Source organism: Drosophila kikkawai, chromosome 3R (genome assembly GCF_030179895.1).
Source record: "Drosophila kikkawai strain 14028-0561.14 chromosome 3R, DkikHiC1v2, whole genome shotgun sequence".
NCBI lineage: Eukaryota > Metazoa > Arthropoda > Insecta > Diptera > Drosophilidae > Drosophila > Drosophila kikkawai.
The window spans coordinates 9675369-9814022 of NC_091731.1; the positions used below are offsets into that span (position 1 = coordinate 9675369).

Below are 138654 nucleotides of genomic sequence, written 5' to 3' on the forward strand. Positions count from 1 at the left end.
TTTAGTAAGCCAGTATAGCGTGCATATTGGCACAAATTTGTTAACTGTTATATACAATTTTTTCTGCTCTATTTTGTACGGAGCAGAGACCGAGGTTAGTTAACTATTATGCAATTTTCTCAAAAACTGGCGGATAGAACTTAATAAAACTATTTGCAGGGTACAATTACAATAAATGTTGAGCTTTTTTTCAATAGACCCAAAAGTTTAAAGCCCCCCCAAACACAGTAAAAATTATTAGTAAATTCATATTTTAGCATTTATAAACTTTATTTGTTTCAAATTAGTGCCTTATTTACGAATTAAATTAAAAATAAAAAATCTCCTCCGTGTTCCATTTCCACAATTCCATTTCGACTCTAACGCCCCAGTGCTGCCAGACTTTTCGTGCACGCGCGACCAAAAGTACCAGATCGTCAGTGAATGCGCGATTGACCAGAGGTTGTAGTATCAGATGTGGTAGGAGTATCAAGTGTGGTTCGAATATCAGGTGTGGATTTCTCAAGGGGATTTTTTAACTTTTAGAGATTTTTTAGGGCCAAATTTTATAGCTAGCCCGCCCAGCTATATAGCTAGGACGGTTAGCAGTTAGTGTGACCGCATGTCAGTTTTGACGGGAAACAATACAAATTGGCAGCTCTGCTACACTGATTCAAAATTCAAAAAAATTTTCACTCCACGGAGGCGGTTGTGTCGCGGAACAAATTTTCAGCAAAGCAACGTCGCGTACCGCTCCGCTGCCAGAAAACGGAAGAAAACGTAACAAATGAAGGGGGATTAAACTAAATAAATAAACCCATATAAAAAGACCAGATTTCCCGCTGTTTTAAAAACCTTTTCGCCACTTGACTCTGAAAATAGCCAGATCGAGGGAAACGGGCAGCACTGTCGCAGGTCCCATACAAACTTCGGTCGCGGGCGTTAAATTGTTCTTGTGCTCCCAGCAAAAGCATAATAATAATACATAACTGCGGTTGTTGTATTTTAGTGAATAAAACGGTTGGTTTTCAAGTCCTAAAGCCTGCAACGCAAAGCAACGGAATTTGATTTAACACAACGCACACACCCGCGCACGCACAAGTGTGAGTGTGTTGCAGAACTACAAGAACTAAGTTGTGATTAAGTTAAGCGTGGATTTTGGACAAATATTTAATCAATAAAAACCGAAATAATAACAACAACAATAGAAAATCGAAACGAAAATGCGCGTGTGACAAGAAGAGGGGCAGTGGGAGGCAGAGAGAGAAGGAAAAGAGAGCAGCACACACACACACTCGCACGGTGACGTAGACGCGCAGTCTGTTTTGCTGGGCTACGGAGCAGTGTTGCCAACCCGCACCAAGTGCCCGAGAATTCCAATTAAATAATTGATGTTATCAAATCAGAATTGGAATATCTGAAGTGGCACTTGCAAGCCCTTTGCATTTGCATACATATCCTACCAATTCGGCTTATTGGCATTGGCGCTCTGCTGCTGAGTTGGCAACACTGTCACAAGAGCGCAAGGCAGCAGCCAAAAAGAGCGGACGCAGTGCGCGCGAGAGAGAGACACATGCAGAGGCGCTCATTTCAATTTTCCTCAATGAATGAACACTTTTCACGGTTTTCGGTTCGTCGGTTCGCGTTTTCCACAGTCGTGCGTTGTTTTGCTCGTGGAAAAGTTGTAAAGCCCCAGCCAAACACCAATACATAATATATACATAACATTTATTTGCAGTGCATGTGTGCAGAGCACCGCGGGAGAGCCAGAATGCGAGAGAGCTATTAAATAATTTTTAGTGTTTGTGTTTTTAACGTGTACAACAAATAATCTATGCTTTTTGCATAACAAAAACAAAGTAAACGAGAAGTAACGAAAGAAAAACGCTCACACGCACACACATACGGACGGACTACGTCAATAAGCAAAAGAGGTAAGCGCAAATTCTTTTACCCCTGTTGTGTGCTTGCTCGCCAATTGGAAAATTTCTTATTTCACCTCTCACTCCCCTCTCCCTTGCTCGCTCTTACACTTGCTTTTACGTTGTTGGCAAGCAGCGCTTCATTCATTTCCACAAACAGCCACACATACCAGCACACCCCCGCTCTGCTCTCTGACTCTCTCTGTCGCTCTGTCTCCCGTATTGGTAACTAGTGTGACCATATGCATTTGTTGTAGCTGGTCAGGCCACAACGTTTTTTTTTTTGCCTAAGAAATTCTTTTCTGCTTTTGTCAAGCTCTCTCTTTAAAGTTTAAACAAAAAAACTCCAGGAACAATGCTCATCAACATTTGCACATCATATTGTTCATAAATAACACAACAAAAAGGGGCAAAACAATGGCTCATAGAATTTACAAAGGTGTGCGAGCGATTGTGCCAGTGTGTGTGTGCATTCTTTATCATTGATATGTTAAATGTGAAATGTTGAAATTCAAATTAAATGTGCTTTTGTAAACAATGGAGTGCGAAGCGGCTACTGAAATTTTTAAAAAGAGATAAAAGTTACTGGTTTTCAGTGGCTTTCATTAGGGAAACCATCAAGATGGTTGACATGCGAATTGGTTAACAACAAATGAGTTAATAAAGATTCACTGCACGGCGAAAAAGATTTGGTTAGTTGTTATCTGGCCGCTCAACATTAGAACTTAAGTCTCGATTTACTATAATAACTAGTCACCATTCTTTTTTGCTGTAAATGAGCCCAAATGTGTTTTATATTTCAGTGGAAAACAGTAATAAACTAGTTGGATTTACCATTGCCTATATTCAAACACATAAAATATAATTTTATTTTGTTTGCTCAATTGTTTTTTTTTTTTTCGAGTGTATGGGCTGTTACCAACTGAAGCTTACCGCCCACACACTTTCCCCCTCCCCGGCACGCACTCACACATAGGCTTTTGCACTCTGACTGGCTGGTCATCGATGTATTGGTGTAATTAGCAACAAAACTCTCGCTGGCAACTGCATCGCACACGAGATTGGAGTGCTGCGTAGCTTTTGTTATTATTTCAGAGCTCTCTCTCTCTTTCTCTATCTCTCTGTGCCACAAAAACGACCACCCCACCCCACCCTTTCATAGTTCGCCTGTCCAATTTACATTAGAATGTGCGTGAGCGCGCATTTGTTGATAATTATCAGCAAATTACTAGACGCACTTAGTACAGCAACATCAATGTGAAAAGTAATGCATACATACTGTATGTGATTACAGTGGTGACTAAACGTTTAGTATTAGTAAAAAATTAAGATACTAATTAAACCAGACAAATTTAAAGACTCGCAAATCAGCACGCTTGCTATATCCCATACATTTAAAAAAATAAAATTTAAAAATTAAAAGTTTTGCAAAAATACACCGAACTTATCTACTCTGAGAGACTACTGTGACCACTACTATCGTTTGTACAGCACAAAGGCGTGTTCAATTGACATTTACCATGTAGATTTCACTCTTTTTGCAGGCCTCTACAATTGTTTGTTTTTAGTATATATCTTCCTTCTATAATTATATTATTGTCATTCACTCATACGGGTTGGTAATTTTTCAGTATAATTAATCAACGGCAAGAACTCTTTGTTGCTAATTGGCAAACAGTTCTGTGAATTAATCCAAACAGCTGTATAGAAATAAACCCGTTGCTATGTCTACGACTTCGGGCTGTACGAGTATATATATATTGAATACTATATATAATGGCAATCCAACTTTGGTGGCAAAAACTTAGTAATTCAGTCGCACGCACACATACACACTCCTCACGGATAAAAACGCGCACGCCGATTGTTTATTAATTTATTTTATTTGTACAAATTTGGTTTATCGTTAGCGGCAAATGTTTCTTTTTTAATTTTTATTATTAACTTCATTATTCGAGGCATGGCACGTTTTTTTTTCTTTCCTAGTTATTTTTTGTATCGTATTTTATTGCAATATTGGTGTTGTTGGTAGTTGGTGTGCGTGTGTTCGCCTTTTATGGCCAGGACAATGAGCCAATTTTGGTATTGAAGCTAGTTTCTCAATTAGGCCAGTGCACTGGAAGAAGTTTTGGTGACTACGGACGGTGGTATCTAATTTTCAAAGTTAATAAGGAAGTTGTGTCACGTTCCTATGTACATGTGTATGTGTAAATACTAAGATATATGTATGTATTCTTTTGCATCATTTATTTTGAACATCTGCTTAATTTATTTGTCATTAGTCTCCAGCCTCAAGCCTAATTCCACAAAAATCTTACAGGAACCTTGAAGAAATAATCTTCTGCTTTGACTAGAAAAAACTCATTTACAAGATATGTATCTCGAAATTTTTTTTTATATGACAAAAACAACAACCAATGAGAGAACCATTACAAAACTGAATTAAGCCACGACAGCTTCAAACAACAAACAGCCCAAACTTCAATAATAATCCATCAAAAAGTTGAAATAGCCCAAAATCCAAGACAAAACCAGATCATGTTGATCGCCAGACAGAAGGGCAGGCATATACATATGTACATATGTCTGTATGTACGCATGTACATAAATCCGAGAAGCAGTCATGCCCGGATGGAAATATAAACACAAAATAAAAAGAAAAACATTTGTAATGGATGGTCTTTAAGTTCTATCTGTAGCCGGTGTTGCCTCTTAAAGGAAGTCTTTATTCAGGCAAACGGAGACAGCAAAAATTCGTTCGGAGCTATCCGAAATAACACTAGAGAGGGGACCGAAATTCATCGGAGTTCAGCATGAATATATCCGATATAATGAATATGTCAAATTCAATACGTCAAAGATTAATTTTAATGCAACCCAAATTGTTTGGTTGCATAATATTTTAAATAATTTTAAATTATAGATCTATGAATTATTATAAAAAAATAACTTATCAAAGATTATGTTTTTGAACTTTTATATGAAATTAATTTTATTATTCTTTAAAAATGTTGATAGCCTTAGGATATTTATACTGGTATAAGGAGCCATATCGCATATTCATCACTCCCTGAACTTTTATATGAAATTAATTTTATTATTCTTCAAAAATGTTGATAGCCTTAGGATATTTATACTGGTATAAGGAGCCATATCGCATATTCATCACTCCCTTATCCAAAGTTTTAGGATTCCAGAAATTTATCTCCAGCTACTGAATTCTGATTGCAGAGCTTCTGTGGAGCATACTAAAAACATAAATATGTATGTACATATGTTATACATATCTGTTGCACTGGGGGTTTCTTCTGCTCGCTCGTTTTCTTTGGTCTGCAGGCTGCACAGATGACGATCGTCCGCAAAACAGCGGTACATACATATATACTATATATACTATATGCATGTCTGTACATACATATATACAATGAGCATTAGCTGCTAAGAGTGTGGGGCAAAATACGAGGAAAGAACTGAAGAAAAAATGAACGATAAGGCAAGGCAGGCAGAGAAGACGTATAGCGTTGTCAGCCAGACATGGCGTATACGCAGCGTTGTACACGCGGTTATATAGTTGATTCGGTCGCATCTGTGTGAGTGGGTTGTACTACTATGCAAGTGTGTGAGTGTACTACGGTTTAACACCAGTAGCTGTCTGACGGCTTGATATTTTCGTTGTTGTTGTTGTTGTTTGTTTCTTCTCTTTTTATTTGTTTTATGCTGGGTTTTTGTTCGATTTTCATCGTTGTACTTTTTGAAGTTCAAGAATATGAAAGAGAAGCAGAAGAAGGAGGTAGAATTGCGTTAGTGTGTAAATGTGGGAGAGAGTAGGAGAGCCAGAGAGAGAGTGGGGCTTTATAGTCTCGTTTGGCGTCTGTTTCTCACTCAGTCTGCTGCCTCTCTTTCTAGCCCCTTTGGCGGTTTTGTTGTTATAATGTCTTCGTCTTCAGAAATACACACGCACACACAAGTGCGCTTAGGTTGAGTATCTGTGTGTGTGTGTGTGTGTGTGTAGCAACACACATTTATATGTAAGTTGTTGTTGTCCGAACCGGTTTCCATGTTGCGTTGACTGTTTTTGTTGTTGTTGTGTATCTTGTAGTACGTCTTGCAGACTCGCCCCTCAGCATTCTACAAATACAAATACTATAAACATCGAGTTGTAGTACAACTTCTTATGGCATCCAGTTGTGGAGTCTGCAAGCATATTTCTCGCGCGGAGTTTCTTGCCTGTTTACGTCTAGTATGCTGTATATATATATAAATATGTATGTACAACGTGTATAAGTACCTACTACTATAATATTTCTTATGTTGATAACAACTAAAAGTTCCTCACTTGCAAGTAAAAAAAAAAAACCCAGTGATTCATAAAATTAAGTTCGATATATGTACCAGGGCTTCCCGGAAGGATATAATGATTTAATGGATATTGTTTTAATCTTTGTATAATAATTCTTTAAACCTTTTTTATTCAACGTTGAAGTTTTACATAATATAATTTTTTCAGATTTCTTTGTACTTAAAACTTTTAATAATGGATTAAACAAAGTGTACTTTTTTATATTGAGACACTTATCTAAAATATATGATCCTCATATTTACAAGAAGAAATTGAAACCATATGCCTGAATTCTTTTTCTTTTAGTTATAATAACCATATTAAAATTTTATACCAACTGAAATGTTAAACTAATTTAGTTTATTACAATTTTTGGTTCGATTCTGTATGCTGAAAGTAAACTATAATGCATAAATTTTCTTTAAAAATTAAAAATATTTACTTATTTATATATTCGACGACTAAATCGGTGTTAAATTTCCATTTTACTTCCCAACCTTAAATCCACTATTGATTCACCTTAACTCACTCAATCTCGGGCTCCTCAGCCCGACCGTCTGACCTTAATCCGCACCTGTATTCTACTTTTGGTATTTCATCTGCCAACCGGGTAAAGAGAAAAAAAAAATAACCGAGAAAAAAAGGTCCAAAACATGCGTTTGTGCCCCTCCGTGGGCTTTCGGCTGCTGTTGCTGGTGGTTGCCGTCGTCAACGTTTTCGGGATCATTAATTACGTCTGCTGGGTCTCCGTCCCCGCCTGACGGTCCCTCGGACTCTGCCAAAGAACCGGAATGTTCAAGAAGGAAACAAGAAGTTGTCTTTGAAACTCTCCGATTTGTATTTGCTTCGGTTCGCTCGCACCGAATCAAGCTTCGAGCTTCAAACTTCTTTTTCGTTTTCCTCTTTTTTTCTGATCCATCTAACGTTCATGTTTCATATTAGAATTTCATATTGTCTGAGCTGACTGTGATAATAATAGGTTTAAATATGAATGGAGAGGAGTGGCGAAGGGGGGCAGCTTGAACTGGTTTTTATTAACTATAAAAATAATACCTTCCGTTGATATACAGCTCGGATTTGCATTTTCCCTACCTTCCCCTGTTCGTAGGAATCCGTTGGGCTCCACCTCCTTTGAAATCTTGGATGAGTAAGCCGTCGTTTTGACCCCATTAGTGTTTCTGGTATTACTCATCACATAACCCTCTCTTCAGACCCTGACTTATCCGAGAATTATGCTCCCGACAATCGGTTTCTGTGGAAAATAAACTAAAAAAAAAATCGTATGACAATTCCAATTTGAATTCGATGCGATAGCGCTTATCCTGTATTATAAAACAAGTTCCAAATAAGCCGGCAAATGTTTGTTTGTTGGCCCCAACAAAGGCACACATGGGGTAAAACAACATAAATTGTGGTATTTACTACTAAAAATATTCCCGAAACCGGTTCCACAGATCTATGCTGTAATAAAAAACCACAAACAAACCGGAAAAAATTTTTGGTTTTCTGTTTTGTATTTGCACCGCTCTAAATGCTGCTGTCTCGGGGGCTACCGTTCCAGTCTCGGTTTCAGAACCGGCCTATGAAGCTACTGGATCAAGATCAAACCAGATACATATTCTATTTTGTAGCTTTTACTTTTCCGCAAACTAATATACTCCTTAATTTCAATTATTAAATCTAGTTGCAGGTGAAAAATTATGTTTGTGGCACTTGCAAAAAAATGTATACAAAAACTAAAGCTTAAAAATATATATAAAAAGTATTAATAAAATGCAAAATCGTTGACGAGGTAAACATGGCATGGCTATACTTATCAACCCATACACACTTACGAATCCAGCCATAATCGAAATGAAGAGGTGAAAAGAAGCAGAGAAAAGCAAAAAGGAAACAGACACACACACATACACTCGCACAACGCTGATAAGTCAATATGTAATTTAAATTTTTGTATTTTAATAATGATAAGCCGGCAAAGTCCCAAACGTGTAGACATACATACATGCATTGAATTATATACAAACATACGTATATACACGTGTATAGGGCATTTTATTGATTCCCATCAGTCAGCCAGTCAGTTTGTCAGTTGGTCAAACAGTCGCCTTGCCAACTGGAATCGCTATCAGTTCTGTCCGGCATTAATACTTTTATATTGGTACCGACTTTCGAGCATGGTTGTGGCTACGAAAGTGTATATATCGCACCGAGAGCAGTTGCAGATGTTAGGATTCAGATACAATTGCGAGCGCACGGATACACGTAATATTTCCATGTCATTTTATTTATATTATTTCATTTTGTTGAACACGTATCCACAGTTTTCCTCCGAATTTGTTTATTTTCTCTCTCACTCTCCACTAATATCTAAAAGTAATGCATCATAGATAGGTTAGACACATACGTAGATACATACATGTGTATAGACATTTCAGATAGACGGGCATTCTCCTCCAACTAAGCAAACAACAAAACAGGCAAGCGATGAATTCATTCTTAATGAAAAACACACACATGTGCATCTGCGGCTGCTTGTCGGTGTATTTGTTAACAACAAAAGCAAAGAGCGAAAATAAAACAAATTTTTATCTGCTTTTGTGGCGAAATGAATGAAAAGACAATTTCGCTATAAAATTTATTACTTTCTGGGTGTTTTGTGTAGTTTCTACTTGAATACATTTTAAAGTGTGCCTCGGTTTGTTGGCATCTGATGATGGAAATGATCAAACAGCTGTAGCAACAGCAATAATAAATTATACTTTGGCAACTTTATTTCCCTATTTTATATGAATGAATGGGGGAATGTTAATAGTATGTAAACAAATGAAATAAATACAATATGATTTTGAAAAAACCATTATTGTTTTTGAAATACTAAACATGATCAGCAATAATTGCTTTATTTTATAAGCAAGGTTTCTCAGTACTTGGCACTCTCTCCCCACTGCCTTTTTCACTTGATTTCATTCGTAGTATTTCTGGTGATATTCCGACTAAATCTGGTTTCAATATATTCATCATCGGAATGTTCGCCGGAAAAAAATAAAAATAAATATCCAAAACTCAGATATGATGTTTCTCTCTAGACTCCACAGTTGCCAACCCGCGTGTTCTTGATTTTTGTTTAATTTTTATTGTTCCAGCGATCATCATCAGCTATGCGTTTTTTTCTGCACGTTAAAAGTTAATACTTTTAAGCCGTTTCCTTGACAGACGTGTGCGTGCTGCCCCCTCAAAAAGAGTCGTCGAAAAAAACAACCTTTTGCGTACACTCTTTGCGTTCACGTTTCTAGACTGCGTGAAGTTTGGGGGGCCTAGATAATCTATATAGTTATTACTCACGGCACGTCACAAAAAATATAAATAAAATACCAAAAAAGGAACACAGAGAAAAGCTCACTCGAATGCGAAACAAAGCGAAACGAAAACTAAACTTGGAATTAAGATATGCTAAAAAGTCAAAAGAAACTCTTGCTTGATGATAACTGATAGCGGTGGGGACTGGGCGGGGGCGATGGGAGTTACAGCTGCTTGTATAATATATCTATATCTATATATATGTATATATTATTCTGTTTGACTCGTAAACTTGTTGACAGCAACTTTTTATGTCAGTGTTTGTAGTTCTTTTTTGGGTGCTATTTGCTGCTTGCGAATCGGCTGATATTCTATCTTTATGTGTATAGGTGTATATACACACACCTGTGTGGGCTGAGGGGTAGCAAACTGGAGGGGCTTGGTGTAGGGGGTTGTAATTTGTATTCAGCGTTTTACTCATTTTTTTTTCGCCGTTGCTGATATGACATTATAACCATTATATTGTGCCGACTCTTTACCCATATCACATACTATTAAAAGCAAACTTATAAATACACACAAGCACATACGAGTACAGTGCGTTTCATAAGTGTTCTATAAAAAAGCGTTGGCGGTAGGTTGAATTATTTCAAACAAACCTTTTTAATGGCTAATTTTATATCGGTTTCTTATATTAAAAGGTGATCAGCAATCAGATATATTAGGCACAGTCTTATACTAGTTTAGATATATGTATATATGGTATGGTTTTACGATTTAATAACTATTTGGATGTGACTTATTTCTTAGTTCAATTCGAAATGTTTAGGGATATCTGTTTTAACTATGATCTTAACTGCTTGAATGTGATCTTACCCAAATTTTACCTTGACTGATTTAAAATTTTGTTAGGCACTGTTCCGCTATATAGTCTCGGGGTCTCTGATTAATCTTAACTCGTCTGGCGGTCGGTTGCTGCGACGCTCCGATCGTTCATTCGCTGGTTGATTGGTTGCTCTGTCTGTCAGCTAGACAGTATGCCAGGCGGTCAGTCAGTCAGTCAGTCAGTCAGTCCGTCCAGTCAGTGCGGCAGTTAGTCAGTTTGTACGCAGTCATGTCATTCATTTGCCATTTCAAGTGCTATACACACTCATGATTGTGTTATACGAACTGGGAATATCTATATAAGAGCGCTCAGTGTAGTTTTGTGTGCACTGGATGCCGGCTGTTTGTCTGCGACTGTCTATGTGAACATTTATTTGTACGAGTGTATTCGGTAATAAGCTTAAAAGTGTAGCTATTGCTGGCGGAGCGTTTGCTATTCATTAATGAGTTGTTTAGCTGTCAACTGTCGGTTGTCATGCTCAATCCATTTTGTGTATACCGATTGTATGGATATCTGGTACGGATACATGTGCACTATAATGGATATCATTATTAATTTACATTATACAAATGACTTATAACATTATTGAAGCTATTAGACCAAGAGCAGTTGAATCTGAATAATTTTAAAAGATACCTTAAAATTTTGCTTACTTACTCATTATCCATTATACATTTGTTTAGGCTTGTGGCCGCCTGCTGATTTCAATTAATCTTATAATCGTAATCACAAGTGGGAGCAGGTGTGTGATATATGTAGGGTCGATTTCTCCCAGGCTGGGGGTTATAAAATTATCGTTCCACACACTCGCAAGAACTTCATCAGTCAAGTGGCCAATAAATTAAGCAATAAATTGTTCAATATCAAGACAAAATCATGTAAACTTAAACTCCCAACAATTTAGAATGATGAGAGGAAGAATAATAACGCTTACATAATTTAGGTATATCATTTTATTTAAGTTTCCCTCATCAGGTTTTTAAACTTTTACTATTAATTCAATATCAAACTGAGCTAGGTTGTGGTACTTTTGGTTTTTCTTATAAAATTGTGGATCCCCATTAGGTTGATTAATATTTATTATTAGAGAGTACTCCTAAATGTGTTTAAAGATTTTTTTTAGATTAATGTTCCCCTTGTGGCACTGTGATTCCCTTTAGGTTGAACTCAGTCCCTCGATACATACAGACGTCTCTGGGCTACCTGTTAAACTGAAAGGTAAATAATCCACATGAGGCACACTTTTGAGTAAACTACCAAATTACACACGACCCCTCATCGCCCCGCCACTCAAAAAGCAAATAAACTGAGTGCTCTCTCCCCTCACTTAATTCGATTTTAGTGGTATTTGTGGTTCGTGCTGCCAGTGTACAGTAGCAGGTTGTCATTACATTTTAGGTCGGTACTTATCAATATCGTTCTTTTTGGAGCTTTATATTGGATCTTAAATCGGAGGTTGTACCATAGAGCATTCTCAAATAGAAAATTATATTTAAATTTCATAAATTAAGATTTTATTTTAAAGCTTCTGATCCATATTGAACAAATAATCCGATTATCTCAAATAAGAGCGAGATTATGTAATATAAATTGTTTATTTCCAATATCTTATAGGGTATTTCGTAGTCGTACCCCGATAACTCATCTTAACACTCACCTGTTTATGTAATGCCCACGAAATTCACTTAAGTAAAAGCGTCAGTAAATACTAAAACAAAAAGCCAGAAGGAAAGGCGAACAAAAAAGCAAAAAAAAATGTGGAATGAAGAACAAGTGTAGCATTTGTTAGATACTTTTCTTTACATTTCTTTCCACTTCTTTTCGAGCGCTTGAAAATAATATTTCTTCTTTTGTTTCTTTTTTTACTTAGGTATTATTCAAGCTTTAATGGCCAACAGAGATACAGATACAGTGGCCATATGCGTGTGAGTGTGCCCGTGCCCGTGCCCGTCCGCCTGTATTTGTATCTCAAAGTTTGTTGTGTATCTATAGTAAACAAATGCGCGTAAAAGAAAAACATGCACGTAAGAACGGCGGGCCAGCGAAAAATTGGCCCGAAAGAATGGACTCTGGTAGTGAAAAGAACGCGAACATAATGGAACCGATGGCACAAAGGGGCAGCGGAGAAGGACCTGGCAGAGACATCGTTAGCGTTGTTGGCCGATCCACTCCCATCCCAAACCCGTCCATCCAATCCAAAACAAACTGAAACGAACCCCGCTGTCAGCTGTACATGCTCCATGTGGCTGTGCGGGATATCCGGGAAGGTGGGGGTGGTGTGGTGTATATTATAAGGACTATTCCCCCACACACGAACGTTTGCGTAAAAATTCTTTTGGTCTCGCGCGTAAATAGTAAAAAAGAAAATCGAGAATGAGTGTTGAGGGAATATATTTTGTTCTCTTCATCGCAAAATACAGCTGTGGTCAAAAATTTAACACTTGTGATAAAGAGAACATTTAAACCAGAATGAGATTTTAGACAGAGCCAACCCGAAGCTTATATTAATTTTGAATTTTTTCCTTAAGACCATAAACTTAATCACAATCAGCAAAATAAAATACAGATTTTAAATTTCGTGGCATGACTATACCTATATGTATCTGTACATATGTACATATGTATATGTTGCTAGGCATCTCCAAGAAGGAGACGAGGGTTACCACGTCTGGATTTTATATTTATTGATGTGCAATTTTGTATGAATCTCGCTGTTGGTTTTCTTTTATTCATATTGTGATTTTCTCTCACTAAATTCATTTGTTTGTGGCACAAGGTACAATAAGTTCTCCAAACCGATTGCAGATGGATATTTTCTGCATTCATTGTTTTGTTTACTTATTATTTTATTGAACATCAACAGGACTAATAGTGGGCGGGGCTATTTTTTGTTCGAAAGTGAAGGGTTTACTTAGTTGAAGCTTATCAATAATAAGTTCACTGCATTCCAGAAAATATTATGAAAGTGCATTCATGGTATTGCTTATGCGATATCCAATAAGTCAACATTTGACCTGATATGAATTCATTGCATATTTCCTTGTGAACTTATTAATAAACATTTCTTATCGTAAAGGAATTTTTTATGTTCCATTTCATACCATTCTTTGTTATATATTTAAAAAGAATTGCGATTCGATTTCGCAGCATTTTTTCTCGATTCAAACCATTGGTGGGTTAGGATATCGCTCCCAGTGTGAGTTCTTATCTGAATCCGCCCTCCCCAGGGAGCCTTCTCCATCAGGAACTTAAGGGCACCCAGAGAAAACGGGTGCCTGCTGGCTGACTGAAATATCAATTGGATCAGTTCAATTATGCGACATCGCCCGATAAACAACCCAGAAAAGAAATAACTATATAAATAATGTTTATATGTATATTCGAGCAGTGTACACAGCACAGAGGACGAGTAGTACGTGTGCACATTGCCAATCTATAAGTAGAAGATGAATATATAACGCCCAACATACAACACGTTTTGTTCATTTTTAATTAATGAAACTTATTTCGAGCTGCCGACCGACGAGACACAGACAAAACTAAGGCATCAAAATCGTCCAAAACAAAATAAAGCACAAAAAAATCAGAAAAAAAACAAGCAATGCGATGGTTCAACTCTTCGATTGTAAAATACCCTACCGCAGACTTTTCCGATTGATAACTCTTTCTGATGATGATGTAGTTGCTTCCGAGAAAGCGTTAATATATTCTCAGCTCTGGAAATTCTTACCAGTTAACTCACATAAGGTTGTGAGTATTACACAATGTTTAAGTTAATTCTTACATTTTGTGTTGTAATTTATAAAGTCAAGTTTACCAAGTTCCTGATAGAATTGAAATGCCTTTAAATACCCTTTGTCTGTACTCACATTAGGACGAGTTGGTCTGTGTTTTGTCTGTCGTCTATTTCTATAGCCTCCACATATGTACATATCTACATATACTTTTATTTTTCCGCATAAGCACGCACACACACCGAATCGGGCATATCGGCTGATGGTCTCCTATACCTATGCCAACAATCAACCGTATTTTATCTGTGCTCCAGTAAGGGAGAGCGAAAATCAATTTTGTGGGCTTCCATTCCAACACCAAATCTAATAATCAGGCATAGGCCTCGATAAGGCCCGAACAGGCGAGTAACAAATGGGCGGAAAAATAAAAATATTTAGCTACTCGGGCCCGGCCAAAAGGCGTACAATTTTTTCATTCATGCGCTAATCGTTCGTTTCTTATAAAGCTTTGACTGTGTGCTTGTATCTACACACCCGAACGTAGTACGGGTTTATATGGCCGATAAAAATATATATTTACACACTTTGGTACGCTCCACACGCGTCAATGCGGCGGCCACCTTCCCGCTGTCCCCCAAAATCTCGCAACCCAACCCAAACACACCACCCATGCACCTGCCAGCCCGAAGCTCTCAAAAGGAAACATATAAATACACTTGTATACGAATTTCATACGGTTTAAACACATTTTAATGCTGCGTAAATAAAGCAAACAATCTGAACCATCCACGTGCTTTCTTTCAGCGCCCCAAAATCGACCGCCCGCCCGCCCCACTCCTCTGAAACTATATTTACGGTGAAAACGAATATTTTCATTATAGATCTATGTGTATGCATATACATATATTATGGGGATTATTTTTGCGAATATTTGGCCGTGCCGGAAAAAAGTGCGGTTCTCGATGAGTACACATTTTGTTGGGTGCTTTTTACGTGATTAAATTAGTGTTATGGTGGGTTAAGAAAGAGTCCTATCGATCAAAACGTTTGCCAAAAACCCATTTGACGTAAATGCAACAGGGGAGTGTATGAATATGTACATTTCTAAATTGTCATGGCATACGCAGCTATAAATCTATGTTTAGTCTGTCGTTATGAATATATTAAATACTACAAATTGGCTATAACTTGGTTATTTTTGTTTGAATAACCATTAAAAATTTACGATCATCTGCCCATACCTTTGATGTCAACTTGACCAAAATGTATATAATATTATGTACAAATTAAATGAAAGCAAATATAATAACGAGGAATATCGACTAGCTTTTATTTTTGAAATTCCGATAATCATTTCATGGCTTTTTTTTCTTTTTACCACTAAAATATATGTACATACATAGTAAATATTTAAAGCCCATTATCCCCTCACCAATTTTGTGTGTATTTTGTTTACTTTCAATTTGCGTAGCGATTTTCGACTTTAATTTGCAGAGGTAATTCTCACTCAGGCGACAAGCATACAGGCTGGTTGGGGGGGCAGGGGGGGGGGGGGGCAAAAAACGCCGAAAATTTGCACACATCATAAACGATAGTTGGCGGCTCTCGAAAGTTATTAATTCGCTGGCGCCACTCAATCAGCCACCAATGGCAAGAACAACACCAAAGGCGTCGCGGTGTCGCCATCAGTCAAAGTTCTTGTTTGATTTACATGTTTATCTTTATCGGCTTCATGTCTACGACTGTGTGTGTCTGTGTGTGCTGTGTGTTGTGGAATAAATTATACAACAAATATTCCAACGTTCATGCAATCTCTCTCTGTTTAGCTGAACTTGGCTGTTGGTTCCCAATGCCGCCTTTTTGGCCAAATTAAGTTGTGTTAAGTTTCGCACATAAACGATATGAGCAACAGCTGCTTTATATGCAAACTCAAAGCGAGAAACAAAATATTGACCAAATACAAAACTCTCTCGCCCTGTAATTAAAAGCCACAAAAGTCAAAAAATGTTATTATGTGAATTTCTTGGAAATCCAGCCATCCGCAAACTGTGTATACACAACCATATCAATAAAAGGCGACCTTTAAAAGTATTTTTTATATATGTATATGTATTTATCATTCCCCATAACTGGCGCCGCCTGAGTTTGTCCCCAAGTGGAAGGGGGAGAAGAGCGATATTATTAGTCTTACGCAGGGTCTGTTTGTCCATAGATTACCTAGAACCACAGCTGCATATTTATAAATTAAGTAAACAACATTCTTTCTAAATATCCAAATGATTAATCTACTATTTTTTGTTTATTTTTCAGGTAATGTTCGATTGCGCTTAAATTGGAGTAAACTGGAGTTTCTTTTGATAAAATCTAAGGGTAAATGGAATAGAGATTAACAAGTGTTCAATGTATATTCTTATTGATAAGCTGCATGTTTTTAAACTCCAAAAATGCATTTTAACTTCTCATGCATTTGAGCCAAGAGTTTATTATTTTTGCAAACAAATATATATTTTTGTTTGTTTGTTTATAGATTATATTTGTTTAGATTCTACAATCTGGACCCTAAGTTCATCTATATGATGTACAGGTTGTAAGCAGCGAATGCATACAATTTCCATGTAGTAGTAGCTACTGATATGATATGGTTGACTCTCGGTGATCTTCGACCATTACACGGGCACGTTTCTTATATGCACAACCTTGATTTTCCAAGCGCATTTTTTGTCGCCTTTTTTAAGGTCTTGTCATCATTTTTCATTTTTTCACATGCATTAACAAAATGCATTTGTGTGGCATTTTATTTTGTTTCTTTCTTCTCTTTATAGTGTGTATATTATTATTATTTTTTTTTTTTTTATTTTGCTACCCAACCTAATCAGTTACAAAAGCAAGCAGCAGCGACGTGCCTGGGTTTGTCGTGATTGCACTTTTAATTTACTACGGTCGTAGTAGTAGTAAGAAGCGTTTGCCCCCGATGCAATATACTCGCATAAGCATATACTCACTCGTACCATATTGCACACACAGAAATCCGTGCATATATGTATGGAAATACAAACCGGCCGGCCCACGCATGCACATGGGTCGGTCGGTTGCCAAGTCGAGCCCGGGCCCAAGTCCGAGTCCGATCCTACTACGGCCTACACAGAAAGCGCTTGTTCTCTACTTTGACACGATTCCCGGCAACCCTTGCCTGCGTGGGCTGATTGAGGAATGGAGGGGAGTGGCAGTGGGGTTGGGCTAAGATTCAATGAAATTAATTAATGATTTACCCAAAAGCGTGGGTCGTTTTTTTCTTCTCGTTGGTTATTGTTATTATTACTGTTTAAACAGTGAAATCTCTGTTACGTCCACTTTCAGAAGTATGTTAACATATAACATATTATTTAATAAATATGTTTGAATATTTATATATTTTATGTTTTAATCGCTGACTTACGAGTCTAGGCTTTGGGAACATCTTAGTAAATAATAATATAATTTTTCCTCACTTAATCTTAACCATCTTTTATAGGTCCGTAAGTAATGTGTAGTGTAGTTTCTGTTTGGTTTCGAGATTTATTGGTGCCTACTAGCAGAAGTTTTTTGAGTAGGCGTATTTTTTGGGCTCAAGTTTATTATTGTTTTCACTTATCGTCTTGCAAAAAGGTTCTTAAAAGCTTTGATTGTAAAATACAACTAATTTAACATGTCAAAACGATTAGGAAAGATCCGGCACGATTATAAAATTGATTATGAAACGTTAAAGATTATTTGTGATTTCATTTTGAAACGCCTTATCGTTTTGTAAACAAAAGTATATGTATTACTTTACTGAAGGGTATACACAAAAGAATGCTGAGACTTTGTTAAAATGCAACTCGAAGTATTTTCCAAGGTAATACATCCTTAGTTTATTCCATTTGAATGAATTTCATTAAATAGGAAAAGTATTTCTCAGAAATCAATAAATCCTACGATTCAATGGTTTATTTAGTTTTCTTACCCCCATTTTTTATGGAACAACCCACTCTAATATAATCAGATTTCTCTCAAAAAGCCCTTTACCAATCTCAAATTAATTTTATTATCTTGATGCCGACCCACACGCCTAAATCGATTTCCAATCACCTGAGTTTCCACTAATTGTGAAATCCAAAATAAAACAAAGGAAACTGGCCAACACCGAGACGAAGAGATTTCTTAGATATTGACCAAACTTGTGAGGCGGCCAGAGGCGCGGGGCCTTCGAAATCGCCGCCTCGAGCGGAAAGTTGGGCTACGCACCTGATCGACTGACTCAGCCACCTGCCGAACAAGTTGGCAGCAGTTTATGAAAATCAAAGCGTGTCATGAGTCAAGTCGCAATCCGGAAAGCGAACATAATGTCAGGAGTATTACATGCACAAAAAGAAAACTATACTATGAAAAGCTGTTGTGTGATAAATAATACTATAGCTTTCTTACTTTTATTACCTGAGGGCTAGGACTGAGCAACCTACGACCTTTTCATCTGATGTGTCTCTGAAAGTATCCTTTTTGCTTGCACAAATAGAACCTGAAGAGGGAAGAGTCGAAAAAAAAAACCTCAAAAATGTTAGAGCTTGGAATGGGTCAAGGCATAGGTTTTCATATTTGTTTAGGTCTTTTTGGTCAATCAACCAAAGAGGAGGGAAAATGAACTTGCCATGTTTAAATAAATAATTTTCAAGGTATATTTTTAGGGCAACCCTCGGGCATTCGGTGTTCACAAAAGAGCAGTAAGCCAATTACCACATTGGTAGGGGGATCGTCCCAACTGTGTTGGACGCTGTGGCCATTTTGGGATTTCAAATTGAATGGAAGTTGAGGTTGAAGTCCGAACCGTAATGGTCGTTTAAGCAACGTTTAAATTGATCGATTTTAAATAAACAGTAGTATTGTATCACATGATGTATCAAGCACTGCATTCATTCCGAACAATTCTATTGCGTCCTTGGAAGTATATAATTTCAGTTATATTAGTTTGTGAATTCCATACTTTGCAGCTTTCAACTGTTTGCCGGCTACAATGATGAACATAATCATGGTGCACGTTTATTGTTCAGCTTATTCATTATATTCCCGGCGACTCTACTTTCCATGCCCCGTGCTCCGATCTGAAATTTGAGATAAGCCACAAGCAATTAGTGGCTGTATAAACAGACAGCAGCATCGTCGTCCACATTGTGGTCAAGTAAATAGAGTGACAAGCCCGCGACTACAACTACAAGCCGTCCGAATGCCTTCAATTTTGGTTTATTTATTTATACTCGTGTACATATTTCCTTGTCGTGCCTGTGCGAAGGGTCTAACTGGGGTCTTACCTTGCCACCAGCCAGCCAGCCAGCCCCTCTTCGGAGTAGAGATAACATGGAATGGAAATTTAACCGGGAGTGGGACTGGGATTGGGTTTGGGCTTCGGATTAGAAACGAAAAAGGGCCAGACACGATGCGACACTCACGCATTTCGCTAAGTGGTGTCAAATATTTACATGATATTATATTTCGATTTTCTATTTACCTTTACACAAGCTCACTTTTGACATTCAATTGTGCAGAACAGAACGTGTTTTTAGTGCCCTCGTATCGTTTAGTACATTATTGTAAATTATGCAACAAATGTATAAGATTATCCAAATTCAATACGACACAAAAATATTAATAAACATGGAGCATGGAAATAAAATTTAAACGGCTAAACTGTAAAGTCAACATAAGAAATAGAACTAACAAAAGATAATGTAACAATAACTATAACAATAATTTTTAAAACTACTTTTCCAATATAAAAATGGAGAAATCATATCATTTATATTACACTTGTGGCTCTTTTAAGTGGCATCTGCTTTGCTGACCCAAACAAGAGTTGACTTATCCTGGATCTCTGCTTTGAAGAGTTCCACTTTCAGCGAAGGACACTTGTTTTTCCCTCGCTGGCGGTCCATTATTTATATACCGAACTCAGCGTATTTATAGTTAATTAAGGTGTTTTAGGTGGCGCCTGTTGAAGCCAATTACTTTGAGCCAAGCTTGGCCAGCTTAGCTGCTGCCGTTGACCAGCACTCATCCGATGCCATCGCCATCCTTCAACACACGATTCAGCCAGCTACTGGCCCCGGGGTGAAAAGGTGAGGCACATGGCGCAAAGGGAATTGGTTGGGGAAAAGGCTAGGAAAAGCCACTTAGCCAGCAGCAGCTGACGCACATAAAACTCTCGCACGCAGTGGCAAAGTGGGCGGCGGGCATCCTTGAGATTGCCCATGCTCATAGCCGTGCCAGCACACGTTCCTAACTGGGAAATCTTTCCTCGGCCAGTAGGCAAATGAATTTTCCTTTTTCCAGATTTGCTTTCCACGTTTTTCAGTCGGTTTGAGTAAATCAATTTGAGGCAGGCCCCGTGTTATGTTGAGAAACGACTACAAAAGTGTTGTTCACAGTTCATTCCTCCCCCATCCAATAAGAATGATGGGGATGAAGTCCTGGCCTGCCTTTGACACTTTTAGCCATAATAGTTTGCTCTGAGAGTCGGTCCCCTAATCATTTCTCCTTGCATCCGCCGTCGCCTTGCCTTCTTCTGCTTTTAGTTAGGCAAAGAAAAACAGAATTCTAAAGATTTCCTCCCCTATGTTATTTTTCTTCCCTTGATGGTTTTTGATATACATTTGCGGAGGCGGGCTCTCTCTATGCACTTGTTGGGAAAAAAGGGTTAATAACAGAGGGTGGGCGACTGTCAAAGAATTTTTAAAAATAGGGACAGATTCTAGAGGAAGAAGAATGTCCATTCAACTGCTTAAAAATATTAAAATAAAAGGAATACCAGAAAATAAAGACCATAAATCGAAGACTTATTAAAATACTATAGATCTGTGTTCAACATGGAATAAAAAAATCTATTACGTCTAATCCAAAGCCAATAAGCTTCCCAATTTTCCCCACTCAATGGCCAAGTTGGTTTGCCAACAGTTTTACCAACAAACTTTTATCACTTTACTGAACTCGCCACAACTTCTCTGGCCCAGAGACAGAGTTATCGGGACAAACTTTTGCTTTAGCCTCATTAGCGTTGTTAGTTGGCCCAAAGTTCATAAAAAAAAAGGTTGAACGCAGGCGTATGCGTTACCTTGTTTTGCACGACTTTGGTTTAAAAATGTTTTCTTATTGATTATCCATTATATTATTATTGAGTGTAAGCGAATATCTTTTAGTTGAAAGGGATTTGATGGACAACCAATCCAATTATAGAATGTTTTCATGAAGTTCTCTTATCGTTTCGGACTAAAGGGTTTTGCTGATATAACGCCAAACTAAAGCATTCCAAAGCTATCTTAGTTTCTATGAATCACAGACGAAAAAAAGTATTATTTTTCTTGCTAAAGAGCTGGTCCAGATCTAATTATAAAGTCTTGTTTGTGTTCTTATTTTACTTACTTAAACTTAAATAACGCCAGGCCAAGATTCCAACTGGGTGCAGACATATATATGTACATCTATACAGTCATATTCCAAATATATTTGCAATCTCACGCATTTATAACAATGAAATCACAATACTGAAAGGCACTCAAACAGCACCAGAATTTGCATTTAGAGCTCAATCAAATGCATTTTTCATAGGACAAAAAGAAAACACACACACACACACTGTGCCTATGTATATATTTGAATTTTTTATGCATTTTATCAATGTATTCCCACTGTTTTCTGCTTTCATAAATATTTGATACTGAAAATTGCATAAGAGTAGCAAAAATGCAGCTCTTAAATGAACAAAAAATCAGAACGACATACACACTGGGTCGCCATCTTGATTGACGTTTCGACAAAACATTTCCACAATTGGAGGCGTGAGACTGTGTGGAAATCAAGAATTATTAAGCACACTTCTGCCACCATCGTAGTATAATAGACATCGATTTCGAATTACGGCTATTATTATTAAAGGTTTTCCGAGCTACCACGGGATACCTGGGAACGTTCTCAACTGATGTTGCTCGCCGGCCTTATTGTGGTTACGCTCTCATTTGAATTTTAAATTCAATTTGTAATCAAGTCATTAAGTTGGGTGTGTTTGAGAATGGGTTTTGTATCAGTCAGAATGCTTATCGAAGGTGTTTCTTGCAAGTGTCGGTAATTAATTCGATTACGATTACGATATGTACCATTTATTTGAATACTTGTTTGTGTAAAGTAGGTCATCGGTTATTCTTACATAAAACCGATTCATAAATACAGATGTGAGTATTGCCTATATCTCATTCTTTTATTTCGATTACACTCTTTGCGACTCATCTGACGTTTATCCATAGGTGATTTACTAGTAAAAAGGCTAATGCCATGCATTTGGATTGATTTATTGGTACGTGTATGCCTTATAAAGTAAATCTTTTAAAGAATTTCGCTGTGGGTTTAGGTTTTCAAATATTCTTTAAGTGATTCCTAATAAAGCTTAAATGGCAAAAATCGGCAAGCAACAATGTTGAAAGCAACATGATTGTGTGCGTCGTCCTAAGCCAAGTATATTTTTTCTTGCCCCTCTCGGCCAAAACACAAATAAACAAAAAGTTGGAAAAACAAATTCGGTTTGAGGCAGGCGTTGACTTAGGCACAGTTCCAATTTCTTTGTGGGCAACCGAGAGCTATTGACACGAACAAGAGAGATGCCGACGCCCGTAGCTTTTTCACAATTTTTCCCCTATTTCGTATTTTTGTTCCATCCGCAATCCATCCTTAAACAGTAGTCGGGCATAAAGCGCAGAGCTTTGGCTGTTTATTCTTTTGAACACTCTTTTTTTATTTTGTTTATTTTCATACTTTTTTTTTTTTCTGCTTAACTCTTTGCTCATGCGCCTCATCGCCCCTACTCCTGAGGCTCTACTTATCACCATCACATGCAGAAAAATTTAGGTTTTTACTAAGAATTTCTTAAAAACTTAATTTATTTTAATAACTATTCTTACTAGGGAAGGTTTTATTACACTTTATTATACCTATATATTATTATTTTATTTTTTTAAAGTTTATTGAGCCTTCTTGAAATGAAAATGACCAATTTATATGCTATTTTCTCACTGTGCATTATCCTCTTCGGCAGCGTCAGCTATGTCGGCATATTGCATTGAAATTTGCAACACATTCCACTTTGTTGGCTCTTTGGCTACCGTTTGACGTTTGAGTTGAGATGGGGCTGAGGATAAAGGCTGTTGGAGGGGGCAGACAAGGAGAAAGAAGTCCGCAAAAATCCAAAATGATTTAATGCAAATTTTATGCGCCATACTTTTACTCCACAGGCTGTGCTCCTCGCTGTCTGCCTTCCGCCGCGTCATATATAATCATGATCGCGATCATGATCATCAACGGTTGTCATTGTTTGTCAACCCAAAACTATGGGAACATTATAATACGTTTTGCAATGAGGTTTCGAATTCCCCCCATTTGCTGATTATTTATATGTACCTCTCTTCTGTAATTGTCTGTTTTCATTGAAAATATTTTGGTTTGAAACTATGTTGAGAGGTTAGTTTGACTTTAATTAGATAAAAAGATTGTTAAGCTTAGGGATAAGTCTTAATTTTTTTAACTTAAAAAAATTTGTATAAATCTTTAAAACATATGTACATATGCACATACCTTAGTACCCTTTTAAATTCTTAATGCAACTTATCTTATATAGGAAATGAGTTTTTTCAAGAAGGTAACCACTTACATGCCACCACAGTTCATGAGCCAATATACTTTACTTGATGATAAGTTCACTGATCTTTCACACACACAGCCAACTAGCAGGTTTTCATATGAAGTGCAATGTATTTTAAGTACTAAATTGTTTCTTAACTGCAATTAGCTGGAAACATCAGACGACACAACGACCAACAGCAACAGCAACATCAATAGCAGCAGCAGCAACTACAACTACAACTGCAGTGCTGTTGATGATGATGGCCAGGAAGAATTCTTGGGCTGAGTTCTCTGGCGCTAGACTCAGCAACAATTTTAATTAGTCTGCGAGCCTACGGAAAACTTTACGCTACATTGGCAAATTAATCGAAGAGCATTAAAGCCAATTAAAAGACGGCTTCTTAATGAGCAGGGAAATCGCTTGCCTAGTGAATGGGGGGGTTGCAGGTTCCTTTATTGCTGCTAACAATTAAGAAACTGAGATGCTGAACTCCTTTTGTAGTATAACTTTTGTAATTAAATGTATCATCTGGAAGAAACTAGTTAAATAAGCTATATATTAAAAAAAAAAAGTTTATATTATTAAATTTGTTCCTTAAACAATTGATTGCAAAGGAAGAAATACAATTACGCATTTATGTGTCTGTGTTTCTTATCGGAAATTCGACATGTTGGAAGTTGGTCTGTCTGGTTTCTGGCTCCTTGCCTTTTTTACAGAATTCGCCTCGTCATCTTATCGCAGGGCCGCCACTGCAATCAGTCGTCGCCGCCCGCGTTGCTCCACATTTATTTCGAGTCCAAAAAGGGGAAAAAATAAGGGGAAAAGTAAAAAATGGAAAATAGAAATGCAAAAATTGTACTGCCTTGGCTGGCGTTCTTCTTCTGCTTTCGACATTTTCGCGCGTTCCGCGTTGCCAGGCGGCAGACTGCATGGTATTGGTATTTGCATTGGTATTGGTAATTTTATGGGGCCTTCGTGGGGCAGGGAATCACTTACACAGCTGCAGTAAACTCGTCGGTCGCACGTCGCGTTTACAACTCAGCGAGCCAACGAGCGAAGGAAGTCGACCCCCATTGCCTGGCCCTCGTCAGCATCCATCCAGTATTTAGCATTCAGCAGCACCTAACCTCCCCAGAGCCCCAGCATCCCGCTTCAGCCTTTTCATTCTTCTCCACTGCATTCTTATTTTTTTTTTGTTTTTTTCATAGTGCATTGCAACAGCAACAACCGCATAAGCTCAAGCACCGCGCATACAAATAATTTACGCCATGCTAAGGCGAAAAGCTAAAAATGAGTAAACCCTGCAAATACTCACACACACACAGAGTCTTGGACTGACAATGAGTAGAGGTCATAGGCGAGTCCACAAGTATAGGACTCTGTTGATTAATTACAAATTTAATAATTAATTTAATTTATACCCATATAAAATTGTAGTGTTAATAATAAACGATTTTAAGATATTGTATAATTAGATTCACTTTTTATTTAATATTTTATACGATTCTTGGTACATTCAAATTTAAATTTTAAATCTTTACACATAAACTTAATTATTTTTTGCTTCCCCTGTCGGGTTGTACCGTCCATGCCTCTCAGGGTTCGCTATGCTTATTATTTTTCTATCCTTCCAGGGTATTATAATCTTAATCAGAAGTAAAGAAGACATTTTCGATCATATGAAGTATCAGCCGCGTCGATCTAGCCATGTCCGTCTGTCCGTTTCTAAGCAAACTAGTCCCTCAGTTTTAAAACTATCTTAATGAATAATTGCATATAATCTTCTGAATACCCTCACTGCTATATATTTTGGAACGGGACTGATCTATTTTCGTGAACTTTGGTGTTCAGCACTGTTACACGCTGCAATGCAAAATCATCCTCCGCCGTTTTTGCTCTTGTTGTTCTTGCTGCAGCACAATGCATTGATGCGTGCCCGTGTGTGGGTACGCCATCTCGTGTGTGTGCCTGAGTGAGTGCTAAAGAGTGTGTGGTTCATGTGGGGGGAAGGGAAAGGCAGGCGGGGCGACGAGTGCACGAGTTGTTTGCATTTACTCTACGCAAATGAGCGGCATTCGGCGTTTCTCGTTCTCAGATTTTCCTGGCTAGAGGCGGAGAGAGTGGGCGGTGGGTGGCTGCGGGAGAAGAGGAGAATATCCCTGCGCACAACTCACTCTCACTTGATGCTGGTGCTGCTGCATTATTTTGTTGTTGCCAGCTTTGAATGACTAAGAGCGCTTGCTGTTCCTATTTTCTCCTTCTTCTTTTTTTTTTTTGTTGATTTGGAGAATGGGCAAAGGACCGTTGACGAGTTGGCAACAGCATAAAAATGCACAGAAAATCACAGCAAACAAATTCACAACGCTAACTGCACTCCCCCGCCCCCGCCCCCGCACTCGCTCTCTCGCTCTTTTACTCGAGTGGGGTTACTGACATTGCAGCAGCCGGGTAGCGACATCGGCAGAGCAGCCGCTGCGTGTGTACCGTTGCTAAGTGCAATGAGTGAGCGAGAGATGGAGCGGGAGAGAGGGAGCTCCAAAATCATATGGAGTGAGTAAAGAAAAGAGTGCGACATTAACTTTCTGCATGGCTTTTTCGTTTTTCTCTCTTCCTCTCCCGTTTGTTCTACACTTTTCGTTTCGTTTTCGATTTGGCGCCAAAACAAATGACCGTTAGGGTTCAAGGAACTCTCTTCTAATTACGATGCACTCTTCATACACATATGCATATCCATAACAAATGCACTATACTACAGCTCACCGGCTGTCCCGCTCGCTTGCAGTTTTTGCATTCAATTTAGCACGACTGCATTGAGATCGATCGCGTTAGTGTGCGTAAGTGTACACAAGAAAAAAAGGAGCTCATACGGTAAAGCAAAAAATAAGCAATGTTAATTTAAAAATCCCAATAAGTGAGAGTTAATTCTTTATTTCATTATTAACCATGTAAAAAAAATTTTATCTAAATACATTATTGTAATATTTCTCTGTGTTTTCCTTTATGGAGTATTATTTGTTGTTTGACGAGTACCTTAAATACCACAGAGATCTGAGATAGCAAGGGTTATAAACTAAAACAGAGACATATTTAATTACCCCGTTAGGAGGCTTATCTGTCCTTAGATAATTTATTTTTCGGTGTACCATAAAACTGAATATGCCAATTAACAACAGCAGTCTGCGATAACTAACAACAATAGCAATGCCAAGCAACAACAATAACAACGAAGTGCAATGAGAGCACAAGAAATTGACATGCATGCCAAATGCAGTTGCTGAACCACATCATAAAAAGCAGCAACAATAGCAATAATAAAGACAATGCAGATGGAAATGATGGCAATTGAAACAGACACACGCACACCAACAGGCGCACACATGTGCCAGCCTAAAATTGTGGAAATTTTGGCAATGGAGTCTAGAATAAACAGAACTGTATTAATGCTCTCATTGCAGTGCTGAAAGGCTTATTTTTTCTCCTTTTCTTGGGGGCCACCTTAAAGAGAAAGTAAATCCCATTGCTTGCCCATTTAATAGATAAATGTGCACAGAAAAGTTAATCATCAATGAAGTATTAGGAAGGTTTATTCAACCAAAGTTTATTATGATTCAAATGTTTAGTACTGTATTCCAGGCTTTCCATCTGTAAGCAACCAGAGAACTTACTATCATCAAGCTTGATTAAATTTACAATTATTAAAATTATTGGGGTTTTTAAGTTAAGTTCTTTTTAAGAATCACTCATAAGATGGGATTTTTACGACAGTTCCATCCAATTTTATGGCTTTTACAGACCGGCAACTGTCAGAAGCTGTGAATAGCAAACACAAGTCGGTTTCCCAGCAATCCGAGATAAAGCTGCGACCGCTGGATATGGCTAGATTTACTTAGGCACGCATCGGTGGCAACTTGCTCCCTGCTCCTGGCCCCTCTTCTGGTCTTTCCCTCCAGAACACACTGCTCATGCTGTAACGCATGAACAAATATAGAAGATATGCAGTTATTTACATAAAAGCTTTATAAATATGTGCATAAGCTTGCCACTGCTGCCACTGTGCTGTATGTGAGTGTGTGTGTGTGTGCATGTGCAGCGAGGGTGTAAATGGTGTGGTAGTTGCTACACGACCATGTGTCCAACTAATCGCAAAGCCAGATCCTGAGATTCCACTTCATCTTCAGCTTACTGCCATTCTTTTGACGCACTTTCTTCATTCCAGGAAAAACCGTCAATTACACTGAAAATGTTTAATTATTGCTTTTATATATTTTGTATTTTCTTACCAGCGAATCGACAGTTTTTCCCAAACCACACATTCGTGTATGACTATTTATTATTTGTCCAATCCTTATTTATTGGTTGACCGCTGTACCGTAATCATCTGGTAATAATCATCATAAAACAATTCAATACATAAATAACTAGTCATATTTTCTAAAATGTAATTGGTTTTTTAAGCATATTTTTCAGCAAAATAAAAATTTTTTGAAACTTTTACGGCCAAACTAACTAAACTTTGAAATTAAAAAAAATGTATTTCCCCAAATTTATTTTATTTTAATTCTTCATGTTTCTGGTTAAATTTTTGTGGCCAAACCTGTTTATTTTCAATTTTTCTGTCTAGATTTTCATCGAATTGAAATATTTTTCTTTTGTGTATGGAAGCATTTTCCACGCTGGCCCCGAACAACTAACTAACTGTACCAGACGCCGTGTCTGCCACCTTTCAGCGTCTTCCTCTCGCCTCTCCCACACCTTTTGGACTTTTCCTAACAATTGTGAGTTGCTGCTAGCATGCGGCAGCCTAGCAACCGAAACTGAATACCCCACTGCAAAGACCCGGCGGCCAGAGTAATGAAAAGCAAAGTTGCAAAAAAACGAGCTAAAAGAAAATACAAAAATGTTAGCGGGAAAGGGTGGAAGATAAAGCAATCATTGCACTTGTCCCGCACAGCGGCAGCAGTAGCAGTATGGCCAAGGCTGTAGCTTTTTTATTCGTTCATTCGTGTGTGTGTGTGTGTCTGTGTCAGTGCTGTGTGGGTGTTGCTCGCCCACAAAGGGCGTGGCATTCATTTCCCGCAATTACTCCTACACACAGGGATAACGGAATAGGGATATAGAGCTGTACACAGATGCAGTTGCAGAAGCAAATGATGGGAAGATGTTCCTGTGTGATAAGCTGCAACAAGCGATGTGGCAACTCTGGCTGACAACTACCACTCCCACCCTCTACGTATACGTAACATGCCCAGAAGTATGCAACACCTTGCGTGGGCGTCGAAGTCTGAAGAAATGAAAAAGGAAGAAACAAGTAGAAATGGCTTTTATTGGGTTCGGAAAAAATGTTTGAGAATTTGTTAAGGTCTATTAGATGCAGTTTACAGTTTACTTAACACTTCTTGAAGATTTTCAAAATAAAATATTTGCAAACATTTTTGTACATTTAATCAATTCTTAAAATTGCATTAAGATAAATCCACTTTATATAGGAAACAGTACAGAATGGTTTGCCCATAAGTTACTAATTAGCTAATAAAGTAAAAAAAAAAAAATCCTTTTTGCTCAGTTGCTTTCAGCCGTAATGAGCTTAATACGTTTCTTCACAAATCCCTGTTGCCATGTGAATGGTTACGCCGTGTAGAGCTTAGCCCCAACGTGCTATTACTTCAGTCTTCGTTTCCTTGGCCCAACAAGTTCATCCTTCATACTTCTGTGTGATTGCCAGATGAGTTTGACTTTTTGTTAAACTGTACGTTCGCCTGTCTGTGCTTGGCCCTGCCATAAAATGTATTTCGAGTGTCACTTGTACTCTTTTTTACCCCATTTCGGTTTAAAGCCATCCCAGACCACTGGACGTCTGTGCAAATTAAAATGTTTCCGTTGTCGTCATCTGGCCAACACACTCTTCGGCTTCATGCTCCACTCTCCCTCCTCCTCTCCTTGCAGTTGCCACAACGCAGACGGCGTTATAGTTGGGCGAGATTGAATTTTATTGCCGGCTAACGGCTGCCGCCGGCGCCTGCGGATCTGGGCAGGATGTCAGGGTTGTCAGGATGCGGATTACACTAATTATGAAATGACATCGACAACGGCGTCGTTGATTTTAATGGTTTTCTTTTGTCAACTTAATTAACGAATGTTTTCGCCACTCTCGTTTGCAGGAAGGATGCTGCTGATGTCACCGCCGTTGCAGTAGCAACACCCTCTGAAGAAAACCCAGATCCAGTATCAACCCTAGCCCCAATCCTACCCAGGACACGCCATACACATGTTGCTGCCACAACAAAGATGCTCAGTGCTGCGAATGCGACTGCAACACCGACCCATGCAGCAGCAGCAGCCACGATTGCCGCAGCCGAGACTTATGTCATAACAAACAAACACCAGCAACACCCGCAACAACAGCAACAACAGCAACAGCAGCAACAAGTCTTAGTTGTTGCCGCCAACAAAATGGTGATACCAGCAACGGGAGCAACAATCGCCGGTATACCAACAGCAACCACAACATCAGCCGCCGAAACAACTGCTACACAGCAGCAGCAACAACAACAGCAGCATCAGCAGCAGCATGTCTTGTTCCAGCCGCACCTACAAACAACAGCAACAGCAGCAACCAGCACACCTCAGCAACAGCAACAACAGCAACCACCTCAGCCGCGTCAGCATCCCAAGAAGCGAAAATTTGATCCAGCCGAGCTGGACAAACCAGAGCAGCATCCCCAACAGCAGCAGCAACTGAGCGTGCAGAAGCAGCAGAAACCCGCCGACACCAATGGCAATAGCGATGGCCTGGCCAACGGCAATGTTGCTGCTGTGCAGCAACATCAGCTGCATCGCATGATCGTGAGTTGCGGTGCAGGCGCCGGCAACAGCAATAGCAACAGCAGCGATAGCAAGCAGCAGCAGCAACAGCAACGTATTATCATTGCATCCCCGCTGCAGCATACCAGCGGTAGTACTTACAAGCAACATGTTGCAGGCATTAGCAGCAGCAGCAACAATAGTCACGCAGCCACAATCAATCATCAGCAACGCACACACACGCCCACAACTGCCGTCTACTACCAACAACAACAACAACAGCAGCAGCATCAACAGCAACCACGTTTTAGCTTTAACTCACACAATCAGCAACATGTACAGGAACAACACCAGCAGCAGCAGCAGCAGCAGCAATCCCTGCTCGATCTCAGCGAGTGGAACAACACACGTGTCCTAGCCAAAATCCATAACCACTATGCCCCCGGGATTATCCGGCAAGTGCAGGAGGCCAGTCCCGACTCAATACTCGTGGAATTCGATTCCGCCGATTTGGGGCTGCTGCTATATCCGGATGTGCTGCACCAGGGCCGCAACCATGTGATACTCGATGCCAGCCCGCCCATGGCGGATGTAAGTAGAACGAAAAAATACCTTCTAGCGCCGTACTAATGGAGTTTTCCCTTCCTTTTCGCCAATTAGATTACGATGGACGCCCGTGTCTGTGTGCGGCAACGGATGGAGGGGCGTGGCTCCGGTAGCTTCGTCTACGTGGAGGGCGTCATAACGGACATCAATCAGGCCACTAAGCAATATAGCGTGCAGCTGATCGGCGACGAATTGGTAAGGGTTAACTATTTGTATATTTTTGTATTTCAAGGGAATATTTAAGCTCCTGGATAGTAAAAATGTAAAAAGATAAGTCTGATATAGGTAGTACTAAAATTATAAAAAAATAAAGCAATTTAAATTCTAACCTTAAGTATTCAGGCATACAATGTGCAAGCAAAATGCCTTTATATAAAAAGTTTATCAGGAACACAACGACCGAATAGTTCAAAGTGCACTAGAAACTCTATTATTACAACTATTTTCATATTCACACCGATTTAAGGGCTACCCTTTACTAAGATTGTAATATGATGATTGAATAACTATATAATTGCATCTTTCATCTGTGTCCACCAGGCCACCACCAAGGTTGTGCGTCGTGCTGATCTGCGCCTCCTTCAGCCGCCCTGGTGGGATGAGCTCAACGAACTGACACCCTCGGGTGGAGCAACTGCCCCGGCATCAGGTGTTGGCAAGCGAAAGGTATCGGCAGGAGGGGCAGCAGTTGGCGAGGCGATGTCTGTGCCCAGTGGCAACATTGTATACCCCAAGGCGGCTACCGGGGCGCCGCTGACCTTCGTGGCCACCCGTTACGACGGCAAGCTACCCACGGCACCACCCACGCCCACCCACCAGCAACCGCACCAGCAAAATCTTGTGAAACAAGAAGAGTATTATCGGACCACGGCCACATCGCCGTTTCAGACGCGTCCCCCAATAGCCGGCCAGGCACATGGAGCCGAGCAGGCATCGCAGTCGCAGTCGCTACCCCATCCTCAGCAGACCAATGGCCTGCCGGACATCGTGATCTCTCCGGGAAGCAATGGGCAGCATCTTAAGATGCAGCAACAGCAGCAGCAGTCGTCGCGGGGCTACGACGACTACGACTCGGATGATGAGTTAAAGCGAGTCGGCATCGGATACTCGCCGGCGGCTGGCGACCTGGACACGGAGAAGATGAGCACTTGCAGCAAGCGGAGCAGCATGCAAAGCCGCGGCAGCACGTCCAGTCTACTCGACCAGAGGCTCACACCACGATCTCATCCAGCAACCCCAAGGTGAGTCTAATAGGATTTCCTGGCGATTCTCGCCATATAAAGAAGGAGAATCCAAGAAGAACTCATACATATATGTTAATATATACATAGTTACTATATCGACCCTTTGGTATTAACCAGCAGTGCCATCCACAGATCTCAAGCCACCACGCCGCATCGCTTCAAGAAGGGCGATATTGTGGAGTCGGAGTCCGGCGTGCGCAAGAAGTACAATGGGAAGCAGTGGCGCCGCCTGTGCATGCTCTGCACCAAGGAATCTCAGCGGCGCGGCTTCTGCTCGCGACACCTTAACCAGAAGGGCAACAACAGCGCCCTGCCCTCGTCAACGGGTCCAGGTCGTTTACTTAGGTAGGATATCAAGTATAATCAAATTCATTGAAAAGTTTGAAATATTATATTTTTTAATTTAAATTGTTAATGATTGTTTCTTTGATTTGAAAGGTTAGGGGCAGTAGTTAGAAGGCCAATTTGCAGACCGATTAAACAATTTATTTTTTAAGCTCTCACTTACCTGTCATTCTGCCTTCTTTTATTGCATCTTTCAGTGACAGCCGATCGAGCAGTAAGACGCAGATCGACGAGGACACGTCGCGAGACTCGGAGACGTCGCCCAACTACCGGGTCAAGGGTCGCTACGATCAGGAGGAGACCGATGCAGCCGTCATGCTGGGTAAGTAACCTTTCTTTCACCTTCTAGCTCTCACACCTCTTGACTCTTTACGATCCCGTAGAGCATCATAAATGCATTTTGGGCTCTGTCCAGAAATTTATTCATAGTTTGCGGCAATTAATTTCAAGGCTGTTGTCCCTCTGACCGTCCCTTTCTGCTGTTTCCAGCGCCAGCTTAACTGTTAATCCCTCTTGGTTCGCACTAATAGAGGGACAAGAGCAAGCAGAGTATACTGCTCCGTTTTTCCATCGCGTCTCCGAGGCTTCTTTCACGGCGCTTCTGGAAATATTTCTTTGATTTCGGTTCGGGGCAGAAGAACCTTCTGGGCACCCTACCTCTCGCCTCGCCTCGCCTCGTCTTGTCTTGCTCTTCATTCCCTTGCTCAGTTCTTCCCATAAAAGTATTCCATTGGAATGCAGAAGAAACGAACTTCTTTCATTTAGAGCAGAACCGGATTTCTTGCGTACTGGAAAAACTGTTGTTAAAAGGCCAATAAAAGCCAGGCTTAAAATAAAATGCCGCCTTGTCGAGCTCCTCCTTTTCGACATTAAATTCGCATTAATAGAGAGTTTTATACAGAGGTTCAAACTAGATATTTTTGGAATTTATCTATACATAGAAACTGGAACTCTTTTCTGATAGATGATATTTTCATGATCTTGATTCAATTACTAAGGTGTTTTTAACTTGACAGAATTTATGGTTTAAGGGTACTAGAGGTATCAAAGTTTGTAATCACCAAAAAATCTCGCCTAGGGGGATTCTTCCGAAACTACAGACCGCACTTGCCTTAGTCGTGGCGACTCGAATCTTTCTTTTGGCCCTTGTTTTCTGGTTCGATGCATTTCCAATCCACCATAAAATGCATATCATAAAGTTTTATTGTGGCTGCGCCGCGTCGTTCTTTCTGTTTTCCCTCTGCCCGCTGCCAGCTCCCTCTGTCCACCGTCGCCTGTCCATTTTTCACACACCTCAACAAAGGTCGTTTGTCCGTCCGTCCATCCGTCAGCCGCTTTTCTTGAAAGGTGTCGCTGCAGCGGCGTAGAGGTCGTGTCCGATTCCGATTTCGATCCCGAAAACGAATCAAGGGTTCCATTGTCTGCCTCTCTCCCTCTCCCGCCAGCATCTCTCCCCCTCTCCCACTCACCGTCGGCCACTTGAGAGTGTGACCGCAGCGTGATTTACACGCCAGACGCAGCGACGTCGACCGAGGCAGAGATAGCAACAGCAGAGGCAGAAGGAGATGCTTAAGCAGCGGCCTGCCCTGCATTTTTTTTAAGAGGGTTTTTAGAAGTAAAGAAGGTTTTGAAAAATAATTTTTCTTCGTAATAATTTCATTGTAAGGTAAGGAAGAGAAATTAGTGCTTATAGATTGTTTAGAAAATTGGAATTTAATTTCCCAAAATAAATTTTTTTATTGCTTTGATACTGTTTTCGAACGCAAGCTAAGAAAAAGTATATCTTAGCCACCGTTCATATGGTACTTAGTACTTAATACCTTATAGAAAATTGGTTTTGATAACGTGTACAGGATGTTCATAGCTTCAGTGGAAAAAAAGTTCTTTAGTTGCTTGAAATATATTTCACATGGAGGCGAAGGTATACATATGTACATATGTATTTGCAAATGCAGCTGCATATTTATTTCGTCAACAATAAAGTGCCTTAATAGTTTATTGATGTGCAATTAATCCCCTTGCACGCCACTGTGCTGTACGCATTCCTAAGCACCTGCAGAAGGTAAGAGACGCAATGATCGCTGTGACAGAGGCGTCGGCAGAGCCACTTGAAACGAAACAAAGCGAGGGCAGCGGCGCCGACAGAGGCGAGGGCAGCGGCAGCGCGCAAAGCGCAACAGATTCTTTTCTTTTATTCTGCTCTTTTCTTGTTATTTGCCTTGCCCTGCCTTTGATTCGTTTTTACCTAAACAAAAATGCACTTGAGAGCGGCCCCGCACGCACACTCGCACGCGCTCGCTGGCTCACCGACACGGCAGGTAAACAAACATGGCGAGCGGCCAGAGAGCAAGGAGAGCGCCCGAGACTGGGCGAGAGAGCGGCGGCGCTCGCTCGATTTATGCTGCTGACGTCGCTGCCCTTGACTGAACGTCGTCGCGGGCTCGTCGGCGATTGCCGCATTTATGCTGAGAAGTGGGAACTGTCAAGAGCACCGAGCGAAAGAATCAAAGAACAGCACCAAAACCGAATAATCTAAAGAAAAGACCAAGCAAAGCAAAGCGAATGTGACAACGACGGCAGAAAAAGGCACAGCAGAGCAGAGTGAGGGAGCGAGCGAGCGAGAGATTTCCGTGGAAATGCTCTAGAGGAGCGACGGACGTCATGAATGCGTTCCAGGACTTTGAGCTGGGTGCCAAACTTTACCTGCAGTGCTTATGTAATGCCAACGATCGGGAGAGAGCCCGAGAATAACAGCGAAAGCTGGAGCTTTTAACCACAGCAGGACAGGACTTAATGATTTCCCTTTCTTTTTTCCTCCCCCTTTGCAGTGTCACTGAGCAGCTCCCGATCCGCCACGCCTTCGTACGCGTCGCCGGTGAACCACGCCGGAGCCTCTCCACTGAACGCCATCGCCCACTCGCCGGTCAATGTGTCCGCCACTCACAGGCAGAACTTTTTCACGCCCATCGCCAACCAGTCGCAGCAATCCCAGCAGCAGCAGCCGGTGGCCACTGTTTCCCTGGAGGCCAAGTGGAAGGCGACACCCAGTCCGGTGCTCTACAACGCCAACAACAACAGCGCCAGTAATAACAACAACAATGGCTGGGAGACGAACAGCAACAACACAGGTGGAACAGGTGGAGCACCTGGTACGCAGCAGCCTTTGCCGCCGCAAACGACGCCTGTGTCCCTGGTTATGCACGCTCCGCCGCCGCACCACCAAGTGCAGCAGCAGCCACACCAGCTTCACCAACCGCCGCCACCACCACCTGCCGCTCACCTCAACGCCAGCCTGCCAGCGCCACAAGCTCCGCACATCAACAGCAGCAGCAGCATGGGCCATGCAACCAGCGTCATACGCATCTCCAGCAGTCAGCACCAGCATCAGCCGCAGCAGCAGCAACAGCACCAACATCCCCATGTGGTGGTGTCCGGCGGTCAGACGTTCCATCCCGTGATCGTGGACGCTTCTCAGCTGACAGTGCAGGCCATGCCGCCCACTACGGTTTCATTTCATCAGCCCAACACGCCCACCAGCTCAGCAGCCGCGACAGTTGCACCCTTGGGTCAGGAGAAGGTGTTGCCAAAAAACGGTAAGCCACGTTTATATTAATAACTAAGCTCCGATCTAAATTTTAGCTCTTAACTGACTTAACTTTGTATCATATTTCAACCTCTGATTTTCAGGGTACAATGCGCCTAGCCATCCCTGGTACAAGCTCCTGCCGCAGATGCCGCCCATGACCAAGCCGCCGCCAGTGTCGGCCGGCCAAGCCTCGACCACTGCGGCCAGCAGCTACAGCGTTGTGATGATGCAGCAGCAGCAACACCAACAGCAGCAGCAACATCACCAGCAACAGCAGCAATCATCGCCGCAGATGTCGATGACCCACAATAATAACCATCCCACTGTGCCCGCTCCAATGTGCTCTCCGGGCAAGCCGCTCAACTGCTCCATGAACGATGCCAAGGTAGCGGCAGCAGCAGCCGCGGCAGCAGCAGCCAATCATCATCAGCAGCAGCAGCAACAGGAAGAACAGTTGGATGAGCAGTTGGACGACGATGTGTTTGAGGCAACTCCCACTAGCAGCAGCAACAAGAAGCCAACGGCAGCAATGCGACTGCCAACCTACAATAGCAACATTCGTAAGCTGGAGGAGTGCCATGACCCGAGCGATGGAGCAGCTGGTGCGCCAGTCACCTCGGCTGCCAAGCGAAGGAGTCAATCATTGAGTGCTCTACAGCAGCAACAACAGCAGCAGCAGCAACAACAACAGGCAGGCGCAGCGGCTGGACAACCGGCAAACAAGAAGATCCGCCGTCCAATGAACGCCTTCATGATATTCTCGAAGAAGCACCGCAAGATGGTGCACAAGAAGCACCCTAATCAGGATAACAGAACAGTTAGTAAGATTCTGGGTGAGTGGTGGTACGCCCTGAAGCCCGAGCAGAAGGCGCAGTACCACGAGCTGGCCAGCTCCGTGAAGGATGCACACTTTAAGCTGCACCCAGAATGGAAGTGGTGCTCCAAGGACCGTCGCAAATCTTCAACATCGACGGCTGCGACAGGGGGCAAGGCTAGTGGGGCAGCTGGAGCGGGAGATGCCAAGCAGCGTCTGGTTTCGGTGGATGGTTCAGATTCCCTTGAGCACGACATGTGCCCCTCGACCCCGGGTGGCAGCGGTAGCTGCGGTGGCCAGGGCATCTCCTCTGATCTCCAGGGCGACATTATACCGCTAACGATCGACAACTACAACAGCACTTGTGATGAAGCGCCAACCACAATCTCTCTGAAGGGCAACGGAAAACTCCTGAAGAACGAGTTGCCCTCGGACGAGGATGAGCAGATGCTGGTTGTTGAGGAGGAGCCAGCACAGCATCAGCCCGCTAAGAAGTTGGACCTGCACTGCCGCGAGCGAGTGAACGATTCGGACATGGACGAGGCACCCTTCGACTACCGCAAGCAGCAGACAGATGCGGATCAGGTGGGAATGCATAAATTTTTAGAAATGATCAAACATTACTAATCTGTACCCTTCAAAATCATATTTTAGCGTTCCGCTGAAGAGCCCAATACTTCTGGTGCCAACGGCCAGGCCATGAGCGCACCGCTGTCCAGCGGAAGCGGTGGAGAGCGCGAGATTACACTCAAACCGAAGGCCATCAAGGCCCATCCGGTGCTGGAGAGCACCATTCTGCCATACCCCCAGATGTCAATCTACACGCAGTACACTAGTCCCAAGAATCCAATCGGTGTAACACCATTCCAACCCACAGGCGAGCAAACCACCGCTAATCACCATCCTAACATTTTATGCTAATCGGCCTGTTTGTTCTTCAATCTTTTGATTTGCAGGCGGCGCCTTTAAGTCAATGCCAATTAGCCCCAAGGGCAGTGGCAGCAAGCCAGAGGACGCTGCGTGCCTGCAGTCACATATCAAGCAGGAGGACATCAAGCAGGAGCCACCGTCGCCCTACAAGCTGAATGGCAGTGGATCGTCATCTTCAGCTGGCGTAGGAGGAGGCGTGCTCAGCGCTCATCAGCCAAGTAGCGGCAGTGTCTTTAACTTTAATGTGCCAACAGCGACGGCTTTGAGTCAGAAGCAGTTCCACTACCACATGCATCATCCACATCGCAGTCCCACGGACTTGAGAGGTGAGTAAATGCGAGCCTAAAAATGCGAAAAATGAGAAGGAGAACGTTGTTGAAAATTGTTAAACGTTGTTGAACATTTAGACTATTGTAAATAAAACTGAAATAAAACCTAAGGTATTTTCAAAGTAAATTCAAGGAATTAATAACAAAACTTTACACTCCCGAATCGATTGTAGAATAACAAAACAAAAAAAAGATTTATATTGACAACAGTCTTAATGTTCTACAACAACTGGATTTTATTTATTATTATCCTTATTCCTTAAATGAGAATACTTAGTTTGGTAATCATTTACTTTACACGTTATTAGTATTTTATTTCTTACCTTAAGTTTATTTAGTGTTGGCATTATTTTTACTATGATTTGTTGCGGTCGAAGTTTGGTTTTCGTTCACGTAGCGCCAAGCGCGAGCTCATATTATGTTTGTTTTAAGTTGAGTTTATGCCAAACAGCAAAATTGGAGAGAATCGGAAATTGGAACGTTTGTAGCACTTGCACCACCTTTCGCCCATCGCCCATCATCCCCAAGGTCCACACTGTTTGCATTTTTTCAATTGCGACTTCATCAGCAAAGTTTTTCCCACGAAAGCTTTCTGCATAGCATAACCATCTTTCTCTCTGTTTCTCTCACTCTCTCTTCTCACACGAATAACTCCCACCACGCCACATAATCTTGATCTTCTTTCTTGCGCTGTCATTTTCGTCACCTTCCATAATAAACCTCACTCTTAAAAACACGAAAACCAGATCCAGAAACGAGTAAAGCAGCCAACATAAAGAGTACGGAGCCAGGGGAGGATACTAATGGAGGGGATATCGCGTGCCCCGATGATGGTGGAGGAGCGGGCGATGAGGATGGGGACGAGGAAGAAGACGAGGAGGAGGATGATGAGGATGAGGACGAGGACGAGGACGATGAGCAGTTCATGCAGGAACTGGCCAGTGTCAATGCCAGTGCCGGTTTCGATGACTTCGCCCCATACGGCCCAACGTCCAAGGTGGTGGTTACACCAACAGCCACGCCTACACCGCCGCCTACACTGGCGGCCACCATTGTGACGCCTATCAAGCGGAAGCAGTTCACCATTGTGCGGTCTCTGACCCCACTGCAGCCGGCCCATTCCCCGCACCAACAGCTGAAGCATCTGCACCAGCGACGCGTAGAGACGCCGCCCACAGTCATCACCCGCGTACCCACACCCACCATCAATCACTTCACCATCATACGAACGCAGCAGCAGCATCCACACTCACACCAACATCAACAACATCCACACAACACTCCGCCACCATTGTTTTTTAAGCAGAAGAAGGTTCAGAGCGCACCGGTGATTGCCACGGTCGCATCCTCTACCACATCCTCAGTATCAGCTCAAGCCAGTAACGATGTCCCTAATAAGTTTTCCAATTTTCCAACACTCCAACAACAACAACAACCGCCAACAACATCCTCAACAACCACCACCTCAATAACATGCAATATTAACAACAATGCCACGCCAATCATACGCAAACTGCTGACCCTACAAGATGGGGGAAACAACAACAAGGGCACCGGACGGGCGGCGATCCTGTACGATGCCTTGGTACTGGACACCTTGCATGGCCAGGACGAAGAGGGGGATGACGAAAACGATGAGGGGGATGGCGAGCGGGATGAAGAGCTTAAGATGACAATTAAAGATGACAGGCAGGTGGCAACCAGCCAGCCGGCAACGATGCTCCTCATCACTGATGTTAACTCCTACAACCAGCAACAAGTCGCCGGCTCTGCAGCCACAACCGTGACAACAGGAGCAGCTACCCTGCGACCCGTGTCCTTTATTAGCATCAACGCCTGCAATAAGATCACGTTGCCACCCAATGCTCGCATCCTGACGGCTGCCACAGCGACGTCTACATCGGCAACAGCAGTCACCAGCCAGGCGGGAGCCACACTCACGGTGCTAACCAAGGCGACCACAAATCATAGTAGTAGTAATGCCAACGAACTAACCATAACCGCCGCCAAAGCAGCTGCCCCTGTGGCCAACAGTGGCTGCACTGGCGACGCAACAATTGTCATGATCAACTCAAGCACAACTCCCTCCTTATCCTCCAATTCCAACTCTTGCTCCGCAGCTGCACATCAGGCGTGTGTGCCATCGTCACCGGCAGGCATGGGACTGGGGCATGCGGCCAACATTGCTACGCCCCCAGCGTCAGCGCCGGCCCAGATCATGGCAGGGGGACCATCGGCAGGCCAAAAGATGTTCTTCGCCATGAGCAATCCGGTAAGTAAAGGAGTCCGTGGTTAAATAATGATCTTTTAAGCTAAATGGTATTTCTATTCATACTTTAGTACTCGATGATGCAGCGCCATACGCCGGGCACGCCCAGTCTGGAGCAACTCCAGCTGGACGCCTTTCCGCCGGGCAGTTTTATTTTCAAGAACCACAACGGCCTGGCCTCCCTGCCTCCGCCCGTTAGTGCACAGCCCACGATGCTGCTGCACGGCTACACGCCCGGTCACAGCGCAGAGCCGCCGGCCAGTTCACCCTCATACAAGTCGATGCCCTCCACACCCAAATCGGCCACGTATCTAATGAGTGCGCCGCCCCTGGAGAGAGCAGGCATGGAAGGAGGCGCAGGCATAGGAACTGCAGCGGCAACGAGTGGAGGTGATGAGAGCGACATGGATGCCGATGGCCAGCAGTTCATTTTGGCACCTACGCCGGCTCAGCTGGGACGAGCCCCCTTGCAGCGGCGCAAAAATCTATGTAAGTATCTTCCTTCCGGGTGGGCTTCTCCCATTTCTGATTGTTGACATTTTTTTGTGAACGATTCTATTAGCCCAAAGCAAGTCGGAGAACAATGTGTCCTTTGGCGCCAATCTGGGGGCAAGCAATGGCCAGCACATCAGCCGCAAGCTGCACTCGCCCACGATGATGGATGCGTCGTCGCCGATCATTGGGCATGTCAACAGTAGCAGCCTTAGCTCGGCACTGCCCACGCCCACCTCATCGACTACGACGCCTAATAGCGATGAGCAACTGCCTCTCACACCAACCACTAGCAACAGCACCAGCAACAATAACAGCCATCAGCCCAAATCCCCGATGAAGGGAGCAACGGCAGCAGCGGCCGCCCTCAAGAAGAAGAACGATGAAATGAATAAGTAAGCAGAAGGGCCAAAGATACGTACTCTTTCGTTTCCCATTTGATTGCAATGCATCCCCTCCTTTTCAACAGCAGCGTGCTCAAGCAAGTGGACTTCGAGAAGAAGTACAAGGCCCTGCCGCAATTCCAGCCGGAGGATTGTCAGTCGCCCAGTGCCATCGCTGTGCCCTCTTCGCCCCGCGTGTACGGCACGAATTATCGCAAGAAGAACACTGCACCGCCGCCAGTGCAGAAGCTACGTGAGTTCTGGGCTTTAAGTGCATTTATTTAGCCCAAGCTAAAGCTTTCGATTTGAATACAATTTGTAGTGAGTGAAGACGACTCCATTGACGAACCAGCCTCGGCACCACCAACCACCACACAACGCTTTTTTGGCCCTGACTTTACCAACGAGCTGAAAGGTAAGCTTACTTTACAAAACCTAACTTCCGCCTCGCACAAACATGAATATTTGAGCTAAACTTGGTCTCCCTTTAAAAAGATATAAAAATTTTTGAAAAAAAAAAACAACAAGGGGTTTAAGTTTAATTAAATACTAAAGGATGTGTTCGTTTGACTTGAAACACGTGCCTTAACTCTCACACATTCTTAATGAAGATGAACGCCTTGCAGAACTGGACAGTTCCGATCAGACAGGCCGCTCGCCCAGAACGCCAAAGACGCCACTACAGAGCGCCCGGTCGGATGCTAGCGAGAAGGGACATCGCAAGGTATTGGAGACGCGTCGTCATCTGGTGATGCAGCTTTTTGCCGTGCACGGTAACTTTCCCAGTGCTCAGGCCACCATAGCCTTTCAGGTGAGTGTTTGCGATGTTCTTTAACCCTCTATTCTTAACTCCCGAAAAGTAGAAAGAACATTTATTACTTTTGGAACTGTGAATAATGTAATAAGTCAAGTCAGTTTTGGAGCCTATCGGGATAAGTGATTATAAGAGGTTCAATCCTTGAAATTAAGAAGAGAAAATCATTTACTGTAATCCTACAAAATCTACTTGCCTCTTTCACAGGCCAAGCACATTGCTGTCTTTCCGCGCAAGCAAGATCTGCAGCTGAAGATACGCGAGGTGCGCCAGAGGCTTTTGGGCACTCCACACTCGGCGGGGCCGAACACGCCGGCCGACTCCAACTCGTCGTCGACCACACTGAGCGCCAGTAGCACTGGACTTAACAATGTGCAGGCCGGCAATGCTCCGCCCAATGGAACAGGTAAACAAGCAAGATGCTAAATTACTTGGAAGGGGCTTCTTAGTTTTCTTTCACGTTCTTGGTTACCTTCTTCAATTTGCATTTTTAATTTAGTTTCGATTTCCCAATGAAAACATTTTTAGATGTTTTTCAATATTACTAAACGGCAGGTGCACACCAGCAACACTCGGAGCAGCCGCATTCCTTTTGCAAAGCAACCGAATCTGATGCCAAGTACAAGTAGGGGATCCTTGAGGAGCAGACAGACACGATGGTTGGCTGCAAGTGACCAAATTACTTAAGAATAGTAAGCGAATCGACAGGAACAACCAACCAACAAATTGCAGCAACTCAACACACACGCACCACAAGCAACATGAAATGAGAACAAGCAAGAGCTCACACTTGGCTTCAGCTCGTCATGCATCCGATGCATGATTAACTAGTGTTTATTATTAATTGCAAAATTAATTTAAAGTAGCGAGCAGCGAGAGCTAGGTAAACAAAGAACGGGAGAACGAAGATTACAAATTTTAAATTACAATAGGCATACAATATATACATGTAATTTGTGAGTATATAATGAGAAACTGATTACGAATGAATTTATTAAGCAGCTTAATAAATCAGGAGCAACAACAAAGGTAAAGGCAGAGCTGACAGGTAGAAACTCTAAAGAGAATTGGAACTTTTGAAGCACACATATGAAGTACAGTAAAAACGAAATGAAAGCAAAACACAAAAAGAAAACAAAACTTGCATACATAATGGAAACATTGTATAATCCTCCGCGTAACGGCTTAGGTTTTAATTTACAGGCGAAAACTACAACTAACAAAATGGAAGAAGAGCTAACAAAGAGCGACAGAAATAGAGGTTAAGCTTTAACTTAAATTGCACATTAATTTTGAAGTGTATTAAGCACAAGCAAAGAATTGTATAAAAAAACAAACAAACAAACAGTAAGAAACTTGAAATGAACACTGTGTAGTTGTATTGTATATTTAGTCATAACATTTTAAAAGTGAACAAATTCCCACAAAAACAAAAACACACACCTATGTCCCACACACCCTTCCCCAACACACAACTTAATGCTTTTAAACTGTTTGCTTTTGTTCTCCACTATTAAGAGTGAGGGAGAACGAAACATTTTAAAATTGTATGTACATTTCCTTTAATTGGCTTTTTACACTGTTGTCTAATTGAATTATAATTTATATATATTTTTATTATTGATATATTTTAGAATAGCCTGTTTTTAAATTGTACACACAAAACACACACCGAAAAATAAACTTCGAATGAGAAATTAATTGGAAAACAATTTATTACAGAAGCAGAAATGATAGAAACGTCTTCCACTGTTGCTGCAATTTACTATTTAATATTCTGTACTATTTCGGTTGAATTAAAATTAGTTACAAATGGTTTTAATATGTATGTTTGTATGTGACCCATATGCAAAATTATGTTCACTGTGAATTGTTAATTATTGAGTGTTGTCGCTGATTTATTATTTTGTAAGCCTAAGTATATTTTTTTTAAATATGTCTCTTTTTTGTATCCCATCCCGAAGGAGCAACAGTTGCACACCCACAAATTGATGGATAAAACGTAAACCCACAAGAATACACTCGTAACGAAAATAACCTAGTAAATCAACAAATAATAGCTAAACAATATTCATATTCTAGTTATTACAATTATTTCAAATACGCAATAATCACCATTATCATCATCGAACGGGACATGTGAATTAAGTTGAATGCCGCTTCCATTCAGTTCCATTCATGCTGGACGCGTTGCAATCGTAGAAATTAAAAAGAACAACAAAGTAAAGGCAAAAGATAAATTTGTAAAATTTAAATCAACTCACCTAGCCGTTTATAGTTTGTTTTTACATTTTGTGTTTAATATTAAATTTAATCATAGTTTCTGTACCATGTTTAGTTCTTAATTACCTACTAGTTATTTGTATTAATTAGTGAACAAACGAAATTTGATATGATAAACAGCAGAAGATCGTAATCTGTAGTGTGTTAATGTTAAAAAAAAAAGGAAAACGCTAATAAAGCAGAAAAATAAAACCAAGTTTATAAGCAAATTTTAACCAACGTGTGAACTTAATTCAAGTGGAGGCACTACCACTGTCTCCCCCTTTGTTTCCAACACACCCCGTAAGCATCCCTCACAAGCTGAATTGTGCCAATGACAAAGCTAATTGAATAATACTAAATAGAGAACCCAAGTAGAATACCCCGAGCAAATAATGCTAAGTAAAACATACATATTTGTCAATTAGGTAATAGTGTGCAGACAGAAACATATAACTTTTTGGCATGTACTAAGTTTAAAGGCAACACCTTTGGCAAACCCACATTTCGGACAATGAAAATTAAACACTGAAAATGGAAAAGAAACAGGAAACACAAAACCCCACAACTTTTGGCAATTACAAGAACGAGAAACAAAAAGATAGGGAAACAAACTCAGTAAGAAAACAAAAAATACACAACCAAAATGGCGTTTCGGATACAAAATTCTAAAATTCAGGTAATACAAGAAAAACAAAAATACAGATAGTGTTGTATAATGTTAAAGACAATTTTTGAACAAAGTAAAAGTAAAAGTAAAAGTAAAAGATGAAGAACTATTTAGCTATTTATACAAAACGAGGCCAGTGAGTAAAATTTGCGAGAACATGTAAAATTTATAAGGTGCTTTTATAAACAAATATTTGATAGGAGCCGTGTGAAGGGAAGATCTGCGAAAGGGCCGGCCTACTCCTCCCACATTAATATATACACATATACATACATCTATTTTTGTCAGAAGAAGGCATCAACTGTATTTTAAAATGCTTTTAAAAGGAGGAGATTTAGAAACGAAAACCCCAGAGTGGGTGCAAAACTCTCGAGATTTTGTTGTGAGCGAATCGCACATTTTGACGATAAACGTAGGAGGAGGGAGCATGTGTTTTCTATAGTTTTTAATCGAGGAGGGCCTTTTAAATCGTAGCTGAGCCCTCCTTACAACATAGAGCTAAATATATATATGTATATCGACATAAATACGATTGATGACATCTCTAGTGGCAATCCGAGTTACACAATGTTGTTTGCAGTTTGTTTAGTTAATTGTTAAAAGATAAACGGAAACCGAGAATTACTTTCAAGTCAATGATTGATTGCACAATTCGAAAGTTATGACGCGGTACTTGGGTTTGTAGTGAAATTACCAAACTTATCGTTTGCGATTGACTTAAAGGCTTTGTAAAATAACAGAAAACATACAAACTTATGATACATATATATATATATATATATACAAACTTATTTCTGAAGTTAACTAATAAGCCAGTTATTGTGAAACGTATTTTGTAAGCCACGGAACACTTAAGACAAATTACGAATATAACAATACAATATACAAATGCAAACATATACAGGATAGTGTAACAAATACAGATACAAGAACAACATACATATATAATTATTGAAATGTGCAAATCTCATCTGATCGTCAAGGAAACGTCGGAGATAATAATGGCTTTCATTTAATTAATTGCTTAATTAGTCGCTCCCCTCAGAGTGCAGGGAAAGCCCTTGTCTCCGACCAAGACGACAAACGGTCCTCACCATCAAAACTCAAAAACACACACTTGAAAGACACGCATATAAATGTATAAATAAATATATACGATCATACAATTATTGAATAAAAGAAAAATATACATTCATAATCTTTGAAGAGCTAGAATTTATTTAATACCTTAACTAAGTTTCAGGGTGGATCCTATTTCTGCTGCTACTTCGCCAGACTTTGCTAAGCCTTATAAAATATTTTAAATGTGTTTTAAATGTGAATTCTTCAAATTTTGAGCTTTATATTGAAGTTGCTTATAGAAGTATGATCATATAGATTATTTTCCAGTTACAGAATAATATTGCTCAATCTTTAAAGGAATATTCATAATTTTAAATAGAAAGGCCATGCCATAATATCATCTGATAATATAACCTCCTCGTAATATCCTTTTTATACCCTTGCAGGGTATTATAATTTCAGTCAGAAGTTTGCAACGCAGTGAAGGAGACGTTTCCGACCCTATAAAGTATATATATTCTTGATCAGCATCAACAGCCGAGTCGATCTAGCCATGTCCGTCTGTCCGTCTGTCCGTCTGTCTGTCTGTCCGTCTGTCCGTCTGTCCGTCTGTCCGTCTGTCCGTCTGTCTGTCTGTCTGTCTGTCTGTCTGTCTGTCTGTCTGTCTGTCTGTCTGTCTGTCTGTTTCTACGCAAACTAGTCCCTCAGTTTTAAAGCTATCCGAATGAAACTTTGCATATAGTCTTCTATATGCTCTCACTGCTATATATGTCGGAACGGGCCGGATCGGACGACTATATCATATAGCTGCCATACAAATGTTCGATATATTTGTAGAAAAAAAATTATAACTTGGCTGTTTTTCAACATTTTTGCACCATTTTTTAGATATGGCCATTTTATATTATTTCAGAATTTTGGTAAAAATTATATGAAAATCGGATGACTATATGATACAGCTGCCATAGGAACGGTCAAGAAATAAATAGGAAAAAAAATTATAGAGTCGTTGTTTTTCAACGTATGTTTATTTACTCTGAGATATAAGCTTTTTTTATTATTCTAGAAATATGGTATAAATTTCATAAAAATCGGACAACTATATCATATAGCTGCCATATAAACCGATCGGTAGATGTAGAGAAAATGTAAAACTGGAAATGTAAAACTGTAACTGTCAAACTGTAAACATAATAAGTATAGATAAAATGTAATGAAACTCTGTTTTGTGACTGTTTTCAGCATTTAAATCTATAATATAAACATCGAAACCAATCTGCAAGGGTATTCAAACTTCGGCGTGCCGAAGTTAGCTTCCTTTCTTGTTAAGACTGTAACACTTGGACGCCATCTATGGGTCACTGTGAGGACTGCCTGTGAGGGCTTGGGAGGGTATAGCGCCACCTGGCGGGTAGGTTATGGAAGTTTTCGGATCGGAAAGAAAGGTAAAGAGAAATTATAAAGGGCCAAGATTCCGCCTTTCACTCAATGGCTTATAACTTTGGGAGGACGATTGAAGGTTCCCGCTTGTTTGATGGCGTGGCTAACGGTCTTTTCAGTGTCGCCGTTGCTACAAAAAGTAAAAATAGTTAATAGCTTGACCGTCCTATTGAAAATAAATCTGCCCACGATCGTTACAGAGTATTAAAATAGTGTGGATTTGTAATTAAATATAAAAACATAAATAATTTATTGAGATTAAATATTGTTGTTCGCAAGGCCACTGCAGATAGGAATCTAAATAGGATGAGATATTCAAGCAGCTCCCACCACCTCCACTGGCACCTCCTGGATGATACTCCTGGCCGAGGAGAGTACACTGATATCTGCACAGTTCACAAAGGTCTCCTGGGCACCGCATCCCATGGCGCCCGAGCCGTCCTCACAGACGCCCCAATTATTGCCCGCCGTATATGTCCAGCGGAGGACGCAGTGGACGCAGTTGAGATCGGTCGGCAGTTGGGCCGTCATCACAATGTTGCCAATGGTTGTATTGATGTAGTACTTTTTGCTGCCATCAGCAAAGGTCAAGGGATACTGCTCAAAGCACTCCTCTGACTCACTGCCGTTTTCATCCAGATTGCATATGTGGAACTGGAAGTAGCCCAGATGATTGGCAGTAATCTTCACGGTAATTTCAGCCTCTGTGACGCCGTTGAAGGACTTGACGATCACTCCACTGCCATATTTGCCGCCCAGCTCGTTGGGACGCGGCTGCGCCAAGCTCCAATCATCGCCACACAGCCCGCAGCGTCCACCGTTCTCGGTTTGTTTCTATAGAAAGGCAATACACTATATGTAATGGAGCGCGAACAACAGGATTTGCGGGAAACCCTACCCAGAAGCCACCGCAATACAATCCGTTGTCATCGTAATTTGTGGGCGCCGAAGAGTCATAACGCCAGCGGGAAGATCGTCCCACAGGACTCAACATCATTCCGTGCGCCTCCAGTTCTTGCATCAGACAGAAAATGCCTAGGCTAATAATCAGGATAACCTCCAAGGATTTCATTTCGCTTTCACTTTCACTTTCACTTTGATCCATGGTGCCATGGTGGAGGGCTTATATAGTTCCATATTCTCGGTCTTATCAGTTACCAAGCGGTTTATGTTTGTTTTTGATTTTTCGTCAAATAACTGTGAATTGTTCTTATCGAAATTTAATCTTTGCTCTTTTTATGGTTATTAGTAGTTCAAATTTTGGGGAATTGGTAGTATCTGGCTTGGGAATTGGGCAAAACACCTCAGTATGACACATATAAACAAAACCTCTAATGGTTGGTAATTGAATCATTCTAACCTCATAGACCTGTTTATGAGACTCTTGGTGTTTAACCCACCAATGCCATTTTGATAAGAGTTAATTGCTTATGGCGCTACGAATAATATCAAGCTACGAATAAATTAGTTAGTTAGTTAGATTTTCTATTCATTTGACAACTCAATGAAACATTCATGAAAAATCCTTCATTTGGTCATTTAAAAGTCTCTAAAATATCATATAACAAATTATTTGAATAAAGATAAGTGATAGAACACACTAGCCATGGCAAAAAAGAAGTGAATAGCGGATTGTATCTTGTCTGAAAACTAATTTGTATTACTCCGGTAAACCAAACAAAACGACATTGAATTTCATTAAAGTATACCAAAAAGCTTATCAATTTGGGAGCAATGTTTTTTGGACTTGTAGCCTTCAGATTAATAACAAGGTTCGTTTAGGACATATACGTAAGAAGAAAAAGGTCAAACTACCTCTTAGGTTTGTAGGTGCCTTTGTCAGGCTCTGTCTGTCTGTTAGAATTCTATCTTATTTTCGACTTGTTGATGTGGTACTAGTTAATATCACTTGAAATCAGTCTGGATTTGTTAATATTCTGAAAGTTCATGGTTTTTTGTTTGGAATACTTCCGAATATCGCTTGGATCTTACAACTTAATGGTGCTCAGTACCACAACGAATTGATGTCTAAAAAATTGTTTAAGAAATCTGTTCAAGCAGTTTTACCAGGGCATTTATCTAGTTTTAACATTAATATTATCAAAATCAGTTAGCTAATATGAAATATCAAAGGATTACTGAAAAAAACAATACCTGTAATCGAAATAACAGGCATTTTGTTTAAACTAATTCTTTAATTTGACTATACCTTCATAAACCCAATTTTTAACATCGCTCATCGATGCCAAAACTAATTTTTCTATTTATTATGAGACTAACTTACGAGATTTTACCTAAAAAAGAAAAGGAAGCTGATTAGCTGATTAAGTTAAATCAATTTTTAAGTTGTTTTTTAGCAGCGACCTATATCTGATTAGTATTTGTAATGTTATGCAGACTTGAGGTCTCCAGTCGGCTTCGATTTAATAAAAATCAAAGGCTCGACCAAAGGGGAAATTCGCCCCCTAAAAGTATACGCCACCATACGTATAAGCTTGATACGATGGAAGGTAAAGTACCAAGAAAATTAGCAATAGTTAGCAAGTGGTCTGGTGATTTGGGTAGCGCCAATTAAACGATCGTAACCACAGCTGCTACTTGTCTATTGGCAAGTTCTTTTTTTGTTGTTTTTGGCCAAAGTAATAAAAAAAAACAGTTTATTGAAAAAATGGGCGCAGAAGGAACCACATCAGTAGTAATAGTTTATACGCTTCAGATCAACCTATTCCTATCTGAGAGGCTTTTGAACCCCTAAAACTGACTCATAATCGAGCCATTACAGATATTGCATAACCTCTGTTGTTATTGTTTTTATTAACAGGAAGGAAACTTTCTCCAACTTTCAGTCTCGACTTTATTGTCATAGGGACCGGAAAGTGCTCCCAAAATTTAAATTTTGCCTAAAAGAAAATAATTTGTTTTCTGTTAAATGTTTTAAAAACAATTGCGTCGTTCTGCAACAATTTCAGCTGAACTTATACCGTTTTCGCTCTTCCTTCAGCACTTAGAATAAACCGTCGGGAACTCTTTTAGGCATTTTATTTACCCTCAGACTACGTGCAAGCCCAGAAGAGGAGCCATAAAGGGCTTGCTAGACTACTACAATAGGATGCCAGACTGTCTGATAATGAAAGAAGTACCAGGTACCTTGGAAATACGAGACATGTACTGCCAGATCTTGCTCAATGTAGTTCTGGAAGAGTTCATGAAGCTCCGATTACTTCTACCACATCGTCGGTCACCTTCTCGTTAGCCTCATCTTCAGCCGTGTGTTACACGACAACTTCGTGTTCTGGAGGAATATGCTCACTGGCCAGCACATTAAGCCGAGAATCTAAGCTCAGCCTATTACAATCCAGTTCTAGCCGTCTTCTACCCATACTTGCAATTGTAAACATGCCCGAATTAAAGCCGACCTCTGTTCCCTGGCAGAACATCTCGGCTAAGAACAGGTCACCTGACTCTCCGAAACATTCATACAAAAAGTTTTCAGTTGCAGAAGGTAGAACTAGAACCCCTCTTGCATCTGTTTCTTCTAGATTTACTTAGTAACTTTTTCAACCTTTTTTTTTAAATATATAACAAACAAAGACCTCTACAAGTCGGGGAAACCATGTATTATTTGTAATGCTCTGACTTTTATTTAACTTTGGCTGACTATTATTTGGCTTTAATACATTTCAGACTTAAGAGGCAGTTTCCCTCGAGACTAGTTTCTTAGACCACCTCGATGGGGGCCACGGGCTCTCCACCAGTGACCAACTCCTTGACAAGGTTGCGACCCCAGTCGATCCTCACGTCGGCGCAGTTCTTAAAAGTTTCCTGGGGGCCGCAGCCCAGGGCTCCGTTGCCAGAGTTGTCGCAGATACCCCAGTTGTTGGCTGGAAGACAAAAACAACTCAATCATTTTTCGGCAAAGCGCAACCGTGGCCAGAACTTACCACCCACATAGGTCCAGCGGAGGACGCAGTGCTGGCAGGTGACTCCATCCGGCAGAATAACGGTCACATCAAACTCGTCACGCTGGGTGCCAATGTTCAAGGTGTCGCTGCCATCAGCAAAACGAAGGCGGTGCTGGTTAAAGCATTCCTCCGACTCACCGCCAAAGGCATCCAGGTTGCACAGGTGGAACTCAAAGTGTCCAAGGTGGTTGGTGGTGATCTTCACGCCTACGGTAATGGCATTTCCAGCCGAGTAGCTCCTGGTCACCACGCCGGCACCACCGATGCTGCCTCCAATCTCGTTGGCACGGGGCTGGCCATCCGAAAAGTTGTCGCCGCAAAGACCACAGCGCCCTCCGTTGTTAGACTGGGTCTGTGGATGCAAACGGATGGGGTTTAAAATGTGAGTACCAAGAAAAACTATGGATATATGTTAGACAGTTATTCAGGTAATTTATAGGCTTATTTAAGGGTAAATAATATATGTTTAGGCAGAATGATTTGTGCCTTCTAAACTCAAATATGCTGTTAAAAAGAAAGAAGAAAAATGAATCTTTCGTCTACCTGTAATGTGAGATAAAATTTAATAGATGCCTATTACTATTTCACTGCTACAACCCATGCCTATTACATATTTGCCTATATGTAATTTTATTTTAATACTAAATAAACTAATCTTTCACAAAAATAAAAAGAGAATTTATTATTTTTAGAATTGTAAATAATGTAATAAGTGCCTCAAGTCACATTTGGGGCCTAGAGGGTCTTCTTTTGTTAAATAGTTACAGTTAGAAGTGTCCTAATTGAACAATTTCTACAGAATCTTGCATATTCTTAAACAGATATCCATGAATTCATATGCTAAATTGCATTTCATTATTTTCTTGAAAAACTTTATAAAAAGGGAATGTTTTCTTTTGATAATAACTTCTAAACAAGAGGCATCAGTGCACTAACGTTTAAAATAAGTTGCACTAAAAAATTGTTTTTGGATTAGCAGAAATTAGCAATTGAATTGATCGACCTCAAAAATCACTTCCGTTTTTTGCGATTCACTTTAGCAAATATCTGAATAATGAAAAATGACCCAACACCAATCTTTGCACCAATAAAAAACTACATAGTACATATGTATGTACATATTTATATGTAAATCCTTTCAGCATAAAAAGAATCATTTCCTTTTGACCTTTTTTACCATTTTGAAAATCGGTGTACATGATCAAAATCTGAAAATCTACTCAAATCGATTTAAAATTGGGCAAATAAGTTCTTTAACTAATTCTACAAGTACTCACTTCGGGTTTTTTTTTTGTAATTTAAAGTTTATTATTATTTTTTTATTTGACAAAGAACTTAAAATTTTAGGCAAACTTTGGGATTTTTGTAGTTAAAATTTTTAACTTCCAATTTAATTTAAAAGTCAGAGAAAAAATAAAAACCCCACTTAGCCCTTTTTTTTTGAGGGCGCTCTAGAGATTCCCTATTATTCCTACACCTTTAAAAATTTTTCAATAAAAAAAATTTAACACAAAATTCTTTCAATGTTGTGTTATTATACGGTATTTAATTCATTCAGCTCACATTTTTGAGAAAAGGCTCGTTTTGCACCGAATTGATCCAAACACCCTCACTTATCTAAATTTTATCTTCGCAAGAAGAAAATCGTTCCAATCTAGGCTATTTTTTCCTTAAATTTTCCCTTCATATTTGCTTCTGAAAGATATCAACTCATAGATTTCGTTTTGAAATTACAGCTGCTAAGATTTTTAAACTGGCAACGTTTTTTGCTTTTCCGCAAAAGCGAGATGTCACTCTTAGGAAATTTATTTAAAGTTGGTTACCAAGCTTAAATAAAAACGAATAAGGTACAAAGATAATGTTGTAGAATATTTGTTGTTCTGATTCACTCAGTTCAAAACACTAATCGGACTAGTAAGCTCTTGAGATATGTATGTTTATTTATGATTCATAAACGAAAGAAAAATTAAGTTGCTTAAGTAGGATCTGACATAATAATACAATAATGGATAATAGACGTTTGAACAATGCCAGAGATTCTACCGCCTAACTTCTTAGTTATATCTTAAAATCTTGCCTTGGACTGAAGTCAAAAATCTCTATCTTCAATACACCTTTTTATGTAATACAAATATGATATCTTCTCCACTCACATACAATCCACCGCAGAAGAGTTCATTGTCGTTCCAATTCTGAGGGGCAGAGCCATCGTAGCGCCAGCGGGAGGACCGACTGGGCGGGGACAGCATCATTCCATGGGCATCGATCTGCTGCAGACCGATGGCCAACAGGAGAGTCACGCTGAGCAGGTACTTCATGGCGGAGGTATAGGTTTCGCTTTCACTTTCACAATGCCTCTTGTACGGACGCCGGCGGATTTATATTTGCTCCTGTGCGACTTATCATCGCGTTTCGATTTGGATTGGATTCAAGAGTTTTACAATAGCTCTCATGGTGATAACGCAGCGTGATAATACTCAGTATAAAAAATAACAATTGCACTCCCGGTCCTGGGCGAAATCCGCAGAATCAACACTCTAGATAACCCCCGGATAAGCATCTTCGATTGGCCTAGTGAAATATTCATAAAAGTGTCGAGCTTCAAGAATGCCTCATAACCGTAAGTATACGAGTGCCTTGAATAGATATTGTTAACGTTCTAATCATTTTCGTGCAATCTGAAGTCCGTTTATTGAATTAACCGATCTCAAGTATTCCGCATCGATTATTTGTTTTGGGTTGCCGTCTTATCAGACTATGTACGATTTCATTAAATCGTTTAAGTTCATTGAAGAATTTTAGAAATTTGTATTTCATTGAATAGCTCACTTTTAGCCCGAAAACTATAGTTTATAGTATATAATTAGATAATGTATTAATTTTATTTTTAATAGCCTATTATTAGTTTACGTCCTTAATAATTAGCTTCGATTTTCTGAAGCATGACAATACATATTTCAGAAGAAATGCAACAAAATAAAGGACTCCAATGACTATAAAGTAAAAGGCGTAAACAGTAAATTGTTGGAAGACATCGAGATTCAGATTGGCATTCTCCGACACGACCACAAACGTCATGATGACCTGCAGGATGAGAGCCACAAAGGTGTTGAACCCGAACACCAAGGCGAAGCTGTCCTCCAGCAAACTGCTGGCCAACTCAGAACTACAATTTCAAGAGCTGTAGATATTTTCCACAGAGATTAAATTGCATTAAAAGACCAACCTGGCCACCGTTATGGTAAATGCGAACAAGGCGCCGCACAGCACATAGCCCAAGTAGGAGAGGTATATGTTGGAGGTCCAGCAAGCCAGAAGCACACATCCTCCCTCCAGGATGGACAGCAGGGCCATCGAGAGCATGCTGGTGCTGGAGCTCAGACGTCCGGCATGGAAATACCCGGCCAGAAGAGCAAAAACTGCGCTTAGCAGGGTCAGAGCTGCGTCGACAGCCCCGTTCCAAACAATCTGTGGAAGAGACCTCCAGAATCAACTCTCTCTTACGAACAACTGTCTTATTTTACTCACTGTTGGCTCGTTTTCGAAGGATTTCCATACCACCTGCATGTAGGTGGTAACCTGGAGAAAGCCTGCCAGACTCATGGCGTACCACAGGCTCCACTGCACCACCAAGGAATTTGTATAGGCGCTGTGGAAATGCGACCATAGGAGCTGCAAGGCATGGACACCCTTACTTGGGATGGGTGTCACCTTGGCATCCGTGACCTCCGCTTTAACGTGCTCAGGACCCTTCTCAAGCCCACCGGTATCGGGAGTGATTACATCCTTTATGGTTTCCGTTCGATTGTGGAAGTATACGCTTTTGTCCACCTTGGGCAGGGAAAAAGCCCACAGCAACGCCATGACTTGAGCTGTGAATTGTGTAAAGTCGATTAATGCAACCACTAAGAGGAGTTAGCTCTTCAATGAGCAACCTACAGCTGACCGTGATGTAGAGTAGTTGCTTGTAGTTCATCCAATCCAAGCCAATTACTAGTTGCGCCAGGAGTCCTGCCACCAGTTTGCCTACGAGCAGAGCCGCTCGCGTGTGTGAGGTGACCCTGGGATAGTACTGCTTGTCCACTTGGGCGTAGATGTACGAGTAGTAGGCGACCTCACCCGCGTGGTAGAAGCCATAGAATACTTCTACTGTCTGTAGCCCCGGCAGGGTGCTGGTCCAAATCAGTGTGCCCCAATGGAATATCCCAGTCAAAATGTTAGCAATGATCACAGGCTTATATCTATTCCAAAAAGATTGTGAAAAGGATTGTGATGCAGTAAAGATTGCATACGTGCCTCAGAAAGTCGGTCATCAGGAAGACGAATATAAGGAGCGCCAGGTAGGCGTAGGTGCCAACTGGGTAGACGAATCTATTGACCTCATCCTGGGTGACTTGGTACCACTCGCCCATCAGGATCTCCGCGTGGTAGGGATCGGATGGATGGAATTCCCGCAGGAATCCGAAAATGCAGAGCACACACGAGACCTTTAACCAAGACTCCATCCCGCTACGGCTGTTGTCTTTAATCTGATGGCGATATTTAAAATAATCTAGTGACAGTGCGTGGACCAGTGATGTCTGGCGCAGGGTGGAGAGATATTAAAGTAATTAAACACTATTCCGCCTACAGGGATGTCGTTCCAACGTTTGTAATCAGCTCAGTGCTAGACGCTATTCACTATTTACGAGCTCTCAGAGTTCTCCAACCAAGTATAGGCGGACGGCCTGGATGGAGGGAAGACCGTAAAGACTTTGCTTAGCTGTATTGTGTATGGTCAGGTCACAATCCCAAAAAACTCGGGCCGAGATAAAAGTGACGATCGCTCTGGGTGCTGAAAAAGGCACTAGGAAACCAGCATAAGGTGATCTTGATTTATGAATATCTCTCATAATCTTCCTAAATGAAGTCTGAATCTGAATCTGATTTAGAGAACTCGGTATAAAGACTCAGATATCTCTAAATGGCACACTCTATAAATGGATATTTACCCTGTTTACTGAAGTAGATAACAATAAGATTCATAAGTTACCGCGTCTGGATAGAATCCATCATCGCATGAGTACTATTTCAGAGTATTTCTTAGGAAAAACATGTGCTCTATAAAGACACCAATCGGCTACAAAATCTAAATTAAGTTTTCCGCTGGAAACTTAGCACTGAAAAGATGTTATAGTGTGGGGTGATGGACATTCATTAGTCTCAAAAATCAATGTTTGTACCTAACCATGTTAATAGTAAAGCCAAGTCAAAACCATTAGCACGAATCTCCAAGCGACCAGTAAACGTCATATTCATCAGCCAAGGCACATGATAACCAAGAGGCTTATACAGCATCAGATGCTCCCTTCCAGACCCAGCGTTTTATGCCGCTTCGAAGCCAACAAAGGGAAGTAAAGGCTTTTAGGGTGAAATCTGTTTATAATGTTAAAAAATCTAAAACGATATAAATTTAAAACTAATAATAAACATATAACACTAATGTATTTGCTTGAATTCCATAGTTTACAAGGGTATATTTAATATAACGTAGTAGAAATACATTCATACTTCAAGGCATGTTATTTAAAGTTTCCCAAAGTATTCTCACAGTTGCAATATTTCAGTTTGATTACCAACTACATCTTCAGATTGCGAAAATAACATGAAATATATTTTACTTTTATTTATTAGGTAAAATGTAAACATTTGTTATATTTAATATTTAAATAATACTATTGGGAAATAAATGTTTGATCTGTAAAAGTTTTACACTTGCAGCTTCACACATTTCTCTACATCTACCGATCGTTTCTATGCTGAATATAATGTCATATGCTAAGTTCATAAAATTAAAACCGAAATTCTGAAACATTAAAAAAGCTCATATCTCAGAGTAGATGAAAATATGTTGAAAAACAACAAGGTATTATTTTTTTTCGATTAATTTTCCGGTCGTTCCTATGGCAGTAGTCGTCCAATCACAACAAATTAAAACCAAATTTCTAAAATATTAAAAAGCAAATTTAATCTAAATATATTTTTTTTAATTTGTCGATAAGTTCTATTAAAACTATATGATATTGTCGTCCGATCCGACATATATAGCAGTGAGTGTAGGCAGAAGACTATCTGCAATGTTTCATTCAGACAGGCGGACATGGCTAGATCAGACTAGTCGATAATGATGCTGATCAAGAATATATATGTGTATATATTGATAGGGTCGGAAATGTCTCCTTCACTGAGTTGCAAACTTCTGACTGAAATTATAATGCCCTGCAAGGGTATAATAATACAAATTAAATTGTTTAAGTCTAGTATAAAAGTAAATTATTAACCCAGTGCGACTAGCTCACTAATTTATAAGTTATAAACTCATTTACTATGTCTTAACAAAGAGTTTATTTTCAATACCGATTTAGGACACTGAACGAAATTGGAAAATTGACATTTGCAGTACAAACTTTTGAAATCAATCGGAGGAGTCAATGCACAGTTGAGTGCGTCTTCGTTTTACTGCATAAAAGAACACAGTCCCCATAAAAGTACAGTGCACCATAAAAGTATGCAATTCAAAAATTATGCCAGCACCTCGCCATATAATTTTGCATCTTTTGAGCTGAATTAATAGGAATTAGGAAAAAGTGTCAAAAAATGGCATTGTCATAGGAATCGGTGAAATTATATAAGAGCAAAAGAGAATCATCAAAAACTGGGTGTTTTTACATATGTAATGTACACTTTATTTATATTTTTTGTCAAGGACTGATGTAAATTATTTATTTTCTTAAAATATACATACATACTATATATGTTATTATTTACATCGGAAAACTAATTTAAGTTTTCTCTGAACATTTTACTAGTTTACTTCCTCAATAATTTGCTTCGATTTTGTGAAGCATGACAATACATATTTCAGAAGAAATGCAACAAAATAAAGGACTCCAATGACTATAAAATAAAAGGCGTAAACAGTAAATTGTTGGAAGACATCGAGATTCAGATTGGCATTCTCCGACACGACCACAAACGTCATGATGACCTGCAGGATGAGAGCCACAAAGGTGTTGAACCCGAACACCAAGGCGAAGCTGTCCTCCAGCAAACTGCTGGCCAACTCAGAACTATAATTTCAAGAGCTGTAGATATTTTCCACAGAGATTAAATTGCATTAAAAGACCAACCTGGCCACCGTTATGGTAAATGCGAACAAGGCGCCGTACAGCACATAGCCCAAGTAGGATAGGTATATGTTGGAGGTCCAGCAAGCCAGAAGCACGCATCCTCCCTCCAGGATGGACAGCAGGGCCATCGAGAGCATGCTGGTGCTGGAGCTCAGACGTCCGGCATGGAAATACCCGGCCAGAAGAGCAAAGACTGCGCTTAGCAGGGTCAGAGCTGCGTCGACAGCCCCGTTCCAAATAATCTGTGGAAGAGACCTCCAGAATCAACTCTCTCTTACGAACAACTGTCTAATTTTACTCACTGTTGGCTCGTTTTCGAAGGATTTCCATACCACCTGCATGTAGGTGGTAACCTGGAGAAATCCTGCCAGACTCATGGCGTACCACAGGCTCCACTGCACCACCAAGGAATTTGTATAGGCGCTGTGGAAATGCGACCTTAGGAGCTGCAAGGCATGGACACCCTTACTTGGGATAGGTGTCACCTTGGCATCCGTGACCTCTGGTTTAACGTGCTCAGGACCCTTCTCAAGCCCACCGGTATCGGGACTGATAACATCCTTAATAGTTTCCGTTCGATTGTGGAAGTACAAGCTTTTGTCCACCTTGGGCAGGAAAAAGGCCCACAGCAGCGCCACGACCTGAGCTGCGGATCCGTTAGAGGGAATTAGTAAATAAAAGAAAACCTAATCCTCGATGAGCAACCTACAGCTGACCGTGATGTAGAATAGTTGCTTGTAGTTCATCCAGTCCATGCCAATGACTAGCTGCGCCAAAATTCCAGCCACCAGTTTGCCCACGAACATTGCCGCTCGGGTGTGTGAGGTGACCCTGGGGTAGTACTGCTTGTCCACTTGGGCGTAGATGTACGAGTAGTAGGCCACCTCGGCCGCTTGGTAGAAGCCATATAATACTTCCACTGCCTGCAACCCCGACAGAGTGGTGGTCCAGATCAGTGTGCCCCAAATGAAGATACCGGTCAGGGCGTTGGCAATGATCACGGGCTTATATCTGTTCCAGAATTATGATGCATCGGATTACTGATAACGCGTTCGATGTTAGCGCATACCTCAGCAAGTCGGTTATCAGAAAGACGAATATAAGGAGCGCCAGGTAGGAGTAGGTGCCCACTGGATAGACGGAGCGATTGACCTCGTCCTGGGTGACGTGGTACCACTCGCCCATCAGGATCTCCGCGTGATAGGGCTCCGAAGGTCGCAATTCCCGCAGAAATCCAAAAATGCAGAGCACACACGATACCTTCAGCCAAGACTCCATCCCGCTTCGACTGTCGGTTAAAATCTAATCGCGATTTTTACAATAACCGAGCGATAGTGCTTGGACTAACGATGTCTGGCGGTGTGTGGAGAGCTTCGCTCGGTCAGCTATTAAAATAATTGTGCATTCTTCCGAGGGCTCAGCAGGGTTAGCTCCCGAGTATAGAGATTTAGCTCCGACGCTTGTAATCAGCGCAACGCCATACGCTATATCTCTTTTTACGAGCTCGGAGAGATCTCTAACGGGTGTGATTGGAAGGCTGGAGAAGCGGGAAGTTTCCGCTTACGTGCATTGGGCATGGTCACGATCTTGATTGAGCTGCTCTCGACTGCTGCGGTTCCCACTCCATCAACTTGGCCTTAGAAGTGATCGGCTAATTAGACTATTATCTGAGCAATTAGGTGGGATATGCAGGGAAATTCTCAGTGAGTCTTAAGAGGCAGACTTGTTTATACTAAATAATCCAATGGCTGCTAATTGAACATGCATATCTGAGCTGATTAGTTAAGAAGAAGATTGTCCACTTATAAATAGTAAAGAAAGTACAGGGTATCAATTCGTAGGAACGCACCCAGCTGGGATCAAGAAAAAATGTACTCTCTTTTTATACGCTCAATTAGTTTAAAGGTGCGTACCAGTTCGCGCAGCAACACAGAAAGCATTGCATTATCTTGACATATAATCGGTTGTCAGCGCCTCTATCCGTCTCAGCTATAGCATTTATGAAGTAATGAAGTGCTGTGATTTAGAGGACTTGATAATTAAACGCAGTGAGTACTACAAATAATTGGTATCTTTATTCCGAGCACTTGAGACTGATTGTGCGCTTTATAAATGGAAATCTGCACAGTTTACTTAGAAGTCGGCATCAGATTTGCAGATAATTAGGTGAGATAACACTTCTGAGAATACAATCAACCATCGCATGAATACTATCATGGAGTATTCCAATGCAGGAACATGTGTTTTCTTAAGTCACAGACCGGCAACTTTAAGTACTGTCTAAATGCATCCAAAAATTACTCCAAAGAGTTTTCCAGCGTTTCGCTCTCGGGGGCCGGGCACCAGAGCCACTCCACCAGCACAGATATAAGATAGAGCACGCCCACGCCAATGAAATAGAAGGCGTACGCCGTGAACTGACCCACGGGATCGAGTTTAAAGCCCGAGACGAAGATCATGGTCAAGCCGGACTGAAAGATCAGGGCAACCAAAGTATTGAAGCCAAAAACAAGGCCGAAAATATCATCCTCCAAATGTCTGGCCACCTCAGCACTGCAAGGATAGCCATGTTATAGGTAGTTGGATAAGACTTGGTCTTAAATATCAATGTGCTCACCTAGCCAAGGTGATGGTGAAGCCGTAAAGACCGCCGAATGCAATGAATCCCGCATACGACCAGTAAATGTCCTTCGTCCAGCAGCAGATAAGCACACAGCCGCCCTCCAAGGCGGACAAGAAAACCATGATCAGTAGGGAAGTGCGCGGTTTCAGGCGCCCGGTGTGCAGATATCCGGCGGCCAAGGCACTGAGAGCCGCCAGAGCAGTTAATACGGCATCGACAGCTCCATTCCAGGCAATCAAAGGCTCCGGCTCAATGACTTTCCACAGAACTTGCATGTAGTAGGTGACCTGGAGGTAGCCAGCCAACCCAATTGCATACCACAGACTCCACTGTACGACGCGGGGATTGGTGTAGGCAGTACGGGTGTGATCCCATATCAGAACCAGAGCGCGGGGCTTCTTGGGAGGAGCTTTCGGATGGGGGACCGCCACATCCAGATTGTCTTCTCCGGGCAGCTGCGTTTGCTGATCAATGTCAGTGGCAATCTGCTCCCGATGGAAGTACAGGCTTTTGTGCACTTTAGGCAGGCCGAAAGCCCACAGCATGGCAATTATTTGAGCTGAAATAGTGGAAGTTTAGAGCTCAGCTTGATTCCATTTCAACGGTAAGCTTACTGCCCAGCGTAATGTAGTTTAGCTGCTTGTAGTTCATCAAGTCCAGATAAAGCATCAGCTGGGATGTGATCCCGGAAACCAGTTTGCCGGCAAACATGGCTGCGCGGGTGTGCGACGTGACCCTGGGATAGTACTTTTTGTCCACTTTGGCATATATATAGGTGTAGTATGCCACCTCGGCTGCCATGTAGGTGCCATAGAAGAACTCTACAATCTGTAGCGACAGCAGACTAGTGGTCCAGATGAGCATGCTCCAGATTATCACGCCTGTGGCGCCAATAGTAATGATCAGGGGTTTGTACCTGTTGGCCAAATTAATTAATGAATATTTTGTTTTTATGCTAGGGATATTCCACAGGTTCTTTAAGATGAAACCCCATACTGATTGTATCTTAGCTTACTTAACAATGAACCAGAAAACATAAATATATACTTCTGTATTAAGTTACCTTAGGAAATCGGTTATCAGGAACACAAAGACCAACTGCACCATGTGCGAATAGGTGCCCACCGGGTAGACATCTTGCGTGAGCTGCAGTTAGCAAAAAGAGTATAACTTTGAATGTCCCTTGCTAATGAACTCGATCGCACTCACCTGGTCACTTGTGATGTTACGCCAGGGACCCAGCAGGTACTCCGTGACGTACGGCTCCGACGGCCGGATCTCGCGAACGAATCCGAAGACGCATAGCAGACACGAGATCTTCAGCCACTCCTTCATCTTTTGGATTGTGTAACGGTCAAGCGATCCCTAACGTAATGTAGAGTGGCGTAAGGAAGAGCGCCAAAATCTGTGGCCGGTAGCTGGTGTTCTGCATCCACATTTGGACAAGAGTAAGCTGAATATATCGCTGGCGGGCCAGCCTGGATTCACGGACAATCTGGTGTATCAGGCCATGGTCGTCGGGTGCTCAATCTAATCTCTAGACTCCGCGGATTCGAAATTATCACTTCGGAGCGAGCGCGTCGTTATATTTACACAGAAATCGTTGTTCCAACGATTGTTAGATAATTGTGAATTTATAATGCGGCTATTGCAGACACAACCGGCCGGCGACGCTCGCAATTACCTTTTGAATGTCACTCATGGAACACTAACGCTAGTGTGCGGAATTACTCTCCCACAGGTGGATCGGGCTAACGGTTTTCCAAGCACCCTACACGTGTTCACCCGCGTACACAAACGATTTGCTACTGCCAATGGCGCTGTTATCGATTTGTCGCCAGCACAGAACACACTTTTGGGACTAATAAATATATACATTTACCCAAAGCGGCAGCCGCAATTGAAATCAATTGACTTCCGAGCCATAAATAAATTCGATTTCATGTTGTTATGGCCGGCTGTTACGTCACGGCCACAACAACAACAACAACTGCGACGCAGCATCTGTTCGCACGAAAACATTCGAGATGGTTGGCAATGCGGCTCAGCTGTTTCTCACCTGACAGTCATTAGTGTATTTCGAAACGATAAATTCGATAGATAGAAACACCTGGGCATAAACTATTGTAAAAAATACACGTTTATTTAGCGCGCTCAGTTTAAAATTAGTTATGTGTTGAATGTGATACAGAGTATTCGGTATTGTTTTGTATGCATTTTAACAAATAGATTTAGAGGGGAAACGTTAGCTATTTACACAAACAGAAGACACGCGAAAGAGCGCTCGCTTTTCCTTACTTAGAATTTGACGGAGACTGACTGACTATGAGCTAAAATTGGCCACATTTGCGGAAAGTTAGAAAGTACACGTAAAAAACTCTTAACAGCAACATTGAGGTTAGACTCTATCCGCTCTCCCGTGTCACATGGGCGTCGTTTGGCCCCCTCACTGCTGGGCAATGGGCGTGGCCACTGGCGGGGCTGAGGAGGCGTTGTTCGTGGGATCATCCGCTACCGTTACGAATTCGATGGAGGCGGAGTTGATGCAGTAGCGCTTGCGCGTGGGCTTCGGTCCATCCTCGAAGACGTGACCCATGTGGGCCGAGCAGCGGGCGCAGCGGACCTCGGTGCGTATGCGTTCTGGATGTGCGATTAGTAGTAAAATATTACCCCCTTTTTATTTGCATTTTGCCATTTTGTGGGATTAGATTTGCATACGTTTCGGTTTTTTGTTGTTTGTTTGTTGTAGCGCAGTTTTGTTTCACATTTTTTACAATATTTTTTTATTTATTTTTTGTTTTGCAAGGTTAATTCAACGATTTTGTTGTAAAGAAATTAACAGAACAGAAGGTAAATTGCAAAATGGGTGAAAATGATAAGTGGAAAGAGTGAAGAGACAAGGGGACAGCGAAGAAATAACGGCAAATAAATGAAAGTGCAGCGAAGATCGAAAGGGGGAGGACGAGGCGAGGCGAAGATGGGAGAAGAAAGAGAGCCAGAGAGAGTGCAGAGTGCAGCGGAGAAAGAGCGAAAGCATAAGGAATGGGCATGGACGGCGGCGGTTGACAAATGAAATGAATTCACGTAAATCAAGCGAAAACACATGACGAATAAGAATTTAAAATGGATTTTGTGATTTTGGGTTGCATTTCCACACATAAGGGTGTACATAATATTTTGGTTAATTAAGCATTTTATGCATAGTGTGTTTCGTGTTACAATTTAAGTTTGATGAGTTCGTGTGAGTGTATATTTGTGTGTGTGTTTTTGTTAGCAAAACAAACCCCCAAAGAACGTTTACAGGCGTACATTTAGTGTTTTTTTTTTTTGGAAGCGAGTTAAAAAAAGAGAAATAGAAAATATACGAAAATACACATTATTCGGTTTGCTTAAGACACTCTAAATAGTATATGGACATAATGGTGGGGTCGGTAGTATTCGGGTTATGTTATTGGCAAATCATTGAGCATGAGTAGAAAGCAACGAAAGCAAAATAATAAAAATAACCAAATTACAACACCAGCAAATAAAAATGAAATGTATAAATAAATAATCGAACAAGCTACACGAAACATACAAACATATGCACAGACACACACACACACGTAATAATGGCCCTGGTCCCAAAAATAAGTCAAACTGACCTTGGATCGATAGTGATCGAAATGGGAAATATGAAATAAGCTCATATGGGTGCCAAAAATGGATTCAAACCCCAAAGAGGAGAGTAGAGGGATGACAGTATGACAGTTAACCGAAAAGCGTAGTAAAATCAAATAAAGAAACCTCTTACGCGGATCACTTTGTCCTCTTAAATCGTTTCTGTCCTTGCGTAAGCTTAACTTATCTATATTCAAACAGGTAAACTCCTAATTGTGTAAATCGTTGTTAACATTCATTAGTTTTTAATACATTTCGATGGGAATGCCGAGTAAGCAGCTCAAAAGAAAAGAGTAAATAATAAACCAAAGCAAGAATTTTCTCTCAAAACACCTAAATAGGTACGAAAAGTATGGTGAGATATTCAGGGATGCCACAGAAATCGCAACGGATTTGAAAGTAACTTAAATAGTGTTACTTTAATTAACGGAAAATTGTATACTGCATTGCTTTTTAAAATATTTACCAATCCAAGGATTTTTATGGCACCCCTGATTATAAAAGTTTGAAACCGAAAGAGTAGTTTAGGGTAACATATAAAAGATACATATACAATTTCAATTGATCTTTGAACGATCTACAACACTTATCTCTCACTCCTCGTTCCGTAATACATTTCCAAATATCGTTCTTGTACAAGCTTCGTTTTTCTTCGCATAATAAACTCCTATAAAATATCTAAATATCTTTCTCTCGACTTGACAAAAGTAAAAGTGTCTTTGTATAGAAATCTAACTGTGTTGTGTGGTATTTCCTCCAGGTTTCTATATAGGGCTCCCCTCCAGCTGCAATATCCTCCCGGACATTATTTCTTGGATGAAACCGCCGGTGGATCCGCCTTCGATGGCGCCGGTGCACTCTTCACAAAGTCGATCGACGCAGAGTTGATGCAAAAGCGGCGGTGCTTGGGCGGCGGTCCGTCGTCGAAGACGTGGCCCATGTGGGCGGAGCACCGGGAGCAGCGCACCTCAGTACGCACCATGCCTAACGTTTTCGAAATGACTACTGTTGATTTAATCGGGTTAACAGTGTGATATTCGTGTGCGGGCGGATATTGGTTTGGGGCAAGAGTCGGAATGAGATTCGTATTTCGTATTTTCAGTTTATTTTTTTGGGAGAATAAAAATTTCGAGAAAGTCAGGCGGGATAGAAGAGGTGGATAAGAGAACACAATACTCGGTTAGGAATTAATTTTAGTCGCTTTTTCTCGCTTAGTTGCACATTCAGGTGCTGCCACTGCAGCGGGAACACTCACAAGACTAGACGGTAACTGCACAAACGGCAACAACAGCAAGGCCAACGGCACAACTACAGTGAACTCTGGGCAACGCGCACCACATGTACCATGGAACAAGTTTGGGTTCAAGTTCACGTTCAAGTTCAAATTAAAGATCAAGACAAACAAAGCAACAAACATAACGAACATAACATAACAAGGCAACACAATTAGCACAAAACATATATGAGATATTTTGCAATTTATGGGTTTTCCTACTTTATTTCTACTACTTTAACATAAGCCTTAATTGCAAAAGTTATTGCTAAGATATTTAACCAGATATTTTAGCAGTGGTGGCCCAAAGCCTCAGTTGCGAATCAACGAATTTCTCTGCCCGGCCTCTAAGGACACATGCTCTAACCTTTTTTTAAGCGAGTTAAATACATTTGTATCATACCTAACCACCTTGTTATATTCTATATTCACGCAAATGCACATCTAACTTGTAAATGTATTGCCTGGACAACACTGATTCATTGACTATCTCTTTTATATTGAAAATTCGAAAACATTTAAGCTTAACTCGAATGAAATTGGTAGTGCATTTAAGGCTTTTAGAAACGTAGTAGATATTTTTTTTAACTCTCCTGCTATAAATTTATGAATGCACATATTTACATATGAAACAACTACGAATGATTTCATCTATCCTGACACGGATTTAGTCTGATCTTAGCTAGAGTTACAACTTCCTTGAAACGTAACTTTTAACTTTAGTGCGGCAACGAACAGCAACTCAAATAAAACAGAACTCAAAACGTTTTGCAACTAACAACTACGAGTGCCGAACGAACTCTAGACTCTAGAGTCTAGACCCATCTGGTAGATGGACGACTGGGAAAGTGCCTCGTGGGCGTAACGCACCTGGAATGCTGGCGTCCCGGTGCAGGGTAACCTTGCCCTTGTCGAGGACATCGTTGAAGGCCGGCCATCCGCAGCCGGAATCGTATTTGGTGTCCGAGCTGAACAGGTCCTGGTGGCACACAATGCACTGGTACACGCCCTTCTCGTAGTGCTTGTTGTAACAGCCTGCGGTGGTTGGGAAACACAATACGTTATTTGGGACTTAGCTTTACCTAAATAACTATGTTAAAAGTATTTTCGTGGGGGGGAGGCACACCTGTGAATGGGCGCTCGGTGCCAGCCTCCTGTGTAACCTGATACTGCAGCGGTGTCAGGCGCTTGCGCAGCTCCTCCTTGTTCACGGTAACCTTTTCGCTCTTATTCTCCATGCTTGCTATTCCGGTGTAATCCCTCTTGGCCGGGTTGTCGTTGCTTTGACGTGAATCTGAAACATAATACTTTAGTGTTTAGTTTGTGGTTGGGTTATGTGAATTTTTCTGTAACCGCTCCGGCTCACCACTAGTTGGGTAATGAAAATTAAGTAATTAAGGCAGCCAACCTTCTGTAAGAATTGCTTCCCTTATCTCCTACTAATCAGAGGGACCTTCAACTAAACCTTGGGCAATCGTAATTTGTTCATTTAAATGGCATCTCTTAGCCCACAAATAAGATAAGAAAAACTGCTGTATGCTATCAGCAATGAGTTGCAAAAAATGTATTTTCAAAACCACAACATCATCGTATTTTGGTAAATATGCGATTAAAGTCATAAACGACTTGAAAATAACTGTTCTTAATCTCTATATTACTTTAAACATGAAACAGTAGTTATTGGTATTTGGTGGATTATAGACCGTTGATCCAATTTAGGTTACAACAAAGATTCCTTGGTCTTAAAGTGTTCAAGAACTCTTTTAAACTGAAAAAGAATAAGTAGAGTAGAAAATATACATTCATTTGAGATTTCACAAGTTCCACTAAGGAAATTATATTCTTGTTTCTTCTTCGGTCTTTGAATTCTTCTGAAAATTATATAGCTAATTCCGCTGGGTACACTCCCTCGCAAACAACCGAGTAGCCGAAGTTGGAGCTAATTGGCCAAGGTGTAAACATATTTGTTAAGTGCAGCCAAAGAGGAGCAGACAACAAATCGAGTGGAGAAACGCATCGGCCAAAAATAAATTAACAATGCCTGCCGACGCCAATAAAACAAAGTGGCGCCCAAAGTAAACACACAAAAGTTGGGGTGTATTGCGTCCGAGGGGAAATAGTGATCGGGGGAGGAGAAGCATCTTTTATTTTCGGTGCAATAATAGAAAACCACCGAAGTGTGTCGCGGGCAATTAATTAAAGACAAATGAATTAATTTCGAGAAAAGGTGAAAATAAAATCGAATCGCTGAAAATAGCGGCGGAAAATTGCGTTCATAAGGAATGCAAACGAGGCAGCAATTTGAACTAGAAATTGTTTCTAAAATTAGAAGTTTGCCAATCGATTGGATGGGAACCTAAACAAATGGGATCAAAAGCAAGTCCATTGTTTTGAATGAATGCGGGACCACACCCACAGGTGGAGCGTTGCCCCTTTGGCTGATTTAACAATTTATGTATTTTAAATTCTCTGTAATGGGGCATGGTCAGTCCTAAGCTAGCTGCTGTGATTTACTTTGTTTTTTTATTATTGAACATTTTGAATGGCTTAAATCGAGCTTATGTTTGTCAAAGTTGTGTTTATCGATTTTGCATAACTTGATTGTTTATTCTTTGGTAATAACTGAACTTAAGAAATGAAGAAAATAGTAGACTGCTGCATGGCCTGCACCTTACTTGACTTGAAAAGGGTATACTAATGTCGACTGTCTGCCTCCCACCGTTTTCACCTGTCACTCACCTGCATAGCAGCGGCTAGATGGAAAAGTAGCGGCCGCTAGTGCGAAATTTCGAGAGCTCCGCAGTGCGTGGCGAGAAAGTGAAAACATTTTTCAAGTCCCCTTAGTTTTCGGCTAATGCAAGGTGACAACTGCACTTGGCACTGCCAATTCGCCACTAGCTTGTTATTCAATCAAACGGCGGAGCGTGGAAAGCGAGGGAAAAGCACGGGGGGAAAACGGCGAAAAGTCAACCCACGCGAACTAATATTTATGCAATGCCCGTCCTGTTGTCACTTCCGTCTTTATTTCTATTATTCCGTTCTATTTTCGTTTAGCTTGTTGTGCTTATGCGCTTGGCTTGCCTGTGAGTGTGTGTGTGTGTGTGTGGTTGGGCTGCAGGGAGAAAGCGCATTAGAGAGAAAGCCGTGGATGCTCAATTGCACGCTCATTAAAAGAAAATTGTCTGGCGCTCGCTCAGTTTCCCAAGTTCTCGGCTCCAATGTCAGCCGAACACACACAATACACAAACTTAACACACACATTTCCCACTCTAAGCGTGGTGGCATGTCCCTGGGTTCCCCTGGAAGCTTCTCACCTGCTGAAAACTGCCCGAAATGGTGCTGCGCCTGTTTTGCTTCTATTTTTGGCCTTTTGTTTATGAATCGAAGCGTGCTCTCGGTCTAACAACAAGCGCGCGTCGCAATGTTACGCAGCGGTTGGAAAATCAAAAACTAATACAAATAGCTAACAAACAGCTGACCATGAAAAGTTTTCCTGCCCCAGCTGTAGACCAGCGTTGCCAAAGTAGCTATTTCCCCCTAGATCTGGCGGTTTTTTAACAGCACATGGCGGAGTGTTTTGTAAACTAGCTACTTTCCAAGCAAATTTGGCTTTATTTTAGCTTTTTTAAAACTTCATGATTCTACACTTAAATAAATTCACCCATTTAACATTTACACAAACTAATATAAAATGGTTATATCTTATTTATCGCTTTATAAAAAATTTACTTAAATATATATAGATCAATAAATAACAACTTTAACCTAATAATATATGAAAAATTACCGGCTTCTGTTAATTAAAGTTCTAAATCAACCCATTAATTTTTAAATTTTTAAAACGTATTTATTAAATTTTCTACATTGATAAAATAGTATCGCCTGTCGGAGCATCTCCGATATCGATAGTCTTACAAACAGCTGGCTGCCCGCGTTGCCAACGATAGGCGAAGGCGGCGACTGGAAGGGTGCTGCAGTCTGGCAACGCGCTGTGACTTTGTTTCGAGCTCTGTGAAATTGTTTATCAGTATTAAAAAATCAACTAAGCACAGGAAAGAACTGAGGCTCTTGTGTCGCACAACGGAATCCAGAGGCCGATTGCACTGCCCAAATACTCATTATGCGCTGAGCCGTCCAGCAGGCGCCAGTTAAGAGCACAACGACCACACGCAGAGAGGGCGTCAACTATTAGTAGTGGGGGTGGAACCCAGCGAAAAAACAGAAAAAGGCCAGGAAAACAACTCAGATCGAACTGAACTGAACTGATTCTGAATTAAGGGCCCCAAGCAGCATGAGCAACCATAGATACCATCACGGGGGCAACTACATGCACCCCCGCATGTCCTACCCCCCGCACCACTTTACCTACGTCTCCTCGTGCGTCAAATACATGATCTTCCTGCTGAACTTCCTCTTCTGGCTCTTCGGCGGCCTGCTCCTGGCCATCGGCGTGTACGCCTTCATGGACAAGCTGAAGGATGGCAACGGCTGGGTGCGCCTGGACACTGTCTATGACGTGATATTTAACATTTCACTGGTGATGATTATAGCTGGCATAGTGGTGTTTGTGGTCAGCTTCGCCGGCTGCTTGGGCGCCTTGCGCGAGAATACCTGCCTGCTGAAGTTCTACTCGATGTGCCTGTTGATGTTCTTCATCATGGAGATGACGCTGGCCATCATATGCTTCGTGTTCCCGCAGTACATGAACTCCTTCCTGGAGTACCAGTTTACGGACAAGATCATCCACTCGTACCGCGACGACTCCGACCTGCAGAACTTCATTGACTTTGCCCAGCAGGAGTTCAAGTGCTGCGGCCTGAGCAACGCCGGCTACCAGGACTGGAGTGAGTATCTGTGAGATTCGCTTCAAACTTGAATATTTTGTTTAAACTCCTCCTTTGAGCAGGCAAGAACGAGTACTTCAACTGCTCCTCACCGTCGGTAGAGAGGTGCGGCGTCCCCTACAGCTGCTGCATAAACGCCACCGACATCAGCTCAGGTTTGGTGAACATAATGTGCGGCTATGGCGTGCAGGAGCATTCGGTGGCCGCCGCCAGCAAGCGCATCTGGACCAGCGGCTGCATCGAGATCGTTCGCGTTTGGGTGGAGCGCAACCTCTATGTGATTGCGGGCGTGGCTCTTGGCATCGCCCTGCTGCAGCTGTTCGTCATCTACCTGGCCAAGACCCTGGAGGGCCAGATCGACTTGCAGAAGTCGCGCTGGTCGTGAGTGCCATGCCACCATCCGTACTTGTACGGATACCCACCCTGCGAAGACGACCCCTACTACAACTCGCGGATGTGAGGCGGGCGAGCTGTGCTGGTCCTGGCCGTGCTCAAATAGTTTCCAATCGAATTCCCATACACCTAGATCAATCCATAGCATCCACTTGTTCTCTCTTGTGTTCCGGAACGTCTTCGGTTCCCTTGCCCCCCCCCCCAAACAGTCTAACAATCGTACCGATACTCCCTAGGCTAAGTAATGATATTTATACTCGTAATATGTGTATCCGCAAGTCGCAGCAGCTCTGTATGTTTTTAACGTCAGCGTGTGATGCTAAGTCACAAGTAAAATCGAACAAATTTACCTTTTACCCACGTATATATATGCAATATCGTACTATTTAAAAGACACTTGTATATAAGCTAGCGAGTTCCATAAGAAATATGCATTTAAAATGAGAATTATATATTTAAACGGCGAAACCAAAACTGCATGCACGTTTGTTAAACACGACAAAATAACTAGACTTATTAGCAATTTTAAGTATCTGTGTGCGAACCTTGTTGTCCCGCGTATTCAAATACAGACATTCTATACATGTAAGCATGCATTTTCCATGGGTCAGCTTTACAGGGATGTATATGGAGGGGAAAAGTCTTGCGCTCAAATCGGAAAGGTAGAATTGTTTTTTTGTGGCTTTTCAAAATGTATGATTTTTGTTGTTTAAAGAAAACATTGATATTCATTATTTACGATCCCTGGTATTTATATTTCCTGTCATTTCTGAAGCTCTTTAGGCGAGGGGGCTTTCCTTAGTAGTCAATATTAAATCCAAGCACGATTACTAATGATCAAACTCGCCTTAACCTTATGAACATATCTTCGTCTAATTAGTTTAAGAAAAAACTTGTCCTGTTGTACTAACGATAACATCACGACGATTGCATAGTGTTTGAAATATAACATATGCTAATGTGGTCGATGCTGTGAAGGATGACAGGTTTGAGTTTATCGGAGAACCTACTTGTAGATTTATTTTCATCACGAAATTGTATAGTTAAACTTCACAATCTAGAACAATTCATCGAACTTTGAGCCTGATAACCTACTAGTATGCCAGGACAGATAAGCAAGCATAAGAAATAATAAATTCAAATGGCGAAACACATACTTACAGGCGTCTCGAGAGGAATGGGCCCCCCGTAGAGATAGTATTACATATACAATCGTTGTTTATTCTACGCAATCGCTTGCAACTGCTGGTATAAAAAAGGGAACTTGAAATACAATCTTCTTCTTCAGTACTTGATGATGGAGCGAATGCTCTCTCCCTTGTGCATCAGGTCAAAGGCCTCGTTGATCTTGGCCAAAGGCATCTCGTGGGTTATAAACTCGTCCACCAGCAAATCCTTGTTCAGATAGTCCTCCACCAGTTTGGGCACATCCGAAACGGAGCGCCAGCCTCCGAAGGCAGACCCCTTCCACACACGACCAACGACCAGCTGGAAGGGTCGTGTGGAGATCTCTTGGCCAGCGCCGGCCACACCGATTACCACGGAGGTGCCCCAGCCCTTGTGGGTGGCCTCCAAGGCTGCGCGCATGGTGTTCACATTGCCAATGCACTCAAAGGTGTAATCGAATCCGCCGTCGGTCAGGTCAATCAGGTAATTCTGGATGGCTCCCTTGTCGGCCACATCCTTGGGGTTAACAAAGTCGGTGAAGCCGAATTTCTTGGCCAACTCGAACTTGTCGGGGTTTATGTCGATGCCGTAGACTTTTCCTGCGCCGGCTTTCTTGCAGCCCAAGCCAACGGCCAGACCAACGGCTCCCAGGCCCCAAACAGCGCAGTTACTGCCAGGTGTGACCTTAAAAAAATAATTAATTAATTTCTAGAACAGCTCTGAGAATTCCGTAATTAAATTATAAATTGTCCACACAATTTTGTAAAAAATATAAAGATAAATTTAAAAGTAAGTTGCCACAACAGGAGTATCCTAATCAAACCAACCTTGGCTGTGTTCAGGGCGGCTCCATAGCCCGTGGAGATACCGCAACCCAGCAGGCACACCTTCTCCAGCGGCGCCTTCTCGTTGACCTTGGTCAGCGAAATGTCCGCTACCACCGTGTACTCGGCGAAAGTAGAGGTTCCCATGAAGTGGAAAAGCTGCTGGCCCTTGCAGGAGAGACGGGAAGTGCCCTCGGGCATGACACCCGCGCCCTGGGTCAGTCGGATCTTCTGGCAGAGATTCGTCTTGCCGCTCTTGCAGAATTTGCACTCGTCGCACTGCGGAATGTACAGGGCGATGACGTGGTCGCCGGCCTTGAACTTGGTCACACCCTCGCCAACGCTTTCCACAATGCCGGCGCCCTCATGACCCAGGACAACTGGAAACAGGCCCTCGGGATCGGCACCGCTCAAGGTGAAGGCATCCGTGTGGCAGACGCCCGTGGCCGTAATCTTGATGCGCACCTGTGGGAAATTGGAAATATAAACCACCGAATCGTAACCCAAAACCCGGAGTAGAGCAATTAACTCACCTCATGCGCCTTGGGCGGCGCCACCTCGATGTCCTCGATCACCAGCGGCTTCTTGGCCTCCCAGGCCACCGCAGCCTTGCACGTGATTACCTGCAATCGGGGGTTGTGTTTGCTCGAGTGCTTCTTCTAATTAGTATTCCTCCGAGTGGACTTACCTTGCCTTCTGTAGCCGACATCTTGCAGTGGAATTCTAATGGAAAAGTTTCGTGACAACGACAAGATCAAGTGGCAAATAAAGAGAACAACTGGCGATAACAAAGAGGAGGCGGGAAAGAGCCGGGCTGCAGTGTGACCAGACAGCGATAGCTAAGGAACGCCAAAAAGCTTAGATACTTTTCAATTTGGTTTGAAAACGACAGAAACTTGCAAAACTATGGGCGTCAAATTAGATTCGAAATTTATTTTTTATATTTTTAATTCATTTCGTAACGAAGGCACTAATTCGAACAAAATAAACTTAATAAATGCTAAAAAATAAATTTACTAACGATTTTTACTGGGTTTCAGGGGAATTGACCTTTCGGACTATTAAAAAAAAGCCTTTGAAAAATCGTTATTTTGCATTTTTGTTCATGTTATACCTCGGCTCAACGAGTTTGTAGTACAAATTTTGTACCCGATATGTCAGCATAACGGACATTTTTTGTAATTTTACGCTGCATAATTTTATAATTTTTTTTTTTTTTGTTTTCTTGACTGCTCTGTCTGTTATATCTTGTGCCATTGCACATTGGGATGAAATGCCTTTATTTTGGCCACAACCGTAATTTTAAAGCTAGAAAGCTGAAACTTGGAGAATTTGCTGCTTATATTATTTGTGAATTTCGGTTTTTTTTTTTTACACTGCCACCTTTCCTTCCCTGCCACCCACATAATAGAACTGCAGTATATTCATATAAAATTCATATTAATGTTGTTATATTTTTTTTTTCATTTTTTTATCCATAATTGTTAGAAAATTTTATTATTTTTATATTTTTGCATATTATAACATAATTTTATAAACGAAAACTTAAAAATAAGTACATAAACTTGTATTAATATAAACGTTCTTCTTCTAAATCAAAATCTAAATATGGTATACTTGTAAGGTCGTCTTTAATATTATATACTTGGGCTGCATCTTCTGGATTTGGAGAAGCTAAAAGTGCAATAACTTCACTTGGCAATAAGTGTGATTTTGAACTCTTTTTTTGAGCGATGCTTGATAAGTAAGGATCAGAAGAATCCAAAGCTCGATGAAATACGTCAGTTAAATTGTTCACTCGGCTATTTTTCCTCGCATGCAAATCAAAAAGTAGCGATGACATTGCGATTATTATCCAGGCAAACTTCCTGTAAGTCACCTCGACGAATTCCAACCTTGCTCGCATCTGTTGAAATATCAAACCCCCCCGCAAGTTCCCGCAAATTATTTAAATGCTATCTGAATATACACATAATAACACATACTACCACATAAGCTGTTATTTGAATCCTGTTGTATCTTGCTAGATATGCTCCACGAAACACAAATATTTTAAGGTTAGAATCAACAAAACTAGTGTTTACGTATTTCATTAAAAGCATGACAAAACAAAAGCACACATAATTAAACACTGTTACAGATATTTTCTACATACCATGAGAAACATTTTCCATTTTAAGGTATTTTAATTGGTCAAACTGTTTAAGAATACGAGAACGTCAAAGTTAAGAAACTTGTCTAATCAGCAAACTTGCACGCACTACGTGGCAAGAACAGTTGACTTTCAAGGGCTGGTGGAAGACAACGGCTGGACAATAAAATACCAATTAAATATTTTTGATGTCTAGGGACATTTCTTAGCTTAAAATAATTGTAACAATATTGATATATTCAGGCCTGCTCCGGTAATCGAAAACGGCAAGATTTTTTCGTTTTCGTTTTTGAAAACGAGAAATTGGTGCTCCGGTAATCGAAATCGAAAGATTTTTTCGATTTGAAAAACGGGCACCTTTTTCTGGCCGGAATGAAAAGTAAATGGCTTTTTCTATATGAAATCAGACCTTATTTACAAAAGGAAAAAAATAGTTTACTCAGTGGTCTATTGATGTTTATTCCACAACACCATAAGATCATTCTGGCAGGTAGTTATTTTATAAAAAATTTATTTCTGACCCCTCCTCAGATTTGACAACAAAATTTTTGCCATGTTCAACCAGTTTTCTCGTTTTGGCGATAGGTCGATAAGTTCACCGCAAAAAGTTATCGCCAAGGTTGCCATATTGTTGGTGGAACGAAACAGCCAGTTAAAAATACTTATAAAATATAAATGAATACATTAATAACTTTAAAGGACCGCCAAAATGGTTGTTTATAATTAATACTATTTAATGTGATTACTTACATGGTCCAAATTAACCAAATAATTATTTGAGACCACCGGAATTAAAACTGTGAAAAGTGTGGCAGCATCTTAGGTGCCTAGATTTGCTTAAATCTACCATTTTTTGCCTTTTTCTGGCTTAGAAAAAGGGCAATTGTAAGTATAATAGGCAGTACTTTAGGTTGTTTGCTTATTACCAACAACACAAGTTAGCTGCTTGAGCAGTGAGAAACGATCAGAAAACGAAACATCCGATAGCAGAAATTTGCCGAAAACCGGAGCAGCTAAAAACGAAAACGGTTCGTTTTCGCCCAAAACGAAATCGAAAAAATTTTACGATTACCGGAGCAGGCCTGATTAACACGAATTTTTTAGGTTTTGGCCAAAATAAAGGCATTTCATCCCAATGTGCATTGCCTGGTTTAAAGGATCGAAAAGGACTCCGTCGTTGCAAGCTGGTAACTAAAATTATAATTCCCTGTAATGGTATAAAACATGGGTCTACAGACAATTTAAGCAAATTTATTTGATAAACATGGGACGTTTTTATTTAATAAAGTAGGAGCCATAAATATATTTGACCTCCGCTAATTAAGGTAGGGGATATTTGCTTTACTCACTCTACTGTTAAATCCCTTGTATTATTTGCATACATCATCACTTTAATTAATTTCATACCAAACTTAAATAACTTAAGTGGGCATGTATAGTTTAAGTTCCAAATTGACGTTTACACATGTAATTTAGGTTATTTTTACATATTTAGTCAAACTAGCAGCCCAACCAACTTCGCTTCGACAAACTCAGCTGGTTCTACTGGAATTACTGTTATTCTTCAAAGCCAATGCAATTCGCAAAGTATAAACTACACCTAAATCAATGATGATAAGACAATATTTAAAAAAAACGTAAAAACTAAATTATGTTCTAAAAACGTACTTAAATTTGCACATCAGCTGTTGTTGTGACCACACTTACTGCATTTTAAAAGTTAAACATGACCAAAGCGCAGGCGCCAAATTTCTTGTAAACATTGCCCGCCCAACCCAAAATGCAACAAAAAGCGCCAATGAACGCAAAATCGGCACAAGGACGTGCCAACACAAGCCAGGAAAAATCAATAACAACACAGCCGCGAAGCGACAGAGGCCGGAAATGCACTTTTTTTGCATTACTGCGCGTTAAGTAACTCCGGGGAAGCAGTAAAAACGTGAAATTCAACTAGAAAGTTATGTAGGCTTCTAAACAAAAGCGCTTTGAAGAAATAAAAAGCCTAAAATGGTGGGCAAAGGATCCAGCGGCCTGGGCGTGGACCCGAACACGGGCAGCAAGGAACGCCCTGTTTTCATTCCGCCCCGGAAACGTCAACAAACGAAATCGGAGGCCAAGAAGCAGAACTATGTGGACCATATTGTCAGTGTGCAGGTTGGTAAATTGGTTATGGAAAACATATAAACAGCTTTCACCCCGCCACTTATTATTGCGCAGCAAAACCGACCCAAGCTGTCGCCCTCGAACCCGGGGCTCGAGGAGGAGCTCCGCAAGTCAAAGCTCATTATCAAAAACAAACAGCCGCTGCCGCAGCTTCCGGGGGAATTGGGCGTTCCCAGCGCCCAGGACACCTTGGCCAGCACCCACTCGGCCAGCTCCACACAGCACAGCCAGAAGTCTGCCCGGTCGGCCGGTAATCTTAACGAGCTCCAAAACTTTGAATCCATCTCGCAGGGCACCAAGTCCACATCGCAGAGGCACGAGAGCAGCACCGTGACTCCGAGCAGCTGCTGCTACTCGGAGAGCAGCCTGGACGCCAAGTTGAGCAAGTCACAAGACTGCCTGAGCAACCGCTCCTCCTCCAAGAAGCGGGTGAACATCCGAACTTCGGATCTCCCTGGGCAGGCGCGCAATCAGCGCTCCTCGCCGGAGATCGCCAACTACGAGGACCTGGAGTCAGGGGAAACGAGTGTGCTGAACACCTACGACCAGAGCCTGGAGCGTGGCTATCAGGCGCGAAAGGAGGGCGGCGGCAACTACCTGACCATGACGGGCACCATTAAGCGAGGCCGCAAGAAGGGCCAGTCCGTGGATCTGCAGATCAACATAAGCCGAGAGGAGCTGGAGCAACTGAATGCCCACGCGATGGCCAGCGACGCACAGAAGGGCGGCAGCTTGTGGTGCACCTGTAGCTGCGGCACCGGACTCCACATCCTGCTCATTTCGCTGCTGTGCCTCCCCTTCGTGACGGTCATCTCGGCGGTGTACTCCTTTTACATTGGCACGCTCACCTGGTACAACATGTTTAACTACTACTGCGAGGAGAGGACCTACCTCCACAAGATCCTGGTGACGCCGCTCCTGTTCGTGGCCTATCCGTTGGCCATCGTGCTGTGCACCTTCGGGCTGGGCATCTACTCGGGGGTGCGCCAGCTGAGCCTTCAGTACAGCAGCTGGGTGAACGACATTACGGACATCGAGAAGGGCTTCTACGGCTGGCTGTGCGGCTTCCTGCACATGCCCGACTGCAGTCCCTACGAGGTGGTCATCCTCACTGACATCTGTGTGGCGCCACAGGACCCCCAGCGGTTGCACATCAACAAGCCGCGCCAGGAGCTGTCCATGTAGGATGTGTTTGGTCTCTGTTTCATTTGCGGGCCCGGATTTTCGACCATAAGTGTGATATAAAAACGTAATTGCATTTGCAGTCAAGTGCAGTGCTGGCAGGAGTAAGATCGACACAATAAGTTTCCTTTGGCCAAATTTGTTCCTTTTACATTGACATAATCGTATGTCTGCAATTGCAGCTTTAGAGAACGGAAATATACTATATATATATATATCGAAGCCACAACATAATCCAAACCCTAGAGAGTCTAGCATCTAAGTTAAGAGAAATCTAACACTCGCACAGCGCCTAAATAGAGAAGACAAACCTCGGCTAACCGAATCTTTAAGAACCTTGCAAATGTCATGTCAGAAATTGCTCAAAAGTAGCAGATTCTACCGAAATCTGTCATTACATTTTGTGTCTGAAATCCCCTTAATAATCAGATATAAATCCAGCCAAACCAATTCTGCAAATCACTTAAAAATTTATTCAGTAATTCGTCTAATGATTTTGAAATTACTATCTTTGATTTGATTTATATAAACCTATATTATTATTTCGGCCCGTTTGCAAGGTTTATACATACAATATAAACACAGTTAACTGTTGTAGTTGGGCACTAGCCTGCCACTTGAAACTTTGCTTTCCTTTCGATCTTAAAGCCAAATTTAATAAATAAGAAGCGTAAATATCGAACTCGAATCGCATTTACAGATTTTGCATTTATATTCAGAGTGAACTAAACCAAAAGAGCAGCCAACGTAAATGCGCAGATGTCGTGATGGAAACTTTTTCTTAGTTTTAAGCAAACATTTTTTATTTATACGTCAATAATAAAGCAAAAACAGCAGAAAAGCCACACATCTATATACACACATACTTACCTATATAAGCAAACGTTTTTAAAATAGAAATTCTATATGTTAAGAAAATTAAGAACCCGAATATCAAACTCTTATTGAAATGAATATATTAGCCGGAGAAATAAAGCCAATAAAACTATATAGCAAACACAAACAAACCTGTTATTTCGATTGCGTTCTCAAAAGGCGACCTGTTACTTGCTTCTTTATTTGCATAAATATTTGTTTATATTTCTCAATTAACCACAAGCGGCTCCAAACTCGTAAATCAAGCGATAACGTAACGGATATGGACAAATGTGTACACTGAAATAAAATTCAATTACAAATTCTGATAAGGTAGCGTAAGGGAATTTAAATTAATTTTAGTATTGAAATTTTATTGTTAACCCTCTTTAAAGTACAGATAGCCCTAACATTGAATCATAATTTTATTAATAATTTATTTTTAAAATATTAACAATTATAAGCTGGAATTTCCTCGAAACTCGAATTAGACCCATATATTTAAGGCGTTTTTTTTTTTCTTTAATTATTTCCCGAAACTTTCCAGTGTATGTAAGCAGAAAGAGAGGCAAACTTTCAGAGAGCGAGAGGCAGAGCTTTTTTGCCGGCATGAACGCCCACTACAAATCTATTTGTAAACAAGCATCTAGCAGTAAATAAAAACCAGCTGTTTCGGAGTGTCTTTTACTAATAACAGAGAACAGCAACAAATTACAGAAGAGAGCGAATATAAAGAACGGTAAGGAACTCTAGTTAACTACTATAATTAGGCAACCAAAACACAGCTCAAAGGTTACAATTTTCTGTAAAATGAATTATTACGTGCTCCTAATTTTGGCACTATTCAGGAGTCTCGGTTAACCGATTATAACTGTACTGCGGTTGATCAAATACACCCGCATAGATCCCGTATAAGCAAAATTAAAATATATACATACGGACACCACTATAATTACCCACTTGCCAGCGCAGCAATCAAACTGTTCGGATACTGAACTCAGTTCCAAATCGGCTTTCAAAGCGAACGGACGTGCGATATTGCAAGGAGAGCATACAAATTCAACACCGGTAAACATGGCAACGGACAACCTTACAGCTGTTCTCCACGGCATCGAGGACCTGCGTCTGGTGAGTCTAGCAGGGCCGGAAATAAATTAGGAAACTCTTTGACAACCATTAACACACTTCCTGCAGGAGCAACGTCCGATTCCGGAAATCGCCGACGATGGTAAGCTAGTGTATTTAGTTTAATTTATTAGTTAATGTATTCCTAACGCCACAAGTTAAAAAAAAAACTTATAAATAAGTGCGTATTCACAACGGGTAGATTCTTTACATTTTCATATCTTTCTTAAAACTACACAAGCTTGTAATAGAAGTATTTCTTATTCTAACAATTTTTATGTTATTATTTTAACACTTAACATTTTATTTATTTATGTCTGGTTTATGTTTTCAATATTATTATTAAAATTTAATTATTAAATTATTGGATATTGTTTTTAAATTTTGGATAGATAAATTTTAAGGATACTACTTTTACTTATACTAAAATAAAGTAAATAAACTTCTACAAATAATATTAAAAAACAAGAAAGGAAGCTAACTTCGGCACGCCGAAGTTTGTATACCCTTGCAGATATTATTTCATTAAATTTTACCTATACTTATTGTTTAGAGTTTGACAGTTACAGTTTTACATTCCCAGTTTTACATTTTCTCTACATCTACCGATCGGTTTGTATGGCAGCTATATGATATAGTTGTCCGATTTTTATAAAATTTATACCAAAATTCTGAACTAATAAAATAAGCTTATATCTCAGAGTAGATAAAAATAGGTTGAAAAACAACGAAGTTATAATGTTTTTTCTATTAATTTCCCGATCGTTCCTATGGCAGCTATAAGATATAGTCGTCCGATTTTCATGAATTTTTTACCGAAATTCTGAAATAATACAAAACGGCCATATCTAAGAAATGGTGCAAAAATGTTGATAAACAGCCAAGTTATAATTTTTTTTCTAAAAATTTATCGATCATTTGTATGGGATCTATATGATATAGTCGTCCGATCCGGCCCGTTCCGACATATATAGCAGTGAGAGTATATAGAAGACTATATGCAAAGTTTCATTGAGATAGCTTTAAAACTGAGGGACTAGTTTGCGTAGAAACGGACAGACGGACAGACGGACAGACGGACATGGCTAGATCGACTCGGCTGTTGATGCTGATCAAGAATATATATACTTTATAGGGTCGGAAACGTCTCCTTCACTGCGTTGCAAACTTCTGACTGAAATTATAATACCCTGCAAGGGTATAACAAGAAACTAAGTGGTTTATATTTCAGATAAGTAAAAGTTTTCCATTTCAATAAATGCTTTGTTAGAGCTTTCAAATTAATTGTATATAATTGCGTTAATTAAATAAATTGCAGAGCTTTGACAGAAAAAATAATTTAGTTTATTCATTTATCATATTACTTTAAAAAATATTATAAACTTTTTTATTATTACAAATTCTGTGGATTAACCCTAAAAATAAGAAATTAATACAACTTAAGTAAACACTAACAAATTGTTGTGTTTTTTCGAATTATTTATTAATTTTTTTCTTCTTATATATTTTTATACCAAGTCCAAACACTTTAAAAAATTAGGTTTTACAACTTAAAATATACTATAAAAGCTATTTTCTAGATTTGAAGATATTGCTGGACAATTTTCTGGAAGTCAAATAATTTTTTGTTGCTTAGAGTGTAGGAGAGATAACGCTTAATGAATATATCATAATCTATTTAATGAAGCTTATTGATAATAATACTTCAGGTATACAGACAACATAAATATGAAAATGTGGTCCCAATTAAAGAAGCTTATTACCTGGAATCCAGTCAGAAATGCCGTAAATTTCGATTTATGTTTAAAATCAATAAACAAAGCTGACAAAAACTTAGCAGGAAAAAATAATAAAATCATGATATATTTTTTTACCAAATTTTTTTAAGCAATAATCCTTGGATAGAAAGATTATAGATTATAAACTTCTTTGTCGCTCCCCAGAGGTGCTGTTGGCCATGGACTGTGTCGGCATTTGCGGCTCTGACGTCCACTACTTGCAGCACGGACGTATTGGCGATTTTGTACTAACCAAGCCGATGATCATTGGCCACGAGGCTGCCGGTGTGGTGGCCAAGCTGGGCAAGAAGGTGACCAGCCTAAGCGTGGGCGATCGCGTGGCCATCGAGCCGGGAGTGCCCTGCCGCTATTGCGACCACTGCAAGGGCGGCCAGTACAACCTGTGCGCCGGCATGGTATTCTGCGCCACTCCGCCTTATGATGGAAATCTGACAAGGTACTATAAGCACGCGGCGGACTTCTGCTTCAAGCTCCCCGACCACGTCTCCATGGAGGAGGGTGCTCTGTTGGAGCCACTTTCAGTGGGCGTGCACGCCTGCCGTCGCGCTGGAGTTGGCTTGGGTTCCAAGGTGCTCATCCTGGGTGCCGGACCCATTGGCCTGGTCACCCTGCTGGTAAGAGACCGCTACATTCTGCCAGATGGGATTGATTAGTTTGAGTTTTCCCATCTAGGCCGCCCAGTCCATGGGCGCTTCAGAGATTCTGATCACCGACCTGGTGCAGCAGCGTTTGGACGTAGCCAAGGAGCTGGGTGCCACGCACACGCTGCTTCTGCAGCGGGATCAGCCCGCCGAGGAGACCGTCAAGGTAGTGCACCAGACGATGAGCGGAGTCCCGGACAAGGCCATCGATTGTTGTGGAGCTGAGAGCAGCGCCCGACTGGCCATCTTTGTAAGAAAAACCCCCAGTGACGTGAAGATTGAGATCTAGCTAGCGGCTTACTCGTATTTTTCCAGGCCACTCGCTCTGGAGGAGTGGTGGTGGTGGTGGGCATGGGAGCTCCTGAGGTGAAGCTGCCGCTGATCAACGCTTTGGCCCGCGAGATTGACATCCGAGGCGTATTCCGTTACTGCAATGAGTGAGTGTTTAAAGAGGACTCGAGACCCAAATGCTAATTAATTTGTGTTCCCAGCTATGCGGCAGCCTTGGCCTTGGTGGCCTCCGGCAAGGTGAACGTCAAGCGTCTGGTGACGCACCACTTCGACATCACAGAGACGGCCCAGGCGTTCGAGACCTCCCGCCTCGGCACGGGAGGGGCCATCAAGGTCATGATCCACGTCCAGCCGCGGGACGCCAACAACCCAGAAAAATTCTAAATACATACTCTTATCTTTAAACCCAGCTTGTGCGTTATTTGATTTTGATTATTTTTTGGACAAACATGACTAGACATCGTGCTTTTCTGCCGACAGTTGGGCGGTTAAAGTCGTTAAAAATAATATAAAAAACCATCAAACATTATCAACTAAGCCTAATACAAATACCGAAGGTACTCCAGAGCCTCCTCTGGTCCCCTTGGCTCGCACTTGGTATCATAGTTCTTCAACTCTGGCTTTCTGTTAGCGGCGATGTGGCGCAGGTAATCGCGTGTGCTCTCCATCAGTATATTCAGTCTGATGTCCCAGCCATCGTGACTCGGCGAAGAGAAGATGGTGGAGCTGTGACATTTGACCAGCTGCTGCCAACTGGCAGCGAAGCCCACGCCCAGGTAATTATGGGCCTTGTCCACGACCACAATGGGCAGATCCTCGCCGGCCAGAAGGCAGACTAGCTTTCGCAGCTTCCGCTGTTGAAAGGTCCAGTAGTAGCTAGCGGGATCGTATAGCACAACCAGCAAGTCGCCACTCTTCTGCTCGCACAGCTCAAAGTAGTTCCTCGGCGGGGAGTCTTGCTTGGGAGAAGGGCCCAGGAGCACGGCCTGGAAGAGCTGATCCCGCAGCAACTGGTCGCAGAACTCCTTCAAGTACTTGTGGCAGACCAGCTTGTGCATTTCGTAGACGCGGCCCTGGCAGTCCTTGCCGTAGATCCGTGGAGGCAGTCCTTTTCGGTAGCTGCCAAAGTCCTCGGCGTTCAGGTTCTCGTTGAACTCCTTGATGGTAGAGATATCCCGCAGCCCGAAGAGAATTCGGCCGGCGTACTCCTGGGCAAGCTGATCGAGCAACTTGAACCATGAGGCATTTGAATCGACCGGATCGTGGCCGTGTTTAGTCAGGAAATGAAAGGCCAACACTTGTGGGGCTTCGCAGATCAGCTTGTTAATCGTTAAGTGCTCGCCTTTAGTATCCTCCTTTTGTGGAGGTCGCCACAGCATCCAGGAAACTGAGTTCTTGTCGATGAAGTAGGTATTTACAAGAGCCATTTGTGCCAGGGAACTACATAGTTGATACGCAATAGCAACTCATTTTATTAACCGGCCAATTTCACAACATAAAATAAAAGCTTAGGTCGCAAAGCTTTCGTTAACATTGTTTACCTTTTCGTTTAACAGCATTCGTTGGAATCTTTAAATACCTGTAAAAACAAACATGAATGAATGTAATTTAAATTCAAATAAGAAACAGGCAATATTTTATAGCAACTAATCAAACTATGTGTGATGTAGTCAAGTTTTATTAAAGTCCCTGAATGCTTACATTTAATAAAAATAATTAAACAACAAAACCATCAGTTTGTTCTGCGAAACCAACAGAAGGTAAATAACTATAAAAATATGGATTTAATTTTTTACTTTTTTCGGCTCATTTTCTACAAACTAAACATATTTATAAACTTAACTGGTGCGCCAAGTGTGTTTGTGCTTCAGTAAGGCGCTGGCCAAGTCAATTGGTCCAAGATAAACAGAACCCCGTTTGCATAACCGAAAACTAATCAACAGTTAGCCTATGCCCTTAATATTATTCATATATATATATTAATACATATATATAAAAATAGAAAATACAGTGTAGATTCTGTCTGGCAGCACCCCAAGCCCCAAGCCCACTGGGTCCGAGTGCGACCTAGAAGCGCACCTGCTTGAGCTTGTCGTAAATGCTGAAGTACAGGGCCGTCGTCATGCTTGACTTGAGGAGTGTGGGGGCCACGCCCTTGTACAAGCCCCTCACGCCCTCCTGCCGCACGGTGAGCTGCATGCAATCCCAGACTCCGCGACACTGGAGCGTCTGCCCGAAGGTCTGGCGGTTCGACTCGAAGCCCTGTATCTGCAGCCTTTTCTTGATCAGATCGAAGGGGTACACTATCGTCTTGGACAGCATGCCCGAGGAGGCGCCCAGTCCCAGCAGAGTCCATGTGGGCAGCTGGCTGCGGTCGCCCACCTCCATGAAGGCGCACGCCCAGTCGCTGAACAGGCGGTAGGCCATAAAGTTGGTGCCCATCAGCGGCGTGATCTGCAGCAGGGCGGAGGACAGGCCGCGGTACATGCCCCGCGGTCCCTCCTGTCGCACAATTGCCGACACAGCCCGCGTCGCGTTCCGGTAGCCCTTACTCTTGTCCTGGGCGATTAGTCGGGTGCGGATCACGTCCAGGGGAGTGGAAATGATCACAGCCGCTCCACCGGCCGCAGCGCCGCACAAAAAGTTGGACAGATGTGTGTGATCTGCCAGGTACTTCGTCTGCTTAGCCAACAGGCTCAACTGCTCGTACGTCCAGAACTGGCAGATACCGTACATGATGCTCAGCACCTGGGCGGGATTGTGGCCCTTCCAAAAGGCCAGCAGTCCCTCCTCACGGTAGATTGTCTTCACCGCCTGTCCGATTGATGTGTACTTGGAGGTCAGGTCTCTCGCTGCGCCGGCTGCCTTTCCCAGCGGCTCCACTTGCAACTGAAAGCGGATCTTGAGCACGTCCAGCGGCTGGCAGGTGGAGCGTGTGATGGCAGCCGATAGACCGCCGGCCAGCATTTGGTGCAGCTGCTCCCGGGTGCTGTGCTTGCGTCGCGGAACCGGAGCGGTAGTACTGCTGCTGCTGGTGCTAGCGGTGGCGTTGCTGCCAGAGCCAGTGGTTGCCGCCATGTCTGTGTGGGAACTGCTTTGGTTTCGCTTTCGGTGTGCGTATGTTTGCTCGTGCGGATTTCACTTTTATTGCTGCGACTGCCAACTCTTCAATGGCATTTCTGTAAAAATTAAGAAAACCAAACAGGCCGGGATGGCAACGTTATTACAGTCGAAATTCAATAATTCGAACTACTAAAAACTGGAATTTTTTACATTTTTAAAGCTTCGATATGTCTTGAATGAAAGTAAGACAGATACACAGCCACATCTCAATTGGACATTTAAAGCAATTCTTGCAAATCACAAGCTTAAATTTGATTTAGTAAACTAAACCCAAGTAAAGACAGTCTAATAATCAAAATATACATCATTTACGTTGATTTTCCTATGTAATTTTTAGACAAACTTGTGAAACCTACTATAAAAGCAAGGAACATTGATTAATATTTTAAATTTTGAAAACCTTTTAGTTCAAAATGATTTCATACTCATTTTAGGTGGCCCTGTCCAAAAAATACCTACATTAGAGGCTTGACTGTAGCTTTCATTCAAAGCATTTTAGAGGTGCGGCCGGGCGCAAACTCCGAATTGTTTACGCATTCATCATCTTGATGGCCAAATTGATTTGGAAAAATGCGTATACCTTCTGGTGGAGCCAAAAGAGTGCAATGAGGAGATGGGACTTACGAGTGTCATGCTCGACGGAGCGTGGGGATGTCGCCGCGATTACTTCACTATTATCTCTGCTTTGCCCAAGTGCGCGCAAATTTGCCAAGCTCCCAAAATAGATTCCAGGTTCAGACCCGGGCCATTCATTGATGGACGAGGGACGACTAACTGACAAAAAATGTCTGGGGGGTATTCGGGTTTATCAGCGATTTCACTTTTTCCCGCTGCCAACGGCCGCTTTTGTTGTCCGATGCTCCGTTGTTCGTTGCTGACCGTTGTCCACTTCCAGTTCGAATTCCACTTACAATTCCAATTCCGATGCTGCTGGCCAGATAAAAGAGACAAAGCCGACCAAGCACGGAGGCATATGCTTGAGATAATGATTGGAGCTATCCAGCCCTTCGGCGGGAGCGTGGTAGAGCGGGAACTCACCTGGAGCAAATGCGTCCGTTCGCGGGCAGAGTGCAGCAGTTACTGCGGCGACGACGCTTCTTCATTACAGGCAGAGGCCGTGGATTGCGCCAAAACTTTCTTTTCGCCAGGCATCCGCTGTCTCTGTTCCGCCAACCGTGTCTGCGTATTTGGCTTGTAATAGTAGTCGGTGAGATGCCGTTGCAGTTATGTTGGCCACTTCCACAAACTGGTTTTCCGGCAGTGATCGCTCCACAGCAGCAACAGCAACAACAACAAAACAAACAAAATTACGTCGCCAAGTGCACGCGGCCAGCTGTTCGACCCGCTGGAGATGAGCTTTCCAAAGCAGCGATGAATGCTATCGATTATCGGCAGAGGCTATCGGTAATAGCTATAAAAAAGCTGTATGATTTTTTAAATAAATACTGAAACTACATTTTATACAATTAAGTTTAAAGTTAAAAATAATAATAACAAACGAAAATGTTTTTTTTTTTTTAATTTTAACCGCAATGAAAGCGAAAAACTCCTAAAAATTGTAAAACTAGGCCTCCCTTTCTCAACCTTTCGTCAAAAATGTCGATTCCGCTTGAGATTTCGAATATAATTTCGTTTAATAAACTTCTTATATTGTGTTTTAACATTATTATGTCTGAACAATTCGACGTAAGGGTCTGCTGTATATAGAAATCTAAAAGAGCCCACATTCCTTGGAATATCAAGTATTATGCAAAAGTACTATCTTTTGTTTTGTAAAGTTTATTTGCTTTCCAAATTTAGTGTAGTGGTTCATCTATCCCCGTGGTTCACCTATCCCCACTCTCCCCTATTTTTGTTTTTCCCTAAATTTGTACCCTTTTTAAAAAATAGTTTTACTTTCGAGTTTTCCGAAGTCTAGATTTAGAAACAAACGGGATTAGAATTCTGATCAAAAATAAATATAACCAATTGGTAAAAGCGATTCAGAGTTGTAATCATTCATATTTTAAGAGGCTATGATTATGATGCTCAAGTTTTAATAATAATTCTCAAAATGTCTTTTATAGTTTATTTAAAAATAATAATATTCTAAAATATAATATTCGAAATAAATTGAAATCCCTGGATCCACATAACTCATGTATGCCTAAAATATTTGAATATATTTTCATCTTTAAAGCTGAAAAATATATTAAATTTTGACTGACTTTTAATAAATTCAGTTTTCATCTTTTAAATATTCCGGCTTTTACATGCCCCTCAGGCGCGCTTTTAATTTTATTCAAACTGCGGCTTGATGTGTGATGGATCCTATTTCCAGCCAATACCGCCCGTGGGAGCTCCAGCTGGTGCACTGGGAGTGGGCTTATAGTCTGGTGGAATGCTAAAACCAAGAACCTCGAAATTGCCGCTTGGAGCAGAAGCAGCAGCAGCAGCAGGTGGATTGGTCGGATATGGTGGAGATTTGTGTACGGCCTGCGGCACTGGATTCGGCGAAAAGTGGACAGGTGGCGCAGGTGGTGTGTCCTCCGCCTTGGGATACAAACTAGGCGCACTGGCTCCTCCGTTGGCTCCATTAGTACCGGATCCAGGCTTATTGTCAAATGGGTAGACGGGATACCGAGGCTTAAATGTATTGGACTCAAATGGCTCGTCACTAACGTCTTCTTGGAAGATGGGGGAACCTGCAGATGAAATCAAGAAGTTTAACAAAGGGTTTACCTTTCTTTGTTATAACTCTCACCTGGGTAGAAGCTCCCATTGGACTGGGACTTGTCCGCCTGGCCGGGTCCCTTATCGCCGGCGCTACCCAACAGCGGTACGGTGCCAATGGTTAGCGGAAAGTCCACCACCAGATCTCCTCCACCGTGCAGCTTGAAGGTCTTGGCAATAAAGCGGAGGGTGTAGCTAACCCGGATGGGGTCCTTTTCACTTTGGGTAGTGGGCGTGGTCGGTGGCACCACAAGAAACTCATTGAACTGAGCCTTGTTGTGCTTCAGCACCTCTCCACAATGTTTGTCCGCCACCCTCGATTCGGTGACCTTGAGCTGCTCCTTGACTCCGGAGGAGTTGGCACGATATGAGACATTCTTAAGCAGGCGTACCTTAACATCCATACATTGCACATCCGACTGATTGTCCAGCACCAAATGGAAGTGGATCTTCTGGCCAGGCACGTAGCCTGAATAAGTGGTACTCACGTCCATGACCATCGGCTTGTTGGCTCCAAAGATCGAGCCCCACCAAAAGCTTTTTGACTCTAGGCGCTTCAAGGGTTCCTGTTTAAGAGGCAAGCTAATTTAACATATGTCCAAATTGAGTGGATTTATTTATCTACCGTGTACTCATGGCGCTTGTTCAGATCGTGGGGCAGGATCACAGAGAAGCACTGTTTGAAGGTGTTGTTGTAGCGGACGGAACGATCTACGGTCAGGGTGACCTCGTGCTTGATCTGCCCGTGGGCGCCATTGAAGGAGGTGGGCGCATCAGGCGGGATGGTGGCCCGGAAGGGGAATACATACTTTCCCGTGGGCAGCTCCAGCTGGGACCCACCGTTCTGGCCGTAAACGTACTGGTCTGTGCTGTAATAGACTTTCGTGGTGGTATGGGTCACCAGTGTCTTGGTGGTCTTTCCGTCCTCGCCCACCCGCTCCTCGCTCTCCTGCCAGCGCGTCTCCCCATAGCCGTTTATGGTTATAAAGATCGCTGCAATTGAGTTAATTTTTCTCTGTACTGCGGGTATGTAATTCAATTATGCATTTAGTTTAATTGTATTTGACCTTAGGCTTTTTGTACGGCTCTCAGTGGTATTGTATTGGAAAATGGATTCGCTGGCGACACAAAAAGCATTCGTTAATCCACAAACAATAAATCCGAGAATAAAATATGAGTTAAACAAAACGAACAAAAGCACCTAATAATGCTACATATATGTATGTATTTGTTTATTTATTTATTTATTTATTAAGAATAGCAAATATCTGCCATTTTGAATCCATATCCTTACCTCAGACCGGATAAGGAGTGTTTTTTAATGATATGCTCCGACTCACATCAGGTGGTCAGAGCAAGGATAGGTGTCTTAAAATATTATTTTTGTTAAAGTCTAATGACATTTCAAAATATAAAAGAGAGTACATGTCGTTGTAAAGCGAACATAAAACGCGAAAAGGATCGTGTGCCTCGAAATTAGTTTTACAAATATCCAAAGCTATAGGCCGAAAGGTATACAAATGTTTAATACAATTGAAAAGAACAAACTGGCTTTCAAACTATAAACCAATTTTCAATCTGAGTATAGAACATTTTATAATATTGTAAAACTATTGTATCAATCATAAATTAAATTTGATTACTATTACAACTTCTAAAAACCAAAGTCAGCTACAATTACCTTCTTTCAGTTCGTTCAAAATGAAACCCTAGATGTGAGTGACTGACCAGTAAACAGAATCAAATGTCTAATAATATAAACAGCGGCCGCAATTTTAAAATAAAACTAGTTTTTTAGACGCTATCAAATATCCGAAGCCAGCCAAGCGGGCACATGTGTGTTGTATATAAAGCATACCTATAGATATATATATATGTATATATGTACATATCTGACAGACAAACAGATCTACCGGCAACTATAACAAAAGCAGGCACAACAATACACCGACAATATTAATGACGACGCAGCTACGCATCGAAAGTGGATGGGAACTTTGATTCAAGAGGGAGGGGAAACCATGACGTCATAGTCACGGAATCATTAGAATACTGCGTCTTCCGCATGGCCACTTACATCGAATGGTTTTCGGACGCTCCGTAACCAGTTCCGCGGTCCCAGAGATGACCTGACCCGACTGGTACACCCCCAGGGGGTTGTTGTCAAAGGCGAAGGTTACTTTGCTGCTCATCTCAAGGATATTTTCTTCTTTGTTTGTTTATTGATAGTGGCAGGCCGTGCCGGTCGCTTCGTTTTATGGGGGATGGGTGGTTCGAGCGGCGGGGGTCTGTAGGTCGTCGGGTGGCTCCAGCTCGCGAGCACCGAACGCGAGCAGCTTCGACTTAATACTGAATTCTCGAAAGCCAGCTGCGGACTTGGATACCGCTTTTGCGTTCGTGAGAGTATTTGAGCGAAGGAAGTGTAGGCAAACAGGGGAAGCACACGGAACAAGAAATGGAGTTTGTATACCAAGGGTGGTGTCACTGAAATTGTTATAGATTAAAAATCAACGAAAAAAGTATGAAATATTTTGTAAATAATATGAAATTAGAGGCGGTTTAGAATTTTTAGACTGAAAATCGTAAAGAAATAAGGGATCGTTCCACATACGAACGTAAGTACGTATATGTTCTGACTGTTACGATCGCCACGAACTGCACCTAAATATTTTAATACAGCCAAAATGTTCAATATTTGATATATAAATGAATAGGTTTCAAGATTTTACTTTGATTAAACTTTTAAAATAACCGCTTTTTAGCCTCTCCCAGGTGGCAACGCCGCGCAACAGCTGATTATGCTATCGGTCCACCGTTCTCATGGTTATCGAAAGCGAGCAAAAGTGGGAGAGCGCGAGCTCCAACTACAACAAAAGCATAACTCGTAAACTTCTACGAAATTTAATTATTCAACCCGACCGCGGCGTCCTAGCAATCGAATTAAATTAATCAAGGCGTGAGACAAATCATTGGAGGCCGAGGGCCGTTGCAGTAATAAATAAACCAGCTGAGGAAGTGGCAAAACCAAAGCAAAAAGCTCCCACTCCTCGCCGCGCTGTGTATGTAGTAAATTGCCGTGGTATGATTACGTTTGTGTTAGTGTCCGAGTCCGTGTGATGGTACTACTATATTGCATATAGTCCAAGGTGGATCGCGGGCGGAGAGGGGTGGTGCATCGTTCCTATGTTGCGGCATTTTTGATGACGGAATTATTTTTGGATAATTGTTTGATGCGAGCGCCACTAGCGTTAAAAGCAGGAGCAGAATGGAGAGCGAGCGGTTGCGAATTACCCTGGACAGCCCCGAGCGTGTCTACTTCGCCGGCGACATAATCCGCGGCGAGATATGGATGAACGTAAACAAGCGCACGAAGATCCGCGGTAAGTTCTGGTTTAAAACGAAGTATCTGGGTACTTGATTTCCCCGAAGCCCGGGCTTGCATCATCCGTGACTCAGGCCTCCGCTTGGTCAGCATTTTGTCCATTGTTCGCATGACGGCCAGCTGGACTTTCGTTGCGTTCCCATTCGCATAAACAAAGAGCTCTGTTAGTTCAGCAAGAGCGGCCATTTTACGGACCGTCGTCCACCAGAATGCTGAGATTCTTTCTCGCAAATTCCTTCAATTGCCTTTTGCATTCGCCTTTCATTCATCGATAAGCATTCAATTGCCGCACTCGAGCAATTGTAATTGTTCGTTTCTCTCTTTCTCGAGGGCTGGCATTTGTTTCAGGAAATGCCAAACGCACTTCACTGGTGCGAGCGAGTCAGAGAAAGGGGGGAGAGCTGCCTCTGCCTGTTCTACTCCCCCGCTGCCCGCTGCCGAAAATGCCGTAATATTGGCCTAAGTCAAAAGTCGGGTCTGAGAGAGGTGAGAGAGCGTTACCAGCACAGTCATGGCCACGAAAGAGGCGAGCATTTCTTGAGCGGGGGCTCGCAGGGATGTCATTCAACCGAAACTGAAAACTAGTTGGTACGGAAATTGTCACAGGCCTACTGAAGATGAACATTTTGGAGTATTTCAAACACAAACATCCGGACAACTACCCCGGAAGGCGGTCCGGTCCAGGTTAACCTAACATAACCCACCTATTCCAATTGTTTGACATTCACTGTATTCCAAGCGCCTCTCTGTTGTGATTTCTCAGTGTACAGGTGTGCGTGAGCAGCTGTTCGGGTGTGTGTTTCCAAGAGAGCGCGAGAGTAAATGGGGAGAGAGCGCCACACTAGCCCGCATCTTTCGGGTTCTTGTGCGCTACGCCATGGAGTGAAGGGTATTTCAGTGCATCATGTGAAGCCTTCATGCCAGCTCCACTTCACGCATCCAGCCAAGTGCGGACTAAAAATAGATGCCTAGCCGGTCCGCAAACTGCCCCAAAGTCAAAGTCGGCCGTTACGTTATCAGCGCACAATAAACGCGATTTATTATCAGAGCACAGACTACGAGTACAAAAATGTGTTTATACAAAAAGGGGAGCGCAGAACAGTTATTCGATGAGGGGAATGCTTTGTGAAAACAAGGAATACATGACGACAGCTGTGCCGTCTTATGGCTTCGCAATTACATTAATTATACGCACCCTCTCCTCGACCTCCCAACCGCCCAACATACATATTACATACGTACAAGTTAGTATATCTAAATATGTTTTGCACTTAATTGAACACAGCAATTGATCATTATTTTGTGCACAAAGGGTGAAATTCCAGGCAGTCACTACCATTTACTTGTTAACTTTGTCCCTGAGGAAGCGCTCCACACGAGGCCAGATCTCCTTGGTCTTGCGCCCCGAAAAGGTGGTGACGAGACCGTGCTGCTCGTACCAGGCTAGCACTGGGCTCATCAGTTCATCGTAGAGCTGAAGACGCTTAGCTACCACTTCTGCTTTGTCATCTTCTCGTTGGGTCAGTGGCTCGCCCGTAACATCGTCCTTTCCTGGCACCTTGGGGTCGTGGAAGCCTATGTTGTATACCCTTCCTGAGGGAGCGTGAATCCAGCGGTCCTTCACCCGGTCGATGATCACATCGTGCGGCACGTTTAGCGTGATCACGGCATCGATCTGCTCGCGAGCAGCCAGAGCCTCAGCCTGGGCGGTGTTGCGCGGGAATCCATCCAGGATGTATGACTTGTTGCCCACCTCTGTGATTCGTCCCAGCATCGTTTTAGTCACGATATCATCTGGTACCAGCTGGCCAGCGGCAATGTACTGCTGAGCGCGTTTGCCCAGATCCGTGTTTTTAAGGATGTTCTGGCGCAGGATGTCGCCCGTAGAGATGTGCAGGAAGCCAAAGGTCTTGACAATCAGCTCCGAAATAGTTCCCTTTCCTGAGCCGGGGGCTCCGATTATCACAGTTCGGAAGATTTTCGTATACATATTTAAGCTCTATTTCTTCTACTTGAGCTGCAAAATACAAACGGGGTAGAACAGGGGGTTACAAAATGCCAAAGTTACGCAGAGGTTAATAACTGATACAATGTCGGTAACACCAAAAATAGGGCCAATAGCTGTTGTTGACCATTGTCGACAATCTTTAGGGGCTTAGATAAGATAATCGAGAACTTCACAAATGTTTGTACACAATCGTAACCTTCAGTTTTACTGTGTTTCGCTCGAAAAACATAGAAAGGGCAGCATGGTTACTTTTGAAAGTAAATTTACACTAAAATTAAAGTATTGTTCAAAATGTTGATTACTTCTTTTTTCTTTAAACAGGTAACAAAAGGTTAAAAATATTGATAACTGTTTGTTTATGACCTGATTAGAAAGCAGAAACAATTCCATAGAATATATCTGCTCACATACTATCGGTATCTGTAATAAAAGTTAAAACGGTAAAACACTTGTTCAACTTGTCTCACTTATTCGCGTTAGTTGCGAGCCACCGTAAATCACTTGTATGTGCCCATAAGCCCCATGGCAACAAGTGTACCGCACCCGCCCGAGAGCGAGAACAACAACAACGAAAACGAAAACAGAAGCAAGCGTGGCTTTTCGGTTTTTATGTTCTTTGTCTCCTTATGACCAGATTGTTGTTGTTGTCGCGCTTATCGTCCAAAGTCCACACGGAAAATTATGGAATATGACTACAGGTTCAATGTCGCGCGTGTGCGTCTATTCCCGTTTATTCTGCACGTGAACTATTACATTTCACTTGGCCAATGCACTTTTTAATGCTTGTTTTGTTATGTAAATTAGCAGTTCGTCAAATCGCATTCACACTTACACGGCACTTGGCTATGGGGAAATTTCGGGTGTTTGCCAGACTTGTTCTTGTCCACCGTATCGCGGTATCAATTCTCGCCCGCGTACTAATTGTGCGATAACTGGTCGTCGACGTTAATATTCTAATTCCGTGCCCGCGCCACTTCCCCCGCAGCTGCTGCTTTCGCTGTTTGTGGCTCCACTACTACCGGCTGGCGAATTTCGAATGAAACAAGCATTTTATCGGCGTGTGTTTGCCTGCTCTGGGTTGTTTAGCTTCCAGGCTTCCTTCTCCCTCTCACTCTCTCTTGCGAGTCTGACAGCCGGTTGCTTGGCTATCTCGCTCTTCAGCCCCCAACTGCAGTGTCGTTATTGGGGATGGGGGAAGAGACCTGCTCTCTATCACACTCTCACATACAGGTCTCTCCGCTCTTGGGTGCTCACTGTCTCTCCCACTCTCTCAGGGCGTTTGTTGCGTATGAATGAATGCAGTTTGGACTTCGATTTTAAATATTTTTTCTATGCAACATTAGCGGGATATCTGAAAAATAAAATTATTGTAATTTTGAGTTATGTACTAAGTCTTGCATACTAACTTTTATATATTCCAATGTTTAATGTCAACAATTGCAAAGTTATTCGATTGAAACTAAACTTCCAGCTTTTAGATATGTTTAATTTCTTAGCTAAAGTTTTTGTTTTTTTAACTAACAAATTTCTAAATGTAACACAATTTTATTTTATATGTATTCACCACACCATACCCCACCCTACCAAATTATAAATTTAATTAATTTAGATTTTAAAATTGAATATTGATATCCAAATTAAACATAAACATAATACCTAAGGCGATACTTTGGCTTTTTTAAACAAAAATAATGCAAAATATAAAATTATTATTCCTTTTATATATAGTAAAAATTAATGAAGATTATTGAGAAAACAAAAGTAATACAATAAATATATTTTTAATAAATTTAGATCTTTCAGTCAATAGTGACAAACATAAATCTACAATTGATCGCCACTTTAGATTAATTTGAAAAAAATTGGAAAATTTTATTTTTATACCCTTGCAGGATATTATAGTTTTTTCTTTAATTTGAGAATCTTTGAATAGTTTTTGGTTTTCATTAACTTACCCATTTAGTAAACTTGAAAGGTTTTCTTCACAAGGACAGAAACAGCAAGCAAATAACGAAAATTCAATTTGACACTCCTAAAAAGTAATAGAAAATATACACAAGTGACTAGATTCTGATGTAGGCAAGTCATGCCGAAGTCTCGCTTCGAAAGCTTCTTTATTGAGGAGTTAGCATTACATTTCTTATGTGGTGCATTACACAAATTTGAATTTGAAAATCAAACGTAAATTATATGATTTAAAGGGAAACTTAACACTCGTAGTTCATGTGTGCGCTTAAGAGCCTACTCTTTTACCTCTTTGGAGGCCTCTATAATACCCTGCTTGCGCTCCTTCTGATGATCCTTGATCATCTCGTCTACTTGCTCGATAGTGGGCCCACCATCTGCGTCCTGTTTTCGAGTGCTCTTTTCACCTGCGTTTTTCTCCGTTCTTATTTCATCCTCCTTGCCGTTTGACTCCATGGTCCTGGAAGAACTACGTCTGTCGTGATTATACCAAGAGTACTTGTTGCGAGTCCAGCCGCCTCCACGTCCCCTACCACGCGACGTGTGACGTGGTGGGAAGCGACGGGGGCTGTAACTGCGGGATCGAGATCGCGAGCGACTCCTAGAGCGAGTGCGTCGATAACGAGAGCCTGGCGAGGGTGTGCGACGGGGCACAAATGGCGACGGTGTCCGACGGTGAGGTGGTGTTCGCCTGCGCTGGAAGGATCTCGAACGGGAGCGGCGATTGCGGCGGTTGATAAAGCGACCGGAACCTCTTCCAAAGCGATTGCCGTACCGGGGCGAGTGGGAGCGGCTGAGCGAACGCGAAAAGCTGCGACGCCTGCGCGATCGCGATCTGGTCCTCGAGCGCGATCTGGAGACAGATCGCGAGCCACGGCGATGGCTTCTGCGCCGCACACTTCTTTCGCGGCGACGAGGCCGCGAGCGACTTCGTGAGCGGCTCCGGCTGCGTGAACTGCTGTTTCCGCCCTTTAATGGTTCCGCTGGCGTTGCCAGTCGCAGTAGTCCAAATTTGTCCATTTGCAGCGGTCGCTTTTTGATCTGGAAGGAGAGTTTGGGAGCCGGCTCCGGGGGCTTCTTTTGATCCTGATATTTCAACGCTGGCGCTGCTTTGCCGCTTGCGGAGGCGGCAGCCGCATGTCGTGAAGTGCTGGGTCCTATCGTGTCGAAGTGGGGACCCCTATCCTGAGTTGATAACTTTTTCATTGGTGGTGGAGCAGGTGGCGGTGAGTCACCTCCGCTATCCCGTTGGTTTAGATAGCTCTTGATCTTGGCTTTGAGTTCGGCCTCGCTGGCGGCGCTGTTCATTAGCCTAAAAGCAAAACAAAGCAGAAGTAGTAAATCCACATCGTAAGAGGTTCATCCATATTTACGCCACAAATGAAATAAGCCCTTCAAACCCTCTTGGTAAGAGCATCTCCATTTCATGTGAGGTGTAAATAAAGATAGGGAGTAGCTAAGTACATCCTGGTACATACTTGTCTTGTCTATCAAAATGTCGGTTGGGAAAGAGATTGCAAAATGTTTTAATTCTTGTGCCATGTGCATCTTTTGCTGCAAAAACTCACCTGTAGGCCTCTTGAAAGTCAAGTTTCTTTAACATCTCCATGGGATCCTCCGCCACAGATTGTGTCCTGGACCTTTTCTCCTTTTTATCCTTTTTCTTCTTTCCCTTTTTTTTGGCCTTCTTGTGCTTACTGGCCTCGCGCAGCAGCTTCCTCACACTGGACATTGTCTCATCCTCGTCCAGCCGGAACTCGTTGGCCTTCTGGGCGTCTATGACTGCCAACTTCTCCTCCCCCGGAGGCCGAATTGCACCTTGGGCATAGAATGGTTGACTTATGTTGGGCTTGACCTTTCCAGCTAAAATGAAGAATAGGTTAGCGGCTTAAGAAATAAACTGAAAGCGAACGGAACTGCTGGATCAGTGCAGACAATGTGATCCAACTCTCCAGCACTGATCCGACATTTACTCACCCTGATCCTCGCTATCACTTTCACTGGCACTCGAGGAGCTGGACTCATCGGAGGATGGGCCGCCTGTCAGGTTAATCACCTCGGCGCTTAGTCTATGCTTACCCTCTCCACTGGGGACCACAGCTGGTGGCGGCCGCTGCAGGGCGTCCAAGGATTGGCGCGCCTCTTCGTGTTGCGGTAACAGGTTCAGGCAGTCGCTATAGGCCTTGACAGCTTCGGGAATGCGGTTCTCTTCCTCGTAGCTGCGACCCAGAGCCACCAGCGTCTCGCCCATATACTTGCGTGCATTCACGTGATACTTGTTCAAATTCAGAGCCTTCTCGAAGTCCTGCAGTCCCTTGAGGAAGCTGCCGCGGTTCGCGTAGAGAGCACCGCGGGCCACCAGGCCCTCAACATTTCGCGGATCAATGTTCAGAGCCTTGTTGAGGCACTGAAAGGCCTCGACTTGCTGGCCATTTTTAAAGTGCTCAATGCCATCAGCCACGGAGCTGAGCACCGGCCAATCAATGGAGGATTCGCGTGCGAAAGGGTGTGCAAATGATGGAATGGTATACACGGTCTCTACTGGCCACAATCTCAAGTGTGAAGATTCAACTTACCGGAAGGCCCATTGGGAGGCCTGCTTCTGCCGAAGTTCCGCCGCGTTTTCCGCTCCCGGGAAGCCGGCCTTTAAATGGTTCATCAGAGACAAGTTCTCATTGGGCTGAAGGCCGTTGAGCTGAAAAAGCAAATCGTAGTTTGGATTCTGGAACTGCAGCGCAGCGGTGAGTTCATCTTCGTAGTGCACCGTCGATGGATGCTCCCGGTTGTGAATATTTCTGTAGCATAAGAGTATTTTTGGGTTAGGAGGGGTTTTTTAATTTAGCCGCTGCATGTGACTGCGCTATTATTACCGGTAGTACTTGGGCAGATCGGAAATGTCGCAAAGACCCAACTTCAAATCAAGCGACTTGTTGTACATGCCAATCATGTTCAGACTGAGTCGTTCCGTATCCGCGGATATGCCGCAGATCTCGCATCGGAGTATATCATTCACGGCGAAGCTTCGCTGGTTACCTTGCTTGTCCAGGGGCAACGGACCCCAGTAGTCCTGCATTATGATGGCCTACAAAAGAGCATGGGTTCGATATCAAAAATTATATTTAATTACAATTATTAACTTGGGTTTGCAGCAAAAACGGCGGGCTAATTAAAACCTTAATGAGGTTTATATAACATAAATTAGGACCATTTACCTTGATGGGTATATCGGCTAGGTAAGCCCGCACAGGGTCAGCAGCGCACAGTGGCTTCACCACCAGTCTGTTGCCGGGGGCCAGCTTCATCACCATGGTATAGATGATTCCACCCTGCTTCAAGGCACGCAGGCGATGCGCCCACGCCTTTCTTTTGTCCTTCGCCGCGTAGAAAAACTCAAAGGGTGGCTGCTGTACCAGACTGTTGTTGGCTAAAAGGGAATTGTTGATAAAATGTTATTATTTGGTTAATAACTTGGAAACGCCCTCCTACGCCCCCACCTTGCGTCAGCAACGAATCCTCCATAACGTTGGCCACCAACAGGCGATCGTACAGATCGGTAGCCTTGCGCGCCAGAAACTGGTGCATCTTCAGGCGCTTGGCCCGCTCCTGGAAGGTGAAGTACTTCTGGCGCTCCTGGTAGACGCTGTAGTTCACCTGGGTTAGTCCCATCATTCGCAGGTCTTCCACGCCCCGCTCGTCATCCCAGATCTTTTGCAGCGGCTGTCCGTGGTAGCCGAGCGCATGGCCGATGTACTCGAAATTCATCTCGGCAACTCCACGTGCTCCTCCTCTCTACACCATTGAAAATTGCCTCAATGGGCGTCCTCCTTAAAGCGCAAATTGGCGACAAGGGCAAAAAATTCGGCGAGAAAATTCCGACGCCGGTTTCTGCTAAATCGATATGCCGAAACGCGACCGTTGAACACGACAAATGTGATATAACGAAAGCACTTCCTATTGTTCCAAACCGGTGTAGGGTTCTTTAATTTTCGTTGATTTCCAACAATTTTTTTAGTTTTTGGCAACTAAAAAACCTTTATTGGGGAAGTGTGACCGAAGGAGACAACAAAAATAGTCTTTGGCAAAAAAGAGAGAATTTCGCATTCACGGCAGCTGGTCACTCTTAAATTCAATACGTAACCAAACTACGTAAGTGACGTGACCGTTGGGCTGCCATATGGGTAATTTCCGACAGTATGGCAGCCCTGCTAATTTTAAATGTTGATTTAAATTCTAAAACGATTGCATGCTCCGCATGTGGACAAAATAACGGGTGTGAAATGATTTTCCTTTTTAACCTTTCATTTTTATTTTAGGTCTTTATTAACCCCAAGAAATCAAGGTTCTTTTAATATCTTTTATTTAAAAAATAATTTAAATACTTCTTAAAACGCTTTTATTTTGGGTGGACGAAGAATATTGTATACATTTGGTCGATATTTCACCAGTATTAGCCTAGGCCCCGCTTAAATGGAGTAATGCCAGTTTATTTCCGTAATATCCGGCTTTATTTTGTAGGACTTTTATGAATGAATTAACTTAAATGAAGACTTTCCAGGTGCTCTTTTAATTTCACTAAGGTTTTTTAAGCTAACCACATTTGTAAAAACTTTTTGAGACCGTTACATTTATTTATATTTCCCGTCATCTCGAGGCAGTCGAATTCGCATGCTCTTATTCTATTTCTATTATTTGAACAAATATAAAGATCTTATTTAGTTATATTTTTCTAATACCTTACTTTTTAGAATTAAATTAGTATGTTAGTTAAAAACAGGTTAGTTTTGCTACACCTATTTTATTGGACAGCCTAATATGCACAGTAAAAACTAAAAGAATACATACATAATTAATCAAATTAAACAAAAAAATGTATTACTTTCTTATATAACTTGAGATTCATATAGATTTGCATCGATATCTTTTATCCTTATTTGTATATTTTATCGATCCTGTTAGGCGTCCATCGAAGGGTGGATAGAGATATTTTAAAATTTTACAAAAACTATATTGTTAAATTACAAATTTTTTTTTGGTACCATCCGTCTTTGCAGCTATCAAAGTGCAGGTGACCGGCAAGGGAAAATGCAAGTGGATGGAGATCCTGCGCAAAAACTCAAACAACAACGAGTACTCCCGCAGCCTCTTCTACACGAGCAAGGAGGTGTACGAGCACAGTGAGACAGCGCTGCCGGACTTCGAGCCGCGTGGCTTGGAACTGTCGCCCGGGGAGCATACCTTCATCTTTGAGGTGGCCTTGGGTCGTCAGCTCCCCTCGAGCTTCAAGGGCAGCTATGGCGGGATCAAGTACAAGATGCGCGTGCTCATCCAGCGACCGTGGACATTCGACGAGCGGCACACCATACCCTTCACCGTGGTGAAGCATATGCCGTTGCAGCCGTCGCACCGAAGCATTCCCAGTCCGCTGGAGAAGCAGGTGACCAAGACGATCAGCTTGTTCGGCACGCGACCGATCACTTTGCTGGCTCTTTTGCCAGAGGATTTCGCCGTGCGGGGAGAGCCGCTGAGGATATGCGCCACTGTGATCAACAACAGTACCACCGCCGTAGAGAAGCTACGGTTTAGTGTGCTCCAGTATGTCACCTATTACAGCCATGTGCCCCTGCGGGTCCAGAAGGTGGAGTGCATAGCGGTGGCCACCAAGGAAACGGGTTCGGTGCAGAAGAAGAGCGAGCGTAGCTTCGCTCATGAGCTGCTTATGCCGGAGGGAGCTCAGCCCACGGACGAGCAGATGAGCGGGGTCATCACCATTGTCTACGAGCTGCGTGTGGAGGCGGTGCTGCGGGGCTTCTTCAAGAATCTGGTACTAAATCTTCCATTTAAGGTGTACTCTCAGGACACCTCCAACCGACAGGGATCTCTGCGTCCGCCACCGCCACCTCGGCCAAACGATGGGCCGCCCGGTCCGGATGCATGCTCCGGCAACCCGTTCGAGCCTGCTCTGCCTGTATATCCTTCGCTGGACTCTTCCATTGGCTCGCCATCGCACTCGTCGCAGTTCAGCGAGTGCAGCTCCATTAACTCCATTACGTCGGATTCCTCGGCGGCCACTCTAAGCCCCGCTGTGGGCGGTGGCGTCGGTGCCGGGGGCGTGGAGTTGTCCTACACCTCGGGCTCGCAGTCCTCACAGTTCGGCAGTCCCTCGGCCAGGGCCAGTTTGCACAGCTCCAATGTGCCCTACATGCCCTACTCGTCCAGCCCGCTGATGGTGCAGTCGTATCCGCCGCCCCACCTGCCTGCATATCCGCTGCCAGAATCGCCACAGTACTCCCTTCTCGCGTTGACACCACCACCGAACGGACCTCCAGCCGCACCATCGGCGGGGGCTGGAGGTGGAGTGGCGCCGGGCTACAGCCAGCTGCCATCCACCTCGGCGTCGTCTTCATTTTTGCAAGCCCGTCAGCCGCCTGGAGCCCATGAGCTGCGTAAGTTACAATGAATTCAAAAGATGATTTTATTTACCTCTCTGATCTTCTCTCAGCGCCATCCTATGAAGAGCTCTTTGGCCTGGCCAATGCCCCTCCAGGAGCTGCCAAGTAGAAATAATTGAATCTCCTGAGCCGCAGTTACCCAGTTACGTCCAAGCTTTGCCTAGACCTAGAGCTTCAGGTTTACTTTATAGTGTTATAGAGTATCATCAAATATGGAATATATATATCTAAGGCCAAAGCCGACAACGCTTCGAAGCACAAACCATATGCAATGTGTGCACAAATTCGTTTATAATGCAGTATGCATGCTTTTTTTTTTGATCCGGTTATAGTCCCCTGATCGAATCGATTTATTAGTAGGTTTCAAATTCTTTTTCTTTCTGAAATCTAATGCGAATATGTAAGAACAAGAGAAGTAGCATGACATGGTCAATTTTTAGTACCCTTTCATATCATATTTAATGAATAATTTTATGAAAACCGCCATTTAGAGGGGGATATGTGTCTAGGTTTTTCAAAATAAATTTAAAAATAATAAAATTCGCACAGATATATACAAAAATTAATGTCTGTAAGGCTTGCATTTTGACAATGCAACTATAATAATTTCACTTGAAACTTTATAAATTTGACAATAATTTAATTACTTAATCTTCAATTGGAGCTTGAAAAACTTGCCCTTATAGCCGGAATCTCTAAAGGTCTGTTCGGTAGTTAGCTTGTTGAAGTCAAGTAGGTAGAACCCCAGGCGAAAATCTATTGTAAAACCAATGACAATATAATAATAAGATGAGTAACGCCCATACATTTAGGTATGCTTACGTAAAAATCGAAAAATAAAGTTCAAGCCAGCTTTACAACCAATTGAAGCCCAATAAAATCGTTAGTCGTTACTCATCTTACTATTATATGGTCAAACCAACTAGGAAACAAATATCTTATGAAATCACTATAACTATGTATACCTATAATATCCGATCCAATTCTAAATTAGTTTAAAATTAACGTGCATGACAACGTTTTTCTAATTAATTTGTTTACTACAAATCTTGCATATTCTGTCTTCGCTCCAACCTTAGTTATGGAATATTATTTGAGTCTCGCCGCTTCCCCAGACAGCCAAAAACTTTGTGCATTTCTACGAATCGAATCTTGCGAATTACTCAAAGACTCACGAGTATTTATCGTCTAAGTCTCACTTACACCACAACTCGAAACATACTCCAACCCCGCCTATTTATGAAACATTTACTTATTTATTTTTGTGAATTTATACGTCCATGTCCAAAGGCTCTGATGGAAATGATGCTTCACAGACATAGTATCTCACTGAAATTCTATACCAAAACAGGTCTAACATTACTATTTATTTCACTCACTTGATTTTACGTTTAGTATTTAAGTACTTAAGCACGAATCGAATGCGGTTCTTCCTAGCCAGAAGAATCATTGAATCAATAAGCTTTAGTGCCTCTGTATGATGAATAAACAACTCAAATGGTTATCGTTATTGAGATCAAATGTATCGATACACAATTTTTATACACATTTTACTGACATAGGTCATCATTCGGATGCAATGCAAACTTTTAGTTTTAAGTACACAAATGCAAATTATGTACGATCAAAGGATTTCGTTTAAGGTGCTTTACAAATCACTATTTTTGGATACCAATTTTTTGTGTTTTCTTTGAATTTAGTCTTTGTAACTAAATGTCAAAATATAATTTACATAAACAAGGAATCGAATAAAATGTTAATGAAATACAAAATAAATCTGTAACAATGGCAATAAGGGTAAAACGGATATTACATGTATCGCGTTTCAGTGTTTACAACAAGCAAACTCTCAAGAGGGTAAGTTTTTAAATTCATTAAACTTTTTTATTTACAAATCTAATAATTTATTAAAAAAAAATAAACGTTTTGTTAGGGTAAGGTTAGGTAAAGTAATGTATTATAAATACAAAAGTATAATTTTCAAATTATAAATAATTCATAAATTAAACCAATTTAGGGGTTGACCCATGTAACTAACGTTTTTTCAAAGTTTTTTGAAAAAATTTCGTGAAGAGCACTTAAAACTTAATATTTTTACCAGATTAAGTAAAGTATAATGTTTTTTTTCAATTTTTTTAAAGGGTAAATATTGTCAAATTTCACACAATTTGCTACACTAAAAGAAAGGTAGTGTCATAGTCAACAAGATTCTGGTGAACTGGGTGGGCGGATTTCAAAAAATTCTTTATAATCTGCATGAATGCGGACATCGTTTAAACTAGGATATTTTGAAAATATCCAAAAGTAAAAATTTGAGGCCTAAATTATTTTCGAAAAATTTAAATTTCTTGTATTGCCTATTTTGCTATTTGTTAAAAAACTACGTGATCTATCCATATTTTATAAATTTTACCACAGTTGGTTAAACCGTTTTCGAAAAATCGTGTTGACTATTTGGAAAAACGTGGTTTCGAGAAAAAGGCAACAGAATAATAATAACAGGAGCACGCTGCTCTGAAGGGAATTCGTTCTCAGTGATGTAACTTTTGTAACGACATCGAATATCGAAAAATCCTTTAAAATACATATATCATATAAGTTATGGAAGTTACTTGTGCCTCATCTCGTCTCATGGGTACAACCCCCTTAAAAATTGTAATACATACCTCCTTGCGGTTGATAATTATGTCACAAATTAAGAAGATTTCAAAATTTTAAATTAATTTCGAGTCTGTTGCCTAATATACTACCTGTACCTGTATTACATATAGTTGTTAGCCCTCCCCAAATTGTTAAAGCTTGTCATGCTGGAACCACCACGGCCAGCCGGCCGAAACCCCAAGGAACCCCCAATACCGCAGTAACCCCTCAAAAAAATTGTACACAAGCGCACTTCTTGTACGTGTTAAATTACAATTTCAAGTGCTTGAAGGAAAGTGCGTTGCTGTCGCCCACGCAGCTACCTGTGTCTGCTGGACGGGGCGTCCTGGTGGCCAGGCACCGGACCAGGTGGGCCGGTGAACGTGTGCGGCTTTTCTAACAAGTAACGGAAGTGTTAAGTCAGCTGTAATTGTTTTCTTTCATATTTTTCCAGTTGCCGCTGGTGAGGGCGACAATTTAGTTTGCCCGCTGGCCCTGGGGGGAATCAGAGTCACCATAAATTATACTCCGCATAGCGATGGGGCTGCCGCCGGCCGCATGAAAGGCATACATAAACGAAATTGTTAAATAATAGCGACATTTAGCGGAAGTGTAGTGCCAGCCGCATTCTGCAAACTTCAGCACGCGCGACAAACGATCGCAGTCCCTTTTCTAGGCCCCCTCCTATTCCCGAGTCCCATGGCCCTATTATTTCCGCGACTCATTCCCCCCAAATCCATTTCGTCAAATTATAGAGGTGCTAGAAGCGAACTCAGCTCACCCCAGTTTCAGTGTACTTAAATGTCTTAATCGCTGTTGGGTTTAACTTCTATTTGACTTTCCAGTGGGGGTGGCGGGTTAATGATTTGTTGACCACACCGAGTACGCGGGCGGTGCAATTTGGGTCTTTGCTTTTCGGCATTGAACGTGCCACTAACCGATATTAAGTATGCGCCATGTGTGCCGGTGTCGTAGCCCTGAAACGGATACACGGATTGATAAACACGTATGTAGATGGAAGTAATTTAAGCTCGTGTTTATTTATGGTATATTGGTATGTGCTCAGAGGGGAGCCACAAAAGACTGCTGGGGTACTTTATGGGATTTACAGGAAACGAGGACTCTAAAAGGACTATTTTCAAAAATGTGGGAAGAAATACATTTTAAAGTATAGGTAAGCATATTATTTTAATAAAATTTATAAGATTCCTTTAAAAATATGTGTTTCTTGTATTTGCTCTACGTTATGCGGTTTTCTAAAGAGGATTGGTTTGATGTGATTTATTGAAAATATCGAAAATATTTTAGCATTTACACGAAGTCTTGAAATATAGAATTGGAAGATTTTATTTTGTTGTTAATACCAGGACTAAAGTAGAATTATCTATATCACAAATGTAATTATATTTTAAGATCCTAACTTGAATAACAATTATCAATATTTGGTGCAAACACCGAAAAATATATCGAAATTGTACTTTTTAAAATACACAAAAAAATATGTGCGATACGTCAATATTCAGTTTGAAATATCAGACCAATTTACGTCTATAAATAGGTAACACAAAATGTATAAATAATTATAAATAATCGATATACAAACAAATTTTCAAATTGAAATATGGAAATGATCGAAAACATGGATTTAGTTTCACATTTAATTTAAAAATGTCAAAATTATCGAAATGTAATATTAAAATGTATATAATTTGTAGTCTTTTTAATTGATATTATATATAAATGTGTGAAATAATTTAACTTGAGGCACATATTGCTCCGTTATATTAAACCAAATATCGATTATGGCATAAAGATTTATATATACACGATATGTACAATATTTTCTGACATCCCTAGATAGACCCTTAATTTCTTGTGCAACCGAAATAGATTGACTTACCAAAAACTTGAGACACACATGACAAAAGGCGCACACACTGATCGAGTTTATATTAAAACTCGAGCACATGTGCCGGTTAATCTCAATTCAACCCGAGCCCCTTTTCAGGAGCCACAAAGACAGCAGAGACAGCTGCTCCATCGAATGGCTGGGAATTAGTTTATTCCTCTGCCAGAGAAGAGACAAGCGAAGAAAAAAATCAGGAGAAATCGAAGGAAGCCCAAAGAGGATGTTAAAAAGGCTGGGCATATGGCCTAATGCCAAATAACCAAATCAAAACTAATCAAGCAGAAGTTACTGCAACTGCCCCACACAGCCAGCAGGTGGCATTCGACTTTTACGGGGTTCGATGACGGGCTGGCGGGATGTCCGGGCCACAGTGAAAATGGTTTTAAATTGCTGCCTGATTGTCTTTCAAGTTGGCCCACACTTGTGGCGCAGCAACCTTCTCGACTGTGACTGAAATTTAATCAAGCGTTGAAATTTTTGCACGTACGTATTCCTATACCTATTTCTATTTCTATTTCTATCATATTCAATGGCCGCTCCAATTTCTGGCTTTTGCCGCTGTCCGCAGGAAACTCTTGGTCACATGTGCGACTCTGTCCGTTGTGGTCACAGTGGGTTCTCGGCGCCACCCCCTTCCCGCTACCAATCCCTTGGATTCTCCCCACTTGTGTGAATGGTCCCGAAACGAGCTCTGCGTTCGTTCTGGGGCAACAGTTGCCAAAGACTGTGGCCTTCTTCTTTTCCAGGACCCAACTCGCTTGTATTTTTGTTTTTTTTTTCGTTGTTGGTGGTAGTTGGCTTGGCCGCTTCATTAAGCTTTTTTGTTGCCTGGCAGCAAGCTGTGACGGATTCTAGAAGGGACTGGAGTTTGTTTTTGTGCGGGGGCTCTTATATAGGGATTCCCTTGGAGGGCGGCTGGTCATGCGATAATTAACGCGAAAGTTTGATTAGCAGAAACTTCACCTAATTTTAGCATTTACACAAAGTTTTGAAATATAGAAATGTATTTGTATTTTTAGGTTGTATAAAGATGAGCATCGAACGATGGTATCAACTTTAAATACTCTTATTTAGAATATAGATCCGAAAAAATATCCGCTAAGTACGGACAAAGAATTGGGTTTCCGATTCATTTTCCTAAATGATCAAAAACGGACTCGCAAACGGACGAATAGCGGACGAGTATAGCGAATTCTCAGTATTATACCCGATAATTACCTCGTAAAAGGTCGTAATCGAAATCTTATTCGGATTCCGAAAATTATATCATTTTCTGTCACAAAACCCATGACCCTTGATTAACTTTATTATCGTTTAAGTTTGAATCGCACGTTATGTCCGCTTAAAATCCGCAAAACTATCATTTTCAATATCATAAACGAAGCTTTTCCTTTTGGGTAGGTAGGGTAGTATAGGGACTTTTAATAAATTATAAATAAATTCTCAGACTTTCTTTTATTGTTAATCCAGCACTAAGGTAGTTTTTTTTATTGTCATTTAAATTTAATAGATTTTGTTCAGATTTGACGAGAAGACTGAAAAATAGATCGATATTTTACTTTTTAAAATATTTGCAATACGTCAATATTCAGTTAGAAATATTAGACCAATTTACGTCTATAATATGTAATCAAAAATATAGTAGATAGATATATTTTGGATTATATCGAGATTTTAAACCAAATACGAGTGATTTGCGATGTACTTCTAATTTTAAAACATTAAAAATTACCGATATGGTAATGAGCGCGAAATTTCTCTTAATAATTCGTATATAATATTTTTTTTTATTTTCTAATAAGAACCACCCATTCTTGATGCATATTGTAAAAAAATTCTTGAATAATTTGTCTAACATGGTTTAATAAATATTTATTAAAGTACGTTTCAACTGTCGCAATTCAATTTGTCAACCATCGAAGTAGCAGCATCTTGACTTTGTTTTAATATCAATTTGCCACAGTTGTTGGCCTCCACGTGATGTTCATTTTTCTGTGCAATTTGATTGCAGGTCACCTCCCAGTCCGTCTAACAACCATCCCCGAAACCTACCCACCCACGAACACCCATGTGGCACGCACACACCCACACCCACACCCACACACACACACACATACACAATATGCTGCAATTTCTGTTAATTTCGTTATTGAGACACGTTCGCACGAACTGCGGGCGGGCACAGCTTGCGAAAGAATTCCCTCTGCGGTGCCGGAGATGAACTGCAGCTGTCCGACGGACGACGGACACTGGACACTCTCCGGACGGAGAGAGGAATGTGCAGTGGAGTAAAGTTGCCGGACTAAACTTCGGTTCGGCTGATTGATGCCAGGGGGAGGGAGGTTGAGGCGAAGGATTAGGAGGAAGCTGCTGTTCGATTGGCAAAAGAAGCCACAGCAAAAGCTTGCGGTGTGTGCATATAATTTGATATGCCGGCGCGGGAAAGAAATCCTTTGGCTCCTCCTTTGGCTAGCTGGCAGCCACTGCCAGTTTTCAGTGGCCGGAGGCCACAACAAAGCGACCGACTCCGGAGCAATTTATGAGCATTTAAGCACCCGTCGTGTTGTTCAAGCAAATCAACTGGCTCTCTTTGGCAATTAATATTGCATTTCATAAACTATGTCCATTTGAGTGTAAAATAGTTGAAAGGCATTGGATAAACCTGTGGTTGGGATATTTTTAGGTATTTAATGGGGGAAGGTTTGGAATTTAAATGGCTATTGTGATTTAGTTAACTTTGGAAAAGTCTGATATGAAGTTAACTTTGTTAGTGAATTTAAATTTTTCTTGAAATTTTAAGAATGAAATGTACTTTTTTATTAGAGAATGGATTGAATTAACTTGAGATTATTGTAACTTCTACAAAATTCATTATTAATGCATACCTCACTATAAAAATAAATTCAGAACTTATTCAAAAAATTAGGATAATTATCATATATTACACACTACATACTATTAATTTAAAAGGAAGACTAATTTTTACAATATTTTGATTTAAATTGTATTTTATTTGTTGTAGTTTTGCAAAGATTGTTAATTTACTGTCATAAAATTTCCAAACAGATTAAATTAAGTTATTCAAAAGGTTTTTAGCTTGATTTCCCCCAAACCAAATACAGTACATTTTCCCACTGACTCTTAATTGACAATTAAAACACTTTTGGCTGTGACTAGCATAACATAATATTTTCTTTGATGATGCAACATTTCAAATAAACAAGAACTGCACTTTTTTGCGAACGCAGCAGCGGTCCGTGTGTCCATGTGTCCGTGTGTGCGCTCAGTCAATAAATATACAATTAATGTGCAAAAATCAACATAATCAAATTACGTCGGTTTGATTGGTTAAATTGAATTTATAATGATGGCCGAACCGTTTGCGCTGTTGGATAATCAGTTTAGCATTGTAATGCCAGAAAGTATCTGTGGCTCAATTCAAATTGTCCGCTAAACCAGAAACACGCGGAAAAAACACACCGAACGAAATGTATGCAAATAAGTAAAACATTTGTATGCATTAACACTTTAATCGGTGACAGGGCTGATTTTACACGCTCAATTGAATTAAAGATATTTGCTGAAAACAATTTCGAGCAAAAAAGCAATTGCAATATTTATGTAATGATCGCGCCCTGCCCCGAAATAATTCCGTATTTATCGCAGTTAACCTGCGGAAAATGTTAACATTTAATCAAATCAAAACAAGCTAACAAACCCAACCCCAAACTCAAGCGGGGAAAAATGCAATAAATATTTGATTGCTTTTAATTTCTGTAAAAAAAATACGCGAAATGCAAATAAAAGTAAATAAAAACATATGAATAAAATTAGTAGCAAGCTTAAACTGTTAATTAACCAGCAAAACTCAACGAAGAAATGACAACGAAATGGAATTAAAATCAAAGAGAAGCTAACTAGAACAAAATACAACACTTTGAATATTAAAATATTTTTGTAAAGTCTATTGAAAATATATTCTAAAAGAATGTAAAAAAAAATCCTATTTTTACAATTGTATAATACCAGCTTACCTAATTTTCCTGCCAATAAAAGAACATATTTATTTTATTTCATTTAATTCTTTAAGCAAAATATACAGAAAATAAATTCGTTAACTAGGAATTCCTCACCGACCGCAGGACGAAAAACGAAGGTGAATTTCAAGCGCTCTGGCAGAGACAAGTAAATCAAATTAAATTGGAATGTTCCGGTATGCAAGGCTATGACAAAATACTTTTCCACCAGCCAACCCAATGAAGACCCCCACAGAGTGTCCAAGGCACTGCGCCGGCCGCATTCCTGCGGCTACTGCCAGTCCTGTCGCCTTGTTCCCGGCAAATATCCAAATTAATAAAATACAAATATTCAGTGCCGGGCGTAAGTTAACCAGCGGGAGAACCAGTTGATTAGTCTGCCGTGACAATGCCAAGGATTTTTCACATTCCATGTGCAAATTGATTCAATTATTGGCATTTAATTAAATGCAAATAGCACTGGTCCCACCTGTCCCCACGCTCTCCCTTCCAGGCTTAAGGGGGGGACGGAGGTCCTGTCCCCCCTCAGTGGCAGCCAGTTTTAAGAACTTCATTAAAATGCCAGCCGCCGATGCACAGTGGTTGCGCCCATAGGCCAAAAATAAAAAAATTTATTACAACAAAAATGTACGAAAAGTAAACAGATCGTCTTTTAAATATCCAAACTTCTTTGTGGCATACCAGATTTTTTTTTTAATCTAACAGGACTTTCTAAAAATTAAATTAAAGATGTGAAGATGTATTCATTTGCAAAGCGTAGCTACGCGCATCGCGAGTGTTTCACAACCAAACCGAACTTTGAAGTGGTCCGATTATTAATTACGTGTCCAAATTAATATTTTTTGTAATGGATTTTGAAGTTCAAGGTATTTTCTATAAAATGAGATATAATTTAATATATTAAAAATAATTATTGTTTTCATTATATTCATGTGAAATAATCATGTTTCTGGCCCATATTTTAAACGTATTTTTTATGTTTAGCTAAAGTTATAGTTGTGACCCCACAATAATCTACAGTTCATATTTATGCCAATGTGTTTGTCGCGCTTTTAAGATGACAAATCGTAAAAAAAATTTTGCCGAAATTTGCCTATGTGCCTATAATCTTAAAAATACTAACACAGGTTAGGGTAAGGTTTTTAAATTTTTTTTTGGTATTTTTTTTTTTTTTTTTTTTTAAATAAAGGTTTAATATCCTTAAAATATTGTGTAAAAGTTTTACATCGATTATTACAACATTGACGAAGTTATGGGTAGTTGAACGGAAGTCGTTTGGTGTTCGATGTATGAAAATCACAAAGTTTAAAGCGTTCTCCTGAAAAATGCCATTTTGAAAATCGGTGTACTCTATAACTCAAAAACTACTTAACCAATCGGTTTGAAATTTTGAACATAACTTTGAAATTTAATTGTACAGGTACTCAAGTAAAGCTTTTTTAAATTTTTAATGTTAATATATCTTTTTTTTAAATTAACTTAATTTTTTAGACGAAAATCGGGGTTTTGACTTCCAATTTTGATGAAAAATCGGGAAAAATTTTTAAAAATAAAAACGTCTCTTAAGTACCTTGGGGCACTAATTCTTTAAGGAATGCAATACATTTTTTTTGATATCGGACGTTTTTGTGGACAGTTAGGATGTACACCGAAAACCAACTTTTATTTGTGGGGACTCAGGAGATTAGCAATATAGCGTAGGCCTGTAAATATTTTTTAATACAAAAATTAAAAAAAAATAGCTCAAATGTTTTGTAAATTTATGGTATTTAAATCATTAAGTTAACTTTAGACGTTTCGCCAAAACATTTTTTTGATCAGTGGGCAGTTTGGCACGGAATTAGCCTTACCCCCCTTAAGCTGTGTGCATTTGTTGCTAAACAAATAAAATATACAATATATAAGCTAATAATTTTTTTTTACTTTTGGACACTTATATTTCACCAACATTCTCATTAAGAGATACAAAATTAATTTTAGCTCTTGGAAAAAAATAATTTTATAAAAATTTTGTATGGGAGCTATAAGATATAGACATCCGATTTTAACCAAATTTGGTAAGAATGCATAAACCTGTTCCAAACATATTATCTGTGAAATTGGTTAAGATATTTTGAAAAACAAAAAGTTTTTCATACTAAATGTTGATTTTTAACAGATTGTTCCTATGGCAGCTATATGATATAGACGTGCTACATGGCCAATTTTTTGGACACATACTTAAAACATTTTTCTTGATTTTTGGTATTAATTTCGTAACGATACATCAACTAGAACTATTTTTGGCCGCGTCTCCATACAAGCCCAACCACTGTGCGATGTGGACTCAGAGCTGGAAACCAAAACCAAATATTTCGTTCATTTCATTTTGTCAAATTTAAATGCCCCTTGACAAAAGCTTTTGCTGCTCTCCCACACTGATCGAAATGTTTCCAGAGGAGAAGGTATACACTGAAATCCTTGGAAATTGAAACAAAATTGGGAAGTGCATACTTTTTACTTGGCTTTATTTTAAAAGATTTTGGTTGTATTTAGTAAATGTTTCCTTACATCGATGTTTGTGAGTACTTTCATAAAAAACATCGATTAATAATCGATGTTTAAAAAAAAATTTGATCTAGTATGCCAATTCTGCCTTCTTCCTCGGTTTTTAAGTGACAGTTGAAAATAATCGATGTTTGACAAGTGAACATCGATGTTGGCCGATTTTGTTGAAACATCGATTGTATCGAATAAACATCGATGTTTGTTCCAGCACTACTATTTACCCTAAAGTTGTCTATTTCGAATTAATCCAGTTCTCCTTGAAATATTGTTTTAAAAAGAAAATTTGATCGATTAGTATGTAAATAGTATAAATATAATATAATATAACACTAAGAAACTATCTAATGTAAATATCGAAAAGGAACTGTGCACTGGAGACTGTGCATGATCACAAACCTAGAGAGCGCCAACGAGAAAAGAAGTATTGAATATAGTTTAACGAAATTTGAAGTTTTACAAGTAATACTTTACCTTATTTCCAGGGTAATATAAACCTACTCCTAAGTAGTTTTTTTCATTCTTTCTAAAAATGATTTTAAAATTGAATATAATGCTTACTCCTCGGTCTTCGAGCTAAAAAACCTTATCAATACTCATTTTACTGAATGATAAAACAGAAAAAGCTGAATTCGTACTTAGAATTTGTTTTTAATATATTGTAAAATTTCTAAAGTATTAATTATGAGGTATAATATCACCAATTATTATAATATTAAGTATAATTTGTGAAGAATTTTTCCCGCTGTGCAGAGCTTATCCCTTCGTCTCCTCCCTTCGCATTGAAGCCATGTAATTGTTGTCCGTCTGGAGCAGCCCTGCAGTTATTTGCATTCAAATCGCAATTTTTGTCTCATTAGAAAGTATGCGGTGGGGTGCGGACTGAGGGGCAGGGAGCAGAAAGAGCTTGGCCATCACATTCTTGCCCTCGAACATTCAGACATTGTCAACGTGGCCAACGACGCTTAAGTGTCCCAAAGTTGTGCCGGCCGCAGAGCTAAATGAATGCCAACAAGTCGAGTTCTCGGTCCAAGAGGGTGAGTCCGAGTCCGAGGCGCTCTTGGGCAGGGAGGAGGTGACAAGCCAGCCAGTCGTTATCGCCCCAGGGCTTTAGTTTAATTTCACTTCAATTTTCATTGTACAATTTTCGCATTTTTCGATATGTCTCCAAGGCGGCGGGGCAGCTGCAGAGCTGGGGGGGATGTTGGTTTGGTTCGTTGGTCGTGCCAAGGGTTGCTGCTTTGCAAACTGATATTGCCTTTTAAGTAAATCAATATCAAATGCCTGGGATTTAAGTTTGCCAAGTCACAGTCGAAGGGAAGCGACTGAATTCGTTGGCCACAAGGGGGAAATTTTCATACTCTTTAATAAATATTTAATGTGGCTTGAGAATATTTAATTAGGATTTTGTAAATCAATAGAAAAACATGTATTTAAAATCGAAAAATCTATGGATCAAAGTGGTCATTTATGACTTAGCTTTCGTTATTTAAACCATATTTTATTATAAGTATTGCCAATATTTTGTTCAAGGACTTTCTTTGGTAAGACCTACCAAATTCCATTTCAGTGTCTTGATACCCTTAGATAGGATAGGAAAAATAAAGCACCTAAAGCCAATACTGCCTCTGGCTTCATCAGGCAAATTTTGCGATGATGAATGAAAAAATATTCTTTCAATTTCCCCGTCTTTTTTGTTTTCACTTCACTTTATTTTCGCCGTCGTCGTAGTATACTTTATGTGAGCGTTTTTAATTTTGCAAAGTGAAAAGCAAATTTGTCACATTTTCTCTCTTTTCACATTCTGTGTTATTGGATTGAGCCGCATTTGATGAAGCTGCGGCGGCCAGAGAGAGTGGGATCAAGTCGCGGCGGGGTTAATGTTAATGCTAATAAATTATACGACAGCCTTCAAATTGAAATCCAGCGACGACAACTCAAACGAATTTAATTGAAAAACTGTTTTCCGCCGCTCGTCGCGTTTTGCATATAAATCAGTGAGCCAAGTGGGGCGGCACCCGCTGCACCAAGCGTGTGGTGGAGTGTTAGGGGGCCTGGCAGCTTGTCGAGGCTGTTTGCCAGCCATCCAATCCAATCCAGTCCCATACCATACCTTTCCCCACCAACCAGTCCAATCCAATGCCGATGTCCAGGGCAGAGTCGCGGCGAGTTAGGCGCTCGCAGCTCACAAGCTCACATGTTCAGCATTTGGGCAAACAAACGCGACTCGCACAGGTCACTGCGTATTCAGAGCAAAATCTGGCCCCGTACACTGGCAGAAGTTTTACGGTAGAAGTAAAGACTTACTGAATGTTAAAGCAATACCTAAATTACCGAGATGCCTGTGAAATTGGAACATTACCAAAAAATGTTTTCTATTTTATTAATTAGCCACTTTCCTAGCAGACAAAGAAGCGGACCTAAGCGAGTGAATCCGAAAAATGTGCGATAAAGATATTAAATACGGACAAGGAATCGGACTTACCGCATTAGTTTCGCTAAATGCTCAAAAACGGACACGCAAACGGACGAATAGCGGACGAGTATCGCGAATTATCAGGATTATATGCGGTAATGATGTTGTAAAAGGTCCGCAATCGAAATCTAACTCGGATTCCGAAATTATAGCATTTTCTGCCACAAACCAATGACCATTGATTAACTTTATTATCGTTTATGAGTCTAAATCGGACGTTTTGTCCGCTTGAAATCCGATTCACTATCGTTTGCAATATCATAAACGAACGTTTTTGTCTGCTGGGAATTGTTGTATTTAAAAGGTCAAGAGATTATAGTCTCTAGGTCTTTTTTCCCAGTGTTTTAGAGTACATTGGTTCTTTAGTGTGTGCGGGGCGTGTGTGTGTGGCTGCCACGCCTCGTTCGTGTAAAGTTGCTGGGCTCTTTCAATTAGCAATTTGTCAGCTGAATCCAGCGCTCAGGCCATGCAAATTATTCTCTAAAAATATATACATACGAGCACACACATATGCAAAATCCCCACTAGCATGCGTCCATACAAATCGGTTGTAATTCAATTATAAACTAGAAAAGCGGAAATAAAAATATATAGGCGTACGTATAAACATTTCCATAAACGAAATGTCCTAGTTCCTGCAACTGGAATTTATTTTAATTTGTTTGTTTTCCTTTTTTTTTGTTAGTTTTAGTTGAGTTATAGCTGTAGGTAGATGCATGAACAAGTCAAATATGCAGGGATTTAATTAAAAAATCTCTGCTTTGTAGAGATTTTTTAATTTAGTGCCAGGTTTTTTGCCAGGATGTTGGAAACACGGCGGCTAGAGAAATGGAGTGACTGCTGAATTAAGCCAATTTTTATTTATAAATGTTCCGGATCCTAGGATAATGTTTTTCTGTTCAACTTGGATCACAACGACTCTAAGGGATATTGATACCTGCTTTGGAACTCAATGGAAAGCTAGAGTTACAGAATTATTTTTGGTATTTTTTGGACAGCGGATTATTCGGAATGAAAATGATTCAGAACTGCCATTTGTAATATGTAATACCATTTAGGAAAGTTATTCGTATATAAAAATACTTTAGATTTACTTATAATAAAAGTTAATTTAATTCGTATAATAATTATTTATACACAATTAATGTTTACTTATATAAAAGTTGTTAATATATTATATCTGATCTATAATAGATCTCTCAAAAATGTATACATTAATCCAACCCTTAAGATACTTATTTAATAAATGTTAAATATTAACTATTACCTTGACATAATTACATAATTATTATAACAGGTATCCTTAAAACAAAATAACAAATAGAAGAGTTCAAATATCGTTTAACGACTTGAACTCGTTATAGTCTATTTTTATTCAAACAACGCATTTTCTGGCTGACTTATTTATAACTTTTAGTTAGCTACATATACGCACTGGAAATAATGCATATGCAACTTCATTGTTGGTTGATAGTGGAGGTGGTACGAGGCAGTAACCGCTCACCTGCCAGAAGTCAAACAATATAGCGACGGAAGTAGCAAATAAAATTCAAATTTGTGCCAAAGAGTTACGCGGCAAGAGAATTCTAAATTTCCTCCCAGTTCCCATGAGTTGATTTCAAAACGCTAATGTGTTGCATGAGCGCGTAGGTTCATATATAAATATAGTATGTGTATATATAAAGGTGAATGAGTGGGTGGGTGGGAAGAGCTTTCTGGGAGTTCGCCGTGTGTTGGCGGTAATAAATTTCACCCCATTCCAATCCCCTAGTCTCCTCGCGCCATTTATTTCTTCCATTTTGCATTTATTTCAGCTTCCATTGTGTGCTCTCCGTGTCTGTGGGTGTATTTATGAGTGTGGGCGTGTGTGTGTGTGGGTGTGTGCCATGTTGGAGTGCAATATTATTATGCTAATTATCTTTTTGGTATTTCAATTGAAGCTACAATGCATCTGCTGAGACTTGCTGCGCCTGTCAGTTGGGAAAGCATTTATTAGCTGTTAAAGTCATAATTCTGAATAAACGGAAAAATATGAAGAAGGCTAAGGAAACGATTTAAATGGAATACGCGAGCTGGGATATAAAGTCAGCTGAGAAAATTAAGAAATTCGAATATACACGACTTCCACAAGATTTACGGCTGTGGCTTATTTGACTTCAGTCGTTGTTATTTTTCATTAAAAGATAATAAAATGTCTTATACTTATTCGAAAGTGTTTTTCAATAATAATTTGTTTTAAATTATTAATATTTTTTCTTCATAGTAAATGTATATTTACAAATAAAGTGGTGTATATATAAATGATTTTAGGAAAAATCTTTTATTTTCTTAGAGTGAGCAGTGTGGATGACAGAAAATATCGATACATTCCGATTTATTAAGTGTATACCGATTATTAACCGATGTTTTAAGGATGCGATAAATGTATGTTTGATAAATGAATGTTTCTTTTGATTTATTGAACCAACTTTAAATTTCAAAGTAGTTTTAAAAATAATACTTATATGTTTTTTGCGATATTTTTCATTAATTATTTAATGTAATATGTTTCGATAATTAAAATTCCAATTTACAAAACTGAATATTTTCCATATTTTAAGTATATAAGACTTCAAAATAAGTTTTAAGAGCGATATTTTTGTCAATACATCATATAGACCTTTTCTTCTCGATATATTTTGAAAATAAAAACTAGACTGAAAACTGTTTAAAACCTTTATTGGAATTTCGTTTAACCAAAGGACATTATCGATGGTAAATTCAGCGATTGAAAAGGGATTCCGATTCGATTCAGTGGGGATTTTTGTGGCCGAAAGAGGGACTGGCTTTTATGGGAAAAACGCAGCTGCTTATTAACAATAATTTCCCCAAATGTGCGGTTACGTTTAAGCCAACAAACGCCAAAAACGCCGGGCATTCCGTATCTGTGTGCGTATTTACAATTATTAACGTGTAACCTCACACACATACACACAAATGCGCACAAATACACACAGGAATGTGTGGTGGGCAGGAAGAACAAACACGAAGTGGCGGCCCAATACAACATGGCTTACACATATTCCCTCGGATGCGAATGTGGCAACAAACAGCGGCGACAAATGTGCGAGAGGGGTGGCGGTAATAAGGCCATGTTTGTGGGGGTGAATAATGATAAATGGCTGGGGGAGGAGTGGGAGGTGGTGCTGTAGCTGCTGCTGCCGCTGCCGCTGCCGCTGTTGCTTTGGGCCACATTGTTGCTCCTTTCGGCCTTTGCTGGGCAATTAAATTAAACTTAACACTGCCCGTGGTCCAAACGGTGGCCAGAAGATACCAATGGCAGCTGGTGGTGGGCGTGGCATTGGCAATCAGCAGTTACAGCGGCTAATTATAAGTATAGACTGGTTTAACGACGCTCCAGAGATTCGACGGCTCAATTACATTTCAATAATATATATTGGGGTCAATACTGTTTGCTTTTTTTTTTGTTGCCGGCCCTGCATCTTGTTAATTACCCTGTGGTTTTGCAAGGATACAAGAGATATAGACCGAATTGGTGCCAGAAGATGTTGTTTTTTGGGATGAGGACAGTTAATAATTGGCTCAATGGCATGGTTAAATTGGAGAAATAGAAATTACTTTAATAAAAACGGCCTTAAAAGTTGGTATTTAAATATTATTTAATAATTTTGGAAATAATTTTTCAGTTATCTTTGATTTCCTGGGTTTAAGATTAGTTTTACTCTAAGATATGGTTCGAAAAAAGGGACTTGCATTGGGTTTGAAATATAGAAAAACGTTAGTAATTTCGTACTTTTGGACACAAATAGAAAGGATTTCGGAAGGCATTATAAAACTCTTGATTTCGATCAAATTCAAGCAATTTTTTTTTGAAAACTTGATGATTTTGATCGACAAATTGTTCATTATTATTATGTTTTATTTTGCCCGCAACCCTTCATCATAATCACTACCGAGATCTGAATGCCAAAAGCACTAAAAATGAAATAAACTGAAGCGAGGTACCTCCCATACGGCTAGCATTAAACATATTTGTGGAATTAGAACTGGCGCTTTATGTGTGCAATAAAAGAGCACTCGACGGTTGTTTAACGATCCAAACATAGTGCCTGGAAAGGCCCAAAAAAGGACGAAAAGGAATAGAGCAGAACTGAGGTATGCTAAGCAACAGCAGCAGATCGTTAGGGAGCCATCGGGAAGTGCACTTTGTTGGAATAGTTCATGGAGCATGCACGACGGCCAAGAAACGGGAAACTTTACGGCTTTGGCACGAAGCTCGGGCCTCGTAATAATCATAAGTAATCTAAATTCACAGTTATGTATTGTCTGGCTCCCACAATTCCGGCAAAACCAGCAGCACACTTTGCGACCGGTCTCCGAGTGCAATTGTAAAGTGCACGGTTTTATAGCATACTTTTTCGGGCCCATCTCCGTGCCTGGCTTGCTGCTTTGGGCTATTCCCCATTTTTACTTCTGGCCACAACACACAAAAGCGTAATTTACATTTATGCTGATGATAATGATAATTGCTATCGTTGATTCTTTGTAATCCGTTCCGTGCCAAAGACTTTTTGTTGTTTTTTCTGTTTCGGGACCGACACGCGTTCTTGTTTTTAATTAATTAATTTCCATTTTATTATGTAGCTATTTTTGGCCATTATTATTTCATTGCATTTCAGGCCGCAGCGTTTTTTAAGCCTCCGGTTTTTGTGTGCTTTTATTTGTTGCCCGGCCAGCATATGTGTTTATTTTTCCGGTTTCCGTTGTTGACCTTATTTTATTTCTATCAAATTGATATGCGTGAAATTTTCTGCATCAACGGCATCAAGATTGATTTAATTGGAGATTTCTGATTTCGTAAATCCCCGAGTTCAGCCTCTATACTCTTTCATGCAGCTCGCCGTTTGAATAAGGGCGAGAGTATCTGCAATTCGCAGTTATCCAATGGCAAGGAGAAAGTATTTTTCCGGATTGCAGTTGAATATCGCTTTACGCAATGTTTTTAATTATAATACACGCAAGCACCATCACAAAAAAGGAGTTTTCTCTGGAACATTCTGGCTGAAAAATGTAATAATTTATAAAATCTATTTTGACAGCTTTAATATGATTTAAGCAGGCAGAAATTTAGAAAGCTCTTTCCGGCTGGCGCACCTTTAAGTGACATTTATTATTAAGCAAAGTGCAGCTGGAAAGAAGTTTGTCGCAAAATGAATTGGCGCACATTAAGTTAAGTCATTCAAAGGAAGTCCCAAATAAATAGTATGCAATTTATCAGCCAAAGAAATAAATAATGCACTTAGCCTAGAATAAAACCGGTGGCTCAAAGGAGACCGAAATGAAATTACACTGATTCGCTCCGAAATGCAGCAGCCAAACCGAAGTTAAACAAGCAAATTAACATTTTAAACACACTACCAACACGATTCCATGAAGCTCACAATTCCATGTTCATTTACTGCGGCCGCCGCCTTTGCTCTCCAGCTTTTGTGCTTTGTTTGAGTTTGTTTTGCCATTGTATCTGTATCTGTATCTGCACATGTATATGCTGCCACTGCATTTGTATCTGCATCTAAGCCTTGTCTGTATCTGTTTACCCTTGCCAGTCAAAGGGCTGCCTTCCACCAGTCTCGTTAAAGGCAGGCGGCTAAAATATTTGCTTAGTTTTAACGTTAATGGAAATTTAATGCAGCTGTATAAATCTCTGACTGCCAGATAGGGCAGGTCTATAAATTTGCAGATGAGCACAAATCTGGGTAACGATTTCAACACAGCCAGTCGAGAGAAGTAGCAATAGTGAACTTTACTAAAATGTATTTTAACTTGCCTAAATTTTGTTTAATTTTCTTAGCCATTAATTTTGTATAATAACATTTAATAAATAGGCTGCGGCTGTTGTTGAATTTTCAATTGTCGAAGACGTAACTAACAAAACAAAAAAATGCTTGGAACTCTACATCTTTGGTCATCAATTTGTTTGTGTAATCTAAATTGTATCTTTTTTATTTTTATTTATTATAAACTATTTCCTTTTTTTCAAGAGTGAATATGTTCAATTTCATGTTGTAAGTTGTATATTTCGGGAATTCCAGTATAGAAATACCTCTTAAAAATTAAGCATACGCAATGTGGTACCTCGAAGACCTTGTATATTCTCGACTCGGCTGCTTCGCCAGTTGCTGTAGGTGTTGCCTCCGCTGTAGCTGCTTGTTTTTACCAACATAATTAAAATTGCGGTTGAATTATATATTGCACCTGTGGCGGGCCACCGCAGCTATGTCCTCGCAGCTTGGCCAAACGGTGCGCACATTGCCTGTGTGAAGTCCTGCGGTTTGTCCACGGCACTTTAAGCCCGCCCCTTGTGCCACTTCCCCTCTTTTCGGGAAAAAGGTGGCACCAAGAGCAAGTTAAAGTTGTCTGCCCGCTCCTTTTTGGACATATAAATTTTAAGTGCAACACATTAACGGCCTGCTAGCTGCAGCACGCGAGGCGATGGGGGAGAGTCAAATGCATCTAGCACAGCTGCCACAGCTCTTAGTGCCACTTGCAACATATGGATGCCGTGTTATAATTGCCCCCGCCTCACCGAAGGGCTGCGGGCGGGGCTGGGCGAAGTACACCCTCAGGCCGAGCAAAACTTCACCGAAAACAAGAAAGGAAGCTAACTTCGGCACGCCGAAGTTTTTATACCCTTGCAGATTGGTTTCGATGTTTATATTATAGATTTAAATGCTGAAAACACTCACAAAACAGAGTTTCATTACATTTTACCTATACTTATTATGTTTACAGTTTGACAGTTACAGTTTTACATTCCCAGCTTTACATATTTTATACATTTGCCGATCGCTTCTATGGCAGCTATATGATATAGTTGTCCGATTTTTATAAAATTTATACCAAAATTCTAGAATAATAAAAAAAGCTTATAACTTAAAGTAGATGAAAATACGTTGAAAAACAACGAAGTTATAATTTTTTTTCGATTAATTTCCCGATCGTTCCTATGGCAGCTATAAGATATAGTCGTCCGATTTTCATAAAATTTTTACCAAAATTCTTAAGTAATATAGAGTGGCCATATCTAAAAAATGGTGCAAAAATGTTGAAAAACAGCAAAGTTATAATTTTTTTTCTAAAAATATATCAAACATTTGTATGGCAGCTATATGATATAGTCGTCCGATCCGGCCCGTTCCGACATATATAGCAGTGAGAGCATATAGAAGACTATATGCAAAGTTTCATTCAGATAGCTTTAAAACTGAGGGACTAGTTTGCGTAGAAACAGACAGACGGACAGATGGACAGACGGACAGACGGACAGACGGACAGACGGACAGACGGACATGGCTAGATCGACTCGGCTGTTGATGCTGATCAAGAATATATATACTTTATAGGGTCGGAAAGGTCTCCTTCACTGCGTTGCAAACTTCTGACTGAAATTATAATACCCTGCAAGGGTATAATGACTTTCCATAAGGCTGAGCCAGAGTCTGGTAGGCAACGCATTTCCTTTTTATTTTCCTTTCTATGCTATTTTTAGGTTAACTTTTCTGCTTTCGGTTCGCTTGTACCTGAGCAAGTTCAGGCCACGCCCACCGGTGACTTGCATTGTGCTCACGATGGTAGTTGCCCCACAATTGTCGCGTTCGTTGTACCCCTTCCAAGGGGTCCTTTTACAACTAATTTGCAGTTGGCCACAACACAATCCTTTTCAAGAGTTCATTGGTAGATCGTGTCCTCTTATTAATTATTAAACAAAGATTTGAATAATTTATCATTTAATATAATATACTAGTTAAATAGTTTATCTATCTATTTCTTATTATCTGTCATAGTTTTAATTTTTATTTTATAAATATTTTAAATATTATTATATTTTTCTTTACTTGAACAACTTTATTAAAAGTTTATAGTTTTCAAAATTATTGCATGCTTTTCTTTATAATTTTCAAACAGCCCAAACATAGGTTATTACTATTCCCTTTAAAGGGTACTCCCAGTTTGTTCTTCCGTAAGATGGCCTTCCTTCGGTTGGGCTTAGTTCGTTCCTTTTTTTTCAGTTGTAATAATGGCAAGGCAGTCTGGACAACATAATCACGGGTTTAATGCATATAATTTTCTGCATGAACAGCCCCAAAGACCCTCGGATTCCACCCACCTAAATATCCATGACCAAAGCTGTTCATAGTCATTAGTTGCTCCCTCCGCTCCGCTCAGCTCTGCTTCGTTCTGTGCTGTTTGCCATGAATAATGACTTGCCACTTGATATTGTTAGCAAATAGCGAAAATTATTAATGTGCCCACTGGGGGTCAAGAGGCGGCCGAAGGCGTGACTCCCAGGCCTACGCTAAAGGTCATCCCAGGCTGGTTTTGATAGAAATGCAACTGCTAATGAAGGAAAATTTAGTAATGAGGGGAATCCAATAGGTGACCCGAGGTACCAATGAATGGCGCAGCGAAAACGTTCTCTTTATCGCACACACTGTGGGAGCCAGGACCAGGGGCATAAATCAACTGCAGTGATACTGAGGAATGCCATAACTTTTTGACTGATTTTTTGTCACTTTCCAAGCCGAAAGAGCGGGAGAGAGAGAGAGTATATTACACGGCTCAATGGGACCAACTGATTGTTTATAAATAAATACCATAAACAAAGAGCTGTAAAAAAAGGCTGGCCGAAATTGAAATGAATTTTAAAAGCGCTGAAAGAGAAAATCGGAATCAGAGTCATCCGCGGGTCTCTATATTAAAAATGCATTATGAAAAACACGTCTGTTTGTTTCTCCATCTGATGGAATAAAATGCCGTAAAAAATGAAGGATTATATGACCCGCATGAACGTTTTTCTCTCCGATACCTACACTGAAAGAAAGAAATTACGCTAAGACATTTAAAAATCTTTTGTTTTGAGGTGCTATGTACATATATACATAATTCTAATAAATATTTGATAATTGGAATGGAAGCTATTCCTGTTTAAAATTAAAACTTTGTTAATTTACTTAAAAATAAACTTGAAAACGTTGCTTTATTCAAGTGCACAAGTGCATATGTATCATATATCCTTATATGTGGATAACCTCCCACATATATATATCTTTATATATACGATTCGATGCTGCATTCAATTGCAGGCGGAAATAAACATGCATCAAGCTTGCTGCACGCACCGCCGTAAACATGTCGCCCGTGCAACGGTTACTACGGATTCCGGGCAGCGGGTTACGGCAACGCCAGCTCCTCTTCCGTAGCCATAGCCGGGGGCATGCCACCCGAAACCAGGACGACATGCCACTCATTTCAAGTGGCCAAAAAACGAGCCAAACCCAGTCCCAGCAGCAGCCACACACCCGCGTCACTGCATTCAACAAGCAATTGAATAACAACATTTCCATTTGGTGCGTCTTTCGAATGACGATTAAATTAAAGCTACTCCCAGTCTGCGGGGGGAGAGTGGAAACGGAATGGCAGCTAGGACAGGTGGGCGAAACCTGGAGCAGTTAGCGTAAATTGAGCTAAATGCAATAATCTGTCAGCAGCCATTAATCTCTTGTATGTGTAAACTATTCAAATGATTTTGATTTGGAACATTGGATAAATTCCATTGGAGGTGGGATTTGAAGCGAAATATATATATTATAATAATATAATATAGATATATTGTTCTTTATTAACAACTCTAAATGTAAATCATGGCGCAGAAATTGTTTCCATGCCAACAATTTCATAGGGACAAGTGTTCTTGAACGTATCCATTCTAAAACGGATCTTGGAGTTCTATTTACTCACAACTTTGGCTTCACCGAACACTGTCTGTAAAGCAAAAGGGGTTTGTAAAACTATGGTCTAAAAAATTTGATGATCTCTACACCACAAAACTTCTATACATAGCTCTGGTTCGGCCCATTCTCGAATATTGTCCGTGTGTATGACAAAGTATCAATACCTTATTGAATCGGTACGGAAACAATTCATATTATTCGTTCTTCGGGTCTCAGACTGGGACCCCCTTCGAAGCCTCCCTTCTTATGCCGATAGACTACTCCTTTTCGACCTGCCCTTTCTTAAGGATCGTCGGACTTGCCACGGCGTGATGTTTCTTCATAAACTAATCAATGGACATATTTTTACCAGTCAGCTTCCGAGTCAATTACGTTTCTCAGTTCCTTCAAGATCATCACGTTACTTTCGGCCTATAGCTTTGGATATTTGATTGATATTTTGATCCTTTTCGCGTTTTATGTTTGCTTTATAATGACCTGTACTTTTTGTTGTATTTTGAAATGTCATTAAACTTTAATAGAATCAATATCTTAAGACCCCTACCCTTGCCTCTGGCCACCTTATGTGAGTCGGAGCATATCATTAAAAAACACTCCTTATCCGTTCAGAGGTAAGGATAAACATTTATAATGGCAGATATTTGCTATTTCTTAATAATTATTATAATAATATAATATAATAAATTAGGTTACTGAAAACTTTTGAATACATCTCTATTTTAGTTTAATAAAGAAAAGGGTTAAGAAAGAACTGGCACTAAGGATCAATGGAGGAGGATCGTTTGACCACAGTTTAAATAAATGCATAAGCCCTTATTAATAAGTATATAAAATACGAGCAATTAATTAACATGAATCTGAAAAATCAAATTAAGACAAATCAAATAAAAGCAGCTTATTTTTATAACAAGTTAAGTCTAACAAAAACTGGTAATCACCAGGAGAGCAGGGATCAACCCAAAGTTAAATCTTCTTTTGTTGTTTCTTGGAATGCATAATCAATAATTACCCTTGACACTCTCCCATATTTTTTTCTCCAACATCAAATGCCTGGGCACAAAGGCCCACAGACAAAGCCAAAGATAGAAAAAATGTATGGAGAAAAATGGCAAATAAATCGCTTTTTGTTTGGTAGCTGCAAATAAATACATAAATATGCAGCTTACGAGTGCAACAAGCATCGGCCATCGAACAGCGATATTTTATATATTTTTTTTGCTGGATGGATATAGAAATGTAAATACAATTTATGCATAAATGTGTGTTATGCCGCGCTGCAGACTCACTTTTGCTGTGTACAAAAGGAACTCGCATTGCCAGGGCTTTGATTTTTTTTTTAGCTTTGTACTTTTCAAAGTCATTTGGGATCGTAAAAAAATATAGAGATATTTACTATTTGCAGCTTATCAGGTTTTTTTTTTTTTTATTTATTTGCATTATCCTTTGATTGGTTGGGATTTTCAGTGAATTTCTATAGTTAATATATCTGAAAACTCAGCTAAAGTGGCTATTTGACATTGAGCTTTGTGATTAGCAAATATTTCTTTCAAGTCAATTATAAAATTAAAGATATTATTTGGTTTAGCTTCTAATAAATGATACTTATAATTGTTTTATTGGACTCTTCAATAACAAAACACAACAAGGAGTTGTAGCCGCATTAAGGGCACTCAAAATAAAATTATGCCTACACATGTAATTCAAAATCAAATCAAATTAATTATCTGCCACAATGCAAAGCGCTCGGCAAACAGACAAATCAAATGCCTATAGTTTGTGCATTATGCATGCGCATAAAACTGTTGTAAAATCGAATTAAAATGGCAAAACCTTTGGGGGCTGGGGTCGGGCCATATTATAGCAACAACCACTTGAGCTGGACCCATTGTTCATTTATATAATTAAATTCAACAAGCGGTCGGACCGAGAATCGAATAACATGCCATCGGACTGGATATGTCGGCCTGCTTATGCATATATTTTTGCCGCATTATTTACAGTTTACATTTCGCAGACTTTTATGGACCACAAATGATCGCCAAACTAATTTCACAGATAAATATTTGGGGGAGAATAAGCCGATAAAATATCCAAAAATTAACATTATTCGGCTGCCAATTTATAAACATCATAAAATGGTAAAATTTTCTTTTATTTTTCGGTCTGTATTATCTGCACCTGTAAATGGCTTTCGATTTAAATCGGGCACTGGACCTTTTTACTGCAGTCTTTTGCCGAACTGAGCGAAAGGGTGAAGTTGGTGTATTTTGCAGAACGGATTTTCCCAGACTATGTCAGTAATAAATCCTAATTATTTTAGGGAATTATACAAACAAGTTTTTTTATTTAGAAATGTACTTGATTTGGGGGAAATTTGTAAATATTACCGAAATAGGCATCATGGAATAAATTTCCATAAAGATACCTGGAAGAAATATGTAATAATTTATAATATATTTAAGTAGAAAGTTGTATCCTTATATATTAAATATATTAGTTTAGATAGGTCCTATAGATAAATATGCCACGTCTGTTTGGCTGAATACAAAGCTTTCAATTCTCAAACAAGTCAATTCAAACCCACTGTTTTTTTAGACTACACAGAAAAAATTCCTGCAGTAAATCCAACCAATACCACTGTCAAAGTGCCCAAACCCAAAATCATTGGTTGATTTTACTGTAAACTACAGTATAATGACGTAACGCCTTACATCTTATGACTGCTCTACAGTAAATTCAAGCACGATTCTGCCGTAAAAAGGCCCCAACCTACGAAAATTGTGCAATGCAGTAATTTACAGTTCACTGTAAGAAACTGCAGGTCCGCTTACTAACTGGGCTACTGAGGCAAATCAAACATTAATGTCGGGAACGACATTAGTTCTAGAGAGAGAGAGAGAGATTAAAATAAAATGTATATCTTTTTCTCTCCCTATCTCTCTCTCTCTTTTTGAGCAACGTAAAACGAACAGTATCTTGACTGCAGCTGACAGTAATTTACAGTCTCCAAAGGCAACAACAAAATACGCACATAATTTGGGACGTAAGTGTTACTGTATTTGGCTGTCACAACAGTTTTGTATAGTTTCGTACAGTCAAAAATACAACATCAAAATACATTGACTGTACTTTACTGTAATTCAACCCATAAAATCAGTATATTCAGCCTACGAACATTTTTTTCTGTGTAGGAATACTGTTTAAAAAAATTATAAATATAATAATTAGAAAAATAGTTTGCTTTGCCATGAAAATTTAAAATATTTTGTTCAGCTTTCTATTATGGAACTAATTTTTATGCAAATTTAGCGAGCACTACTTTACGAATTTTCTCGCAATCGGGTTTCCAATTGAATATACATAATCCCTTAATCGTTTCTGGCTTTTCTTCGTGCCTCGATATTAAGCTAATTGGCCAAATCTGTATTTATTTCGTCGATTTCCACTATTTTTATTCACTTTTTCAGCCTGCCGCTCCCTGGCGCTGGTGTGCAATTGGTATTTGCACTTGCGGCGCATAATTTATGCATAATTATGGAGAGCAAACAATGCAATGGGCTATTTTGACCCATACTTCAGTTCACTAGGCCAAAACACACATATGCAAATCGGTGTTTAGGCCATGGTGCGTGCTTCGGTATGTGTGCTCCGGTGGCCGCAACAAATTGACTTGCCATTAAATATTATTATCAATTTGCCGCAGATTTTTGCTAATTTTATTTAATTGCATATTAATTTTGTGTGCTGGCTCTTGGCCCAGATGCCACTCTTAGTGGCATGCTTTTAGCCTACCGCCATTCGCCATTCGCTAGTTTTCCTCTTGCCACTCGAGAGGGTCCAGTAAAACACTTTTGCTTTCAGTGCCAGGCAGGCAGAAGTTTCCGGTGCCGGTGATTAATGTGCTGCAATAACGATAGGGCCAGCTTTAAGCCACGACTAAGAGATATAAGGGCAGCCAGCAGCCAACAGCCACACATGCCACTCCTGCCACTTCCACGGAACTGCGGCCACTGGTAACTCGGAGCTTGGACCTTCGAGATTCGCAGCACCTCGCCGGGCTTTCTTGGGTCTGGCAAATATTTTTGTCTGCTCGCAAAATATTTAACACAATGGCTGTTAATGGCTGTGGTCAGCCAGGGATTTTTCTCTATTTTTCCAGCTCTTCAATTTCGCTGCCGCGTATATTTTTTTAGTTTAAACATAACAAGCGATAAATTAACTGAGGCCTGACAGCCCGAAGCTCTTTGCCGGCCTCACTAATTGCGAGTGTGCCGGCCACATAAATATCAAATCCCCTGACCGCCGAGTTTAAAGTGCTCGTCTTTAAGTAGGGGGCTAGATTTGCCACGGCCACTCGTTCCCATTTTTCGCCAGTGTATGCTCCCTTGCACCACATTAATTAATTATGTTATTATGCACGCAAAGTTCGCAAAGGTAAAAGTTTGCAGTATGCAACAAAATATTGAAAATTAAGACCAAGCCAAAGTCTGGCACGCCCCCCCTTGCCAGCCATACATAAGGGTGTCTATTAGTCTACCCACACACACACACACACCCACAAGACAAGGGTTTTTATATGCTAAAGTTTTGCCTCATGAGTTTGAAGCTTTTGTGTTCACACATTTTAAGCGTTTTTATAGACACTTTATGCTGGTTGCAGCAACACGGCGTATGCGTAATGTGGCAAGTTTTAATGATTTATGAGCCAGCGTATTATGCGCTCATAAAAAAGGTGCAAAATGGATAATATAATGCGCTTAAAAGATGTTGTCCTTTGAGGGCTGAGCTGCTGCCTAGATTCGTATAAATTATATTGTTTAGCAATACTTTAAAATGTTTTTCCACTCGGAAAATCAATTTTAGATTTACTCTTATGTATTTTAAATATTAATTTTAATAATCGCAATAATCGTATTAACACAAATCCCACTTAATTTGATTTATTGTTAAATAAAACCTACTGACAAATGATCCTTAATCTGTTTGACTTGTTATTTCCATAATAAAGGTTATTTAAATATTATTTTTAAAGTACAAATAATCTCTCTGCTTCCGATGTCACGACTCGATGGGGTGTGGTGTCCTTAGGGCGAGTCTGTGTGTGTGCCTTGTGGTGTCCTGTGGGTGTGAGGTTTGCTGATGGTAAGCGCTGACTTGAGCGCTTACCTTTGGCGACACGATTGGAGGACTAACAATTGTCGATAAATCATTACAATGGCAAATGCTTGTTTGTTTGTATGCGTAAATAGGTAGTGTTTGCACTAGTCCTTCCTCACACCAACACGAAGACCAAAACCAAAACCAACACCAACCCCAGTACCAATACAGACACAACGACTCCAGGACTGGCTCTTGAATAAACATAAATGCATGGCGTTTGTGTTAAAAGCACCCAACGCGGGCGCTTATCAGGTGCCGAACGTTGCCAGTCCCGGCTTCAGATCCCGATTCACCTCCAGATTCGGTTTTAGCTCTGGATCCTGCCTTGGCTGCTACTGCTCCTGTTGCCTTTCCCACTCAGCAGTCACCAGTCGGCGGCAGTCGGCACTTCTGCCCGGCGGCTGTCGGCATGAGTGATTGCCGCTGCACATGTGTGAGTGAGTGCGTGACACTTTGACAGCTTCTTTTTTCGAGTTTCTACACGTATAAAAAATTTGTTTCCCAACTGGGAATATTTTGAGATTTAGTCCTTAGCCAAATTCCATCAATTGCTTGTTTTAATAATCTAGTTTTCTTTATAAAACTATAAAAGAAATTAATTATTTAAAACAGATCTGAAAATGTTTCTTCTAAAATAGATGTTGTTGTGTATGAAATCAAAGTTCTTGGGAATGTATATAACGTGACAATTTCAGGGGCCCAGTTCACAGCGAAGCTTGGCTTGGGTCGCTATGTAAATTTGCCAAAAGTTACTCTCTCTCTTGTTTCACCTAAAATCCTAAAGATTTAGCTTCAAACAGGTGGCAGTTGCCAAAAATTACCCAAACTTGCTGCAGCCACAACGCACTGATTTTAAATCAAATGAATATTTATTAAAGCATTGCAGCCATGCAAAAAACCCTGCCCAAAGCGGTGGCGAAATCGTAAAAGACGTGGGCACTGTGGCTCAGCGCGTTTATGCCTCAATAAGCTCATGATTAATAGCCCGTCTCGCTGGCTTTGTAATGAGCAAAAGGCGAAGGAACCCAGCGAACCCAACCAAAGGCCAACTGGAAAATGTGGGGAGGCGGTATGGCCCCGTCCTTGTTGTGCTTCCTGCTAGGGGAACTTTATAAAAAAAAAGAAAAACCACAGCTATGAGTATAAGATGAAATGTATGGGGGAAAAAAATTCACTGGGGAAACGATGAAACACCCTCAAGAGAATGAAAATCTGGGCAACCAGCATTCACTTGAAGTTAAATTTTTTTAAATTAGAATATGATATTTTAAAAATGAAATGCCTAAGGTACAAATCAGCACAAGAAGATGATACCTAAGTCAGCACGAAGGTGAGAATCGATTAGGGTAAATCAAAATTTTAAATAAAATCTCCCATTTACCCAAACCAAAAAAACCAACTGATTTTCGCACTCTGAACCCCAAAACAATTCCCGGCCAAAATCCGGGAACCACTATTCTCAAGAGCTCCGAAAGAGAGAGTCTGCAAATGAGGCGCAAGGCATTAGGGCGACGGATATTTCGCCAAAGTGAAGTGAAGTGCGACGGTGCTTTGGTGTTTCGAGGGACTTATGCAAATATTGGATCAGTCATCGTGAGCAGCGGCATCGGGAATGTCAACTCCGGCGTTATAGCCATCTCATTGGCATCGTCACCGCAAATCGTTGCTGCTTCACACACGACCAAAGCTGGGGGTATGCGAGTAGTGTTGCGTACACCTTAATGCTTTTACCATTACCATATGGAATATGGCATCCGCCTGCCCGTCTTCAGCTCTGTTTGTTTTTGTTTGCTCGTTGATTTGCGTTTTTGGTTTTCTGGTTTTTGTTTGCTTTACTGTGGATTCCCGTTTCCTGTTTCTCAGTACTTCGGCCGACTTGCTAACGGCGGTTAATGTTACGTGTAAATGCGCATTTCCGTTTCCTGTCGCTGGCTTACACTACCGTCATCAAGCCTTATTCTTCACTGATGTTATTCGTCAAATGGAGTCGTATTCGAATAGGCTCTACTTTGGGATGACATATATATATCGTAAAGGTATTAAAAATCATTAACTAGAATATTTTCTAAATAGCAGTAAGTTTTCCCATTTAAAATTCTGCAAATATTAATTATAATCCTTAAGTGAGTAGAAGTATCTCAGATTTTTACTTTCATTTCCAGTCAGATCAAGGTTTAATGTAGCTTCGGATTGCCTTGCTATATCCTTGGCCTTTCTGAGTCTATCTTTTGGTTTCCTTCTCTTACTTTTCCGTCGACTTTCTGTTCGTTTGCCAGGCCATTTTATAATGAATTTAAATTTTCTGTAAATGTCCCTTGGAGCGATTGCTTCTCTCTGTTTGTGGCCATACACTGCATTGCCTTGCTCCTCCTACCGACTCCATACTATCTGCCCCTCTTCCCTTTCCGCTTTTTCCATCACGGACATCGTTACTTTCATTAGCAGCTCCTACTTTTTTAGTGGCCATCCCTTTGGCCTTTGTTGTTGTTGCCTTTGTGCACTTCCTGTGCCAGAAATTGAATTACAATGTTGTCGCTGCAGTTGCCTGGTCCCCCCGCCCCCGTTTTGTTGTCTCTGCAAATTTTTTTGTGTGTAATCAAATTGCAGACGAATTTTTTTTTTGTCATTCTCTTTTGCAGCGTTTTTCGTGGGCTTGGCAAGTCATTTAATTTGGTTTTTATAAAAAGTTCACTGGGCTAAATGATGGGCGCTCGCTACGTTTTTTTGTATCAACTTTTTGAAAGGGTGTGAACAGTGATTTTGTTGTTGTTGTTGTTACCAAATTGCATTGGATGGTTCAGATGCAGTTGCTAAAGTTTCATTGGGGGCTCAAATGAGTTATTAATTGAGTTATTAGTTCAAAATGGCCATATAACCCTTTTTTAGCCGGTACTTTTGGGCTTGATGTAAAAATAACGAAAGGGACTACATTTATTTCGTAGGTAAAAGAAAGAGAATATATATTATGATTTTCAGGATTCTTTTTGTTATATATCTGAAGTGAAGCATTTTTATCTTTTAAATTTATTTTCCTTAAATTAGATGTAAAGCCTTTTTTTCTCTTCATATAATATTTGTGGTTTATGGTAATATAATTGAAAAATGGTTGATAATTTTTATTATATTATTATTAAATGATTTAAACCGTGAGTTATTCATTAAAGTGCGAGTGTTTACTCCTTTTACCCCTTCAATTAATAAAAAAAATTTATAAAAAATGGAATTATAATAATCAAATCTATTATTAACATGTCTTTGTCTTATAAGTAACAACTCAGTCAGTTCTGTGATTGAAACGGAGTTATCTTGTCAAAAGAAAATCTCAACTTACACACAGAAAAAAAAATCCGGGATAAAGTCGCCAAAATCAATCCAAAGTGGGCATGATTTCGAGCTAGGGTCGGATTTTCTTAATATAAGAACGAACATACTTAATTTTTTCAATCTCGAAAATTCTTGATTCAATCCCGCTAACCTTAAAAATTTCAATCCCAATTTTTCTTAATTTAATCTCAAACATTCTTAAATTTTAATTTAAAAATTTCAATTTAAATTTTAATTTAAAAATTTAAATTTAAATTTAATTAAAAAAAAAAAAATTTTTTTTTCTCGATTTAGTCCTCGAAATTCTTAATTATTTTAATCCCAAAAATCCTTGATTTAATCCCTCTAAAGTTCTTAGTGAGAAGTGAAAGAAGTTTTTATTTAAATCTGTAATTATAAAGCTACAAATGGTTATTAAATTAATTATATTAATGTATAAATCTTATATTAAAAGCCACTTAAACTTACTTTTCCTAGTTCTCCCGGTCGGGATTCGAACCCATGTCTCAGAAATCACAGACCGTCCGCTTACCAACTGGGCCACTGAGTCAAATCAAAAGCAAATGTCGAGAACGCGAATACATACAGTTTCAAGGAAAGAGCAAAAATGTTATCTCTCTCTCTGAGCTAAAAATAGATTTGCTGCTCTCACCAAATTTTTAAGAATATTTAGGCTTAATTCAAGAATGTTTGTGCTTATTATGCCTCTATAATCCCAAAATGAGATTAATTCAAGAATTCTTACGCTCATTTTGTCAGTTTAATCCCGAAACGCGATTGATTCAAGAATTTTTAGGCTTAATTGGTAATTTTAATCCCGAAACGGGATTGATTCAAGAATTTTTAGGCTTAATTTGTCATTTAATCCCGAAACGGGATTAACTCGACTGTCTAACCCCGAATCGTACTTAAAAATTTTAATCCACCACATCGAAAAAATCAAGAAAAATATTCTTGATTTTTTCGTTCTACCATTTTTTCTGTGCATCAATTAAGAATGAAGTTAATGTTTAAAGTTAGCTTTGTCAATTCTTTCTTCTGAGTGTTTAATGAATTTCCTTTAATTAATTCATGGGTATAAGTTAATTATGTTATGTTCTTCTTGTAAATCCCTATGTTTTCTTATCATTCAATTCGTTGCTTAACTTGTAAATAAACTTAATTACTTTCTCAAATATTATTTCCTTAGGATGCTTTTATCTCGATAACGCATCTTCAAGTTTGCTTAGCAGATTGTCTTTTCAAAATAAGCTAGCTCCCTGGTCAGTGTTATTCATTGTCCTACCCCTCATTGTGCGGTCCATTGCATTTATGAATTTCAATTGCCGGCGGCACAGGTCGCTCCATAAAGAAACTTAGTTGCTCCCGCCGAACATTTCGCGCAAATAAGAGAAAAATGAACAGGGAACGCGAATAAATGGAAAACTCATCGGCTCCGCGTTTCGCAGGCTGCGTTCGCTATCGATAAATCTTTACGCAACAGCAGGGAGGAGGGCGTGGCAAGGGGAACAGAATGCTGGCGTGCACTTTTCATTTGTTATTGGCGCAATATGCGCGTAAATCGCGATTTCAATGGCTAAATATTGATTGAACGAATGAACTCAATATGCATGCCAGCCATGCCCAACTAAATATGCATCCCATCTATCTCCGGCCATCACCTATATCCCAGCCGTTGGGCCATCTATCCGTCCGTCCGCCCAACAACCATCACGCCATGCATCCGTCCTGCCATCCCTGCAACCATCTCTCCAGCCAGCCAGGAGGATCTGTGTGTTTCAGTTGCCGTTTGTCGTGAACTGTGCCTGTTAGTTGCCAACTGCAGAGGGGCGTGCTGCATATTTGTTCGCTACAGGCTGACGTACTCGCACACATACTCACTCCGCATCCACACCCACACCCGGTCATAGAACGACTCGCACCTACACGCACCGACAGAGTTGCATTTTAGGCCAGGTTATTGCAATGAAAATCGCTTTAAGCTGCCAAATGCAAACTGCATTTTCGGACTATGAACACGGCGACAATGGGGAAGGAGGGAGTGGAGGTCTGAGAATTTGGGTAATGGGAGTAAGGGGAGAACTTGGGTGGGGGGACGTTGAGAGCACTGCAAGCACAGGCGCCTTTAAGCGCTCAACGAAAATCATGTTACCTGCACGTTTTGGCCATCTATCCAAAAGCGCTAAAACCGATACCAATTCACAAACACCGAAAGTAATATCTTTGAAATTAAAGGATCGATATATCTTTGATTGAAAATCTCATAAAGGACAAGAAATATATGTAAATGTTTGTGTTTAATATGTAACTATGGATAATGTTTCGATATTTGAAGCAAAAGCCTATTTGAAGGTATGTGAAATAAATCGATATTCAGTTGGATGTTATGAAGATTTAAGTCTATAAAAAGAGTCTCCAAAAGATGGGATAAATATGTTTTGTATATAGTAAAAAGGTTAAGTAAAAAGTAGTAAAAGTTTCCAAAATGTTGATTTCTTTATATTGGTGTATCGATTTTTAACGATAAATCCGATATTTCTCAATATCTCTCGATACATAAAACATTTTAAATTACAGATTCCAATCAATGGGATTTTGCGTGATAATTTTTCAATACATCATTTCTTTATATCATTACTTTAGGTATTCATATAATAAAGGGAATCTGTAATTACTGTGGTGATAAAAATAACTGACACAATATTCTATAAAATATATTTTAGTTTACAATTTAATTAATACATTAACTTTCATATACTTTTCGAATTGTATAGTTCACTATGTTAAATAAAGTAAAAGTAATATCAAACCAATCACATTCCTGGAATATTGTTTTTATTAATATCCTCGAATTTTCGCACAGTGGATGACCTGTGCAGGTTGCCTACTTTTCGCCGCATGCTCTCGTGTTATTGTAGAAGCGAACGATTTATTGAAATGCGCACACACAGCGGCACTACACTGAAAGGGTGTGCATGTGTGCCTGGGTTTGGGTTTGGGTTTTTGTACAACGTTTGGCAGGCGCTCGACGCTTGAGCTTCAATTGATGCTGTGGTCACGCTTTATTTTCATTGCAGGCCCCTCGAATGCCCCCGTATCCTTGTGCCCCTCGTTGGTTCAGTGGGCCTGCG

General features: G+C 40.8%; 17 protein-coding genes and 2 long non-coding RNA genes across 36 annotated transcripts; 7 read left to right on the forward strand and 12 right to left on the reverse strand.

The window, feature by feature from the left end:
- The first annotated feature begins 634 nt into the window (after nt 1–634).
- Nucleotides 635–44944, forward strand: cic (Putative transcription factor capicua). 13 transcript variants are annotated; one of them, XM_070287545.1, is made up of 20 exons: nt 635–759; nt 1718–1913; nt 16471–16530; nt 29992–31225; nt 31295–31435; nt 31781–32481; nt 32602–32829; nt 33027–33151; nt 35658–36422; nt 36517–37814; nt 37884–38106; nt 38186–38485; nt 40609–40760; nt 40829–41246; nt 41320–41644; nt 41719–41885; nt 41955–42047; nt 42244–42443; nt 42654–42852; nt 43002–44944. In XM_070287545.1, the coding sequence occupies exons 4-20, from the start codon at nt 30119–30121 to the stop codon at nt 43073–43075; spliced, it is 6516 nt and encodes a 2171-aa protein (XP_070143646.1). In that variant the 5' UTR covers nt 635–759; nt 1718–1913; nt 16471–16530; nt 29992–30118; the 3' UTR covers nt 43076–44944. The 13 variants fall into 13 exon arrangements, 12 of the variants coding, with proteins under 12 accessions (XP_070143646.1, XP_017032179.1, XP_017032180.1 ...); XM_017176690.3 differs by lacking the exon at nt 16471–16530; XM_017176691.3 differs by lacking the exons at nt 635–759; nt 16471–16530 and adding an exon at nt 846–999.
- A 3251-nt stretch (nt 44945–48195) lies between these two features.
- Nucleotides 48196–48952, reverse strand: LOC108081474 (uncharacterized). Its single transcript, XM_017176672.2, has 2 exons — nt 48779–48952; nt 48196–48714 (listed from the first exon to the last, which is right to left on the reverse strand). The coding sequence occupies exons 1-2, from the start codon at nt 48950–48952 to the stop codon at nt 48196–48198; spliced, it is 693 nt and encodes a 230-aa protein (XP_017032161.2).
- A 2565-nt stretch (nt 48953–51517) lies between these two features.
- On the reverse strand, nt 51518–54195 carry LOC108081490 (uncharacterized). Its single transcript, XM_017176688.3, has 3 exons — nt 53996–54195; nt 51822–52194; nt 51518–51761 (listed from the first exon to the last, which is right to left on the reverse strand). The coding sequence occupies exons 1-3, from the start codon at nt 54158–54160 to the stop codon at nt 51598–51600; spliced, it is 702 nt and encodes a 233-aa protein (XP_017032177.1). The 5' UTR covers nt 54161–54195; the 3' UTR covers nt 51518–51597.
- Nucleotides 54196–54743: 548 nt separating this feature from the next.
- On the reverse strand, nt 54744–56479 carry LOC108081477 (thiamine transporter 1-like). Its single transcript, XM_017176674.2, has 5 exons — nt 56139–56479; nt 55782–56083; nt 55371–55714; nt 55069–55310; nt 54744–55008 (listed from the first exon to the last, which is right to left on the reverse strand). The coding sequence occupies exons 1-5, from the start codon at nt 56345–56347 to the stop codon at nt 54744–54746; spliced, it is 1362 nt and encodes a 453-aa protein (XP_017032163.1). The 5' UTR covers nt 56348–56479.
- A 2062-nt stretch (nt 56480–58541) lies between these two features.
- On the reverse strand, nt 58542–60955 carry LOC108081497 (thiamine transporter 2). The gene is made up of 5 exons (XM_017176712.3): nt 60081–60955; nt 59721–60022; nt 59314–59657; nt 59012–59253; nt 58542–58951 (listed from the first exon to the last, which is right to left on the reverse strand). Exons 1-5 carry the CDS (start codon nt 60287–60289, stop codon nt 58687–58689), a joined length of 1362 nt encoding a protein of 453 aa, XP_017032201.1. The 5' UTR covers nt 60290–60955; the 3' UTR covers nt 58542–58686.
- A 109-nt stretch (nt 60956–61064) lies between these two features.
- Nucleotides 61065–63552, reverse strand: LOC108081498 (thiamine transporter 1). The gene is made up of 5 exons (XM_017176713.3): nt 62844–63552; nt 62698–62780; nt 62249–62550; nt 61629–62193; nt 61065–61564 (listed from the first exon to the last, which is right to left on the reverse strand). Exons 1-5 carry the CDS (start codon nt 62967–62969, stop codon nt 61309–61311), a joined length of 1332 nt encoding a protein of 443 aa, XP_017032202.1. The 5' UTR covers nt 62970–63552; the 3' UTR covers nt 61065–61308.
- Nucleotides 63553–63756: 204 nt separating this feature from the next.
- SelR (methionine sulfoxide reductase SelR) lies at nt 63757–70082 on the reverse strand. Of its 4 annotated transcripts, none has more exons than XM_017176718.3 (4): nt 69882–70082; nt 67694–67861; nt 67438–67602; nt 63757–64307 (listed from the first exon to the last, which is right to left on the reverse strand). In XM_017176718.3, the coding sequence occupies exons 2-4, from the start codon at nt 67803–67805 to the stop codon at nt 64081–64083; spliced, it is 504 nt and encodes a 167-aa protein (XP_017032207.1). In that variant the 5' UTR covers nt 67806–67861; nt 69882–70082; the 3' UTR covers nt 63757–64080. The 4 variants fall into 4 exon arrangements, with proteins under 4 accessions (XP_017032207.1, XP_017032203.1, XP_017032205.1 ...); XM_017176714.3 differs by lacking the exon at nt 69882–70082 and adding an exon at nt 69307–69609; XM_017176716.3 differs by lacking the exon at nt 69882–70082 and adding an exon at nt 69307–69579 and having other exon boundaries at nt 63757–64274.
- Nucleotides 70083–70522: 440 nt separating this feature from the next.
- Nucleotides 70523–72393, forward strand: Tsp86D (Tetraspanin 86D). Its single transcript, XM_017176728.3, has 2 exons — nt 70523–71411; nt 71474–72393. The coding sequence occupies exons 1-2, from the start codon at nt 70859–70861 to the stop codon at nt 71794–71796; spliced, it is 876 nt and encodes a 291-aa protein (XP_017032217.1). The 5' UTR covers nt 70523–70858; the 3' UTR covers nt 71797–72393.
- Nucleotides 72394–72834: 441 nt separating this feature from the next.
- On the forward strand, nt 72835–73079 carry LOC138928766 (uncharacterized). The gene is made up of 2 exons (XR_011445108.1): nt 72835–72901; nt 72968–73079. It is a non-coding gene; the product is annotated as an uncharacterized lncRNA (long non-coding RNA).
- Fdh (alcohol dehydrogenase class-3 Fdh) lies at nt 73005–74637 on the reverse strand. The gene is made up of 4 exons (XM_017176680.2): nt 74484–74637; nt 74329–74418; nt 73799–74260; nt 73005–73655 (listed from the first exon to the last, which is right to left on the reverse strand). The coding sequence occupies exons 1-4, from the start codon at nt 74502–74504 to the stop codon at nt 73089–73091; spliced, it is 1140 nt and encodes a 379-aa protein (XP_017032169.1). The 5' UTR covers nt 74505–74637; the 3' UTR covers nt 73005–73088.
- A 2764-nt stretch (nt 74638–77401) lies between these two features.
- On the forward strand, nt 77402–79767 carry LOC108081511 (uncharacterized). Its single transcript, XM_017176730.3, has 2 exons — nt 77402–78101; nt 78165–79767. Exons 1-2 carry the CDS (start codon nt 77955–77957, stop codon nt 79293–79295), a joined length of 1278 nt encoding a protein of 425 aa, XP_017032219.1. The 5' UTR covers nt 77402–77954; the 3' UTR covers nt 79296–79767.
- A 1052-nt stretch (nt 79768–80819) lies between these two features.
- On the forward strand, nt 80820–84412 carry Sodh2 (Sorbitol dehydrogenase 2). The gene is made up of 7 exons (XM_017176723.3): nt 80820–80886; nt 81120–81275; nt 81342–81375; nt 83216–83685; nt 83744–83962; nt 84028–84149; nt 84204–84412. Exons 2-7 carry the CDS (start codon nt 81222–81224, stop codon nt 84385–84387), a joined length of 1083 nt encoding a protein of 360 aa, XP_017032212.1. The 5' UTR covers nt 80820–80886; nt 81120–81221; the 3' UTR covers nt 84388–84412.
- A 12-nt stretch (nt 84413–84424) lies between these two features.
- On the reverse strand, nt 84425–85486 carry LOC108081506 (uncharacterized). Its single transcript, XM_017176724.3, has one exon. The coding sequence runs from the start codon at nt 85428–85430 to the stop codon at nt 84543–84545; it is 888 nt and encodes a 295-aa protein (XP_017032213.1). The 5' UTR covers nt 85431–85486; the 3' UTR covers nt 84425–84542.
- A 296-nt stretch (nt 85487–85782) lies between these two features.
- On the reverse strand, nt 85783–88486 carry Tpc1 (Thiamine pyrophosphate carrier protein 1). Of its 2 annotated transcripts, XM_017176706.3 has the most exons (3): nt 88165–88486; nt 87751–88053; nt 85783–87182 (listed from the first exon to the last, which is right to left on the reverse strand). In XM_017176706.3, exon 3 carries the CDS (start codon nt 87079–87081, stop codon nt 86071–86073), a length of 1011 nt encoding a protein of 336 aa, XP_017032195.1. In that variant the 5' UTR covers nt 87082–87182; nt 87751–88053; nt 88165–88486; the 3' UTR covers nt 85783–86070. The 2 variants fall into 2 exon arrangements, with proteins under 2 accessions (XP_017032195.1, XP_017032198.1); XM_017176709.3 differs by lacking the exons at nt 87751–88053; nt 88165–88486 and adding an exon at nt 87277–87474.
- A 931-nt stretch (nt 88487–89417) lies between these two features.
- Nucleotides 89418–92310, reverse strand: LOC108081494 (arrestin domain-containing protein 17). Its single transcript, XM_017176705.2, has 4 exons — nt 91916–92310; nt 90464–90831; nt 89870–90404; nt 89418–89810 (listed from the first exon to the last, which is right to left on the reverse strand). The coding sequence occupies exons 1-4, from the start codon at nt 92028–92030 to the stop codon at nt 89437–89439; spliced, it is 1392 nt and encodes a 463-aa protein (XP_017032194.1). The 5' UTR covers nt 92031–92310; the 3' UTR covers nt 89418–89436.
- Nucleotides 90281–91033, forward strand: LOC138928905 (uncharacterized). Its single transcript, XR_011445322.1, has 3 exons — nt 90281–90415; nt 90488–90864; nt 90931–91033. It is a non-coding gene; the product is annotated as an uncharacterized lncRNA (long non-coding RNA).
- Nucleotides 92311–92672: 362 nt separating the features above from the next.
- Leash (leash) lies at nt 92673–105380 on the forward strand. The gene is made up of 4 exons (XM_017176704.3): nt 92673–92917; nt 92979–93218; nt 102245–103636; nt 103693–105380. Exons 2-4 carry the CDS (start codon nt 93104–93106, stop codon nt 103749–103751), a joined length of 1566 nt encoding a protein of 521 aa, XP_017032193.1. The 5' UTR covers nt 92673–92917; nt 92979–93103; the 3' UTR covers nt 103752–105380.
- On the reverse strand, nt 94229–99895 carry Ak3 (Adenylate kinase 3). Of its 2 annotated transcripts, none has more exons than XM_017176711.2 (2): nt 99770–99895; nt 94229–95237 (listed from the first exon to the last, which is right to left on the reverse strand). In XM_017176711.2, the coding sequence occupies exon 2, from the start codon at nt 95208–95210 to the stop codon at nt 94560–94562; it is 651 nt and encodes a 216-aa protein (XP_017032200.1). In that variant the 5' UTR covers nt 95211–95237; nt 99770–99895; the 3' UTR covers nt 94229–94559. The 2 variants fall into 2 exon arrangements, with proteins under 2 accessions (XP_017032200.1, XP_017032199.1); XM_017176710.3 differs by lacking the exon at nt 99770–99895 and adding an exon at nt 96061–96625.
- LOC108081492 (tetratricopeptide repeat protein 14 homolog) lies at nt 97297–101234 on the reverse strand. The gene is made up of 7 exons (XM_017176703.2): nt 100688–101234; nt 100406–100617; nt 100064–100275; nt 99770–99988; nt 99171–99658; nt 98762–99056; nt 97297–98505 (listed from the first exon to the last, which is right to left on the reverse strand). Exons 1-7 carry the CDS (start codon nt 100953–100955, stop codon nt 97470–97472), a joined length of 2730 nt encoding a protein of 909 aa, XP_017032192.1. The 5' UTR covers nt 100956–101234; the 3' UTR covers nt 97297–97469.
- Nucleotides 105381–138654: the final 33274 nt, after the last annotated feature.

What these genes read in the sequence shown, in the direction of transcription:
- cic (XM_070287545.1), top strand. Translation starts at nt 30,119, where the DNA reads ATGCTCAGTGCTGCGAATGCGACTGCAACACCGACCCATGCAGCAGCA. An exon ending in CCAGCCCGCCCATGGCGGAT is followed by an intron (nt 31,226 to 31,294) that starts GTAAGTAGAACG and finishes TTCGCCAATTAG; the next exon opens with ATTACGATGGACGCCCGTGT. An exon ending in AGCAGACAGATGCGGATCAG is followed by an intron (nt 37,815 to 37,883) that starts GTGGGAATGCAT and finishes ATCATATTTTAG; the next exon opens with CGTTCCGCTGAAGAGCCCAA.
- LOC108081474 (XM_017176672.2), bottom strand. Translation starts at nt 48,952, where the DNA reads ATGAAATCCTTGGAGGTTATCCTGATTATTAGCCTAGGCATTTTCTGT. An exon ending in TGTATTGCGGTGGCTTCTGG is followed by an intron (nt 48,715 to 48,778) that starts GTAGGGTTTCCC and finishes GCCTTTCTATAG; the next exon opens with AAACAAACCGAGAACGGTGG.
- LOC108081490 (XM_017176688.3), bottom strand. Translation starts at nt 54,160, where the DNA reads ATGAAGTACCTGCTCAGCGTGACTCTCCTGTTGGCCATCGGTCTGCAG. An exon ending in TCTTCTGCGGTGGATTGTAT is followed by an intron (nt 52,195 to 53,995) that starts GTGAGTGGAGAA and finishes TTGCATCCACAG; the next exon opens with ACCCAGTCTAACAACGGAGG. An exon ending in CCGCTGGACCTATGTGGGTG is followed by an intron (nt 51,762 to 51,821) that starts GTAAGTTCTGGC and finishes TTTGTCTTCCAG; the next exon opens with CCAACAACTGGGGTATCTGC.
- LOC108081477 (XM_017176674.2), bottom strand. Translation starts at nt 56,347, where the DNA reads ATGGAGTCTTGGTTAAAGGTCTCGTGTGTGCTCTGCATTTTCGGATTC. An exon ending in CCTTCGAAAACGAGCCAACA is followed by an intron (nt 55,311 to 55,370) that starts GTGAGTAAAATA and finishes TCTCTTCCACAG; the next exon opens with ATTGTTTGGAACGGGGCTGT. An exon ending in TTTACCATAACGGTGGCCAG is followed by an intron (nt 55,009 to 55,068) that starts GTTGGTCTTTTA and finishes TTGAAATTGTAG; the next exon opens with TTCTGAGTTGGCCAGCAGTT.
- LOC108081497 (XM_017176712.3), bottom strand. Translation starts at nt 60,289, where the DNA reads ATGGAGTCTTGGCTGAAGGTATCGTGTGTGCTCTGCATTTTTGGATTT. An exon ending in ATTCTACATCACGGTCAGCT is followed by an intron (nt 59,658 to 59,720) that starts GTAGGTTGCTCA and finishes ACGGATCCGCAG; the next exon opens with CTCAGGTCGTGGCGCTGCTG. An exon ending in CCTTCGAAAACGAGCCAACA is followed by an intron (nt 59,254 to 59,313) that starts GTGAGTAAAATT and finishes TCTCTTCCACAG; the next exon opens with ATTATTTGGAACGGGGCTGT.
- LOC108081498 (XM_017176713.3), bottom strand. Translation starts at nt 62,969, where the DNA reads ATGAAGGAGTGGCTGAAGATCTCGTGTCTGCTATGCGTCTTCGGATTC. An exon ending in CTGATAACCGATTTCCTAAG is followed by an intron (nt 62,551 to 62,697) that starts GTAACTTAATAC and finishes TTTGGCCAACAG; the next exon opens with GTACAAACCCCTGATCATTA. An exon ending in TTCACCATCACCTTGGCTAG is followed by an intron (nt 61,565 to 61,628) that starts GTGAGCACATTG and finishes CTATCCTTGCAG; the next exon opens with TGCTGAGGTGGCCAGACATT.
- SelR (XM_017176714.3), bottom strand. Translation starts at nt 69,394, where the DNA reads ATGTTTTCACTTTCTCGCCACGCACTGCGGAGCTCTCGAAATTTCGCA. An exon ending in CACCGAGCGCCCATTCACAG is followed by an intron (nt 67,603 to 67,693) that starts GTGTGCCTCCCC and finishes CAACCACCGCAG; the next exon opens with GCTGTTACAACAAGCACTAC. An exon ending in CCGGGACGCCAGCATTCCAG is followed by an intron (nt 64,308 to 67,437) that starts GTGCGTTACGCC and finishes GCAAATAAAAAG; the next exon opens with GGGGTAATATTTTACTACTA.
- Tsp86D (XM_017176728.3), top strand. Translation starts at nt 70,859, where the DNA reads ATGAGCAACCATAGATACCATCACGGGGGCAACTACATGCACCCCCGC. An exon ending in CGCCGGCTACCAGGACTGGA is followed by an intron (nt 71,412 to 71,473) that starts GTGAGTATCTGT and finishes TCCTTTGAGCAG; the next exon opens with GCAAGAACGAGTACTTCAAC.
- Fdh (XM_017176680.2), bottom strand. Translation starts at nt 74,504, where the DNA reads ATGTCGGCTACAGAAGGCAAG. An exon ending in TGTCGGCTACAGAAGGCAAG is followed by an intron (nt 74,419 to 74,483) that starts GTAAGTCCACTC and finishes CCCCGATTGCAG; the next exon opens with GTAATCACGTGCAAGGCTGC. An exon ending in CCGCCCTGAACACAGCCAAG is followed by an intron (nt 73,656 to 73,798) that starts GTTGGTTTGATT and finishes TATTTTTTTAAG; the next exon opens with GTCACACCTGGCAGTAACTG.
- LOC108081511 (XM_017176730.3), top strand. Translation starts at nt 77,955, where the DNA reads ATGGTGGGCAAAGGATCCAGCGGCCTGGGCGTGGACCCGAACACGGGC. An exon ending in ACCATATTGTCAGTGTGCAG is followed by an intron (nt 78,102 to 78,164) that starts GTTGGTAAATTG and finishes ATTATTGCGCAG; the next exon opens with CAAAACCGACCCAAGCTGTC.
- Sodh2 (XM_017176723.3), top strand. Translation starts at nt 81,222, where the DNA reads ATGGCAACGGACAACCTTACAGCTGTTCTCCACGGCATCGAGGACCTG. An exon ending in GCATCGAGGACCTGCGTCTG is followed by an intron (nt 81,276 to 81,341) that starts GTGAGTCTAGCA and finishes CACTTCCTGCAG; the next exon opens with GAGCAACGTCCGATTCCGGA. An exon ending in GTATTCCGTTACTGCAATGA is followed by an intron (nt 84,150 to 84,203) that starts GTGAGTGTTTAA and finishes TTGTGTTCCCAG; the next exon opens with CTATGCGGCAGCCTTGGCCT.
- LOC108081506 (XM_017176724.3), bottom strand. Translation starts at nt 85,430, where the DNA reads ATGGCTCTTGTAAATACCTACTTCATCGACAAGAACTCAGTTTCCTGG.
- Tpc1 (XM_017176706.3), bottom strand. Translation starts at nt 87,081, where the DNA reads ATGGCGGCAACCACTGGCTCTGGCAGCAACGCCACCGCTAGCACCAGC.
- LOC108081494 (XM_017176705.2), bottom strand. Translation starts at nt 92,030, where the DNA reads ATGAGCAGCAAAGTAACCTTCGCCTTTGACAACAACCCCCTGGGGGTG. An exon ending in GCGTCCGAAAACCATTCGAT is followed by an intron (nt 90,832 to 91,915) that starts GTAAGTGGCCAT and finishes ACTCAATTGCAG; the next exon opens with CGATCTTTATAACCATAAAC. An exon ending in ACAAGCGCCATGAGTACACG is followed by an intron (nt 90,405 to 90,463) that starts GTAGATAAATAA and finishes CCTCTTAAACAG; the next exon opens with GAACCCTTGAAGCGCCTAGA.
- Leash (XM_017176704.3), top strand. Translation starts at nt 93,104, where the DNA reads ATGGAGAGCGAGCGGTTGCGAATTACCCTGGACAGCCCCGAGCGTGTC. An exon ending in CAAGCGCACGAAGATCCGCG is followed by an intron (nt 93,219 to 102,244) that starts GTAAGTTCTGGT and finishes CCGTCTTTGCAG; the next exon opens with CTATCAAAGTGCAGGTGACC. An exon ending in GCCTGGAGCCCATGAGCTGC is followed by an intron (nt 103,637 to 103,692) that starts GTAAGTTACAAT and finishes ATCTTCTCTCAG; the next exon opens with CGCCATCCTATGAAGAGCTC.
- Ak3 (XM_017176711.2), bottom strand. Translation starts at nt 95,210, where the DNA reads ATGTATACGAAAATCTTCCGAACTGTGATAATCGGAGCCCCCGGCTCA.
- LOC108081492 (XM_017176703.2), bottom strand. Translation starts at nt 100,955, where the DNA reads ATGAATTTCGAGTACATCGGCCATGCGCTCGGCTACCACGGACAGCCG. An exon ending in TAGCCGATATACCCATCAAG is followed by an intron (nt 100,276 to 100,405) that starts GTAAATGGTCCT and finishes GCTCTTTTGTAG; the next exon opens with GCCATCATAATGCAGGACTA. An exon ending in GACTTTCAAGAGGCCTACAG is followed by an intron (nt 98,506 to 98,761) that starts GTGAGTTTTTGC and finishes TTTTGCTTTTAG; the next exon opens with GCTAATGAACAGCGCCGCCA.